This window comes from Protopterus annectens, chromosome 16.part0, assembly GCF_019279795.1.
Source record: "Protopterus annectens isolate FY-2018-M chromosome 16.part0, PAN1.0, whole genome shotgun sequence".
Taxonomy (NCBI): Eukaryota; Metazoa; Chordata; order Ceratodontiformes; family Protopteridae; genus Protopterus; species Protopterus annectens.
In genome coordinates, this window is record NC_056750.1 from 411,916,321 (window position 1) to 412,060,499 (window position 144,179).

A 144,179-nucleotide genomic window follows, 5' to 3' on the forward strand; every position below is an offset into this window, starting at 1 on the left:
TTGTTTGCCCAGAACAGTAGTGTGTTCATATTTTTTTACATATGTTTTGAATGTGTAGTTGAAAGTTAAGGGATTGGTCTAGCCAAATGCCAAGGTATTTGAAGAATGTGGTAGTTTCTATAGTGGTATTGTTAACAACTTTAATATTAAGATTTTAAATAATAGTATTATTAATAGATAGGATGCAGGAGATCAAAATAGGGGAAGCTACCTCCACAAAGATCCCAATCACCAGTGGAGCCCACCAGGTTTCACTGCTGGAAACTTTTCTGTTTGGCATCTACTTCTCTGTAGTAAAAGCCAATAGCAAAGGACTCTGATTGGCAAAGTTTGCATATGATTGCAAGCTAGGAGCACTCATTGAATCCCCAAATTACTTGGCCATTATGCAGAAAGATTTGTCCCAAACAAATAACTTGTTCCAGATTCGTGGACTGAAACCAAATGCCAAAAATACATTATTGTATCCTTTGGGAAGTTGTCCATCCCAGGGAATAACCATACTGAAAATACACCCCTAAGAGTTGACCAACTTGTTTGGGATTTGGGATCTTATGTGGACAGTGACTTAACTTTTGACCACAATGAATCAACTGTCATAAGAAAGTCCTTCTATATAGCACAGCTTATAAACAGAAGGATTGCATCTAGATTTAGAGGTATCTTTATCCCTCTTTACTCAGACCTCATGTGGCCAGTCATTCAGTATAATACACCCTTTGACAAGTTACTGTCCAGACACATGCAACAACTGGAATGCCCATACTGATACCTTACTAAAAGGATATATGGCCTAGACAGTATGTCCTACATGGCCCACCTGAAAGCCATGTCACTATGCTTGGTATCCTACAGATTGCTAAGAGGTGATGTGTGCCTAGCATACAAGGCAACCTCTGACCCAATACTGATGGACATACTGTATATCAGCAAGTCAAATGGCATCAGTAATACTCAATCCAGGGATATAAACCTCTTCTGCCATATCAATAGAATGGTTTGGATGGACATGTATATCTTGCATAGGATGCTACTGCTCTGGAACAAACTCCCCATCCACATAAAACAAAGCTCATCTCTGTCCATATTGAAGGTCAACTTGGATCCATGGATGGGTAATAGAAAATTTACCCCAGGATTGCCCCCTGTACTACTAATGGGCATAGGCCACTCCTAAATGTTTTATCCCAGGCATGGCTGCCCTCAAATTATCTATGCTATGATCTCAGTTATTCTCGTTAAGGGGAAATATATAATTATCTACCATGGGCTGGATAAGGTGAATATAACACCAAATGGGATAGGTTACTTCAAGCACCAATATGGAATTTGGATAAGCTTAAAATGACTTGCAAGGGCAGCTAGCCTGGTACTTGCCTATTTTTAAGTTTAGTACTGTTAAGGATTCCCCAGGCACACACCAGCACCTGTGTGCTTACCAAAAATAAAGGTGTATGTCAGCTTCTAGTTATCAGGCAACTGCACCTCTCCCTCCTTAATGTGCATTGTCTCCAACTGTAAGGGCAGTCTGTAAGCAAGTTTAAAAGACAAAGGGTACCTGGACTAAAGCTAAGCAACAATCTAATGTTGTTAATCTTCTTCCCATTCATCACTGATGGGTTTGGTTCCGAGCCCTCGGAACCGAGTTGGTCTAATACCAAGTTTGCATACATCAAAAACCCTCGAGCTAAACTGCTACCCACAATGCCCTTCTCCCAGTTACCTCAGATCTCGTTTGCTGTGCAGCCATATAGCAATGTTTCACTGAGCTCTCCAGCTAAGTATCATATTTTTACAAATGTTACTGTATTTTGAAACTTTTTTCTATCTAACTCATTTTTCTACCCTATTTCTCTATCTAGCGCTACCCATCGGGTATTCCTTATACCATCATTGGTAACGCCCTCTCCTACCCTTGTGGTATCATTTGATACCATCATTGGTATCTTCCTTTTCTGCTTCTTTCTAGCAGTAATTTGTTTGTTTTCTTTTTGTGTGTTGAAAATGCCTAAGAATAAAAGGACTTCAGGGTTCAATCATTGCACTTCCTGCAATGGCAAACTCCCCAATAGCAACTTACATGATGATTGTGTCTATTGTCTGGGGGTTTCTCACCTCTCTGTGAAACCTCATTGCCAGATTTGCCTGAGTTTTAGTCAGTGGATGCTGAATGAGAGAAAAAACAAACTTATCTTGAAAGGCCTGTTAACCTCACCTTTCTAAGAGGCCCTTTTTGTGTCGGAGGTCTCAACCCCTCCATTGAAGGACAAAAAACATCCACATTCTGATCCCTCTTCACCGGCTGGTGATAAGAGCAAGTCCCACAAACACAAGGCCCACAAATCTTCTACTGAACACAAGATTGCTTCCTCGGCTCTGAATATTCCTGTTGCTTTTGTTCCAATCTCAGCTCCAGTTACCTCTTTGGACATTACGATAACTTTGATGTTGGCACCACCTATGGCACCAGTCATAACTACAGTAATGACTATGGCTGTGACCTTATTGTCTTCGATAGTCTCAGCACTGGCTTTACTTTTCACCGCACCGAAGACAGTTCCAATGATCCCCTTGGAGCCGATAATAACCTCAACTCTGAGTGCCTCCTCATCACCGAGCCCTTTCTCGACACCATTAGTTCCTCTATAGCCTGTTTCCAAGTTAGAGTCTTTTGTGCCGACAATTCAAACACCATGGACCCAGTACTCCCACTCATTGGACCTGTTCTTAGGCCAGGCTTATAGCCCTTTTCTGGACCGACCTGACTCCCCTTCAGGAGTTTCTGTAAGATCCACCAGGAGTCTGTCTGAATTCGATGTGGTGTGCCTGCTGGACCAGCTGTTGACAGCCAGGGGGATAAACAACATTCCTAAGACTCATCCCACTTCAGGGTTTGGGTTTACTGCTCCCAGGACTCCCACTTATACTCCTCCCTCAGATCCATGGGTCCCGAGGCCCATAGCTCTGATGTTCTTGGTGGGAACCCTTTCCTCGGGGCCGACCATGACCCTCACTGAGGCTCCGAGGCCCCCCTTTGGGTTTGGTTCCATCAGAGCCATCTCTTCCTCAGTTTCTGAGCACAGTTCCAAGTTTTTTTATCGGTTCCATCCTCGGATCTGGGGGCAATACCTGCCTCGATCTTACTTGAGGCTCCATCCCCAGGAGCGGGTCTGACGGAGTGGGGTGTGACCCTGGCTCCGAGATTGTCTTACTTGGTTTCGGGCTCCCATTCCTCTTCAGCCGGGCCTGCTTTCCGGGTGATGGAGAGGGTGCTTGCTTCTGGAAGTGCTCCTCCTACATTGGATCTTCCCCCTGCTCCCTCTGAGCTACAGCTACCATGGGCCACCTCCCCAGGACACAGAGAACACAAGCCTCAGAAAACCCCAGTTCAAGGTAATTTTCCTTCCGAGTCTTCTTCAGACATTCCCACTGAAGAACCCCCTCAGAAGAAGGTGTGTGAGAGGGAACACCTTGATTCTCCGGAGGAGTCTCTCACAGAGGATACAGACTACGATGATGGGGAAGGGTCCCCACGGTCACCCCCTGATGATGTCTCCTTTGGAGACATCCTGGAAATATTGAAACAGAGGGGTGGCTGGAAGCCCTCCAACCCTTCCTTGGAGGAGTCCGTCTTCCTGCAGGCTTTCACTCAGCCTTCTACTTCATGGGTGACCCCACCTGCCGACAAGTTAGTCCAGCTCATCATGCAGTGTGCATGGAAGAACCTTGATTCTACTGAGGCCATTTCCCGGAGACCAGACAAGATTCTTTCCCCACCAGAGGAGCATCCCCACTGGTCTAGAGGCTTGCCTGTAGATGCTATGGTGGTGGCAGCAGCCACTAAAAAAGACCTTGCAGAGGAAATTCCTACTGTCCACCCACCCAACAGAGAGTCCCGGGCTGTGGACAGACTAGGGAAGTGAGTTTTTGCTTCAGCGACCTTTGCAGTCAGGTCTCTGAATTATTGGCACATTTCATGAGGCTCCAAAGGGATCTGATCTCCGAACTTTCTGGAGCCCTCGCAGGTCAAGTTTCTGATGGGGCTCGAGACAAGGTTGCCTCTCAACTTGCCACCCTTGAGTCTATCTCCAACTTGTCCATGAGGTTGCTCTCCCATGCAACCAAAGGGGCAGCTAGAGCTGCAGGTGCAGGTGTAGTCATGAAACGTCATGCCTGGATGCACATCTGTGACCTCGCAGACTCCTTAAGTCCTCCTTTTTGAATGCCTCTATTGAACCATCATCCTTGTTTGGTTCTAAAGTAAAGGACACACTGGCCAGTTGCAAACAGGATGGAAAGACCTTATCTGCCATTGGCCTATGTTTTTCCAAGCCTCAACGTTCTTTTTTCAGGAACCAAAGGAGTGAGAAAATATGGCACAAAAAACCATAAGGTCCTTTCTGCAACGTACATGATGAGGATTCCCCCAGAGGCAAAGGGGGTTCCAATGGTGAAAGACACCCCTTTAGGGGCAGAGGGGGTCCCTGAAATCAAGACTCCAGAGATTCTTTCTCCAGACAATCTTATCAATGCTCCTGAAGCATTGCCCAATTGCTTTCCTCTGGAAGCAGTTGGGGCTCGTTTTTCTCTGCACCAAACTGCCTGTCACTCTGTTAGAAATGATCAGTGGGTGCAGAGAATAATCTCCAGAGGCTATTACATCCCTCTAATAGCATGCCAGTAACCTACAAAAAACCTTCCCGATGTTCCACCCAGCCAAAGGGAAGAAGTGGCTTCAGAGATAAGAAAACTGTGTCAAAAAAGAGTCATCCAACCAGCCCCCCCAGATCAATGCGGATCCAGTTTTTACTCAAGATTCTTTTTGGTGCCAAAAAAGACCGGGGACTGGAGACCCATTTTGGATCTCAGCCATCTAAACAAGTCAGTGGTTCAAACCAAACTCTGCATGGTCACTATACAATCCATTTTCCCTTTTTTACAGGAGGATGTTTGGATGTGCTCAATAGACCTCCGGGATGCATATTACCACATCAAAATGGACAAATGTTCCAGGAGTCTCCTTCGCTTCTGGCTAGGAGCCAATCATTACCAGTTCAGAGCCCTGCTATTTGGTCTCTCGACAGCCCCCAGTGTGTTCATGAAATGCCTAGCAGTGGTGACAGCTCATCTGAGACTTCAGGGATTCCAGGTGTTTCCATATTTAGACAATTGGCTCCTCTCCACCCCCACCAAGCTTCTCCTGACCATAGCCCTCCTCTACACTCTTTCACTGGCAGAGTCTCTAGGCATCACAGTCCATTGGGAAAAATCCAATCTACAACTTACCCAACAAATGGAATTTATAGGAGCCGTTTTCAATACTCGAACAAGCCTGGTATCTCTTCCAGCTCACAGGCTTCAGAGGTTAAGATTACAAGTACAAGTGATACTCTGTCAAAGAAAGGTGTCAGCAAGAGAAGTTCTCCAGGCTCTGGGGTCTATGGCTGCAGCCATTCTGATTGTTTCTCTGGCAAGATTACATATGTGACTGTTACAATGGCTCCTTTTGTCCCAATGGTTGGCAAATCTTCACCCCCTAAACTTACAGATCCTCATCACCAATTCCTGCAAGCAAGATCTTCTTTGATGGATGAGGCCAGATGAAAATCTTTGTTATCACCCCTTCCAGGTCCCTCATCCCAATGCCATGGTGACCACAGACACTTCCCTGATAGGGTGTGGGGGCATTTTCAGGGAAAGACAGTCCAAGACACGTGGTCCAGCTTAGAGGCCAACTTGCGTATCAGTTTTTTGGAGTTGAGAGCAGTGCTGTTGGCAATGCAGGCACTACATCCACTCCTTCCATCGAGAACAATTGTGATTCAATCAGACAATATGTCAGTAGTCTGGTACATAAACAAACAAGGAGGGACCAAATCCTACCCCCTACTTAACCTGTTGGATTATTCTGTGTTTCGTTTAATAAAATTACAGATTGGCTGAGGATACCGTTGGTTTTTGAAGACATTTGTTTCATTTGTTTCATCTGTTCCACTGGCTTTCTAAATGTTTATCTAACTGCTGAGAGTTTGGCTGTGGATATCGCTGGTTTTTGAAGGCATTTGTTTCATTTGTTCCACTGGCTTTCGTACACACTTTTCAGCTGCTGAATTGCCATTTTTTTGGTGAGTTTCTCTCAAGACACTGGGACTGTCAACGTTCTATGTGCTATTCTGTTCAATAGTTGTTTGGAATGCTATTTTTAAAGAAAGCAATTCAGTTGAGATGCAAGGTGATCCTCATTGCCCCATTCTGGCCTTGACAAGTGTGGTTTCCCTTCCTCCGGCCTCACCTATTACAACCTCCATGGATCCTGGACACGTGTCAGGACCTAATATCTCACCCCCAAGGGTTGACTACCCCAAATCTGTCCACTCTCAAGCTGACAGCTTGGTTTCTCCACTTCCCTTAGTTGCCAGGCAGGAAATCCTCTCCTCTCCTCTCCTGTTTGTGATATTATTCTGGACTCCCATAAGCCATCCACCAGAAAACTCTACAGAGATAAGTGGAAAAGGTTCACTGTCTGGTCTAAAGAACAGATATTAGATCCCTTCTCAGCTCCTGTATCTGTTATACTTCAATACCTTTTTGAGTTTTTTGAGAATGGAGCATCAGCTTCTACTATTCAAGTCCACTTGGCAGCTATCTCCAATTTTCGTAATGGTCTAGAAGGCATTCCACTTATCTCCACCTGCATTTGCAAGACTTTTCTCAAAGGAGTTTTCCATAGCAGACCCCCAATCAGGCGGCCTGTAGAGACATGGAATCTCTCTCTAGTATTACAGTATCTCTCTTTACCCCCTTTTGAGTCTGCTGCAAAATGTGACCTTAAATTTCTATCATGGAAATCTCTATTTTTGGTGGCGGTCACATCAGCTAGATGGATATTGGAATTATAAGCCTTATGCATCAAGAGTACGTATTTAATCTTTCATAAAGACAGAGTATCTGTTCGTACTAATCCATCTTTTCTCCCCAAAGTGATTTCTGATTTCTCTGTTAACCAGTCCATTGAGCTCCCAGTGTTTTTCCCTCATTATTCCAATAAAGGAGAATACTGCCTATACTCATTGGATGTATATAGACAATTACATTTTTACTTGGACAGGACTAAATCTTTCCGCAAGTCGGACCAACTTTTCATTTCCTTCTCTGGACCAAAACTGGGATATGCCATATCAAAAGTTACTTTATCAAAATGGCTCAGAGATTGTATTACCTTTGCATACTAACAAGCAAATGAACCTAAACCTGTTAATATCAAAGCTCATTCAATGAAAGCCATAGCAACTTCTGTTGCTTTTCACTCCAGAACTTCTATGGATGACATTTGCACAGCAGCCATTTGGGCTAAACCCCATACTTTCATCAAACATTACAAATTGGACATGGTCTCCAGGGGAAGAGTGGCCTTTGGCTCAGTGGTTTTCAGGAATGTTCTTCCATAAGGACCACCCAGGTTTTCAAATAGCTTGGGATTCTGTCCCATCAGTGATGAATGGGAAGAAGATTAACAACATCAGATAAAGAAGTTATGTCTTACCATAATGTTCCATCTGTGTTGTTGATCTTCTTCCATTCATCACATCCCACCCTCCGCCCCCCACCAAAGGCTCCTCGTGGATTTTATGGGTCTTTGTGGTGTTGTAGGGTTCCTGCACAGAAATGGCCTCTGCTTTTACTTCTATAAGTTGCACGCAAACTCGATCTGAGGTAACTGGGAGAAGGGCATTGTGGGTAGCAGCTTAGCTTGAGAGTTTTTGGTGTAAGCGATCTTGGTATTAGGCCGACTTGGTTCCGAGGGCTCGGAACCGAACCCATCAGTGATGAATGGAAGAAGATCAACAACACAGATGGAGCGTTATGGTAAGACATAACTTCTTTTTTTTTCATTTGGCATTAACAGGCCTGTATGTCTTGTTTTTAAATTACTGCTACAAATAATCTTATTTTTATTGGTTTTTGACCTAATGTTGTACTGACCACTATAGGTGTGCTAACAAGACTTGGGACGTAGTCAGTACTAACCTCTTAACTATTGTTGCAGTTAAATAGTGCCATTTTCATATATAATCTGCCAGCCAATTACCCTCTTATTAATAGTGCATCAGGTCCCCCCCACACACAAATAAACACACTATATCTCTAGGTTGCCTAGTTCTGCAGCTGATACAGTACATAAATATTTCATTACGTCTTAGAAAGAAATTTCTTCTAACAATAATGAAGCTAACCTATAATTATTTAGAGTTATACAAACACCACTAATAAAAGTTAAACTGAAAAAAAAAAGATTTTCTATAGTTAGGATTATTTTTTTCCCAAACTACAATACTGCTAGGTGCAACCCACACCGTTTGTCCTCTGTGCACTTGGGCTCACTCTGTTTCCCCTAACCTAGCATACTACCAATCCACAGCAACTTCCTCCCACCAAAACCCAAATAACAACCTCTTATATCACCAAATTACTAGACTTGATAAATACTGTAACCCGCCCACAAAACAATACAACCAATCTGCAAAAACTTCCTCCTGCCAAATCTACTTAACCAATAACAAACTTAAATTTTCCTTTTATTATAACTGACGATATCTGTACTCTACTCTTCATCATCTAAATATGATCTCCTTTAAAACATACCATACCCTAAATTCAGCAGTCCCCACCATGATAGTGTCTCACTTTAACCTCCCTCATACTCACATTATTAACCTGCTCTACATCTTACCAAACACAACTCCCTGACTACTTTATCTATTACCAAAAGACATATGATTACAATGTATAAACTTCATCCATCCTGTTCAATATCAGTCCCCATGTATATAAAAATCATGACATAAACCTCATTAAACCTTAAATACTCCATACCTCCAAAAAAGGTTCAAATGTATTTTCACCAGCTGTTCCATATAAACTAATACAGCACAGTCCTATAGGTATACTACTGAATTTACTGCAAGCCTGTGACATTGACCCCAACCTGGACCCTTTCAGGCACCAAATTACTCCAAAAATAATAAACCAACTGTGTCAGAAAACCTAAACTCCTTTCCTGACAAAATAAGAAATAGCAACAAAAAACTCAATCTATTCCATATGAAATTCAGAAGCATTCTAAACTAAATTCCACATCTACAAGCACAGATAAATATAACTCCCCTGATACATTTGCAATAACAACATCATGGCTAAAAGCTGATATCAGAAATACTATCCTTGGCTTTAACATTCTTAGTGCTAGTAGATTAACAAAAAAAAAAAAAAAAAACAGAAGGAGTAGCAATAATGTATCACTGTTGCATAAGCCTGTTACCTTTCCCATCTCCCATGTCTTCCTACTGTAATTACTTATAAGTAAACTAAAACTAAACACACATAAAACAGTATGTACGGCAGCCCTTTATATCCCACCTGGAGACAATATCAGCACATTGGAGGACAGCCTATCTTGGCTATCCCACAATGTACACACAGAGACAATTATAACTGGATCATCCAAAATCCTTGCCCCTAGATGATGCTGTATTTATTTTAATAAGATATGTATGGAACTACTAAACAGCATGCCCTCCCATGTTTAAAAGAGTGCAAAACAACCCTGCCCCTTGGATCACTCCTATAACCAGGAAATTAATGAGGATTAGAGATAAAGCCTGGAAGGCATGCCTCAGTAATAAAACAGAAACAGTCTTCAACAATATAAATGCATACAAAATAAAGCCAAATGTTAGATCAAACTTGACAAAAATGTTATTATTTCAGTTTGCACAATTGATGCTACAAGAATTCTGGATAAGTCTGGTCTACCATATGTAAAATACTGTACCCTGGCTCAAATGTACAAGCAAGCAAGCTTCAACCCCCCCCCCCCCATTGCATACCAGAAGAAACAGCCAACACTTTCAATGATTACTTTATCTCTAGTATCACTAAACTACTTCACAACCAAACTCAAAACAACTCAACCTCCTCAAATAACCTGACCTCATCCCACTCTGCCTCACTTCCCAAGTCCACTAATACTCATTATTTTCCCTTCAACCAGTATCTATCACAACAATCAAGAAATACTTCAAACAAATTAAACCAAGTATACTAGCTCCAGATGGAAATTTCTGGTGACTTCCTAAAGATAGCAGCTGGCTCAATATCCTTTCCAATATCCATTATCATAAGTAGGCCTAATTAGAAATCACATGTTCTGGCCTTATGGAAAAAAAATTACATCATCTCACTCCACAAAGGAGGTAACTCCAATGATATATCCAAATTTAGATTCATTGCCATTTTCTCCCCACTTTCAAAAAATGCCTGAACATGCATTCATAATTAATTAATGACTCATTTAAAAACAAACAACCTCCTTTTCCCCAAACAATATGGTTTCAGACGAGGGCATAGTAGCACCACAGCTCTCCTAAACTTCACTGACACTGTTAACCTAGCCAAAGACAAAGGCCCACTGGTTTCTGCCATTTTTCTGGATCTATCCAAAAGCTTTTAGTACCATTTCCAATAGCTTACTCCAAAAAAACTCTCTTCACTTGGCCTGTCAAACACCCCCACCAACTGGTTCTCCAGCTACCTTTCCAATAGACTCTAGTCTGTTAAATGAATTAATTCTTACTCATCCTTTCTACCCATAAAAACAGGTATTCCCCAAGGCTCTACACTGGGGCCACTGATTTTCAACATATTTACCAACAACCTATACTCTGCCAAATGGCAAGCATCCCTCATACAATCTGCTGATGATTCTGCATTACTCTGTTCTGACAGTAACTCAATTACTTTACAACATATCACTCAAGTGTAAAATTTTCATCAGTTGAAAGCTGGCTCAACAACTCCCAGCTTCTACTCAATCCAAAAAAAGACAAACCTGCTATTATTCCTCCAAAAAGCTTTTACACACTTAAAATTTCTCAATTACAGCCTCTGATAGCACACCTATAGAAGTCATACCCCACACAAAGCTACTAGGCATGACAACTTTTATATCCTGAAATTTGACTTGCATGCACACCAGGTTATTAAAAAAACTCACCAAAAATTAGGGCACACTGCAGAACAAAAAACTACTTAACCGACTCAACCTGGAAAACCCTGGCCTTTACATTCCTATTCCCACGTTACTATATGGCTGTCCAGTATTGTTTTACTTTCAAGCTTCAATCTTAAGTAAACTAAACCAGTGCTACAACAAAATAGCAAATGTTGCCACTAACTCATCAAATACAACCCATCACTGCTTAGCTCTAAAACAGCTAGATTGGCTTGAATTACCCAAGTAACTCACTTACACCCAATAAGTCCACAAATTAATATACAAACCAGAACAAAGCAAAGCCCTACTATACTTACTACATATGTACACCCCTTCTAGGCCACATTGATCTGAAAACAAAATGCTTCTCACTAACTACAAATCACATCTGTCAGTAGGAAGCTCTCTCTCTTCCAGCTATGTAACCCACTCCTCGGACTCTGTCTCCTTATCCCTTAATATTTTAGCAAGCTTTTTCAGTTTTAAGACCAATCTAAAAAAATATCTATCTGACACATGCACCTGTACCTGCACAACCCTTAAACAGATGCATGACCACCAACTCACTATAACTATCCTTTTTCACTCTTAATTCACTAATACTGCTGTATCTTACCAGGTAGTAATGGCCTAACATCAGAAGAAGCTTTCACTTTAATGATGTTATACTACTAAGGCATGCTCTTCAGCTAACAATTCCTACTGTTTATTTTCCTCTCTAGTGTCCTTCACTAGCATTCTCATTTCTCTAATAATAAACTCTGCCTCCATGCCCCTAATTTTCTCTACTGCTCATTACTCTTCCTCATCACTTTCTATTATTTATTTATCGATTGATTGATATTTGATTATCGGGAAAGTCTGACTGGTAGACGCCCATTTTCAGTGGAGGCCAGAGGAGAAAACCTCCAAATTATTACAAAACATTTTAAGAATAATCATTTTACAATCATCAAAAATAAAACAAAAACATCTGCAGTTTAAATAATTATAATAAATTAGCCATAATATAAAAACATTGGTTAAGAATCAATACAAATCATATGAGTATCATTTAATATTTAGAGACATTTTTACACAGTTTATACAGAAATTAAAGGTAAGTTAGTCTAATGCAAATAGGAACTGCAATATGAAGTGAGGGGTATGTGGTACATTTAAAGAGAAAGTCAGGAAGAGGACTAGATAGCAGTAGGGAAGTAAGTCAAGAAGGAAGTATAAGGAATGAAAAGGTACTTGTTCACATTAGTACTCTAGTATTTGTCACCTCCATATATTATTAGAAATATAGTTAATATTTTGAATAACTATGTATTAGTTTACTTGACATAGGCTATCATCTTCTGCAAAGTGTCTTGCTATTTGCAGTTCATACTGTATTCTTGATAATAGTTTGTCCTAGTAATATTCTATAAATGTATCTCAATCTGTTTGTGTTTCATCTGATGTGGGGATTTTCTCCCCTTGTATATAATTTACTTATCAGCTATTGTAAAATGTGTTTATGTGTGTTTTGTGGAGTCATTTCACCACAGCTCATTGTAAAATATTTAACCTGTCGCAGGGCTTTTATCCCCTTGTAAATAATTACTAATCAACTACAGTTTAAATGTTTTTAAATCTGTTGTGGAGCTTTTCTCCCCAAGCTTCTGCTGAAAATGGGCCACTGGCTCAATCAGTCTTTCCTGGTTACCAGAGGGCAAATAAATAAAATAAAATAAATAATGAACCTATGTATAATTTAACACTGCCATTCAAATACTATGTAGATTTAATGTAGCATAGAACATGCTTAGCGTTCTAGTGTTAGTCTCAGCCATTAACCAAAACTATTGAATGATGTGCCTAATCAACAACTAGATTTTAAAATCCATTTTCCCTTTTACAGCCACTTAGTACTACTTGTATAATTTTATTACCTTAAATGTGGCTACTGAGAAAGATCAACATCTGAAGATTGCTACATTAACACTGAGTAATTTCACAGAATGCCAAGCAAGTGTTTTGTGCATACAGATTCATCTGTACTATATTTACCTTTGTGCTGCTTACTAGTTACAGCTGGAGTCATGCAGGTAGTTATTTACACCAACTGTAATCGTATATTTTAATTATTTAAGCTGGACATTTATAATTTAATCAATAAATGCAGCTAATATACTTGAAATGTTAAATAAAAATTTAACCAGTTAGCAAACACATGTACACACACACACACACACACACACACACACACACACACACACACACACACACACACACACACACACACACACACACACACACACACACACACACACACACAGACACACAGACACAGACACACACTTACTTTTGTCTTCTCCTTTACACAGGGTAGGAGTCATCATAAATATTCAAAAGCTAGCATGCACAGCTTGCAGTAGATAGGTTAGATCCACCAATGGCAGGCTATATAGCATACTGAGGGAATAAGTCTTTGTCCCTAGTGATATAGCAAACAACTCTGCTGTGTGCTGTGGCTGGATTCATCAATAAGAATAGTTACGATAAGGTAGAATTCCTGGATATCGCCATCTATAAGGACAAGGTGTAGCTCAAGAATGACCTTTACAGAAAAAGTAAAGTTGTGTACACTTACCATAAATGTAGATGTTCGAGTGTATTCACTGTTGCAGTCATCACATTTGGATTATCTGATTGCAGTAGCCCTCAGTCAGCCTGGATTATCAAAGTTTTGGGTCCTGTGTCGGTTGGTGTCTCATCTTGCATGACGTCAGGTAGTCAGGGGTATGAAGCATGCAGCCAATGCCATTACATCAGTTTTTCTTGCCCCAGATGTCAGGTGCCCCCATAATGGGAAGCAATTATAGACAAGGTTACACGTCCAACAAAAAGCAAATACACCAAAAAGCTTTACGCATAGTGAACAAGAACAGAGGTATAGTAAATAGAAGTTGGGGGCTGGAGGGAGGGTAACCAGGACTGCAACAGTGAATACACTTGAACATCTGCATTTATGGTAAGTGTACACAACTGTACTATGTTCTTTGTGTTTCACTGTTGCAGTCATCACATTTGGGTAGATTCCTAAAGCTAAGGATGGGAGGAGGTAATTAGATAGCATTAGGACCAGCTATAAGGCCCTGCAAGATTGCAGTGGCAAAGCCAGCTCTGGATTTAAAAAAAATTGGCAAGTGGTAATGCTTGGTGAAGGTATGTACAGAACTCCAGGTAGCAGCTTCTAGGATGTCCCTGGTAGGGACACCTCTGAGAAAGGCTGTAGAGGTAGATGCAGCCCTGGTTGAATGTGGTCTTATCCCCTGTGGGGTAGGTTTTCCATGGTGCTTATAGCAGAAATGAATGCAATGGCCTATCCACTTAGAAATGGTTTGCTTTGAAATGGTGTTCTCCTCTGCACCTGCAGCAAATGCAACCAGCAGCTGTTCGGATTTCCTGAGAGGCTTAGTCCTGTCCAGGTAAAATCTAAGTTGTCTGTGCACATCCAAGGAGCACAGTATTCGTTCCCCTTTGTTATGTGGATTAGAGAAGAAGATAGGCAAATGAATGGACTGATTAAGGGCCACACTGGATACCACCTTGGGCATAAAGGAGGGATTGGTCCTGAGGGACACCCTGTCAGCATGAAAGATGATGAAATGTTCAACTGCCATGAGGGCCTGTAATTCAGACACCCTTCTTGCTGAAGTGATGGCTAGAAGGAAGGCTGTTTTCCAAGAAAGAAAATTCAGCTCTGCATTTGCAGCTGGCTGAAAGGGAGGTAGTGTGAGCTTTTCCAATACAAAGTTAAGGTCCCAGGCTGGAGTAGGGGCTCTCCTGGGTGGTCTTAAGTTTTTAGCCCCTCTGAGGAATTACTTCAGCAGTGGATGAAAGAAGAGGGGTGGTTATGTATTGTAATGAGCTGAAATGGCTGAGGCATGAATTTTGATGGAGGAAAGGAAAGGCCCTTGTGAAGCATCTCAGTTAAGTATTGAAGAATATGAGGTAAATTGGGCACTGCTGTGCCCATCCCCTGAGTTTGGCTCCAGGAACAGAATCTTTTCCATTTTTCAGCATACGATTTTCTAATGCTAGGCATCCTTGCCTCCAGAATGACATCCATCACTTGCTTACTGAGGGATGGTAACAGAGAGATCAGGTAATTAGCCAGGCTGCCAGGTTCAGGGTTTGAAGCTGTGGGTGCAGAATCTGGCCCTCCTGCTGGGACAGCAGGGCAGGGGTCTGAGGCAGGTGCCATGGTGGCAGCAGTGACACACTGTGCAAGAGGGGGGTACCAGTGTTGGCGTGGCCAGTCTGGTGCAATCAGTATTGTCCTTGGTTTGTCCTATTTGATCTTTAGTAGTACCTTGGAGAGGAGAGGCAGAGGGGGAAAGGCATAAACTGATAAGTTTTTCCAGGTGAAGGACAGGGCATCCACTTTCCAAGCTTGTTTGTGGGGAGTCCTTGTGCAGAATTTGTCCAACTGGTAGTTCTGGAGGGAGGCAAACAGGTCTAGCTCTGGGATCCCCCATTTGTTTCTCAACATGTTGAATATCTTTGGTTCCAGTTTCCACTCGTGTGGGTCCATGAGATTTCTGCTTAGGTCGCCTGCCAGTGTATTTAGCTTTCCTGGCAGGAATTGAGCCTGTAGGTGCACTTGGTAGCTCAAGGCTGTGTTCTACAGAGCCATGGCTAGTCTGCAGAGAGGGTATGAGTGGTTTCCCCCTGCTTGTTTATGTACCACATAACAGTGGTGTTGTCCTGGAAGAATGTGGTCCTGGAAGGCTGTCAGAGCATTCTGTACAGCTAACATTTCTTTTTGATTGATATGTAGGTACATTTGATTTGGGTTCCATTTGCCCTGAATGCACTGCCCTGCCAAGTGAGCCTCCCATGCATAATCTGATGGGTCTGTTGTTAGGGTTTGGGCGGCAGGGGGTAGAATGAATGGCAGTCCTTTGTTTTGGTGGCAGGCCTCTGCCCACCAAATGAACTCTATCTGTAGACAAGGTATGATAGGAATCATTGATTCTAGATCCTGAGAATGTTGACACCATAGGCTTTTTAGATAGCATTGTAGTTTCCTCATATGCAGTCTTGCATATGGAATTAGTAGAATGCAAAAGGCCATGAACCCCAGGCCTTGCAGTATTTTCCTTGCAGATAGCTGGGTCTTTATGGCCAGTAGTTTGAAGTAGACTGTCAAATGAACTTGTTTCTCTGGTGTGAGGTAAGCCATCTGGGAAGTTGTATTCAAGCTTTTTCCCAGGAATACAATTTGTTGGCAGGGTACAAGATGTGATTTATTTTCGTTTATGGTGTACCCCAGAGACATTAGCAATTTCTTTACAAATGCCAGATGATTTAATAGTATGTCCTGGCTTTCTGCCTGAATTAGACAATTGTCCAGGTATGGGTATATTTGAATATTTCTTTGCCTGCAAAAGGCAATGACTGGAGCTAGGCACTTTATCAATACCCTGGGCGCAGTAGATAAGCCAAATGGCAGTACAGAGAACTGATAGTGCCTGTAGCCTGCTCTGAAGCATATGTATCTTCTGCAAGATTCCCTTATTGGGGTGTGCAGGTAGGCTTCCTTTAAATCCAGTGCTGTCAATCAGGCATCTTTGCTTAGCATGGGAAGCAGCTGATGAAGAGTTAGCATCTTAAATTTTGGGATTACCAAAAATATGTTTAGGGTAGACAGGTCCAGGATAGGACACCAGGAATTGTCTTTTCTGGGTACCAGGAAAAGTCTTGAGTAGAAACCTTGCCCCCATTCTTCTTCTGGGACAGGTTGAATAGCCCTGATGCTTAAAAGAGAGAGAATTTGCTTTTGAGCCTCTGCCCACTGATTTGGGGGTAGGTCTGGCCATCTGCTTGGGGTTGGTAAGGAGTGGAAGTGAAATCTGTATCCTTGTAAAACTATGTTTAAAACCCATTTGTTCTGTGCAATGAGTTCCCATTTTTTTGCATGCAGGGCAATCTTTCCCCCTAAAGGAACAGTCAGTTGAGCAGGGCTTGGAAGATTTAAAGTTAAGTCATTGAGACAGTTTACCACAGGGGGGAGTCTTACTACTCCCTGCTTTGGAAGTGGGAGCCCCCCACTGCTTAGGCCTGTGAGTACCTTGGGACTGAAGCCTGGGTGTTCTGCTGGTTCTGGGTTTGGACTGAGAAGGCCTGGAAGAGGCAGGAAAGGACCAATTCTTAGAGGGCCAATACCTACTAAATCTGGAAGGTTGCACTTACAGGAAATCTTTAACAGTTTGCATAGATTTAGCTTTTTCCTCCATCTTTTTAAGTACTTCTTCTGCTTTGTTGCCAAACAGGTGGTCTTGGTTTAAGGGATCATCCAGTAATTTAGCTTTAACATGATCTGGCAAAGATTGCTCCTTAAGCCAAGCATGCCTTCTAAGTACAGACCCAGTGACAGCAGCCCTGCAATATGACTCTAATGAATCAAAACCACATTGCAAAGTATGTTTTCCAACTTGTTCAGCAGAATGCATCAAATCCTGTAAATCTTTATTTTCAGCACAGTCAGGAATCAACATAATTTTCTGTTTAAGCACTCCAATAATATGCCGCTGATACTTTAACATATGAAACTGGCAGTTTAAGGCCCTAATGACCAAGGTTGCAGAATTGTATACCTTCTTACGCAATCTATCCAGCACCCTGGAATCTCTATCAGAGGGGGTAAGATTTTTGGCAGTAGTAGCCTTAATGCCCTTGGGTCCCTGTGAAATGGTCTCAGAATCCGCAGTAGGATTTTTAAAAAGAAACTTGTGAGAGTCAGGTACCCTGTAATACCTATCAAGTTTTCTGGGAGCAGGAGGTAAAGAGTCAGGGTCTTGGATAGATTCCGAGAAGGCATCATCTACAATGTCCAGTACAGGAGGGGTAGCTAAAGGCCTGTGTTGAGGTAGGAGTAAGAATTCCCTAAGCCTCTTTTTGGAGTCAGAGTAATCCTGGCTTTCCCAGTGGAAATGCTCCCTAAGAGTATGCAAGGTTTCACCAAAAGAGAAATCCTCTGGAGGGGAAGCAGAGAGAATGGAGTCCTCTGCATCAGAATCCTCATAAGTAGATAAGGGTAAATCCTGGTTATCAGAGAAAACAGAAATTTCAGAATCCTGATCAGAAGAATCAGAAGGAAAAACAGTCCTAGGTCTCTTAGATAGGGAAGGGTGGCTTCCCCTGATTAGAGTAATAAGGTCTTCAACCATTCTTATTATTTGTTTTTTAGGCATAGGGGCCTGACCATGTGGTCTGGGCATTGGTTTTCTAGGCATGGATCGAGTTTTAAGCCTTGAAGAAGAAGATGGCATCAGTTTAATATGCAAGTCAGTAGGCCTGAATACGCCTTCAGAAGCTGGTGCTTGCACAGCGGCTCTGGACCCATCCAAGGTAGAGACATCCGCAGGTTCCGAATGGGTCTCAGTAGAGGCATGCGAATCTGAAGTAGTGGGTGTCAGGGGCTGCGAAAGCACCTCACTGAGTACCGGCAAACTGGCGACTAGCTTAGGAGAAGTGTCATCGGCAGCTTTGGACTTATGTGGTCTGTCTCTGTCTTTATCTTTGCATTTTTTTGGAATGTCATTAGTTGGGTGGCTTACTGAAGCCAGTTCTGGATAATTGAACTGAGTACCAAAATATTTAGATGCATAAATGAACCAACAATGAATAGTATGAGGTTTGAATAAAACACAAAACCGACAGCGAGGTACATCGTGGTCTGGGCCTAAGCAAGGAATGCAGTACAAATGAAAATCTTTATGAGGTATTTCTTTCCACAAGAAATACAATTGTTAACTTTTACTGACATTGGTTTAGAGCAAGAAAAAGGATCCCCAATGGGGTACTTAGCTTAGTTGAAGACTTCGGATCTGAAACACGAAAACGAAATTTTCAGGAGCCGGCTGACCGGCACTTGCAAACTGCTTCTGCTTCAGGCACCGCATGGCAAGAAAGACTGAAGTAATGGCATCAGCTGCATTTTTTATACCCCTGACTACCTGACGTCATTGAAGATGACTGCAATACACCAACAAATTCAGAGGAAGACACAAGAGTAGTAGTAGTAGATATCCATTTTATTCCTTCTGTCCTGGTACCTCTCCTCAGCTTTTCAATGGGACATATATTTATTTTTTCCAGTCTTCTCCTTTTATATATATAATTAATTAATTAAAAATCAATCAATCAAAATTCAATATCATTATCAAATAATTTAACTCATTCACCACTGAAATATATATTTCATTTAGGACATAATTAACTTAAAACTTTACAAACATTTTTTTTTCTTTTTTTTCTTTTTTTTTACAATATTAATTATAAAATTACAAATATAACAAACAAAATACCAAATATTAACAAAGATTTTAAAATATAATAAATTCTTCTTTTCAACAATACATAAGGAGGGGAAACTTGTTTAGTGTGTTTCAAGCAGCTCTGTGGCTGCACATTTTTTACAATTATGTTTTAGTGAAAAGAGTAAAGGTCCATCATAGTGTAAAGGTTCAAATTTTCAAAGAGTAGAAATTAGAAAGTAGTTTTGTATTAATGATTGAGTATCATACCCTAATGATTTGAAATGTAATAACTATTTCCTATTAATGTGATTTATTTTTTTCATTTAATGTTTCATGATATATATCATTGAAAAATTATTCTTGTGCACATTATGAAATTTTTTAATTGTAACATTGATATTTTATAGTGAATTTGAATATTTTGTAATTTATATTATCTGAAAAATAATTTATTGTATTATGAAATTTATTTAAGTAAATTTTTTGTATTTAATATTTAGTTCATATTTTCTATTAATATAAAAAAAATTAAAAAAAAAAGTAAAGAAAAAAAAAAATGTATGTTTTAAAATCTATAGAATATATTTCAGTGGTGAATGATATAAATTATAATTGATGTTAAATGTTTTGATTGAGATATTGCAGTTTCCAAGTGTTGAAGTTTGTCTTTACTAGTGTTCGAAGATGTCATTGAAGATGAGACAGCAACCAATGCAAGACCCAAGACTTTGATAATCAGGTCGACTGAGGGTTTCTGCAAGCAGATAACCCAAATGTGATGACTGCAACAGTGAAACACGAAGAACATCCAGCAGGAGTGAATCTATATCTACATGCTAACCTCATGCACCGCAAAATCACTAAGAAAAATGTTATAAAATCACTGGAAATGAGAATAGCTTATGTCTCTGGAGAGTTGGACCATTTTCTCACCAACCTAGATCAACTGCAGCAAGATTTTCTGGAAACAGGATACAATGAGAATTTGGTGGCGAACATACTGGGACCATAAAACACTTCAGACAAAATAATGATCCATCTCTGCTGAACCACCCTGGAAATAAATTGTTATATGCCATGCAGCCAAATATCAATGAAGGAAATGACAAACATAAAAGAAATGTGATCCTAACATATTTCAGGGATTCACATGTAATAAAAGGAAACATGGACAAAAACTGTAGCATCATAAGGGAAAAACAATCTGTTAGTCCGATTCTGGATTGTCAGCCATACTTTATTTATTGAAAATGTAAAAATATTAGAAGTTGGGTAGAAAATAAAAGAATAAGTTAATGCATCCACAAAGCTATGGGTAGGAACCTTTCCTTGTAACCTCCCAGGCTGCAGATGCTGTGCATTTATGAGCCAAAATAATTATTTTATATGCCCAGACTCTGCACTGACAGATATAATTGCAACATAAACTTTGTGGTATACAGGGCAAGCTGCACAAAATGCAAAGCATTCTACAGATGAAAACAATTAGCCTTTTCAAAATAAGAGCGACTAAACACCTCTCAGGCATCAAACTTAAGAAGATCAACAACCCACTATCTACACCTGCTCAGGTCTGCACGAACTATGAAAAGTTTGTTTTTCTTGTCATTGAGAATGTGACACCCATGCACTGGCCCAGCAATCAAGGAGCCTCAATCCTCACCACTAACACCAGTGAGGGGTGTCCATATAGGGAAAGGATAATAAATGCACACACAGTAAAGTACAATTTCCCTTAAGAGCACACAGAGATCACAGTCAGTCTGGGGCTGGTCTCTCCCTTTCTCTCCAGGTCCCTAATAAGACTCCCCACTGGCACAGCTATAGGGTACAGATCTCAGCCTAGTGGGCAAGCTAAAACCTCCAGCACCCTCTCTGTCCAACCAGTGCTTCATGTCCCTGCCCAAGTAGCTGACACACACATACTTTGAGATAAGAGTTATATACAACCACACAGACACTCCTGGGAAAGGCTGGCACAGGTTCTTCAGCTGTGCCCCTTTTATCCAAACTGTATGGTAGTACCACTTGCCACCACCCACTAATATTTATCAACTACTAAAAAGGCCCTTAACAAAGCATGTCCAATTATTACTATGCAATATTATTATCCAAATGGTAAGTGCAACTGAACAGTAAAGGCTTATTGGAGGGGCTTGGACAGTATCACTATATACATGCAATGTACTCTTAGAGCTTAAATTATCTCTACACAAAACAGCCACAGTTGACAGGTTTAAACATATTTAATAATAAATAATAAAAACACAAGACACTACTACTTACTACACAGTGGTAGTCAAGAGTTCAGAGGTCATAGAGAAATACTTAAAATAATAATAATACAGTGGAAAAGTTCTGACATCAATGCAGAAAAAATAATCTAATCTTCCTAGCTCCTAGCTATATCTAAGAGAAAATACAGTTCTAAAATAAAATTAAATATAGAGCAAGTCAGTACTGGTGATGCTGGATGTTCTCAAGACAAATGCTAAATGCCCTCATTCTTTCTGTCCTTAAATCGATAACACAGTACCACTGATTCATTTCAGATTACATCATTTCTTTCTGGTTCCAAGGCTAACAGAAACTCAGAGGTTAATAGCCCTTTTGATCTTGCAGCTGGTCAGAAAGCCAGAGCAATAAAAGAAAATATACATGCAAATTCTAGCAATTAACTCTGGTCTCAAAACAATAGCCAGAATTCCTTCATCCAGATATCTTGGCTCTGGGTTATAAATCAAAGAATTATACCATGCTTGACTTATCAGCTTTCCTCCAGCAGAGTGTGATGTGGTTACATTTTTGAAGTTCATCATTTAGCAAAGAGAACAAGCATGTGGCTTAAATTAATATTTACAAATAACAGAATTATCTACAAAATTGTATCTGGCTAGGCTGGCAGCCTTCACCTATCTTCAGAGAGAGACTCATATTGGGCCCATTACAAAGCAATCTGAATGAAAAGGTAATGAGAAAAAAATAATTTGAATGGCAGATTCGACTTAAAGCTTATTGAAAGCTTGGACTCAGTTGGACATGTTCTATTAAGATCATACTCAAGTTAAAGGACATGGAATATAGCAATTTTTACTAAAACACATGCTTAGACACATGCACTTAACACAACCACATATGTATTCACCATTTTTATGTAGACGTATGTATGTACATATCTATTTATATATATATATATAGATATGGGTCCATGTCATATGGTCGGCTGTTCATTTGACTGAAAGTTCATTTGATCGACAAGCATTTGCCCCCTTCCCCAATGTTGTGCGACCCTGGAGTTGATATATATAGTTAGGGGGGTGTGGGAGGCGAAGCCCCCCACCTAAAATGCTTGTCGATCAAATGAACTTTCAGTCAAATGAACTTTCAGTCAAATGAACAGTCGACCATATGACATGGACCCATAGATATATATATATGTGTGTGTGTGTGTGTGTGTGTGTGTGTGTGTGTGTGTGTGTGTGTGTGTGTGTGTGTGTGTGTGTCTCTGTCTCTCTCTCTCTATATATATATATATGTGTGTGTGTGTGTGTAGATAAATAGACAAACATATTGCATATTTTTTGGTTTGGCATGACTCTGTCCTTATATGTGGCCCATCTCTGACCCTTCCCCTTCCCTATATTTTCTAGCCTGGGAACCTTCATACACACACAACACACATACACATATTCACAACTGCTTTTTTTCTTTTAGCTTGTCTTAATAATAATAATAATAATAATAATAGTAATAATAATAATAATAATAATAAGAATAGCTTAATAATAGCTGTGGGGGCATTTTGCTCTCCTAGATCTTTGAGACTTTTTAGACTCACACACAGTTGCTAAATCCTAATTGCAACTCTGCCCTTAGCAGCAAATGTCTGTTTTTGTATTCTGTTAACCATCATTCTCCCATTACAGCATTTTACATAACATATAATCTTACTGTCATATGTTTTATTACATACTGTATTAATGCACTAAAAATGCAGGACCTACATTTTTATTTGACACTGATCAGCAGTCAGATATGCAGTGACTTTGTACTTACTTGCACCAGTCACAATAAAGATGCAAACTGTCAATGTACCACAGTTCCTGTCACTGACATTGAATGTGATTTGTTTAAGTACTCCTAAAGAAAAGCTTTGTTATAATTTACATGGCTGTTTATATGGAAAATAGAAAAAATATATATTATTTAATTATTGCTTTTCTTTATTGGGAAAGTCCAATTGGGCGCAAGTCCCATTTTCAGCAGAGGCCCAGGGAGAAATGCTTCATTTTACAGATTGAGTAGAAGGCAGTTTTACAAGATTCATGTAATAAATGTACATACATACATGGACTAGTAATGACTAGTATTTGTCACTGCTATGTGTAATATAGATCTGACAAAGTCCTGGCAAGGGCAAAATTGCTCATCTTTTGTTTTAACTTAATAAGCCATGGTTTAAACAAGCAATTGCAGCTTGAGTTGTTTTTTTCTTAGCTTTAATAAGAATGCAAAGTGATCTTTGAAGGTGGCATGTCAATCAGTCAAAGTTGATTTAATGGAAAGCAAAGAAACTGAAGCCAGTTCTCCAAAACTGCCTTTGGCAGGAGTGGAAATCAATCGACTTTTTGTCTCCTGTTGTGTGGCTTTGGAGTTGATATATATAATTCTGGGCAGTGCGAGGAGCACCCCCATATGGTGGGTGCAGGGACGCTTGACTCCTGCAAAAAAACTTGTTTCAATGTTTATTAATGATGCTTTCGGCAACCTGTTTTTGGTTTATTTGTATTCAGTGAAACCATCTTCGATAGATCGACACAAATCCATTTTGGACATGGGTTGTACTAAAGAAGTTGTGACAGTGGCACATTTTAATAATTCATATGCCAATATATAGGCCAGTCATTCCAATACAACTAGCTTTCCCTTTTTATTGATTTGTTCTGCCTTAAGGAAAGTATGAAGCACCTCTAAGGCTTTAAAACTACATTTCCTCAGTACTAGACTACATTGTCTAATATATAGCATAACTGTTTTGGTGTGACATCACATAAAAATATAGATGTATGCCCAGCCCTGTTTTCTGGCATTCTCTTCCAAGTTATCAGTACAGTATAATAATCACAACTTGGTGTAGACTACCTGACACCTCCAGGTTTTATATAATATATGCAGCCTCCTCCTCCCACCTCCTTTTCTAACACTGAGCTTATGCTAGTGACTGAATCTGAGATAAATTCCCTCCCGTCTCTCTCTCCTTATAATATTATGATTATACTTAGATGTATTATTGTCCACCCCTCCGTTGTTCTGGGTCCAAAAGGAATCCCCACTTCCACATAATCCTCTGCCATCATATTCACAGAAGCTATTTTATGAATTTAGCCTGTCCTTGTTGTCATGGTAGTAACATATGAAGGTAACCACCTCCATTGTATTTTGCCACCAAATGTACATTGCATCCTCCCCTTTTCCCTGAAGTGTAGTTTTGAATAGTCCTTGTATCTAAAATAGTCTTCATCCTATTTCCTGAATCCACATTTGAAATATGGAAAGTGATCATGGTTTGAGCTGACCTCACTTTCACTTGTGTAAACAATGGCTGAAATTTAGAAAGTTCAAATATTTAGGGTAATTAACCTTCCAAACGAAAACTTAAAAGTTCTTTTGTCTAGAAAAGATGCTACTTTCACCTTATTACCTCCTGACAGAAACTTGGAAGTGCTCATCTAGGCTTCAGCTGCAGTTATGCTCGTATCTGGAGTAGATTCCACCTTCTTGTAAGAGTGTAACACCTGTTTCAAACCCATCTTGTAAAATTCAAAAATGGTTGTCTGAAGGGAAGCCCTCTGCTCCTCTTCCCAGACCTAGAAGTTCAAAAATGTGTACGAAATTACCAAAAGGATCGGATCTTTGTTAAATCTTTGTTAAATCACTTTCTTTGCATATCAGGAACTAAGAAACAAAACCAAAGGCAATCAAATGTAACATTTCAAGAATCAGAATGTGATAGCAGTAAACATCAGAGCAGCTATGCACATTAAAAAGCTGTAAAATAACATTAAACTTAATAGAAGCAGCAGGTATGCCTAACTTTTGAGATTATTGATTAATTGAGGCAATATACGTGTCACAGAATGAGTTTCTGTGTGTGGCCGGCTGCCAGACACAATAATAAGTATTTGCTAGATATAATCATGAACTGGCAGTAGTTTGGCTACATCCATATCCTACAGAGCACATAAACTTACACACAAATCCCTGATATGTCTTTGAGTAATAGTTAAAACATCTGTGGGCAGCAAGTTGGCATATCTCAATAAAGACTTAGAAAAAATTTTGTGGGAGACCTAAAATGTTTTTTTTTTTTCTCCATTCTATAAACAGCATAAAGATGTGCCAAGTACACTTTTATATGGGAAATTTCTGAACATCTGGATAATATAACAGAATCCTGAATTCAGGATCCCTTGGTAGGGTTATTCCTAGCAGATCTTTAACATCCTTCCCCACTGAGTCTCAAGCTACATGCAACTTAGGGGCATTCCCAGAATATATGAAATAAGTTAACTGCTTGAACTCCAAAGCCTGTGCAATCTGATCCAAAACTATAGACATGTGCTTTCCAGTATAAAGTGGTCTAATACTCATTGTAGCAGAATTTAAACTGATAATATATTAATTAAGTTAATCCCTCAGCATCTGAAACTGAGGCAGCTACTGTTCCAGTGAGACTGAGTAGGTTTCCTTGTTAAAGATATACACCTGTTCTAATAGTATAACTTTGGCATTGCTGGTATGTGTCTTAAAGCAGTAAATAATAAACCCACAGCACTTTCTGTGGAGGTTCCCTGTCTCTGGATCTTCTGTTATGTTTAAGTAAGTTTCAGTGCTATTCTTAGTTGCCATGGCATAACTTGACTTACTCATGAAAGGGTTGTTTAAATAGCACATCATAACTCTAATAATAATAATAATAATAATAATAATAATAATAATATTAGCACTCTGTCAAATGATACATCATACCTACACAGAACAAATGTAGCATATACATGCAGGATCCCAGTAGAGAAAGGAGAGGTGTAGTGTTAAGGTTAGGAAACACATGTATCCAAAGGTGCACTTGACTCCTCTCCTTGGAGGCATTGTAAAGACCAATATATTAAACAATATATTACTGAGATCTATGTATATGAACTATAAGAAGCATATGACAAGGTCCCAAGAAATCTGATTTGGGCAGTCTTGCGATGGTTCACACTTCAAAAAAACACTGGTTGAATTAATGCAGGCTATGTACAAGGGCCTAAAGACAAGTATGAGTAGATATGGCCAGGATGTTCAGTGAGTTAGGGGAGAGATGACTCCTATGGGTATTCATAGTGGTATGGAGAGAAATGGGTATCTAGTGCCAGTGGGGAAAATGGGATGTTTACAACTGTGGGCAGTACAGAGACATCAAACCTTTGAAATACTGCCTGAAAGTACTGGAAAGGGTGACTGATAAATGAATATGCAGAGTAGTAGAAAACAAGATGGGAGATGAGCTGTTCAGATTCAAATCAGCATACAACACAACTAACTCAATGTTTGCAGTGAGACAGACAGTGAAGAAGAAGCTGCAGATGAGGAAAGAGTCCAAATGGGCATTCATAGAATTGGATAAAGCATATGACAAGTTCTCAAGAAAGCTGATTTTGGCAGTTGTATGATGGTTTAAATTCCAGGAACTATTAGCTGAATTAGTGCAGAATATCTACAAAGAACCAGTGCCAGAAGTGCAAACAGGATTCAAACTCATGTGGGGGGGGGGGGTTGCAGTGGGAGTGGGTGTGCATCAGGGTTCAACTCTCAGCCCACTGCTGTTTATACTGGTGATGGACTACATTAGCAAATAGAGCAGGTGGACAGATCAACAAAGCTGCTGTATGCAGATGACGTGGCATTAAAAGCAAACTCTGAAGAGGAACTTCAGCAAATGATAGAGAATGGAATACAAATCTGAAGGCACATGGGATGAAACTGAGACAGACAAGACTTTTGTCATGGCAGCAAATGGGGGAAATCAGAAGAAGCTAATATCTGAGATATAAGGGAAAATAATAAAATAGGTTAACTGTTTTAACTCTCTGGGGGGGAGGGTTGGTTGAGGAGAAGGGAAGTTTGAATGAGGAGGCCAAAGCTAAAATCAAAGTGCATGCAGTCAACTGGCATATAAAATCTGGGAGGCTGAGGGCAAAGGAAGTCTGAGTGAGGAGGTCAAAGCTAGAATCAGGGAGGATGCAGCCAAGTGGCACAGAACATCTAGGGTAGTGTGGACACAAAAATAGCAAAAAAGTTGAAAAGTAAGATGCAAAAAACAGTGATGTGACCACTGGCACAGAAACTTGGATTGTGAATGTAGAACATTTGAGGAATGTAGAGATGGTGGAGATGAAGTACTTTAGTTGGGTTTTAGAATGCAGACTGTGAGATATGAAAAACTCATGACATCAGGGCAGAAGCCAAAGTAGCTCCAGTTACAGAGAAGGTAAAAGAGAGCAGATTACCAAGGTATGGGCAGACAACAGGAAAACAGAAGATCTGATGAAGAAGATTTTTGCGAATGAAAGTAAGAGAAAACATGTACACCCAGCAAAGAAATGGATGAATGGTATGAGAGAAGACCCATGTGACAGTCAGGCATGACTGTCAAAGAAGTTAGACACTGAATCAAGACAGGTAGCAAAAGTTGATGTCACACCCTGCCCCAATGCAAACAATGTGGAAAAGGAGTTGTTGATGTTGTAGATACTCATAATGTTGTATATGAAATATAACTTTGAAATACAAGAAAGACATTTGTATGGATTATAGAATTGAAAGAAATAAAAGAGTTTCCAAGATGCTTAAGTGGACTTAATTGGATTAAATTGTGGCTTTATCACATGTTATGATGAGATGTCCATTTTATATCTAGTATAGAAGCCAATTAAAGATAAAGGTGTTGTGTTTGACAGTCAGAGACTAAGGCTGGGATTAAAAAAAAACAGTAACATCACCATGTAGCACAAACAGTAGAGACAAATTATGGCCAAATGAGGCCCTAGGCAGGGTAATGAATCAGCCCCTCCCCCCAAGACATTCCATTGTCACATTACTTAGCTGTCTTTCACTAATTACCATAAACAATGTTCAAACCTGTCAGTGTGCATACCACTTTCTTCTTTACTTTTACAGAGATTACTGAGATTTGGAGTTAATTTAAAACTTTTATTTGAAATTTTATAGCACAAACACTACTGGCTGTTTGCTAAACAAAACAGTCTCAGACTGAAAACAGACACAGTGAACAACAGCAAACTTCTCTTCCCTTGAAATTCACAATCATTGAAAATGCATTAAAACTCACATTCATTGAAACTGCATCTGGCCAGTGGTAGATAAAGTGTACCCTGGACCCCAAGCTCTTTTCAAGCCATGCCGCAAATGCACAGTTTTAGGACCATGTATAAATGCATGTGTTCTTTGATTCAACTTCCTGATTTTTAAAATATAGGTTGTATTTAATACATTTCTTAAAGTGTGTTTTAATTTTTTAGCTCTGAATATTTTTTCCATTAAGCAGTGAAACAATGTATAAACAAATGACCAAAGTACCCATTTCAGAACATTTCAACCATAAAAGCCCACTCAAACTGCTGTCATTATAATTCACCAGCATCCTTGCTCAATAATTTTGGCCACTTTGTCAACACTTTACTCATCAGATGTTTAATTTTGATAAAATGGCCACAGTAAAGTATTTCAATTTGCTTTACACAAATGAACTTTAGTCCTGCAAATACATGACTTTTTTAACTTTATCAGCTCAGTAGTCAGTAATTTTTACCCATAGACATTCCCACAGCCAGCAATTATGGCTACATTATTGACTTCTCAGATGTCTGTGTCAAAAAATTAACAATTATAATGGCCTAACTCACGATAAAAAGTTTCATGACTGCACACAGTAGCCAAAGTATTACAACTTAATTCACACACACACACACACACACACACACACACACACACACACACACACACACACACACACACACACACACACACACACACTGTGTAAAGCCAAATTAACGATTGTTTAAAATGACCTGATAAGAGCATAAGGTATTTTCATCCACAGAGAGGACCCCTCCCCCACCAGCACCTGTGCACACACCTTATAGTTAGGAAGAAATAAATTACATGTTCATTACTGGTAGCTTTGGAAGAACTACATAAAACTGTATAAATATCACTCAAATCATAACCATAAGGTCCAGCCACGTGTAGCACAGTTCAAATAGAAAAGTATTTATGAGAGCATAAAAAAACAACTAATAACATATGCTAACTCAATATGCACAATTTCTGCAGATGTAAAAGTCATGTGAATAATCCCACAGCAAACAGAACTCTTGCTAATGCAGAGGTTGCTCCTGGCAAACAACTTTGCATTTCAATGCTTCATTTACAAATGCAGTACCTGGGAGAATAAATTATCTATGTTGTATTAAAAAATTTGGAGTGCTGGTGATATTGCCTTAACATTTCTTGAACTAGATCAGCTATGTAATAAGGAAAGACTGGCAAAACAATGACAATATATTCATAGTTATTAGGCATGCAGTACTGTAGACCATTAAGGAGCCTAGCCCAAATTCCCAATTACTCCAAAACACTATCTGATTACATGACTTGTTCAGTGTCAACCGTAGGTAAATAAATGTAGCCACAAGAAGCAGCTCGTTAACAAGGCTGAGCCTTAATCCTCTGCACCATGTGCCAGAGTAACCGTTTTTTACTAAGTGCAGAAATCCTTTAGAATCCCCTCCCACTCACCTAAAAGAAGTCTTCTTTTTTCCATTTTCAAAGCACAACTCAAGACATCTCCATCAAAAATCTGACTGCACGTGCCTTTCCACTGGAAACATCACCTAACTCCCTCCATACATGCATTATTTCTACTTTGTCCCTTTGTTCTCACTTGCTGCTTTCCCTCATATTTACTACTAAAATTATTTAAACATTTGTTTTTCTACTCTGTTACTAATATTTGTCCCAATCCCCTTTCTCACAATAAAACACACTTCACCAACATGGCATAAGATGACCTTTATTGAACAACATTCTTTAATCATAGAATTAATTGATCAGTTATACATTTTATTAATCATAATATGAACATAACTTCCACATAATTTAACTGTGGTGGCATCACCCACTCACCTCTGTCCCACCACAAAATAAACAGTGTTACCCCAACTGCTCACTTACTCTGACTTTACCAGAAGCAGCATGACACCCCTCAATTCCATAACCAGCCAACCACTTTGTAAAATCTAACACATAACACCAGAGGGGGAAAAGAAGAGGGGTGTGCCAGCCCCTCTTCTCTGCCCAATAGCCTGACACATGCCATTCCCCCTTGACTACTACAACAAATTCACCAAACCTTCCAAAAACATCGCCAGGTGTACATTGAATAAATCCAAGCCCAGCTCACTCAGGTGTACTCCGTCCTTCCTAAACCACACTGGGTCCTTTTCATCAAAGTTCCTATGATCAATAGTGCAAATACCCAAGTTCCTCAAATGCCTTGACAGCCTAAAATTAACAAAGTGCTGGGCATGCTCAATACCTATAAAATTGCCTGCATTCCTCCAAACCAAATGTGGTACCCCTTTGGACCACGCAATACTCTTGTCGGGAAACCTACCTAAACTAGTCAAGTCCTTCAGCAGCCTAAACACTATCTGGTGTTTTGGAATGACCCACAAATCATTACCTGCTAAATGAACAACTAAAACATGTGGAATCTCAGTCCAAAAATACATGTCTGCAAACTCATCTTCAATTTGGTGCCACCTCAGGCCTCTGACAACATGCCAAAAAAACTCAACACCCATAATGCTGCAACCCCAGCTTGCATCCATCTGTCCTAACGGCAGCCAGTTTCACCATTCAGTAAATATAGGAATGACCCAAAATGACCACATTTTAATCTTAAAAAAATATTTAGTGACAACTACCAATTAACAACTTATCTAATATTACATAAAAAGGCACCTGTTGATCAATGCCACACCTCCTTAATATCTTTCACTGACCTACCTTCTCTCACCAAAACTGATGCCCTTCAAACATGAAATGAGTAGAAAACCTCTCTCCCCAAAAGCCTAGACAATGAAAAGCCTTCCTTATCACACACAAAAAACTGACTGTCTGTTTTCAGCCTTCCACCTTGTGACTGAAAATCCAAATCTTGTTGACTCCTTCCAGTTGACAGCTGTAATCTTCTGGCCCAAAACACTGGACACACCAACTCATCTCTGTTCATCTGCAACACAATCTGCATGCCCCTACCCATCTGGTCTGCTTTTGATCTCCACAACTATACCCCCACTGTCACAGGAAGTATAACCACATCCTGCCACACCAACAACCCCAGCTACTTGTTCACCTTGAATGATCCACTATACATCCATATTGACAATGTCACCCACAACTTATAATCTGCTGAGTCCCCTTTCAATAACCACAAGCCACTCAACAAAACCTTAAGAGCCTGTATAATCATTGGCCAATGCCTGTCAGCTCTCCTACCAGCAGCCCTACTGCACTCTCCCATCCCACTTCCCCCTGCTGCATCTGTAAAAAAACTACAAATCCTCCTGACCAACCCAATCCACTTGCCAAAATGAAATGATATTAAAACAATCCAAGAAAGACAGCCACAATTCTATATCTGCTCAAACAAGCTTGCCAACCCTTACCCAATGATGTTTGCTTTACTCCCCTGTTAACAAAAATGCCACTGACCTACAAAATGTATGTCCAGGATTAATTGCCCAGCATGCAAAGTTCAGTAGCTTGAAAAGCTCTATGATGTCTCTAATCTACACCTTGTCCCTGTCCACCATACAAGCAACCTTGTCTTTCAAATGGTCTTCTCAACTAGAAGGCAAAAAAAAACCCTGCATCCACTGACAATCCCGAAAAACACAATGTCTTGGCCTTCCAACTTCTGTGTAGCCAATGGAACACCCAGCTCTTCGCACATGGCCAGGAACACACGCATATCCTCCAAATGCCCTTGTAAACCCTTCGTTGTCCAACAAAAAATCATCCAAATAATGTACAGCCTTCTGAGTGCCCACTATTTTGCTTTCAGATCCAATGAAGTGCGGTACTAATCTTCTGAAATGTGGCACAAGCCACTGAGTACCCCATTGGCATGGCCTTACCAAAATAAAATTTATTGTGGAAAACCATGCCCAACAAAGGCCATTACTCTTCCCATATATGGCAGCAATCAGAAAGCAGCTTCAATATCAATCTTTACCAATCATGGATTATTAAACTCATCCAATGAAGCATAAGTAACCTTTGAATCCTCTTTGGAAGTGAAATCATTGACCGAATTCCTTTTCGGATAGGACAAATGGTGAATCAACTGAAATTTGCCAGGAGTCTTCTTAGGGAAAAATCCCAACAATGACACTTTAAAATTGGGAAAAGGGGGGGTAATCAAAAGGACCCAATAACCTGCCCATGCAAAGCTCCTTCTCCACCAAACCTTTCAGTACCTCCTCCTTCTCCTGGACTGAATGTAAATTCTTACAAACTCAGCCATCCCCACAAACCTCTAACTTAACAGAAAACCCCAAGGAGAACCCCGCCCCTGTAAATTCCACCACAACCTTCGAACCTGGAAAATGACTCAACATGTCACCCAATACCTGAATGTTAACAGGTGAATGGGAAATCCATTTTGCCCCAATGGCCCTAAAAAGACAAGCTTCCTGTCTGCCCTGGAAAATTGCTCCACCCACAAAACCCATGTAAGCCTTGAGGCAGAAGGGATAAGGATCCTGTATCAGTCATAGAAGAACATCCATTGACCAAATTATCTTCCTGACGGCCACACTGAGATGATGGATGCACTCCCACACAATGTGATCAAGTGTGTGAGAATCTGCATGCCAGCCATGAGCAATATCCTACATTGAATGCCCAGCACACTCCAGCCACCTCACCCACTAACTTACCCCACCTAGTGAAGCCCCAAAAAAGTATCCATCATTGTGGCCAGCCAAATGTCAGGGTGCCACCTTCCCATCTCAATGACTAATCTACAGCTTTCCATTTTTGGAATCACTGATCAAACCATATCCTAGCATTCCCTGCACATAACCTTTGTGCCTCGTGAATTATGAGAAAATAAGCCAAAAGTGGTAAGGCCAGCGGATTATCCTTCTCCAGTCAAACCACAATGTAGTACACAAAATCCAGTATCCAATTATCCTACATCCTAGCTTGAAGCCTTCTGACTCTCCTCCATCCCAGTGCTACTAAAGATGCTAAGATACTTATTTGCCACGTCAGATTCCAACAAATGTTGTACCCTTCCACATCAATTAATTTAAATATGTTGATATATCCACCTTTCCAGATCTTCTCTTTCACAGATGCAGGAATATGCAGGGTCAAAAAGACCCCCCCTTCTGCACTGGCCAAAGCCTGAGTAGCTAACCAATCCCCAAGCACATTCCAAAATCGGAATCCACCTCTTGCTGTGATGAATTTGCCCTATCCAAACTCAAACCCAAACTCCCTAATGAAGACCCTAAGCTAACTCCCCCAACCAGCCTCTCCCTCTGCATATGCCCAACTTCCCTAAGGAGATCCCGATCCACCATGCTACCTACAACCTCACCATTATTATGTACTGACTCCCCTCCTTCACTCCCCAACCTCCTATCTCCAGGCCCCATGAATTCTGCATTACCTCTATCTAATCCTGACAAAATATCACTACCTGAACTGGTATCAGAACCTGTTTGACCATCTGGAATGTCCACTCTGGCACTAACAGTTGACTTTTGAGCTCACTTCACCCCATGCCACTGAATTGCTCTTTAATGCCTGTCCTTGCCTTTTCTTTTTTAACCTACTGGATGCATCTGCTGTAGGAGACTCTCTCATTGGCAGGTCTTGGAACAACTCCTCTGCAGTACAATCATCACCCATCTCTGCTTCAAACTGCAAGATCCAGCAATCTGTCAAAAGAAAGAAAAGCATCACCAACCATGAAAAAAAATCTCTCTTGATGACCTACAACTTCCCTTTTGTAACTATATCTCTCCTCATATCCCTCTCTCAGCATCTTGGTGGGAGAAAATGGACAAAGGTAACATACTGGAGAAACAACAATCCAGAAATATAAACGGATTCACAACTTGGTTTAGTTTAGAATTGTGTCAAAATAACATTTTGTATGTTTTACCCTGCAACTTTGGAAGCCATTTAGAACATACTACCAAAATATGAAGCAAAACTGTATATTCTGTGGTAATTAAGCTGGAATTCTCCACCATGGATACAAAAAAATGTAATGCTTTTGACTGTAACAGACTGCAGTAAAACAACAACTTTCACATAGCCTTGTGTACAAACCATTGGAAATTACGTGAGTAAACCCCCACATTTAAAACATAACTAGCTTCTTATTTAGTGAATAAAATATTAATTGAAAACTTTACAACTGACCATACATAGATGTCATTACAGTCAATAATATTCCGTCTCTATTGTATTAGTCAACCCCTGGAAATGCATATGTATTTAAGCATAGTTTTCTAACTGATATAAAAAGTCCCTAATGTCAACAATATACACAAAATAAATTGCTCAAGGTCACACAGGAAGCAAATGAGGGTGGAGAGAAAAACTCTGTACCACAGAAACTGCAGCTGATAGCCATAACCCTATGTGCCATCTACCAGACAAGAAATCAGGTGAACTCGCCCAATTGCTTAATACATTTTTGTCTTCTCTTCTACCTCTTCATGTTTTTTTTTATCAAGTAAAATAGAACACATAGCAGCAGGTTTGACTCCAAATACGATAATTATGTCAGGATGGCCAAGTGGAAAGTCTGCCACTCTCCCCCTCCTCTAACAGTTTATGCTGCAACTGCGCATGTGCAGAGAGCAACCGTTACTTATGGGTGCTTCACAGCCTGTGAACAAGACTCACGACCGCTGTCTCTACAAACCACAGTCTCTCCTCAATAAAACAACACAACAGTGAGGGACCATGGCTGACTAAATCATTTAAAGACCAAAATCACCAACACAAATGAAAATTAAACAAAGGGACGTTATAATCAACCATGAACGTGCATCAGAAATGTACCCAATAACAAAACAAATGCATACAAAGCTTGTGACACCCTAACAACTAAAACATGGCAGAGAACACCACCAATGACTGTGAAACAGTTAACAAATTACATAAATGCATGAAATGCCATAACCAGAAGCCAGAAGGCCTCCAAGTAACAAAATGGCGGACAAGGTTAATGATAAAGGAAAAAAACACCCCAAGGCCTTACCTACTTTGTCTAAAAATTATTACAAAACCCTGCTAACCAAAATAATCTTGCTGAGGCAAGAGAGAAGGAAAAAAACATATAATTCACAAGGCCAATATACACCTGTGCACACACTGCCCATTGCCAACTATTATTCATAGGTTCATAGGTTGGTACTAGGCTATCGGCCCTAGGGTCTATACAAGCCTAGCCAAACAATTCCCTGGATATTACTTCCCACAATATTTCCTTCCCTGGACCCCTGTCTAACAGGGTGACTGACATGATCCCTGGGGTGAATTTCCTATCTCCCATCCAATTGTCAAGGCTCTTTTTGAAGAGGGCCAAGGAGGCACTCTGCTTGACATGTATGGGCAGTCTATTCCAGAGTATGGGGAGTCTCTGAGTCAGGAACCTATCCCTCCAGCATGTTTTGTTCATTGTGATGACAAGGTTTAGATCCCTGGAGTGTGTGGCTCTGAGGGACTAGGATTTCATTAAGTGGAGCATGTCCAACAGCTCAAGGTTTGACATGGCCTTGTATGTTAAGCAGAGATCACCTCTGAGTAGACGATATGCCACAGAGTATAGCTGGAGTTTTTTTAGATGGTCAGTATATGGCATCTGCTTTAGGCCTGTGATTCTTTTATTGAGGTATTTCTGCGGCCTTTCCAGCTGTTGCAGATGTCTTGTGAGGAGACATACCAAATGGGGCATTGTACTCTATAATGGGTCTAATGAGGGATGAGTACAGTGGGACAATGACCTCCTTTTTTCTGGATGAAAAGCCCTTAGTGATGAGGTGTGCCACATAGAAGGATTTCCTGACTGTTGTGGCGATGTGGTTATCGAAGGTGAGACCACTGTCCACCTTTCGGTGTTTAGTGTATTGCCACCTATGTGGTAATTCATGGGTACATGGTTTTTCCCAAAGGGGATAACTATACATTTCTTGGCATTAAGCTTGAGCCCATGGCTCTGGCACCAAGCATCTGTTTCTGTAAGGACCTCTTGTAGAATATCCACATAATTTGGGGATTCAGTAATGGCTCCCAGTTTGCAGTCATCTGCAAACTTTGTTAGCCAGAGTCCCTTAGTGTTGGCCTGTACTTCAGAGAAGTAGATGCCAAACAAGAGCTGTCCCAGGACTGAACTTTGAGGTACTCCACTTGTCACTTGTCTGGAGCTGGATTTGGAGTAGGCTACTTTTACAGTCTGTGTTCTGTCAGTAAGCCAGTTGGCAACCCATCGAGTGACATAGGGATTTATGCCCAGCTTAGTAAGTTTATCTATGATTCCAGAGTGGGGGATGGTGTTAAAGGCCTTGGCGAGGTCCAGATAGGCTGTGTGAACCACCTTACCCTCATCCACAGCTTTGGAGACTGATTCAAAGAAGTCACTCAGGTTCAAGAGACAAGATCGGCCCTTCACCAACCCAAACTGGGTGGGATCCAGTGTTTGAAGGTTGCCAATGTCTTTGTTTATAAGTTCCATGATAATGCGTTCCATGCCCTTCCAGATTAGGCTCGTCAAACTGATGGGACGGTAGTTCACGGGATCCAAGGTGGATCCCCCTTGTGGAATGGGATAACTGTAGCTGTGAGCCACTCAGTGGGCATGAAGCCTGAGGTGAGGCCATGATTAAACCTGACACTTAGTTGAGGTGCCAGTTCATTTTGTAGTTCATGTAGTACACAGCCCGGGTTGTCATCTGGTCCCATGGATGCTGTATTCTTAGCTTTGGAGAGTGCAGTTTCTACCTGTGTGGCCGTGATTACCGGAATTTGGCAATCTTTTGGTATTGAGATGGGCCCTTTAGGGGCTGAGAGGGGGGTGAAGTTGGCACTAAATCATTGTCTGCCAGGATATTGGCAATATCCTTGGGATCAGTATATTTAATGCCATTCTGTTGTAGCTCAGAGTAGATCTGAGCATTGTCATTTAGATTCTTGACATAACTATAGAATGCCTTGTGGTTGTCTTTGAAATCTTTGGCAATTTTATTTTTGGAACTAGCTTTGGAGGATTTTATGAGGGATCTCAGCTTCTTACTGAGGCTGGTAAGGGAGTTTTTTGAGGGATTTTCCTCTTTTCTGCAACAGTTTCTTCCTTCTGTTGTATAGTTTGTTTATGGCAGGGGACCACCAGATTGGCTTCCTTTTTTTGGAGGAGAGCATCTTGTTCTATTTGGGATGGCACGATTCATGCACGAGTGGATGAGCTCATACAGTACCTTAGTGTAGGATTCAGCAGTCGAACTTTCAGCTCCCATCTACATGGGTGCCAAGAAGTTTGTCACTTCTGACTTAAGTAGCATGATGTTGACTTTGGAAAAGTTTTTTTACAGAGGTTTTCTTAGTGGGGGATTGGGGTGGGATGTGGATGTCAAGGTGTGATTTGCTTATGGTCAGACCTGACCAATGAGGGAGTGACCACTGGTGTGGAGCATCTATCTCCCATGTTGGTAATGACCAGGTCTAGTATATTGGAGCCCCTAGCGGGACAATGGATTAGATGATCCAGAGGGTTGGAATTTATGAATTCCAAGAACCGTTGGGAAAAGGTGTTAGTACCCGAGTAGTTTTCCCAGTTAATGGCAGGGTAGTTGAAATCACCCAGTATTAGGGTGTTTGGTTGTATCTTAATATTTTCCAGTATGTTTAGAAAGGTGTAGTGAGAATCTTGGGGCATGGTGGGGGATCTGCAGCAAGCTACAATTTGAATTGCAGTCTTACCTAGTGTTAGTTGCACCTGGAGAATTTCAGATGCATTGTGTTGGGCAGCTAGCTTGGAGGTGTGAATATCCTTGGTGAATATGGACACTCCTCCACCTTTAGTGTTTCGGTCTTGGCTTGGTGGCCAAAAAGTGTGGTAAGTGTTGTAGCCTGGTATTGCCGAGGTACTTTCTGAAGTCTTGAACCAGGTCTCAGTTACTGCACAGATATCAATGTTCTCCATTTTTAGGAGTGCCTCGAGAGAGTGCATTTTGAGGTTTAGACTTAGCATTGAGTAGCATTACCTTCAGATTTTGCATGCTTGTATCTATTATGGTGGTGGTTTTGTCCTTTGAACCTTGCCTAAAAAAGGCACTATAGGGGTGGCAAGAGCTTTAGCCAGTAACCTGAAACCCAGGGGTGACAGGTGCAGACCATCTCTGGCAAAGCATCATGTCGTACCAGGCAGACAGATACTGGATCCCCTTTGAGTGACACCAGCAGCTTAGCCAATTGTTGAAGTCAATCATTTTGTCCTTATACTGTAGTATAATTCTGAGTGAAAGCAGGATGCTACTCAGGGCTAGGGTCATACCTGCCTGGGCCACATGATCCGAAAGCTCTTCCATGTCTCTTTTCATGTAGTCCAGAAAGGTACATCTCAAGTCATTCACTCCCACATGGACAATAATGGAGTCATATTTGTACTTGTTGTGGAGTGACTTGAGTGCATGCATTATGTGGCGGATCCTGGCACCCGACAGGCAGCTGATTGTAATTTTCTTCTTGCTCAGTCGGGTGAGTGGGACATCAGTGTGCCTGACTATAGAGTCACCTATGACTAAAGTATTGGGTACATTGTCTTGCCTTAGGGGCTGTTGTTGGGTGGCACACTGGTGTTGTGAGCTATGTGTCACTGTGGTTGTGACTGGTGTTTGTTTGCGTTTCAGCTTCGGCGGTCCTTGTTGCTTGGGCAGGTTAATGTTAAGGGCCTCTGCATATGTGGGTTTAGTGTTGCTATGTGTGGGTGTTGATGGTGTGGGTTTTGCAGGGCTATGTGTTGCTTGAGGTGTAGTGCAGGTGTTAACCTTCTCCTCTTGTCTGTCTAGCACAGTCTTGACTGGGGAGAGCTTTGCTTCCAGTTTGGCTATGTAAGTGCATCTCTCGCAGGTTGTAGTTGTGGGTGGTAGGAGGAGAGGGTTGTCTGTGTACATGAGGCAGTTGCTGCATTGCTCCAGTATGCCCAGATTCACCAGGTGGACAGGAGAAATCATCGAAAGCTGACCCTTGGACATGCCTGTTTAGGTACTTTTTTGTAAAGTACAAGAGCTGTTTTCCCTTACCTTTGCCAGGTACTTTGCAATTATAGGCTGTTTAGTGCCTACGATTATTTTCTCCTTATTAACAAGGAGAGTTGAGTGCTTGTATCAGTTTAAGGCTTCCTAGTGCTTTCCAGCAGGTTCTAGAGCAACTGCTAGTTACAGGGGTTCAGATTTTAGTGCTACTACTGAGAAACCAGCTAGTTCTAAGGGAAAATCTGAAGAGCAAACTTTCTGGCATCCAAGCCCTACCAGTTGGCTCCAGTACCTACTGGAAGTCTTGGATATAATACTTGCAGCAGCAAGTTCACACCTAAATCTGATCTCCCGACCCCACAACCCTTACATAAAACTGCATTAGCTCCTCCTTACACTTATCTCACTTCCTCTCTAACACCCTTCCCACTGACCTTAACCTTTCCTTGCCTGAATCACAAACCTTGCACAATTCAACATTCAGTATAAAACTCCTCTTCATCCCTCCATCATAAATCTCTAAAGCATCTGTGGAAAAATTACTTTGTTTCAAACTACATTTATATATTTTTTCAATTTGCTATGGGATTCGCTATCTTTTCTGATTACTTCATGTTTGTGAATTTGTTCTGTTTTATTTTTTTGTGAATTTCTTCCCCCTGATTGTGTCTGAAAATATTCTGTTATGATTATTTAAACAAACTGAATAAAATGTGATGCTGTAGAAAAGACTCTGTCATAGTAATATGCAACAATGACTTACATAAATGATGTTGAAGATCAGGCCGTTCTGATCATCACTCCAAATAATGCAGATTGCAAAACCTGACAAATATCAACCCCTTTGTAGTTGCTGGAGACTGTAAAGAAGGTACTGAAAAATATATTATTAAAATGCAACAAGTTTAGACTACTAAAATACAACATGTTCAGATTATATTACACAATCCTGGCATATTAATGAATGAATTAATTATTTTGTGCAATGAATAAAGCAAAACAATTAATGGCAGTAAAATACTGGGCAATGAATAAAGCAAACATTTAATGACAATAAAAATGCCATGGCAGCTTCTGTTCAACAGCCCACAAGCCATATAAAAATCAGAAATATTACTGCATACAAGGTGCTGTTTTTTTTTGGGGGGGGGTGCAATATGCTTACAGGACACTTCATCTCATTTTTGACTTCATTATGTCTTCTCTGTCATCAAGAGTAGCTAGCCCCTCTGACAAAACTCAGTACATGTCTGACCTACTTGAATGGTTAATAATGGTGCCTCATTGCAGCATACTCTGTACCTCTGTCTACTATGTATATAAATGGGGCACTATTCAAGGCAATGAATCAGGCTCATATAAGCTACACCACTATCCCATTACTTGGCTGTTTCTCCCCAATAACCCAAGACATTGTTCAAACCTGTCACTGTACATATATTATTTTCTTCTTTCTTCTTTTAGAATTATCACAGAGATTTGGATTTCATTTAAAACTTTTATTTCACATTTTACAGAAAAACACTGGCAGACATTTTCTAATCAAAGCAAAATGCTCTCACATTTAAAACAGACTTAGCATGAGAAACAGTAAAGTTTTTTTTGCTTGAACCTCAAATTTAGTGAAAATGCATCTGGCAACCCATTAAACTAAAATAGATGTGCTGGGATTCATAATTAAATAGCATATAATGAAGTACTAATTAGCACCTAAAGATTTCTGGAATTCAAAAGATAGATGTGTAATACATTTGCTAACAACCTAGGACGGCCAAGTAGACAGACATCTCTTTTTAGGAGCAGCCCAGGAGTACTGTTTGGTGATGTAACTTGGCACTGAGTGTCACACATAAGATAAATGAAAACCGAGAGAATCAAACCATGTTCTACAAGAACAGCTCTTTAACAACTGATAGCCTTATTCATTTGCACTAAATGCTATGCAAGTTGTTGTAGCCCAAACACAGTGCATTTCACACCTGTGTGCATGAAAAAAACAAATAAACAAGCAAACAAACTAAATAATAAACACACTGTCAGCATTTAACAGGACAAGGAAACCAAGGATCCGATCCAAAGCAAGTGACTCGTAAGATGATGCTCTTGTTTACTACAATTAATTTCCTTCCATTACACAACAAGTAGTCTAGTTCAAAGGTAGTTACTTGGCTTGCAGTCAAAGGGACTAATGAGAAGATTAGTCCAAATGTCCAGTTGCCCCAAAGCATTGCCTGGTTAAGTTATGTGCTCAAGGACAGGGCATGAATATGAAGCAAAATCAGAGATGTTCTGCAAAACTGGAGACAGATAAGAACATATTATTCTAAACCACTTAAAAAGTTAACAGAACAACAGGTGTTGCATTAACGTGTATTTTGTGAACCACAAAAACTATGAAACTCTAATGACTGACTGACCGTAGTTCTTAGTGAGGGGGGACAGAGAAGTTAAAGGAGGTAAGACATTTGGTGTGGAGGATGGACTCTTGTCTCTGGTACCAAAGGTACAGAGTTGAGTCTGTGTAACTCTGAGCAAGTCAGTTAACTTGATGCCCCCCTAACTGGGGCACTTTGCATACACATCCAAACACACACACCTCTCCTTGAGTATGTACCTGCTGTGTGTATTTGCTTCCTCCTCTCTTTCGAAGTTGTGCTGCTGCAAATAACTCTCCTCTATTTTTTGCCCTAACCTGTTTTAAGAGGATGAATATCTCTCCCAGCCATGCTGGGAGTGATAACTGAGTTAAAATCTCACACTTGGGAGTCTGTGTGTGCTGGCAATGAAATCTTCTACTTGATTCTCCCGCCCAAGTGGGAATGCAGTGCTGGTGTGTATGTTGGAAGGAAGTGCATGCATGTTGGCGTGACCTACTGAAAGCCCTGAAAACTAATAATTTTTTTAATGACCAGGCTAGGAATGAAGATAATGGAGTGTTCTTTCTTTCCATGGCCAGGCTGGGTGCCACAGCCAGCACTGCGCCCTAGGCCACTGTCTAAGTTGCCTTGTGCTGGATCCAGCTCTGAAAAATAGTGTAATCAAAATTGCATAAAGCACCTCAACAGTAATTAAGAATACAGTAGGAGTGATGTTGCTTAGCTAAGATGAGATAAGTAGGCAATATGCTGATGAAAAGAGAATGAATTGCACATTGATGTGAACAGTACTACGGTAGATTTAATGACTACCTGGGCTCAGTAGCACACATGTAGCATACAAATGATGATGAGTGTCCACACTTACAATGATGTATCTCTATGAGTACTGCTTAGAACCCAAACTACAACACAGTTACTATATTTATATTGTAACTGTGAAGGAAGTGGGTGGCTAAAATGGATAAAAAATGTTGAAAAGCAAGCAGAGAAGCACACAGGGCACACAGAAGGAGAAAAGGAAGGGAAGAGGGATATTTTTGAGGTACAGGCACCCATTTTACTTTTTAAAGAAGGGTAGCAGGGAAACATAGTATGGGAAAGTTGTAAGTAGAAAGGAGAGTATAGACATGGTAACAGGCTAGCAGACACAAAAGGTAGGGAAAGGCCACCAAAGCTGATGTTAACACAAATGGGAGTGCCACAGAGGATAGGTACAGACAGGCAGACAGAGGACAGTCAGTGATATGGAGGATTGGATAACAAACTGAGAAGGGAAGTATGTTGGGGATAGGGTGGAGTGAGGACTGAGTGCCAAGCGTAACAGTGCTTCACTCAGCCAGAAGTCAGTTATCTCTGTTGGCATCCTATAGCTGGGCCCAGTGGTCAGGGCTATGTAGATCTGTGACTCTGGATGTTGTATGAGGATGCACTCCAGGTTGCAAATCTGAGTGCTCAGCTGGCATCAACAGGCCTTCCATTTCTGTCTGAGTGACCCAGTGGGACCCCTTGAACACTTACCAATGGGGAGTCTACACCTCCACCCAAAAAAAAAGTAGCAGAGGGCACAAGCAGGCCACTCATGTCATCTCCTATGCAGGATGATCATCATTACTCTTCTGAAAGGTGGGTATGATGTCTTCTGGGGGCCCAGCAGTGATGTAAAAAAAGATGCATATTGAGGTGAATGTTTCTTTGCTACATTTAAATTCATGGTCAACAAAGAATAAAGTAGTAATGTAAATGGAGACAAATAAAGCAACAAATGATAGATAATAAAATAAAGAAGATGACAGTGATAAAGAGTGAAAAAAGCAAATGCAGTTGTCAGTAGGTTGTGCTTTAATAGTTTGCTGTGCAGGCCCTGGAAGAGTAAATGCACGTGACATACACACATTTGACACACATTGACTGCAGAGCTGTGTGTGTTACAGGGCATGAATAGATCATAGTTTACTAGACATCTGTCTAGAGTACAGTGACACAGTGCATGAATGGCAACCAATGTGAGTACATAAGAGATAAAAGATAGGCAAAAAGATCCCCTCTGAAGAAATGAAGGATATAGGTAATATACACTACGGAGAAAATTTTGAGATGTGTGGATTATTGTTGTGTCACTTTTACTTTGGTTTAAGAAGAAAAAATTGCAAAAGTCAGTTTTTAGATACAGAACCTTGTTCATTATAATGTGTTATTTGATCCATGGAAGATCATGTTAATAGGAGCAGAAGCATTTGTTATTATAAAATTTTAGGATTATTGACTTTCTGTTAGAATTTTTTATCATTCTGTTACGAACTGCTGAAGTGCTTTTTCCCCAAATAAATTACTAATGTTTTGCTGTAAGAGAGCTCTTCATCATGTAAACAGTCCATACAGAACTCCCTACTCACTTGGACACCCTAGTCAATCACTCTGTTCATGTTTTTTTAATTATTTTTGGTAGACCACTGTGCCCTGTACTTTACCACTTGGTCACTGTGCCTCACATGCAGATTGTGACTTCAGTTGCATCCATTCTGTTGGTCAAGAGGAATGAAGCTTCCCTCTGCACACATTTGCTCAACACTTGTACCTCCAAGCCTGCCTTAGAAATGTACAATTCAAAAACAGGTTTCTCACTGGGCAATTGACAAGTGCCCAATAGGCACACAGTATCCTCCATCTTTCATAGGAATGTTGAAACTTGAACTAAGATGGATATTGAGACCAGGATTAATAATTCTATAGTATGTAAGTAAAAAAATAAATAAATAGTATGAAAGAAGAAAAAAAACTTTAGTTTGACTAAATTATAATGTATAAGGAGTTACGTAGGAGTTGTCTTTTGTGTTTTGGAAGAAAACAACAGATGTGAAGTTGTTCAATTTCACCTTCAATCTTACTGATGGGTTCCAAGCTGATCCTCGGCTCTGAGTCAGCCAAAGGCCAAAGCCCTATCCCACACTGCACCACTACATTCCCAGGACTAGTTTGCCGCTGCAACTGATCGTGCATTTCTCTACAGCTCAGGTCATTGGAGAGGTAAGTCTAACATTTTGTGCAAAAATTTTCAGAATAATTATATTTTTTCTTGTTAGTGTTTATATAGGCATGTAGTGAGGACTGTTTATCAGTTTCTGGATTTATATCCTTTTTGACCTAATCTTGCTCTAGTTGTTGGGCGTTGGCCTCTGTTTTTCTTTCTGTGTTTAGCTGTTTGGCTTATTTGCCAGTTTTCTGCAATTTTTGGTTAGCCGGTTAGGTTCTTAGCTGTTTTTTGGCTGTTTTTCTGTTATTACCTTAGTCTGTTAGGCTTATTCTGTGTTTGCAACAGACTTTAGGAAGCTACAGTAAGCTGCTTTTTAGTACTTGCAGCCAGTTAGGCTTAGTTTCATTTACTGACAGGGTTTTGTTGCTTTCCTTGCTGACTTCTGTTTTCTTGTTACTATGTCTGAGAAGGCAAAATCAGGGTTTAAAAGATGCCCTAAATGTAATCAGAAGATGTCGATAACTGATGGCCACTCTACATGTGTGTATTGCTTGGGTGAGGTCCATTTACAGGACATTTACTCCATTTGTCATGGGTTCAGCTCTAGAGTTTTGGCTGAAAGGAAATGTAAGCTAGTGGAGCGTGGTTTGATTAAGTCTGCTTTCCAATCAGACTTGGATTCTGCCCCGGGACAACCAAAAACTTCTTCTCCAGCCTCTTCCACTAGTTTGGGTCCGAAGGGCTCTTCTGTTCTGAAATCTTCTAAGAAAGTTCCTGTCTCAACTCCATTGTCATTGGAACTGACCGTACAGATAGCTGGTATGAGCCAGTCCCTAGTCTTGGAACCGGTATCTCCTACCTTGAGATCCCCGATTCTGGGTTCACCGGCTCCATCAGTGGTTTCCTCTCAGGCTTCCAGACTCTCTGATTTGGACGTGGATAGAGTGGTATGGAGACTTTTACAGGATCCAGTGCTAGCTAAAATTCTGTCGGCTTTAACTCAAGCAGCTTCGGAACCGACAAAGTCCTCTCCTGTTGTTTCTCCTCCTCCTCCTTCGACTTGAATCGAGACATCAGAGCCGGAGGAGGCTATTCAGTCGGTTGTGGAACCGTCAGTACCAACACTCACTTCTAGCCTGTCGGTACCGACAACCCTGAAGTTCTCTGCTCTGCTGGTGGAATCTGGGAGCCGAAACTCTCCTGTCGGTTTTGGGGGGGGGGGTCGAACTGATATGTCAGTTCTGACTCTTCCCCTTGGGGCTTCGGCATGGATGAGTTTGGCTCCTACCTTGGGTTCGGAGTCGGCGGTTCTGGTCCGGGAGGAGTCTTCGATATCTTTGGACTTGGGTGCTTCCTCGCATTGGAACCATGGTGCCTTCGATGCCATGAGGAGGGCTTTGTCTCCCCGGACTGCCACAACCTCTGATATGGCCACCTCCTCCTGAAAGGCACCTGAATCTTCTCTGCTACCACAGATTCACCATAAGCGTCAGGACCCAGAGCCTCAGGATGCCCCTTTGGGGGAACCCTGTTCTTCTGAGACCTCCCCAGAAGTTTCCACTGAGGAGGTCCCTCGGAAGAGGTTATGTAAGAGGAGACATTTAAATTCCCCTCAGGAATCCATCACATTGGACATCGATTTGGAGGAATCGGAAGGGTCCCCCTCTGAGGATATCTCCTTTGGGGATTTCCTTGAAATCCTTAAGCAGAGGGGTGACTGGCAGCCACTAAACCCTACTGAGGATGAATCGGTGCTCCTGAAGGCTTTCAGGTCCCAACCCTCTACCTCTTGGGTGTCTCTGTCCTTCGATGAGTTGATGGATCTTTTGTCTCGAAGGGCGTGGGAGTCACCAGATTCTATGAAGCCTGTTCCTAGGAGACCCAACAAATACATTTCAGTGCCTCAAGATAAGTCCTTCTTATCCAAACCCATACCTGCTGATGCCATGGTGGTGGCGGCAGCCACTAAGAAAGAGATGTTGAAGACTTTTATGTCTGTCCATCCTCCTAATAGAGAGTCTAGGATCATGGACAGATAAGAGAAGTGTATGTTCAGTTCTACAACCTTTGCCCTTCGGTCATTGAACTATCTAACCCACTTCACAAGACTTCAGAGAGATCTCCCGTAGGAGCTTGGAGATACTCTCCAGGGTGCAGTAGCCGATTTAGCAGTGGACAAAGTGAAATCTCAGCTTGCTACCCTCAATTCCATCATAAATGCTTCCATGCGCCTCGTGTCTTACTCAGCTGATGGAATGAGTAGGGCAGCGGGTACAGGAATTGCTCTGCAAAGACATTCCTGGATGCCTTTATATTCTTTTGTGGAACCTTTTAAGTCGTCATTTGTGAATGCCCCCTTTGATGGTTCTTCCTTGTTTGGACCAAGAGGCCCTCACCAGATGTGAGCAAGACAGTAAGACTCTATCTGCCGCAGGAGTCCATTTTTCTACCCCTACTAGACCTTATCTCAAAGGTCAATGGGGAGGGAAAATGTGGTTCTGTAAGACCCAAGGAGCCTTTCCGAACTGACAAGGTGAAGCCTCCTCCAGGGGCAGAGGGGGAGGCACTGGTGGAAGATGATGCCCATGCAACAGAGGGGGTCTGCAGAATCAGGGTGACAGGGATCAGTTCCTTGGGAAGCCCTATCAGCACTCTTGAAAGGAGGCCTGACTGTCCTGCTCTGGAGGCAGTCGGGGGACATTTGTCTTTGTACTTAGGCACCTGGCTAAAAATCTCAGTAGACCGATGGGTACAAAACATTATATCCAGAGGATATTCCATCTCCTTTCTCTCACAACCCAGACCAACAAAAGGAAACAAAGATGTTCCACCCAGTCTATGGGATGTGGCATCCGTAGAGGTCCAAAAACTAGTGCAAAAAAAGAGTCATCCAACCAGTCCCAGCAGACCAGCAAGGATACGGAACTTACTCAAGATTCTTTTTGGTACCAGAGTAGATAGGGGACTGGAGACCTATTTTGGACCTCAGCAGACTCAACAAATATGTGGTAAAGACAAAGTTCCAGATGGTCAAGCTTCAGTCCATTCTCCCATTCTTAGCAAGGGACAATTGGATGTGCTCTATAGATCTCCAGGAAGCGTACTACCATATCAAAATTTTCAGGCCATCCAGGGATCATCTACGCATCAGGCTGGGAGCCAGTCACTTCCAGTTTCAGGCCCTGCCCTTTGGTCTCAGTACAGCCCCCAGAGTGTTCACCAAATGTATGGCAGTGGTCATGGCTCATGTGAGACATTTAGGAATCCGGGTGTTTCCTTACTTGGACGACTGGCTCCTTACCGCTCCCACCAGGCATCAACTTATTCGGGCAAGGGACACTGCCTTAGATCTATGCTTCCAACTGGGTATTATGATAAATTCAGAAAAGTCTGCTTTATTGCCATCGCAGCATACAGTCTTTATAGGAGCAGACTTAGACACGGTCAGCATGTCCCTGAAGCTCCCTCCAGAAAGAGTGATTACCCTTCGACAACAAATTGTGGATCTCCTATCAAGGCAAAAAGCACCAGCATTGCAGTCTCTCAAGTTGCTCGGCACTATGGTAGCAGTGATTATTGCAAGATCCCTTGTGAGATCTCACATGCTCATTCTTCAGTGGCTGCTATTCACACAGTGGACATTTCAGGACTTACTGATGAATCACCCAGTTCTGATTACCAAGTCTTGCAAGGACAATCTTCGGTGGCGGCTAACGTTCAAGACAGTGACTATGGGACATCCATTTGTCCTGCCAACTCCAGTTGCAACAGTAACCACGGATGCCTCCCTGATTGGGTGGGGGCGGCATTATCAGGGACAGGCAGCCCAAGGTACATGGCAGGCTCATGAGGCTCATTTGCACATAAACTTCCTGGAGATGAGAGTGGTTCTTTTAGCATTGCAGTCCTTTCAAGACTCTCTTCCCCTAGGCACAATTGCGATCCAGTCAGACAATATGTCCATAGTCTGGTACATAAACAAACAAATCTTACCCCCTATGTCGAGAGGCTCTAAGACTATGGAAATGGGCAGAGTCCACCCAGCACCTTATGATAGCAATGCACATCCTGGGGAAATTCAACGTGATAGCGGACAGACTCAGCAGAGCTATTCTGTTGCCTCATGAGTGGTCTCTCAAGAATGAAACAGCAGAAATGATTTTCCACAGATGGGGCCAGCCTTGCTGTGACCTTTTTGCCACCTCCACAAACACCAAGTGCAGCAACTACTTTGCCCTGATCCCTCAACACACTCATTCACGATTGGCCCCCGGGACTCCTTTATGCTTTCCCTCCATTTCCCCTGATTCCCAAAGTCTTACAGAAAGCCTGTTGTCTGGGCAAGACACTTATCTTAATAGCCCTATATCGGCCTTGTCAAATTTGGTTCCCTTTCCTGAAACCTCATCTACTGGAGGATCCTGGACCCAGTGCCGGATCTGTTGACCCACTCGTCAGGAGTTCTTCACCCTTCTCTCCAGTCCATCAAACTGACAGCTTGGCTACTCCAATTCCCAGAATAGCCAGGTTCCAGAATTTATCAGAAGAGGCTCAACATATTCTCTTGTCGTCACACAAATATTCAACCAGGAAACTTTATCTCAGTAAGTGGAAAAGGTTTTACATCTGGGCACAGCAAAAAAACATTGACCCTTTCCTGGCGTCCATTTTGGATATTTTGGAATTTCTAACAAAACCGTTCAATGAAGGAGCTGCAGCAGCAACCATTTGAGTCCAACTGGCTGCTATTTCTAATTTTCATATAGGTGCATCTGAAAATGGTATTATGTCTAATAAGTTGGCTAAGGCTTTTTTGAAAGGTACAATGCACTTAAAACCACCAATCAGATCTCCTACTACTCCATGTAACTTAATCCTATTCCTGTCCAAGATTATTCTCCCATCCTTTGAACCTGCGTCCTCTTGTGAGCTGAAATATCTTTCTTGGAAGACCTTTTTCTTGGTGGCCATTACATCAGCATGCAGAATTTTGAAGTTGCAAGCCCTTTCTGTTAAGCAGCCGTACTTAATATTTTACAAAGATAGGCTTTCCCTTAGAACAAATCCGTCATTCTTACCCAAAGTGTGTTCAGAATTCACACTTAATCAGATGATTGAATTACCTGTTTTCTTTCCCAATCACTCAAATCAGTTGGAATATATGCTTCAAAAACTTGATGTCCATAGACAACTTCGCTTTTATTTGGACAGCACAAAAGACCATAGAAGTCTGATCAGCTGTTTGTCTCCTTCTCGGATTCAAAGAAAGGTGTACCTGTCTCCAAATCTACCTTGTCTAAATGGCTCTCTGATTGTATATCCTTTATTTACCGTGAGGTGAGTATTGCATTACATGACAAAGTCAAGGCTCATTCTACAAGAGCGGTTTCTACTTCTGTAGCCTTCTTGACCAGGTTACCTATTGATTCAATTTATGCAGCTGCCACCTGGTCAAATCCACATACCTTTATATGTCACTACAAAGTGGACAAGGCCTCTAGGGGGCAGAGCTTCATTTGGGTCTGCTGTCCTTAAGCAGGTACTCCCGTGAGCCACCCAAGATTGTGGTGCTGGCGATGCTATCCATTAGTAAGAATGAAGGCGAGATTGAACAACTTCACATAAAGAAGTTATGTACTTACCATAACATTCCATGTGAGTTGTTCTTCTCGCCTTCATTACTACAACCCCCCCCCCACCTACCCCCATCCAATGTCTGGATGTTCGAGAGGTTCTATCTTGGTTTTGGTTCTCATGAGGAGTTTCCTCTCACAGTGGTCTGTATGATTTCCTTGAATTCTGGGGTAGGTTTTACGCTAGTTGGCAGCAAACAAGATCTGGGGAATGTAGTGGTGCATTGTGGGATAGAGCTTTGGCCTCGAGCTTTTAGAGACCTCAAGCTTTGCAAATTGGCTGACTTGGAGCCGAGGATCGGCTCCGAACCCATCAGTAAGAATGAAGGCAAGAAGAACAACTCACATCCAACGTTATGGTAAGTACATAACTTCTTTATTATAATATACAGTTTGTAATACAGATATTGAGTGCGAGATTAATAATATCTCAGTATGAAAGCAAAACACTTGGGATAAAATAATTATAATGCATACAGAAGTAAACTACAGTCGTCTAGTACCCATTTTTGGAGCAGTTTTAAATTGAGTATAGGGAGCTGAGAAGGCAAATGGATAAGTTAATTGGAGGGAGGAGAACATAAATAAGATGCAAGGGGGGAGGCACAGATCAGGCGATAGAGGAATGGGGGAAACAAGTGCAGAAGGGTCTTTGTTTAAAAACCTGCTCATTTACTTAAAATTTTGAGATGGAATCAGTTCTTTGAATGTCAGTGGGCAGACCAACCCAGATTTTTGGATCAAATACAGGTAATGTATATTTTAAGGAAGAGAAAGACTGACATTCATGAGTTAACTTTGGTGTTCAAAAGCTCCAAAACTAGACCAAACCAAAAGACAGCCACCAGGCAGAAGAGACAAATAGAAAAGTTTAATCCACAGAAATACAAAGTAAGTGCTACTGTCCTCTAGAAAGACTTTTTCAGACATTAAATAATCACATGACAACTTAAATACTCTCTGCAAATCACGACATGAAAAACAATTAGAATAACAGAAAATATAAGAAGATATCACTAAATTAAATCAATACAATTAAATGACTAAAACTTAAAATACAAAACAATGTAATATTGTGTTTAAAACCACAAGTTACTTGTTATAAGCCTTCATTTTTAACAAACTATTGATACTAATTACCTCATTTAAACCTGGTAAAACCAAAGCATTGAGGAAAATCTGCCACCATAACTCCATTTGTTCCAGAATAATTGACGAAGGGCCACCCCTAGGATGTTGTTCAACTTATTCCAATATAAGAATACCAAAACTATGATTCCCATTAACACATGCTTGAAAAGTGCATTAGTGAATTTTTTTTTTTTTATATCATAGCAATGCTCATAAATGCGCTGTCTTAATTTGAGCTCCATTTTGCCCACATAATATCCCAGGCACAATTTACATAAAGTGAAATAAACAACACCCTTGGTTTGACAATTATAATTTCCCATAGGCTTAATAATTCTATTATTAACTAAAATCTCTTCAGCTTCCCAAATCATATGGCATTGAGTACATGCCCCCCATTTCTTCATTCTACCAAAGCTACTACTCATACTGTTTGACATACTATCAAAATAGTTCTTAAATGATCTACCCCGTTTATATACAATCTTGGGGTATGGACCAAGTTTGTCATATACTTGTGTATAACTAGATAACATTTGCCATTCTTGATAATAATGGCAGCTATCTGGTCACTATCAACATTGTATGTCGTGGCAAAATAAGAACAATGAAAATCTGTCATATTGTCACCTTGTTTAAAACGTAAAATGGAAGAGGGCTGTCCATTCATGCTACATCTCGGTACTACAAATGCCGGGGTATTCAAATCCATGACTTGCTGGTTAAACCCAACAATGGTACATAAACCCCAGTATCCCTTTTCCTAACTACTTTGTCGATAATGTTGGTAACCAGATGTTCCAGATACCCTCTTCTAAGAAACATATATTTCAAATTATTACATTCGTCAAGAAACTCATTCTACATAGACACCATTCTAGCCACCCTCACCATCTGGCCCTTAATCACGGCTCATTTTTGAAAGTAAGGGTGACCACTGCTAAAATGTAATAAGCTATTAGAGTAGGATGGCTTCCTGTAGATCCTAGATGAGAGAGTATGCATAGTAAAATGTACTGTGAGGAGAACGTCAAGATAGTTTATAGACCCATGCCCTATTGTATGTGTAAACTGTAAAAAAGTAGTAGCATCATTAATATAGTGTATACATTTATCTGTCAACTCCATTGGACCCACCCATGCAACAAACAAGTCATCAAGATATCTAGTATATAAATGTGCATGCTGAAAAAAGGACTATCAAATAAAAATTTGTTCTCCCATGCTGCCATAACAATATTGGCGAATAGTGGGCCCCAGGCAGCGCCCATAGCCACTCCAGAAACCTGTTTGAAAAATTGGCCCAAGACTAAGGGTGTTGTTTATATTGCTTTATGTAAATTGTGCCCGGGATATTATGTGGGCAAAATGCAGCACAAATTAAGACAGCGCATTTATGAGCATTGCTATGATATAAAAAAACAAAAGTTCACTAATGCATTTTTTAAGAATGTGGCTGCTAATGGGGATCATAGTTTTTTTTTTTTTTTTTTATATTGGAACAAGATGAGCAGTATCCTAGGGGTGGCCCTTCAGCAATTATTCTGGGACAAAGGGAGTTATGGTGGCAGATTTTCCTCAATGCTTTGGTTTTATTATTTTATAAGGGAGTTAGTATCGATAGTTTGTTAAAATTGAAGGCTTATGACAAGTAACTTGTGGTTTTAAACACACTATTACATTGTTTTTTATTTTAAATTTTAGTCATTTAATTGTATTGATTTAATTTAGTGATATCTTCTTATATTTTCTATTATTCTAATTGTTTTTGATGTCAAGTGATTTGTAGAAAGTAAGTTGTCGTGAGATGATTTAATGTCTGATGAAGTCTTTATAGAGGACAAAAGAGCTTAGTTTATATTTCTGTGGATTAAACTTTGGTGTTCTATCTTGCAGTGCCTTGGGGATATCTAATCTGGTAACCTTCAGAATTTCATTCTCTATTAGTGTATTGTATTATCTGAGGCCCATATAGGTTCATAGGTAGGTACTAGACTATCGGCCCAAGGACCCAAGCAAGCCCAGACAACAAAGTTCCCTGGCTTATGCCACTCAAGAAAGCTAATTTCCTGTGCCCCTGTCAAGTAGAGCCACAGAAGTGATCCCCAGGGTGTATTTCCTATTTCCCATCCACTCATCAAGATTTTTCTTGAAAAAGGCTAATGAGGAACTTTGCTTGACATAGATGTGTAGCTTGTTCCAGAGTATAGGAAGTCTCTGTGACAGGAATCTATCCCTCCAGCATGTCCTGTTTATTGTGATGACAATGTTTAGGTCCCTAGAGCATGTAGCTTGTAGGTATTGGGATTTCTTTAGGTGTAGCATGTCCAACAGCTCTGGGTTTAACATAGCTTTATATGTTAGGCAGAGATCTCATCAGAGTAGGTGATATGCTGCAGAGTAAAGCTGGAGTTTTTGAGACAGTCACTGTAGGGCATCTGTTTGAGGCCAGTAATCCTCTATGTGAGGTACTTCTGTGGCCTTTCCAGCTGCTGCAGATGTCTTGTGAGGTACATTCCAAAAGGGGCGTTGTACTCTATAATGGGTCTAATGAGTTTCGAGTAGTGGGGAACAATGACCTCTTTTTTCCTGGATGAGAGCCCTTTTTTGATGATATGTGCCACATAGAAGGATTTCCTGACTACTGTGGTGATGTGATTATCAAAGGAGAGACTACTGTCCACCTGGGTTCCAAGGTCTCTTATCACACATTCAGCATTAAGTAGACTGCCATTTATGTGGTAGTTCATGGGTACAGAGTTTTTACCGAAGGGGATGACAGTGCATTTTTTGGCATTGAGCTTGAGGCCATGCCTCTGACACCAGGCATCTGTCTCAGTGAGGCCCTTCTGTAGGATGTCCACATCATTTGGGGACTCGACTATGGCTCCTAGTTTGCAGTCATCTGTGAAATTCATTAGCCAGAGGGCTTCTGTGTTTGCCTGTACTTCAGAAATGTAGATACCAAACAGGAGAGGTCCCAGGACTGAACCCACTCCACTTGTCACTGGTTTGAAGTCAGATTTGGAGTCTGCAACATTTACAGTGTGGGTTCTGTCAGTGAGCCAGTTCGCAACCCATCTTGTTACATAAGGATTTATACCTAGTTTAGTGAGTTAGCTATAATTCCAGAATAGGGGATGGTGTTGAAAGCCTTGGTGAGGTCAAGATAGGCTATGTGAACCACATTACCCTCATCTATGGCTTTGGTGAAAGAAGTCGATCAGGTTCAGAAGGCAGGATCTGCCTTTCACAAACTCGAACTGGGTGGGGTCCAGAGTTTGAAGGTTACCAATGTCTTTGTTTATGAGTTCCATGATGATATGTTCCATGGCCTTGCAGAACAGGCTCGTCAGGTTAATAGGGCGATAGTTCCCAGGATCAGTGGTGGCTCCCCCTTTGTGGAGTGGGATAATTGTTGCTGTGCACCATTCAGTGGGCACAAAGCCTGACATGAGACTATGATTGAACATGGTGCTTAGGTGGGGAGCCAGTTCATTCTGAAGTTCGTGTAAAATGCAGCCTGGGATGTTGTCCGGTCCCATGGATGCTGTGTTTTTGGTTTTAGAGAGTGCAGCTTTTACCTGCATAGATGTGATTGGAGGGACTCTGCATTCTTCCTGTATAGATATGGGCCCTTTAGGGGGTGAGAAGGGGGGTAAAGTTAGCACTGAACCTATCTGCCAGGATGTTGGCAATATCAGTTGGTTCTGTAATTTTCATGCCGTTGTGCTGTAACTCAGAGCATATCTGGGTGTTGCCATTGAGATTATTGACATAGCTATAGAATGCTTTGTGGTTGCCCTTAGAATCATTGGTGATTTTGTTTTCATAGCTAGTTTTAGAGGATAATATAAGGGATCTCAGCTTCTTACTGAGGCTGACCAGGGAGCTCCTCCACTCATCAGATTTTACTCTCATTTGCAACAGTTTCTTCCTTCTGTTGTAGAGTTTATTTATGACAGAGGACCACCAGATTGGCTTCCTTTTTTTGGAGGATAGCATCTTGATTCTGTTTGGGATAGCATGATCCATGCACTCATGTAAGTGCTTATAGAGTGCATTTGTGTAGGATTCAGCAGTCGTAACTGTATTGTCCATCTGCATGGGTGTCATGAAGTTCACCACTTCTGTCTTAAGAAGCATGAAGTTGGCTTTGGAGAAATTATTTTATCATGATTTCCTTAATGGTGGGTGAGGGTGGGATGCGAATATCTAGGGTGATTAGCTTATGGTCGGATCTGACCAACGTGGAGTTGACTTCAGGTGTGGAACACCGGTCACTCATGTTGGTAATGACTAGGTCTAGGATATTGTTGCCCCTAGTGGGGATGTGGATATGTTGATCAAGGGCATTGGAATTTATGAATTCCAGAAGGCGTTGAGCGAAGGAGTTGGTACATGAGTAGCTTTCCCAGTTAATGGTAGGATAGTTGAAATCACTCATTATTAGGGTGTTTGGTTGAACCCTAATATTTTCCAGTATATCAAGAAAAGAGGAGTGGGAATCCTGGGACATGGTGGGGGATCTGTAGCAAGTTACAATTTGTATTGCAGTTTTGCCCAGAGTTAGTTGCACCTGGATAACCTCGGATGCATTATGCTGCGCAACTAGCCTGGAGGTGTGGATATCCTTAATGAATATGGACACATCTCCACCTTTGGTGTTCTGGTCCAGGTTAGATAGCCGAAAAGTGTGGTATGAGTTATAGCCTGGTAATGCAGGGGTGCTCTCTAGAGCCTTGAACCAGGTCTCAGTCACTGCACAGATGTCGATGTTCTCCATTTTAAGGAGTGCCTCGAGTGAGTGCATTTTGAGATTTAGACTTCTAGCATTGAGTAGCATTACACTCAGTTTTTGCTTGCCTGTTCCTGTTATGGTGATGAATTTATCATTTGAACCTTGCCTAAAAAAGGCACTCTAGGGGCAGCAAGACCCTTAGCCAATATCCAGAATCCCAGGGGCGACAGGTGCAGGCCATCTCTGGCAAAGCATCGTGGTCTGTCGACCATGTTGTCCCAGGCAGACAGATACTGGATCCCCTTAGAATGACACCAGAAGCTTAGCCAATTGTTGAAGTCAATCATTTTGTCCTTGTACTGCGGTATCATTCTTGGCAATGGCAGGATGCTACTCAGGGCTAGGGTCATACCTGCCTGTGCTACAAGATCGGAGAGCTCTTCCATGTCTCTTTTCATGTAGTCCAGGGAGGTACATCTCATGTCGTTCACACCAACATGGACAATGACAGAGTCATATTTGTACTTGTTGTGGAGTGACCTGAGTGCATGAGTTATGTGACGGATCCTAGATGACAGTAACCTTCTCCTTGTTTAGCCTGGTGAGTGGGACATCAGTGTGCCTGATTATAGAGTCACCTATGAATAGTGTGTTGGGTACGTTGTTTTGCCTTATGGGCTGTGGTTTATTGGCACACTGATTCTTTGGGCTATGTGTCATTTGAGTTGTGTTGGGGGGTGGAGGTTGCTTGCTTAGTGTACAAAAGTAGTGATGCTCCTTCTGCAAGGGTCTAACTTATTGATGGTATGCTGACCTATGATTTAGCTTACTAACAATTTTTGTACTATTGAGGTTATGTATGATATTGTCAATTGCTGGGGTCAAATGCCAGGAATATTAAAAGAGGGTGTATTTAAATAAATATATATATATATATATATATATATATATATATATATATATATATATATATATATATATATATATATATATATATATATATATATATGTGTGTGTGTGTGTGTGTGTGTATATATATATATATATATATATATATATATATATATATATATATATATATATATATATATATATATATATATATACAGTGCATTAGGCACATATTTTAATGTATTTAAAGGCAATGTAATTAACATTGTATTTAAGTTTATGCAATTTTGTATTATGACTGGTTTCATCTATAAGAGGTGTATGAACTGTGACAAACTTCTTTATTTTAATGTTAAGTAAGATGATATGGCACAAACAATATTATTAGTTTATTTATTTATATGCATAGCAATTGTAAATAGGTTGCCACAACATAAGTGTGATATGACTTACATATTTACTGTAATTATTTTTAATGTATGGTATTAGTGCATTATATTTTAAATATTTTAAAATATGTTATAAATATTTTGAATTAATATGGTGTATGCCTTTAAGGCACTCCATGATGTCAATACCAAGAAGTTTTAAATGGAGGGTGAGACCTGTTTTTTATTAGTTCTGAAGACGTCCATGTTATTGGCACTCAACTTATTTTATAATAAAGTCTTTTATTTTATCCTGTGGTCAAGAAGCATTGACAGTTTGTGTTTCATGACTTGTGTATCGTTCCCAGTTTCTCAGATGTACAAGTTTCAAGGGATATTATTTGGCCTTTTATCATTTGTACTTCTTCACAGATCTGTAGTCGTATATAGTATTCTTTTTGTATTACAATTTCTCAACAGAGGTCTTGGTTTGAAGAAATGGTTTGTTTTAGTATTCACTGGGTCATGCCCAAATCAGTTAGATTTCTTGTGATGTTTTGAATTATTTTACTTCTGGATGGCTTTTAAATATTACATTTATAATTGTAAACAGGCCATAATTAATGTCTCTTTTATTTGTCAATCCAGAGTCTATTCATTATATACATTTTGTTTTTGATTAAACTCATTAAGCTTTTTGAAATGATAACTTCTACAAGTATTCTTGTTAACTTCATACAGCTCCAAACAAACCTGTTTTTGGCAATAAATGCTGTTGATTGCATTTCATGGGGCAGGTATCTGTGAAGTAAAGGTCCACCACAGTTATAAACCTAATACTTTACCTAATTAAATTGTTATTCATTAAAATTCTGTTTTATTTCTGCTCAGTAGATTTTCTGTGTAAAATATTCATGTTTTGACTTTTATTTTGTTGATTTCTATTAAATATTTGAACAGTGTCTTTTTGCTTAGTGTTCTAAGATTTTCAGTATACTTCAACATACTTAAGAATCTTTATTTCAATTTTAATATCCCTTTATATGTTCCTCTAATCACACATCTAGGGTCTCTGGGTGTGCTATTTATTCTTTCTGAATGTTTGAATTTCAGACTGAATATTTTTGATGAAGTACAAAACAAGAATTTAGTTTTGTTTTAACACATCAATTTTAATGTTTCTAGCTAGATTAGTTTCATAAATATCATACATATTTTCTACTGCTACATCCAGGAAGAGTTCATTTAACCTTAGCCTATTCACAAGCTCTGTCCCTGAAAAATGATGTGCTGCCATTGCTGTGCGTCTAAAAAAGAATGACCCCATGACCAGTACCAATAACTATAGACATGTTACTCTTACTAGTTTAGTTTGCAAGGCTATGGAGTGCATAATTTCCAAACTAATAAACAATGACTTTGGCAACTTCCAAGACCGGGACCCAAATCAATTTGGTTTTGTAAAGCAGAGGTTCTATCTAAGCCTCATTTACTACTTGAACATGATCAATCAATCTCTGGATGATGGACTTACTACCAATACTGTCCTCCTAGACCTAACCAAAGCCTTTTTACACCATCTTTCATGCTGACATTATAGGCAGATTAAACAAATCAATCTCAGTTTATTTGTAGTATGATGGATAAAAATGGATTACTACTAGGACTCTATAAAAGAGACAGGTTCCTTCTTTTACAAACATTAACAATGATGTCCTCTACATTCTGTCCTGTGTCCCCTCCTCTGCAGCATCTACTACTTTATGGTTAAACCAGATATCAAGGGTTTGTGGCTAACCAAGTTTGCTGACAACTGTAAACTGAGTGAAACTGTCAAATCACCCAATTGATACCCACATTTTGCAATATGGACTACATTATGCCAACACCTGATATGCTAGCTATGGGCTCACCCCAGACACAAAAAATGTGAGTATATTTGCCTCATAATTTTCATACTTCATTTCTGCATGACTTTTAAACAAACAGTGTCATCAATGACTTTGGCATCTGTGTTACACTGAGCTACCTTCACTCATCATATCTCAGTCAGAGTGAAGAAATTCTTCTACCTCACTCAGATTATCTGCAGGGGTATATCTTCTAAGCACAAAGAGATCTGGGTCTTCTTGTACTCCTTCCTTATTTGACCAGTCCTGGAAAACAATGCCCCCTTATGAATATATATCTGTAGGCACCTAGAGCAGCTTGAAAAGCCTCAGTAATTTCTGACCAAGAACATGTCATGTTTAAACTGCAGCGTAAACTGTTCTGATAGACCAAAGGACTGCTCTGTATATTCTGTTTTAAACAGACTTTCTGTTTGGTTTATTGGGCTATGAAAAACACGGGCTTTTTCATTTCCTCCACATTTACAGAACTAGTAGTCTGTCCTTTACCCTCTGTAAAGACATCCACCTCTACCACAGAATCCAAAATAGCTGCTGATATAACAGTTTTCTAATTCAACATTTCCATAGTCTATGGAATTTTGAATTGCTTTATTCATTCAACAAAGCAAATCCATATCAATCTTTAAAAGCAGTCTAGGTGACTTGGTGGAAAATAAATCTGTAAATGTGATATATGGTATTGATTCTCTAACCTGGGGGAATTAATGCACAATTGTTTTTATTTTGGCATTGTAGCTAAGCTTCTTAATGGCCTTTAGGTTGTATGCTTAGCTACACTTAGCCTATGATTCTAATATTTGAAGTAATATGCAATGGCATAACTATCAAATACAGAAGCCCCTATGTACTGTAGTGAACTTAATAAAGGTTTATCTGGGTGTTTTTCAGATATAGGCAAAATACGCACCTGCAGGCACATCCTTCTTTAACAGTCTTGCTATAAAATGCTTTGATGAAGCATATTTATGTTGTTAGCAGCTATACATATGATGCTTGCCTGACACACTTCTTGCTGTCCCTTCAATTTGTCTTGTAAACACTAACCCTTTTTAAATATTTTAGAATGACTGAAAAATTACTTATGGGGTGAAATTTTCCAAAGCCTGTATTTTTTTTTTTTTTTTGTATTTGTCATCACTTCTTTTTATTAGGGTGAAATCAATAATATTTTTAGAAATATAGTTAGCAGAAATAAGAGGCTTTACTTCCAATTTATAAATGTTATAATTAGGCCCATTATAGAGTACTGTTGCTCTATATTTTTGTTTGATAGAGTTCAATTAGAGAGACTGGAAAGTATTCAAAGTTATTTTACTAGAAGGATACAAGGAATGTTGGGTGTAATTTTCAAAACAGGCTTCATTTCATAGGTTCATAGGTTCACACTAGGCTATCTGCCCTAGGGCATTTATAAGCCTAGCCCAGAGTTTTGTGGCTTTCGCCACCCCTTTAGCCCAGAGTTTTGTGGCCTTCGCCACCCTTTTAGTTTGAAGGATACTATGCCCATTATTTTGCTGTGCCTCTGTCAAGCAGTGACACTGAGGTTATCCCTGGGGTATACCTGTGATCTCCCATCCATTGGTCAAGATTTCTCTTGAACAAGGCCAGCGAGGTGCTCTGCCTCACATGTACCAGGATTTTGTTCCACAGCATAGGGAGTCTCTGGGCGATGAATCTGTCCCTCCAGCACGTCCTATTAATAGCCGTGTTGAGGTTTAAGTCTCTTGCCCTTGTAGCTCTGATGGATTTAGATTTTTTGAGGTGAAGCATGTTCATTAATTCCGGGTTGGACATGGCCTTGTATGTCAGGCACAGGTCACCTCTGAGTAGACGGTAAGCGACTGAATAGAGCTGGAGTTCCTTCAGTCAAGCAGCATAAGACATATTTTTGAGACCCTTTATCCTTTTGGTGAGGAACTTTTGGGGCCTTTCCACTTGCTGCAGGTGTCGGGTCAGATACATTCCGAATGGGGCATTGTACTCAATCATTGGTCTGATGAGTGATGAGTATAGGGGAACGATGACCTCCCTTGATCTAGATGTGAATCCCTTCATGATCAGGTGGGCAATGTAGAAGGTCTTCCTAACTATTTTGGCAACGTGAGTGTCAAACGAAAGGTTACTGTCAACCTGGGTCCCCAGATCCCTGATTACCTCTTCTGTGCTTAGTGGATTGCCACCTATATGGTAACTAGGGGTAACCTTGTTTTTCCTGAAGGGTATGACTATGCATTTCTTGGCGTTTAACTTTAGGCCATGGCTCTGGCACCAGTTATCCGTTTCTATGAGACCCTTCTGAAGGATGTCTGTGTCAGATGGGTTTTCAGGCTTCATTTGTTATCTTAGTTTATGATTAAATACGGATTAGTCAGGGGAGATTACATTGTTATTTATAAATGTGTTAAAGACAGTGGTTTTAAGGATGTTGTTGGTATTTATAGTAAGACACGTACTGAATACCAGAAATAACTTTGATTTTGTTGATGGATTTGTTGGTATATCTTCTGGGTGGTATGTTTTTCATGGGAGGGTTACTTTGTGGTGGAATAATATTCTTTTGTGGGTTAGAAAATCAATCTGTTAATTCCTTTAAAAAATCTGAACCTATGGATATGTATGAGGGCATTTAACCTGGGTCTTTATGGTGGCAAGCTCTTTGGTGGCCTTTATAGGTTTTGAGCTTGTTGCTCTACAATATTGAACTTTATCTGAGGATGAAATGCATCTGTCTAAACATGAAGTAAAACAGATATACACTTAATGTCAGTTCAAGTAGCACAATCTTTCCCAAGGAATAAGTTATTTTTCTTCTCTGACACAAAATGTATGATGTCACACATGTCTTTGAAATACCTATGACTCAAACATCATGAGTGCTGGCTGAAAGGACATACAACAATATATGTGAAGACATTATTAGGATACAAACACACTCCTGGGTCAGAGACAAAGCGATGACCATGCTACAGATGACCTAGGATCAGTTTGTGACCAGGGTGCTGGAAAAGCCAATGAGGGTGGGTGGAAGTAAAGGGCTAACACCAACTTGCTTATCCTAGGGTAGGAAGGTAACTCAGCTCACTACAACATAAGTAACACCTTGACGCTTTGTAGTGTAAGAACTGGTCCATGTGTGCTGATCATGTAACATGCACAATGTACAGAGGAATATTTGAGAAATGTTGGAGCATGCATGCTTCACTGGGCTTTATGGAGCGAGCAATCATGTATGTCATAGCTGCTGTGGAAATGGGTTTAGATATCACAAAAACCCTCAGTGTGCACAGAGGATGATGCCACAATGGATTTTTTATGTATTTGTCAGCTAAAAGATATTTAAGATACTTTTTTTCCTAAGCTGATCTCCTCATTCATGGCAGACATTGCTTTAGGAGGTAATCTGGAATCCAGGTACAATGGTTAAGGGTCAGAGGAACACTAATGACAGAAAAATATGTAAAAAGAAACGAAATAGTTAGGTCACAGTTTTACCATAGTCATTACTGTACGAATTTCCTTCAAAATTACGAAAATTCATTTTGTTTGTGCATAAAGGATACTGGACCCCACCTGAAGGGATAGTGATGGGATATGCTACTAAAATTATTTACTCAGGGCGTAAATCTGTAAAAATGTCTATGTATCGTATGTTCTGATCCTACCCTTCAGCCATCTGACTCTGGGAGCATGTTGCAACCTGGGTGACATCAATCCAAGGGACCTTGTTCAAGTGTTTGTAAGGTATGTGTTTTTTGCAGCATCATTTTAGATGGTTAGTCACCTTGGAAGAATGGGACTAGATTATATATTTTACAATTGTTTGTGATGTTGAGGTCACCTATTGGATCAAAACAGAAAAAATCTTGAAGATCCATTAATAAGGGAACTACCCAGCTAGCTGCTCTACAGAGGAAGAGAGATTATTCTTTCCCTGAATCCACATGGTCACAAAGCAGGCCTGAAGTCTGGCAGTAGTCTTATATGTCAATCATGCTACAGTGCTTTTAGAGAAGGACTTGAAGAAACTTCATGTTATCCTTAACAATATGTTGGCTCCTTGCCTGTGTCAAAAGTGTAATTGAGTTAACTTTCTTGTTCTTATTTCTCACTTTCTTATATAGTTGACAAGCTAGTGTTGGCCCCTACCTGTATAAGCCAGAATACAAAGAAGGAACTGAATATGTGCAAAGCCAGTGCTCTATCTCAAAATGGGAATGGGGAGATCAAAAGCTGATGTGTAAAACAGATTGTTTCTCAGATCCTTTACATTCAGACATTCCAGTCCAAGCTGTTGCTATTATAGCAGTTGCAAGCAGAATATTAAGTGATTAAAAAGATTAAAATTTCTGTTATGTATATATCAGTTCTAAAAGGAAATTACATTATAAAGGAAATTGCAGAACTGTAGTTACCAAGGGCTACAGATAATGTAACTGTGCAAAACAAACCTTTCTGAAATATCAGTGGGTCTGAGATTTGCTTCACAGCTCTGACAGATACTCTTCACTGAACCTTCATTCCTAGATTGTTAAATCTGCACAGTGTGCACGTGTATGTGTGTGTGTGTGTGTGTGTGTGTGTGTGTGTGTGTGTGTGTGTGTGTGTGTATGCGTGCGCGGATATGTGTAGCTTTGGATGTGTGGAGTGGGACAGAAGTGAATGAAGCATTTTCTTAAGATACTCCCAAAATGAAATAGCAGATTGGAAATCTTAACAGAAAAAGTGGCTTTAGTTCAACATTTTATTGTTATTTTTTTTTTGGAATGCAGCTTTATTAATAAACACTCTGATATAATCACACTTCTGATTAACAGAGAAAGAAAAAAGAATGTTTATACAAACTATATAAGTGTTCAGATAATGCCATGGTTACAGATTCAGTTCTAGCTTTTAAATTCTGAATGGTTTTAGTAGTTTGCTTTCCCAGTCCCTCTACCTCACCCATAATCTGTGTATAAACAGCTTTGGATAATTCTAAAAGGGTGGTTCCAAGCCATGTATATCAGCCCTGTATAGAGCTCTAAAATTTTGCTAAATGCTGCAGGACTCTGGTATAATTCGTTTTGCTCTGATGGTTAAATAGATTTATACCAAGAGACAGCAATATGTGATGTCCTTTGTAAATATTCACATTTAGATATGTTCATGTGCTAAGGAGAAAAGGCTATAAAATATAGTTAATGGTAAAGACATTCACTTTTATACTTAAATTTGGAAGTTGTCACACACCCTTTTCTGTACTTCAAAGAATATTTGAGTGCAGATTATTTTCATTTTCCCACCCGCAAAAACTCTATACAATATATATATATATATATATATATATATATATATATATATATATATATATATGAAGATTTTGTAATTTGAAGGACTATGATTTAAGAGGAAGGGGTGGTTAAGTGCTTTAGACCAAATTAGACCATTTGATAAAGCTTACTTTTAAAAGCAATCCATTTTCCTACCGTAGAAGAATGTAGAGGTCATCAACTATATAATTTTATCACAAGGTCATCTCACAATGACTTATAATTAACATCCAACATTTTTGGCAAGGAAGGATAAAGTAATAAACCTGTGCATTTTGGATTGCAAATTCCACTGGCATATCAGCTTTGTACAATCATCCCAATCAATCACTTGAGAATTAAGTAGTAATGACTATTTTTTAAGTTGTAGACAATTTTAAACCCAACAGAGAAGTAAATTAATCCAGAAAAGTCTGTACAACTTTGCATTCCCAATCTGGGTTCTAGGAGATTAAGATAAAATCCCCCGTCTGTCTGTCTCCCCCACCTCTCTCTATATCTATATATGTATATCATAATTATAGGCTTGTAAGTATCCACACCTTGTACATTCTTCTTTTCTAATCTACTAAGAAACAGGTATGTAACAACAAGACCTAGATAAGGGGTAGATGGCAACCCAATATTGTGCTTTTTTATTTAACAGAGAAAGGGCAGTGTAATATTATTAAATAGTTATTATTTCTAGTAGATGTTGAGTGTTATAAAAATGTGCAGGGGCATTACACAGATGAACTGTACACTGTACTGATCAGAAAGTTCTTTTTGAAAACTCCTTTATTAAGCAAAATACACAATTTACAGTAACAATATAACATTAATAGAAAAACAGTATAATGCTAAAACAATACTCCATATGAATAATTATACTATAAGAAGATATTATGCTACCAATCCATCATTATGTAGGGTTTACAGCTATACTGGAATAGAGGTTGCAGAGTTCAATCTTATTTACAAGGTGATAGAGGCACTTCTAGTACCTTAGGAATACAATAATATTCTTGCACCAGTTTTATTCTTTCAATGTATACATCAGTAAGTCACCCACCAATATTTTAAAAGAGGAATAGATTCAGGCAGGAATCATTAATCTACCTGTACCTCATACCTCTCTCTCCAGATGTCCACTGTGACTCTACATCACTCTTTGTCTCTCGCTCTCTCCCGTAGATGAATCCTTGATTGAGATATAGGTTCATAGGTTCATAGGTTCATACTAGGCTATCTGCCCAAGGGCATTTATAAGCCTAGCCCATAGTTATGTGGCTTTCGCCACCCCTTTAGTTTGAATAAAAACTATGCCTATCATTTTGCTGTGCCTCTGTCAAGCAGTGGCGCTGAAGTAATCCCTGGGGTATATCTGCAATCTCCCATCCATTGGTCAAGATTCCTCTTGAACAAGACCAGAGAGGTGCTCTGCCTCACATGTACCGGGATTTTGTTCCACAGCATAGGGAGTCTCTGGGTGATGAATCTGTCCCTCCAGCACGTTCTATTTATAACCGTGTCAAGGTTTAAGTCTCCGCCCTTGTGGTTCTGAGGATCTAGATTTTTGAGGTGAAGCATATTCATCAAATCTGGGTGTGACATGGCCTTATATGTCAGGCACAGGTCACCTCTGAGCAAGCGGTATGAGACTGAATAGAGCTGGAGTTCTTTCAGTCGGGCAGCATAAGACATATTTTGAGACCCTTTATCCTTTTGGTGAGGAACTTTTGGGGCCTTTCAAGCTGCAGCAGGTGTCTGGTCAGATACATTCGAGCAGGGCATTGTACTCAATCATAGGTCTAATAAGTGATGAGTACAGGGGACGATGACCTCCCTTGATCTAGATGTGAATCCCTTCATGATCAGGTGGGTGATATAGAAGGTTTTCCTAACTACTTTAGCAACATGAGTGTCAAGCGAAGGCTACTGTCAACCTGGGTCCCCAGATCTCTGATGACTTTTCTGTACTCAGTGGATTGCCACCTATATGGTAGCTAGGGGTAGCCTTGTTTTTCCCAAAGGGTATGACTATGCATTTTTGGCGTTTAACTTCAGGCCATGGCTCTGGCACCAGTTATCCATTTCTGTGAGGCCCTTCTGGAGGATATCTGTGTCAGATGTGTTTTGACTATGGCGCCCAGTTTGCAGTCATCTGCAAACTTTGTCAGCCATAACCCTCCTGTGTTTGCTTGTACTTCAGAAAAGTAGATGCCGAACAAGAGTGGACCCAGGACTGAGCCCTGTGGGACACCACTTGTGACAGGCTTTGAGTCTGACATGGCTCCAGCAACTCTGACCCTGTGGGTTCTGTCACTTAGCCAGTTTGCAACCCATCTTGTGATGTATGGGTTTACATTCAGGCTGATGAGTTTTTCGATGATACCTGAGTGGGGTATTGTGTGAAGGCCTTTGCCAGGTCGAGGTAGGCTGTATGGACTGCCTTTCCCTCATCAATGGCCTTGGTGACTGTCTCGAAAAAGTCAACCAAGTTTAAGAGGCAGGATCTGCCTTTGACAAAGCCAAACTGAGTTGGATCCAAAGTCTGCAAGTTCCCTATGTCTTTATTTATGAGTTCCATTATGATCCTCTCCATGGCTTTGCAGATAAGGCTTGTCAAGCTAATGGGCGGTAATTTCCAGGGTCTGTGGAGGCACCGCCCTTATGAAGTGGGACCACAGTCGCGTGCGCCACTCCTTGGAGTGTATCCTGAGGTGAGGCTAAGATTAAACAGCTGTACTAACTGTGGGTTTAATTCCTCATTGAGTTCATGAAGCACACAGCCGGGGACACCATCCGGTCCCATGGATGCTGTGTTTTTGCCTTAGTGAGGGCAGTTCTCACCTGGGCGTTGGAGATGTTTGGGGGCTACAATCCTCTGGAATAGATATCTCTCCTTTTGGGGAGGGGAGAAGTTTGCACTGAACCTGTCAGCCAGTATGTTGGCAATGTGTGTAGGTTCAGTAATTTTCACATCATTTTGAACTAATTCTGAGCATATCTGGGAGTTTCCTCCTAGGTTTCTAACATAGCTAAAGAAGGCCTTATGATTCTCTTTAGAGTCCTTGGCGATTTTTCTCTCAAAATTTGCCTTGGATGATTTTATGAGAGCTCTTAGTTTTTACTTATAATGATCAAAGGTGTCTTACCTTTCAAGGATTTTGCTCTATCTTGTAGTAGCTTCCTCCTTTTGTTGTAGAGCTTGTTTATGGCTGGGGTCCACCAGACTGGACGCTTGCCTTTGGTACAGAGAGTCTTAGTTTTGTTTGGGATTGCCTGATCCATGCAGTCCTGTAGGTGCTGGTAGAAGGCATTTGTAAGTGATTCAGCGGTTTGAGTAATGTTTACCACTGGCTCAGGGGCCTTAAAGGAGACCACACTAGTTTTTAGAAGTGTGAAATCGGCTTTTGAGAAGTTTTTCACTGTGGTCTTTTTGTTTCAGGTGGGCGGGATGAGGACCTCCAGCGAGATTAGTTTATGATCTGATCTCACCAGTGAGGGGTATACTTCGGTGTTGAACATTTTGATCCCATGTTCGTGATGATGAGATCAAGTATGTTTTCTCCTCTTGTGGGGATGGTGACTAGTTGTTCCATGGCATTTGAGTTTATGAACTCCAGGAATCTTTGGGTTAGAGTGTTAGGGCTTGAGTAGTGTTCCCAGTCTATATTAGGGTAGTTAAAGTCACCTAGTATGATGGTGTTTGGAGATACATTTATCCCCTCCAATGTTTTCAGGAAGGCCATGTGAGGTTCCTGAGTTTGAGAGGGTGGCCTGTAACATGCTACAAATTGCAGAGCAGTCTTGCCTATGGTTAATTGCACCTGGATGGTCTCCGATGCATCATGCGTTGCCACCAACCTTGAGGTGTGGGTGTCCTTTATGAATATGGACACCCCTCCTTTCTTAGTGTTGTCCGGATTTTGGGGCCGGGCATGATATGAGGTGAAACCTGTTAGTGCTGGGGTGCTCTCAGGAGCCTTGAACCAGGTTTCTGTCACAGCACAGACATCGATGTTCTCCATATTGAGAAGGGCCTCGAGTGCGTGCATCTTGAGATTGAGACTTCTGGCATTGAGCAGCATTACCCTTAGTTTTTTCCTTTTGGTGTTCTAGGGTGGTAGGTTTAGAATTTGAGCCTTGCCTAAAAAGGCACTATGGGGTGGCAAGAGCCTTTGCCAATATCCGGAAGCCCAGGGTGACAGGTGCAAGCCGTCCCTTGCGAGAAGCAGCGTGGCTTGTCCAGCATGTCATCCCAGGCAGACAGACATTGGATCCCCTTTGAATGACACCAGAATTTAAGCCAATTATTAAAGCTGATCATCTTATCACTGTATTGTGGCATCATTCTAGGTGAAGGTAGGATACTGCTCAAGGTCAGGGTCATACCTGCCTGGGCTACATAATCAGAGAGCTCCTCGATGTCCCTTTTCATGTAGTCCAAGGAGGTGCGTCTCAGGTCGTTGACACCAGCGTGGACAATGACTGAGTCGTACTTGTACCTGCTGTTGAGAGACCTGAGTGCTTGCGTTATGTGGCGGATTCTAGCGCCTGACAGGCAGCTTACTGTGACCTTCTCTTTACTCAGTCTGGTGGCGGGCGTCAGTGTGTCTGACTATGGAATCACCAATGACAAGTGTGTCTGGCATTTTGTTTGGCCTTAAGGGCTGTGACTGTTTGACACTCTGACTGTGTGGTCTATGTGTTGCATGTGTTGGGTCGTGAGGTGGTAGTTGTTTGGGTGTCTGCTTTGGTGGCCTCTGCTGTTTTGGTAAATTTTTGATCAGAGCCTCAGTATGTCTTTGTGTGAGTATGTGTATGATTTGAAGTTGTGATGGTACCATGTGTGACTGGGTATGTATTGTGTGTGGTTACCTTCTCCTCCTGTCTGGTCTTGCCAGTCCTATGTTGAGAGAGCTCAGCCTCCAGTTTGGCCGTATAGTTGCATCTCTCGCATGTATTTGTGTTTTGTGGGAGAAGGAGAGGATTGTCTGTGTACATGAGGCAGTTGTAACATTGCCTCAATATTCCCAGGTTCACCAGTTGAGCTGGAGAGGACACTAGCAACTGATCCTCGACATACTAGAAGTAGTAGATAAAGAGACTTTCAAAGGACTCCGGGGAAGTGGGTTTTAGGCTGGTGGGGTACTATCTATAATAAGAGTGCTTTATCAAGGTGCAAGTACTGTAGGAGTAAGTGCTAGGCTTTACAGATAGAGAATAGTCTACTTGGGAATCAAGTAGAGATGAACTTTTCAGTTATAGGATATGCTGGTTAGATCAGCAGTACAGCTCGAGGAAGGTAGTTTTAAGGGAAAATTGGAAGAGTGGAATTTAGATGGCCCAAATAGTTTAACCTTGTTTAACCGCTGCTCTTGTGTGCAACAGTGGTAACTCAGCTTAAATCAGCTTACGCGTTTAGCGTGTTTTATAACAGGGGCTGAAGGGAGCTAGGAATTGGCCCAAAGCGACCAATGGACTAGTAGTTTCTGGCTGAAACTTCACCAAATCAGACAAAAGGCGCTCAGTGCTTCCCACTCCCACTGGTAAGCAAAGAAACTTCCCTCCTTCCTAATAAGGCAATGGATCAGTAACAGGAACTAAAAACAAAGCCCAGGGATCAGCAACTCTGAAACTGGACTACTCTAGTTCAGTAAGGCGGGAAAACAAGAGATTTTTTTGTTTTATTACAGAGACAAGGAAAAAAACAGACAGTAATTGCTGTAAATCGGCTAGCGCACTTTAGTGTGTAGCCTACAGAAACAATTTGCAACAATTAGTAACTTAAAGTGCAATAAACAGTGTAAAATGCAGAAATCACTTAAAGTAGCAATAAAACAGGTGAAATGCAGTTGCTAGCTTAAATAACAGTGGGAAAGCCACAAAAATACTTATATCTGGTAGAAAGTCACTCTTTTAGCTCTCTGCTGCTTGGATCACTCTGCAGGCCACCACGAGGATCTGTGCTGAGTTGGTACAAGCTGGAAAACGCGTGTTTAGCGTGTTTTATAGCAGGCGGCTGAAAGGAACTAGGAATTGGCCCAAAACAACCAATGGACTACTAGTTTCTGGCTGAAACTTCACCAAATCGGACAGAAAGGCTGCTCAGTGCTTCCCACTCCCACTGGTAAGCAAAGAAACTTCCCTCCTCCCTAATAAGGCAATGAATCAGTAACAGGAACTAAAAACAAAGCCCAGGGATCAGCAACTCTGAAACTGGACTACTCTAGTTCAGTAAGGCAGGAAAACAAGAGATTTTTTTGTTTTATTACAGAGACAAGGAAAAAAACAGACAGTAAATGCTATAAATGCTGTAAATCGGCTAGCGCACTTTAGTGTGTAGCCTACAGAAACAATTTGCAACAATTAGTAACTTAAAGTGCAATAAACAGTGTAAAATGCAGAAATCACTTAAAGTAGCAGTAAAACAGGCGAAATGCAGTCGCTAGCTTAAATAACAGTGGGAAAGCCACAAAAATACTTATATCTGGTAGAAAGTCACTCTTTTAGCTCTCTGCTGCTTGGATCACTCTGCAGGCCACCACGAGGATCTGTGCTGAGTTGGTACAAGCTGGAAAAACGCGTGTTTAGCGTGTTTTATAGCAGGCGGCTGAAAGGAGCTAGGAATTGGCCCAAAACGACCAATGGACTACTAGTTTCTGGCTGAAACTTCACCAAATCGGACAGAAAGGCTGCTCAGTGCTTCCCACTCCCACTGGTAAGCAAAGAAACTTCCCTCCTCCCTAATAAGGCAATGGATCAGTAACAGGAACTAAAAACAAAGCCCAGGGATCAGCAACTCTGAAACTGGACTACTCTAGTTCAGTAAGGCGGAAAACAAGAGATTTTTTGTTTTATTACAGAGACAAGGAAAAAAAACAGACAGTAAATGCTATAAATGCTGTAAATGCTAAGCACTTTAGTGTGTAGCCTACAGAAACAATTTGCAACAATTAGTAACTTAAAGTGCAATAAAAAGTGTAAAATGCAGAAATCACTTAAAGTAGCAGTAAAACAGGCGAAATGCAGTCGCTAGCTTAATAACAGTGGGAAAGCCACAAAATACTTATATCTGGTAGAAAGTCACTCTTTTAGCTCTCTGCTGCTTGGATCACTCTGCAGGCCACCACGAGGATCTGTGCTGAGTTGGTACAAGCTGGAAAACGCGTGTTTAGCGTGTTTTATAGCAGGGGCTGAAAGGAGCTAGAATTGGCCCAAAACGACCAATGGACTACTAGTTTCCAGCTGAAACTTCACCAAATCGGACAGAAAGGCTGCTCAGTGCTTCCCACTCCCACTGGTAAGCAAAGAAACTTCCCTCCTTCCTAATAAGGCAATGGATCAGTAACAGGAACTAAAAACAAAGCCCAGGGATCAGCAACTCTGAAACTGGACTACTCTAGTTCAGTAAGGCAGGAAAACAAGAGAATTTTTTTTTGTTTTTTTTTACAGCGACAAGGAAAAAAAACAGACAGTAAATGCTATAAAAACAATTCACATGCAGTGCAAGCTGGCACACTTGAGTATGTAGCAATATTAGTCCACACACCGTATGAAAAAATGTAATTAAATTAAAAGGACTAAAAGCAAGTGCAGAAAGGGTTTATTAGAGAGAATGCGGTAAAGAGAAGGGACTGGGGGAGTGTCCTAGATCAAATCTACAGTGGGGCGGGCACTGCAAAAGCCACCAAATTTAAACTACATCCAAGAACAGGGAGGGGTGGGAAGACAGTTTCAACAGAGCTAGATCTGAGAAATCAGTCCCCAAGTTATAACAACCACAATAAAATGAAGGAAATATACTTAAATCAGCTTATGTCCAGTTGATGTATGCAGACAAATCTCAGTAGCAGCAACTCTACTTAAAATGATTACCAGAGATGTAACCAACACAGGTTTTAAAGTTATCAGAAAACCCCCAAGCTAATTAACACTTAAAGGAATTTCAGAGCAGTTTAACAACTAGTGCAGAGCTTCAGACACACACACAAGACAGTTTCAACAGAGCTAGATCTGAGAAATCAGTCCCCAAGTTATAACAACCACAATAAAATGAAGGAAATATACTTAAATCAGCTTATGTCCAGTTGATGTATGCAGACAAATCTCAGTAGCAGCAACTCTACTTAAAATGATTACCAGAGATGTAACCAACACAGGTTTTAAAGTTATCAGAAAACCCCCAAGCTAATTAACACTTAAAGGAATTTCAGAGCAGTTTAACAACTAGTGCAGAGCTTCAGACACACACACAAGACAGTTTCAACAGAGCTAGATCTGAGAAATCAGTCCCCAAGTTATAACAACCACAATAAAATGAAGGAAATATACTTAAATCAGCTTATGTCCAGTTGATGTATGCAGACAAATCTCAGTAGCAGCAACTCTACTTAAAATGATTACCAGAGATGTAACCAACACAGGTTTTAAAGTTATCAGAAAACCCCCAAGCTAATTAACACTTAAAGGAATTTCAGAGCAGTTTAACAACTAGTGCAGAGCTTCAGACACACACACAAGACAGTTTCAACAGAGCTAGATCTGAGAAATCAGTCCCCAAGTTATAACAACCACAATAAAATGAAGGAAATATACTTAAATCAGCTTATGTCCAGTTGATGTATGCAGACAAATCTCAGTAGCAGCAACTCTACTTAAAATGATTACCAGAGATGTAACCAACACAGGTTTTAAAGTTATCAGAAAACCCCCAAGCTAATTAACACTTAAAGGAATTTCAGAGCAGTTTAACAACTAGTGCAGAGCTTCAGACACACACACAAGACAGTTTCAACAGAGCTAGATCTGAGAAATCAGTCCCCAAGTTATAACAACCACAATAAAATGAAGGAAATATACTTAAATCAGCTTATGTCCAGTTGATGTATGCAGACAAATCTCAGTAGCAGCAACTCTACTTAAAATGATTACCAGAGATGTAACCAACACAGGTTTTAAAGTTATCAGAAAACCCCCAAGCTAATTAACACTTAAAGGAATTTCAGAGCAGTTTAACAACTAGTGCAGAGCTTCAGACACACACACAAGACAGTTTCAACAGAGCTAGATCTGAGAAATCAGTCCCCAAGTTATAACAACCACAATAAAATGAAGGAAATATACTTAAATCAGCTTATGTCCAGTTGATGTATGCAGACAAATCTCAGTAGCAGCAACTCTACTTAAAATGATTACCAGAGATGTAACCAACACAGGTTTTAAAGTTATCAGAAAACCCCCAAGCTAATTAACACTTAAAGGAATTTCAGAGCAGTTTAACAACTAGTGCAGAGCTTCAGACACACACACAAGACAGTTTCAACAGAGCTAGATCTGAGAAATCAGTCCCCAAGTTATAACAACCACAATAAAATGAAGGAAATATACTTAAATCAGCTTATGTCCAGTTGATGTATGCAGACAAATCTCAGTAGCAGCAACTCTACTTAAAATGATTACCAGAGATGTAACCAACACAGGTTTTAAAGTTATCAGAAAACCCCCAAGCTAATTAACACTTAAAGGAATTTCAGAGCAGTTTAACAACTAGTGCAGAGCTTCAGACACACACACAAGACAGTTTCAACAGAGCTAGATCTGAGAAATCAGTCCCCAAGTTATAACAACCACAATAAAATGAAGGAAATATACTTAAATCAGCTTATGTCCAGTTGATGTATGCAGACAAATCTCAGTAGCAGCAACTCTACTTAAAATGATTACCAGAGATGTAACCAACACAGGTTTTAAAGTTATCAGAAAACCCCCAAGCTAATTAACACTTAAAGGAATTTCAGAGCAGTTTAACAACTAGTGCAGAGCTTCAGACACACACACAAGACAGTTTCAACAGAGCTAGATCTGAGAAATCAGTCCCCAAGTTATAACAACCACAATAAAATGAAGGAAATATACTTAAATCAGCTTATGTCCAGTTGATGTATGCAGACAAATCTCAGTAGCAGCAACTCTACTTAAAATGATTACCAGAGATGTAACCAACACAGGTTTTAAAGTTATCAGAAAACCCCCAAGCTAATTAACACTTAAAGGAATTTCAGAGCAGTTTAACAACTAGTGCAGAGCTTCAGACACACACACAAGACAGTTTCAACAGAGCTAGATCTGAGAAATCAGTCCCCAAGTTATAACAACCACAATAAAATGAAGGAAATATACTTAAATCAGCTTATGTCCAGTTGATGTATGCAGACAAATCTCAGTAGCAGCAACTCTACTTAAAATGATTACCAGAGATGTAACCAACACAGGTTTTAAAGTTATCAGAAAACCCCCAAGCTAATTAACACTTAAAGGAATTTCAGAGCAGTTTAACAACTAGTGCAGAGCTTCAGACACACACACAAGACAGTTTCAACAGAGCTAGATCTGAGAAATCAGTCCCCAAGTTATAACAACCACAATAAAATGAAGGAAATATACTTAAATCAGCTTATGTCCAGTTGATGTATGCAGACAAATCTCAGTAGCAGCAACTCTACTTAAAATGATTACCAGAGATGTAACCAACACAGGTTTTAAAGTTATCAGAAAACCCCCAAGCTAATTAACACTTAAAGGAATTTCAGAGCAGTTTAACAACTAGTGCAGAGCTTCAGACACACACACAAGACAGTTTCAACAGAGCTAGATCTGAGAAATCAGTCCCCAAGTTATAACAACCACAATAAAATGAAGGAAATATACTTAAATCAGCTTATGTCCAGTTGATGTATGCAGACAAATCTCAGTAGCAGCAACTCTACTTAAAATGATTACCAGAGATGTAACCAACACAGGTTTTAAAGTTATCAGAAAACCCCCAAGCTAATTAACACTTAAAGGAATTTCAGAGCAGTTTAACAACTAGTGCAGAGCTTCAGACACACACACAAGACAGTTTCAACAGAGCTAGATCTGAGAAATCAGTCCCCAAGTTATAACAACCACAATAAAATGAAGGAAATATACTTAAATCAGCTTATGTCCAGTTGATGTATGCAGACAAATCTCAGTAGCAGCAACTCTACTTAAAATGATTACCAGAGATGTAACCAACACAGGTTTTAAAGTTATCAGAAAACCCCCAAGCTAATTAACACTTAAAGGAATTTCAGAGCAGTTTAACAACTAGTGCAGAGCTTCAGACACACACACAAGACAGTTTCAACAGAGCTAGATCTGAGAAATCAGTCCCCAAGTTATAACAACCACAATAAAATGAAGGAAATATACTTAAATCAGCTTATGTCCAGTTGATGTATGCAGACAAATCTCAGTAGCAGCAACTCTACTTAAAATGATTACCAGAGATGTAACCAACACAGGTTTTAAAGTTATCAGAAAACCCCCAAGCTAATTAACACTTAAAGGAATTTCAGAGCAGTTTAACAACTAGTGCAGAGCTTCAGACACACACACAAGACAGTTTCAACAGAGCTAGATCTGAGAAATCAGTCCCCAAGTTATAACAACCACAATAAAATGAAGGAAATATACTTAAATCAGCTTATGTCCAGTTGATGTATGCAGACAAATCTCAGTAGCAGCAACTCTACTTAAAATGATTACCAGAGATGTAACCAACACAGGTTTTAAAGTTATCAGAAAACCCCCCAAGCTAATTAACACTTAAAGGAATTTCAGAGCAGTTTAACAACTAGTGCAGAGCTTCAGACACACACACAAGACAGTTTCAACAGAGCTAGATCTGAGAAATCAGTCCCCAAGTTATAACAACCACAATAAAATGAAGGAAATATACTTAAATCAGCTTATGTCCAGTTGATGTATGCAGACAAATCTCAGTAGCAGCAACTCTACAAGCAAGCAGCAGTATGGGGTCTGAAGTTCACCACTACCACTAAATATATTTGATGGTAAACCCACACCACTGGTTCCAAATATATATGACATCAGCAAGAGTAAGGTCTCTTGAGCAATACTGGAGCAAGTAATATAATATGTGAGTGTTGATTTGCCATAATGGTGTGCAGCAAATGTACACTGCTGCCTTGGGCAATTACAAATAATTGCTAAACCCATATAAGCTTCACAGATTTGTGTTATAATCTCTGGCCCCTCTGGATTTCATACACATTAGACTGAGCTCAGTGACTTCCAGTGAAATTTACCTCCAGTAAATTAAACTAATCCAAAGTTCTTTAATAAGACATACATACAGACACAGACACACACAATACTTTCCAGAAGGGAGAGTGAATATTAATTTTCCAAAATTAAAACCCTCTTCCCAATTTTACAGTAATGCTCCACCACTCAGATTTCTCTTATGAAGCAAGAGTACAAATTAGAGTTTATCCTGACGTAAGCCATCCTTTTAAGATTTGAACAGTAATACTTTAAAGGGTACATGCCCACAATTAGCTGTGCACCTAATATAGCAATATTATCTACTTGATTTACCATCAAAATGTTGATTACACATTGTCGACACCAATGATGTGGAGTCCGAACTCTAACTGCTGAAAAAGTTGAACACTGATATTCTGGACAGCAAAATCTCACCCCCTTTTTGACCCATGTTAGCACTTATTTTTAGGTATGGAGTGGATGGAAATAAATTAGTGTCTTGGGATGCTGGAAGAGGCATGGGAGGGGTGGAAGAAACCCTTGTGACTTACTTTAGTGTGCTTGCCTGGGAAGGATTATTGTGGAGTTTTTGTCACCCTTTGGTGATCCTATACTCCAGGGGAGAGGTTTACGCTGCTGTTCTGAGAACAGAGTCTCGACAAAGGAATGTGGGTGGGTCTGCCAAAGCAGGAATGGTGGCACTTGCAGAGGTACATCAGTGGGCAGGCATGCTGCACTATCAGGGGTATAGGCAGTTCACATCACCACTGTGGGTGGATTTGACTGAATTAATATAGTGCTTTAATGACTGCCAAGATGATGGTTGCATGATTGACCTTCACCTCAGGGGGTCAAATTGGCTAGGAGCAGCTTTATTCATCTTAGGAATGATTAGATCAATGAAGATGAATTAGATCACAAGGAGCTAGTTGGCAGGTATTTGGGCACCAAAAAACAAATTAATGACTAGATACTTCACTCTTCCTAGTTGCTCTAAAGCTTTGCGTAGCTTGTTTTTGTGGCTGTTTGATTTTATATAGTTTGTACAGAACCTTGTGCTCCCATCATTTTTGGCACCAGCAGCACTGGTGAGGCCCAAGGGCTATCAGATTCCAGGATTAACTCCACATGTAACATTTCCTACAGTTCTTATTGTGTGGTTTATTAGGTTCCCTTTGAGGAGTTGGTTTGATTGGCCATGGAGTGCCTATACCTACATGGTTCTCTGCAAGCCAGGCACACCAACGCATGTAATACTGTTTTGATTTCTTGAACTTGGGTAGGGCATAGCCATTGTATTCATACTACCTCATGCAATTAGGTGTTAAATAGAGTCACACTTAGGAGGTGTACCTCCCACTCAGACTGCTCTTATAACCAGTAATAGCTGGTGACTTCAAAGCCGGGGGGGTTGCAGTATGTAAATGAACATTTTTTTCTAACTGGAATGGGGTGGGGTGGGGTGGGGCTGTATTAACAGATGAGCTTAGTCACCTTCCTCCATAGACTGCCTCTGTAACTATTCATTCTAGCCATTCTACTGACTATATACACCTCTGGTGTTTGACTGAGGTCAAACAAACAGTATAATAATAATAATAATATTAATAATAATAATAATAATAATAATAATAATAATAATAATAATAATAATAATAATAATAATAGTAGTCACATTAGTCTAGTTCAGCTTGTTTTACTCAAATGCAAATTAGTCTTGATAAGCCAGATCAACAACTGTTAGTTAGTTTCATCCACAGACTGCCTCCATGCCCAGCAGTTACTTCCATGTAATTGATTGTCTACTTGTTAGCTCACTGATTGTGATCAATGGCCACAGTAATGTATTTCAGCTCATTGCTATCAGACACAAAGTGCAACCAAATGCAATTCCTCTACACACAGATACATGCAGTCAAATAGACATGCATATATAATTGCATATACAGCCTCAGACAAGCACACATACAGACACCTCCCAACTTTCACATTTGCACATGCTGAAGTGCCCACGTACCTACCAATTATAACTACTTTATTGACTGTGTACACCTGAGATTTTTCACTGTGATCAAATTAACAGATACATAAATAATGACCACAGTAATGTAGTCCATCTTGTTGCTCTCAGATACATACAGTGAAACTCATTGCAACCCTCTGCTCCCTACACACACAAACACACATACCCACACAGATATGCCCAGAAATTACAAGTACTTTATTTACACCACAAATGTCTAAATGCAATCAAATGAATAGATTTTACCATACATAATGACTACAGTAATGTATTTCAGCTCATTGCTGTCAGCCACATACAGTGCAACCCACTGCTACCCCTACACAGACATGCCTCCAATTGCAGCCATTTATTGACTGTGTATACATCAGATTTCTGATTGTGATCAAATGAATGAATAACTGTAGAAATAATGACCACAGTAAATCTTCCTTCCTTGTAATTTAAAATTAAAATACAGAAAAACATAATTTAATAATTGTTTAATTTTTGTGATGCCTGAACTTATTTATGTTTGCATTTCTTTTCTTTGTTTACCTCTTTGTCTGTTGCATCATGAAAGCTAGGTGGGACAGATTAATTAGGATAGTCCACTGATTTCAAATACAAAGCCATTAAGAAATCAATGGCTCTTAAAAAATGTCTCATAAACATGTATTTTCAGTCTCAGATTCCCAGCATCACACCTCAGATAAATAGTGTGCCCAGAGCTAAATCTAGTAGTCTAAAAAAGTAAATCTTTCCAGCTTAGTTTTCAGATGCAAATGAACAGGAAGACTCTACTCATACATTTATTGTTTTTGTCTTTTCTTATTACAAATGAACTGTAGTCATCAATTATGCATGAATTGTGCCATCCCAAACAGAACCAAGATGCTCTTCTCCAAAAAAGGAAGCCAATCTGGTGGTCCCCTGTCATAAACAAACTATACAACAGAAGGAAGAAACTGTTGCAGAAAAGAGGAAAATCCCAGGATGCAAAAAACTCCCTTACCAGCCTCAGTAAGAAGCTGAGATTCCTCATAATATCCTCCAAAGCTAGTTACGAAAATAAAATTGCCAAAGATTCCAAAGACAACCACAAGGCATTCTATAGCTATGTCAAGAATCTAAATGGCAATGCTTAGATCTGCCCTGAGCTACAACAGAATGGCATTAAATATACTGATCCCAAGGACATTGCCAATATCCTGGAAGATTGATTCAGTGCCAACTTCATCCACCTCTCACCCCCTAAAGGGCCCATCTCAATACCAAAAGATTTCCAAATTCTGGTAATAATGGCCACACAGGTAAAAAAAGCACTCTCCAAAGCTAAGAATACAGCATCCATGGGACCAGATGACATCCCAGGCTGTGTACTACATGAACTACAAAATGAACTGGCACCTCACCTAAGTGTCATGTTTAATCATAGCCTTACCTCAGGCTTCATGCTCACTGAGTGGCACACAACTACAGTTATCCTACTCCACAAGGGGGGGATCCACCTTGGATCCTGGGAACTACCACCCCATCAGTCTGATGAGCCTGATCTGCAAGGCCATGGAACGTATTATAATGGAACTTATAAACAAAGACATTGGCAACCTTCAAACACTGGACCCCACCCAGTTTGGGTTTGTGAAGGGCCGATTGTGTCTCCTGAACCTGATTGACTTCTTTCAATCAGTCTCCAGAGCCATGGACAAGGGTAACATGGTCCACACAGCCTATCAAGACCTCACCAAGGCCTTCAACACCATCCCCTACTCTGGAATCATAGATAAACTTACTAAGCTGGGCATAAATCCCTACATCACTCAACGGGTTGCCAACTGGCTTACTGACAGAACCCACACTGTAAAAGTAGCCAACTCCAAATCCAGCTCCAGACAAGTGACAAGTGGAGTACCTCAGGGTTCAGTCCTGGGACTGCTCTTGTTTGGCATCTACTTCTCTGAAGTACAGGCCAACACTAAGGGACTCTGGCTAACAAAGTTCACAGATGACTGCAAACTGGGAGCCATTATTGAATCCCCAAATTATGTGGATATTCTATAAAAGGGCTTTACAGAAACAGATTCTTGGTGCCAGAGCCATGGGCTCAAGTTCAATGCCAAGAAGTGTATAGTTATCCCCTTTGGGAAAAACCATGTACCTATAAATTACCACATAGGTGGCAGTACACTAAACACTGAAAGTGTGATAAGAGACTTAGGAATACAGGTGGACAGTGGTCACACCTTCGATAACCACATCGCCACAACAGTCAGAAAATACTTCTATGTGGCACACCTCATCACTAAGGACTTTTCATCCAGAAAAAAGGAGGTCATTGACCCACTGTACTCATCCCTCATTAGACCCATCATAGAGTACAATGCCCCATTTGGTATGTACCTCACAAGACATCTGCAACAACTGGAAAGACCACAGAAACACTAAAAGAATCACAGGCCTAAAGCAGATGCCCTATGCTGACCGACTAAAAAACTCCAGCTATACTCTGTCACATATCATCTACTCAGAGGTGATCTCTGCTTAACATACAAGACCATGTCAAACCCAGAGCTGTTGGACATGCTACAGTTAAAGAAATCCCAATCCATCAGAGCCATACGCTCCAGGGACTTAAACCTTGTCATCACAATGAACAAAACATGCTGGAGGGATAGGTTCCTGACCCAGAGACTCCCCATACTCTGGAATAGACTGCCCATACATGTCGAGCAGAGTGCCTCCTTGACCCTCTTCAAAAGGAACCTTGATGACTGGATGGGAGATAGGAAATTTACCCCAGTGATGATGTCAGTTGCCCTGCTAGACAAGGATCCAGGGAAGTAAATTTTGTGGGAAGAAATAGCCAGAGAATTATTATGGCTAGGCTTGTACAGGCTTTAGGGCCGATAGCCTAGTACCAACCAACCTATGAACCAAGCTATGATCACATATCCTTTCCCCATTAATCAAACTCTAAGAGACAACATTTTCATCTCTCTTGATTTTCCATCTGTAATTGATTTTGAATTTTCTGTAATAATCCATGTTTTCTTCTGGTGTTTTGTTGTAACATTTTGCATTATATACACTGTTTAGTTGAGACAAGTCAATGAATTGGGGAGGGAAGATTAACATCAAAGACGTCAGTTGTAGCTACAGTGTTAAAAACTGTGAATGCAACACAAACCAACTCAGCCGAAGTAAGATCAGATGTCTCACACTTGAACACTGAACTACACTTATTACTTTGAAATGAGCAACTAACTCAGCTACATTTTCAATCCTGTCATTCAAACATTCTTTAAAATTCTATACCAGAGATGGCTACTAATAAAAATCAAAGGAATGAAGTGATGAAAAATATGGATTGATGCTGACAGTCAAAAGTAAATAGTCACAGAGAGAGAAAGGCAACCAGAGTAAATGATCCTCTCATCATAGGGTTTTCTCTTTTTCCCTCTAAAAAGACATCAGAGAGGCAAAGGCATTAACTGTAAAATAAAATCTTCAGCATGTCAGCCCCCTTTCAGGCTATTTTAGGGTATAACAAATTAGAAAATAATAACCAATTTCTTTGATACACATTTTAGGTGCAGTTTTCCTTTAAAAACTTACTGAATTTGAAATTGTTTCTCTAGTCTAATCAACAAGTAGTGTTCTTTTACTGTTGATTTAGACTGTTTCATAACACCAGTTACTTAATGTTGCCTGAACCAGTGAGAAAGGTTGCTTGCTGCTTCATCTGATAGTACAAGCAATTCTCATTCAGCTGTCATTTCTGCCTCCCTGAAATAGCAGGAGGACCTGTTATGAGGTGTAACTTTATTCTGTATGGATGGAGGGTAGCTACATAAATGCTGGACTGTTTTAAGAATAGCTCATTTGAATCTGTTGACTTTTTTAAATATAAAAATCAGAACTCACTTCCAAGTCGTGAAATGGGAAAGTCAATTAATTTTAAGAAATAAAATAAATATAAAACACAAATAAAGAATAATTTTCTTTTGGAAGGGCTGCATGCCAGCATTTTAGTACCATGAACCATGTCATCTTGTAACCCACTGCATATACTTAGTACTACAGTCTCTCACTATTATAGAACTTCTTCACATAGTAAACTTTTGTTTCTTCCTTCTAATTGGCAACTCAACCACATGTTTAACATTACTAACCTTCTTCACAGTAGTGAAAGGTCCCTTCCATAATACATTTCGCTTAATCTAATGAACAGGGATAAGCACCATTACCTTTGGTCCTTCTGTATATTCTTATGCTCTTGGCATTTTCTGATCCATTCTTACTGCTGCCAACCACTTCTTCCCATGAAGTAACTCCTTTAACAGAAACTTGACTACCTTCTGACACCTGTTGCTCAGGTTTAGACATCCAGCTGTTATACAGATCTTTCCTGAAGTAGCCAAGACATCAACATTAACATTAGAAGACCGTCGTTATTTTTTAACACTTTATAAATAACTTTTATGCATCATGTGATTTTTTTCAAGTGTTTCAAAAGCTGCATTTTGGAATTCTTATTCTTTTTTCGGCTTTTCCCAGTTAGGGGTCGCCACAGCAGATCACCTGTCCGCTCATGATTGGCAGTGGAGTTTTACAGAGTCGAGTTGCCAGCCCGGCTCCCAACTTTCCACAGAAGGCACACGCACATGCACGTGCTCATGCCTAGGGCCAATTTAGAGTGTCCAGTCCACCTACAGCATGTCTTTGGGATGTAGGAGGAAACTGGAGCACCTGGAGGAAAACCACTCGACCACAGGGAGGACAGGCAGACTCCACACAGAAGGCACCCCAGCCAAGGATCGAACCGGAGAACCTCTTGCTGTGAGGTGGCAACGATAACTGCTGCACCACCACGGCCGTCCAAGTGCTGCATTTTTGGAATAATAAACCAAAATCCAAAGAAGTATTTAATGTAAATAAACAAAATACTGATTTACTTATTAACATTATTTGTTTACTAATTTGAAGCCTGGTTCTTTTTATTTCTATGGCAAAAAGTTGAACACTGTGTATTATTGTTATTAAATAAGCCAATATTTGAATGATAGTATTAGGATGAGCATTAAAACTTAAAAGGAAGCTAATAAACAAATCACCACCTGCAAACATTTACAATTCAGCAATAACATTTTTACCAAGGGTAAAGAAAATGAAGCATTGCAATTGAAAGCTAAATATGCAAACACAAATACTCTTCCACAAGAAAGGTAATGTATGGGTACAGCAGACAATACGTATCCATTAAACTAACATTTAATTACTATAACTGAAGATATACTGTGACTTCTTTGCATCTAGCTTTCAATATCAGAAGTAGAATTTGTCAGAGTCCTTATAGGCAGTATAACAGTTAAGCTCTGTCCACCTATCAGTGCCCCAACAGGAAAATTCAGTAACTGATACTCCAGGATGGAAATACCAGTCTCCTCTTTCTTTTTTTTATGATTCTCTTTGAACTTTAGAAGATGCTTTCTTGTCTGTTCAACTATATACATTTGTCTGTGTGTGTGTGTGTGTGTGTGTGTGTGTGTGTGTGTGTGTGTGTGTGTGTATGTGGTGCTGTGGGGGGGGGTAAGTTCCAAGAAGTTACTGTCCAAATAAGTTGTCATTATGTAACCTATTGTAATAGCTCCCCATGCACATTATGTTTTAAACACTATAGAGGTCTGCATACTGAAGAGTCAGAGGCAGTTTCATTTTAAAATTGCAATTGATTTATCACTAGCAAATGCACAATAACTTTCTATATACATTTTCATATACATCTCTTTTAAATAGCACTGATTTACTAAATAGCAATTACAGTGCAACTTCTAAAAGTGTTACAGACATATTCAGTATAGCTTTAGCACAGCTTAGTTTACCTTTCTTGATTTCCTTTCTGAAAAAAGTTAGTTCCATATTCTAAGTCTGTTACTGCTTTTTAACAGAAAATATAGTTGCAACCTGACATCATCCTTGACATCATCCTTCACCAAAGTTCTACATATACTTAACCATGTCTTACTCTTGCTGCTATACTTAACCATGTCTTACTCTTGCTGCTATCCTAGTTAAACACCCCAGTATCGCAAGCCTATCCACTGTCAGTGAAACTATCACCATGATCATGGGACCCTCTATAGTTGAATAATAGCCTCTTCATCTTAATAGGGGCTTCCATTTTTCACACTTTTAATTTCTCAGTCAGCACTAGGAAGCATTTAACTAGATGCACTATGACAGTTTATCACTGAAAAGCTCTCACTTTGTCCTCTCAATTTGTTCCAAAATTTACAGATTTTACCACATAAAATCACCTCTCAAAGTCATCTCTATTAGCTCATGGTTGGCTAACCTGTCATTTATACCAGTAATTCCATACATTTTTCGAAGCTATACAAACCTTGCCACCTTACATTCCTACTACTTTAAATAAAGACTATTAATACTCACATCGGCATCTATAGTAGCTGATTACTCACCAAAGCAGCACCATCCAATTAAAATAAAATGCTGGAAAAGGAGAGAAGATTTGTCCTATCATGCTTACCATTAGCCAACATATCACTGACAAATGATTCCTTACCACCCTTGGCAACTGAGAGCCTTTAGCAAATCATATTCCCCCAAGAAGCAATCCAGCCTGACCATCAGTAGAGTAATTTGTGGCAATATAGAGTTGATAAAGTAGCTACCTGTTGGAAGCCCTTAAGGAAAGAAAAAAACAGCTACTCATCATCAAAGCTACAAACATATAGGTCTACAGAGCCATTATTCAAATAGGGTCTATATTAGAACACCAAACATTTAAAATGTCGAGTGTTTTAATATCGACCCATTGTCAGCGAATGCTGAAAATATCGAAGAAACAGAAAAACAAATTTTTTCCTAGGGAAAGAATTTGGATGTCCGTTTCTGTTGCTTCGATATTTTCAGTGCTCTGGTGGAAAGTTACATGTCGGGTTCAGGTAAGTGTGCGATTGTGTGGACGTGAGGGTTAGGGTGGGTTAGATGAGTTAGGGTTAGGGCGTGGGTCAGGTAAGTGTGCGATTGTGTGGATGTGAGGGTTAGGGCGGGGTAGGTGAATTAGGGTTAGGGCATGGGTGAGGCGACTGTGCGATAGTGACGGACCTTAGGGTTATGGTTTGGGTTAAGGTAAGTGGATAGTTAGTGGTGTATGTATAGTTTAGTGTAGGGTTAGGTGTAAGACTTTAGGTGTATGTGTGTGGATTGCTGTTTGTTTTGTGTGCTTGTGTTGTGTGTATATGTTTTGGAACAGCAAATTTTTTCCCTAGGAAAAAATTTGTTGTTCTGAATGTTCGATGTTTAGTGTTTTCGATTGGTAGGGTTTGATATTAGAACACTCGACATTTTGAATGTTCGGTGTTCTAATATAGACCTTTCAAATAGAAATGCAAGCATTAATTGACACTGGTGCACATTTTCTGTTTTCCAAACAACAAAAAATACACAAATGCCATTTCTTTCCAACATTCGTTAACATACATATGTAAATATACTTACAAGACACCCCTAATAAAATGCTACAGCTTACTTTTAACCTTGAAGTAATTCAGTATTCAAGGCTCTTGGCTTTCTACAACACAAAAGCTTAAACTTCTTTTCTTTGTCTCTGTTTATGCCCCTGATGTAACTTCCAGCTTTAATACTGTCATTTAACTTTTGTTTCACATTTAAAAAAAAAGAACACTTAAAATTAATTAAACCATGCTAACCCATACAATTTCCCCATACATCTATATGACCTAAATTTAAGTACACCTTGAATAAAACTTTCTCGTCTAAGCTTTCATCATAGTACCCTTATAACTGCTATATTTACACTACCAAGGTTTATTCAACTGAATTCATTTTATAGTGGCATTCTCTTTCTTTTCAAATCCTAGTAACATACTCAAAAACATCAATAATGTTATCACTGGGCTTACTAACAGTGACACAGTGGTTCAGTTTTCCCTGAGATAGTATAAAACCATCTTAACAAATTCTGTTTACATAGTCCTAAATGACTCTACACATTGTACTAGACCAGAAACTACTGGCCAATCATCCCTTGAACAGTATGAATGACTGAACAAAAATCTTTAATCTTAAATATCACTTCATAATGGACTAATTAAAAAATCTGGATCTCAAGCACCATCAGTATTTGGTAGCACAAACAGTGAGTTACCATCATTGGTTTCCATTAGGAGGCATAGCATAAGACAATAGAAAATTAACAGGTCTCCATGTTAACAGTGGTATCTAGGTATAGTCTTCAATTTATAATGCAATCAGCTGAGCTCAACCTGCTCCCAAATTTAATAATATAATCCTAGAAATATTAATTTAACAATAAAAACTTAATCACAAGAACATAGACAAATATTGGGTCTGATTCCAAAAGAGTTGCTCTCCAGGTGAGTGACTTACTCGGGTGTATTACATGGAAAATATCGTTCAGTGTTGTGGGTGTTGAAAAATGAAAGCAGATCCATATACATATATATATATGTACATGTGCACAAAAACACATGTGTGCACATGCGTGTGTGCGTGTGTGTGTGTGTGTGTGTGTGTGTGTAAAATGGAGAACTACATCATATGCCTGTATGTGTACTTCATGTCCTTTAAAGAAAAACAAATCAAAATGGAAATTTTGTGTTACTGTATATGTGTGTCTATGGGTCTACCTCTGTTTGTCAAAAGCTTGTTCTTTGGAAAGACAGAAGTATGACCCCATTTACACAAAAGTGCACTTAAACTAAAGTGCACTTTCTTGAATACCGGTTCACCGAACAGGAAATAAAAACAAAAAAAGAAACCTGCATCCTTGAAGCACACTACAGTGGGGATAAGGAAATATACCTGTTTCCCCACTGTAGTGTGATCTCAGAGTTAGTATATATAAAATAGTGGGGGTGTGGGGTGCAGGGGGGCTTGCCCCCTGCAAAACTGCTTTTGTAGTGGTTCTTTTTTGTGTTTATTACCAGTTAGGTGAACCGGTATTTGTTTTGTAAACTTTGGTTAAGTGCACTTTCGCGTAAATGGGGTCATACTTCCTGTCTTTCGAAAGAATGAGCTTTTGACAAACAGAAGTAGACCAGTGTCTACACATATACACACAGAGAGACATCATGTGTCTGAGTGTATAAAAAGTATGTAGCATGTAGAATACTATATATGGGATGCTGTACTGTGTTTAAATGCGAGGGGCCATAAGAGATCTGGGCGACAGCCACCTCACCTTCGACCACCACATTGCCACTGTGGTCAGAAAGTCCTTCTACGTGGCACATCTTATAACCTAAGGTTTCACATTAAGGAAGAAAGAGGTCATCATCCCTTTCTACTCATCCCCCATTAGACCAATCATCGAATATAACACCCCCGTTTGGCATGTACTTGACCAGACACCTACAACAGCTGGAGAGGAAACTAAAGTACCTCACAAAAAAGATCCTAGGCCTTAAACACATGTCCTACATGGACAGACTCAAGCAACTTCAGCTGTTCTCAGTCTCTTATCGTCTACTTAGAGGTGATCTCTGCTTGACTTATAAAGCCATGTCCAAACCAGCCCTACTTGAAATGCTACACCAAAAGAAATCCCAATCCCCCACGCCACACGCTCCAGAGATGACAACCTCATTACCACAATTAACAGAATATGCTGTAGGGACAGGTTCACCTCCCAAAGACTGCCCATACTCTGGAATAAGCTTCCCATTCATGTCAAGCAAAGCACCTCACTGGCCCTCTTCAAGAGAAATCTTGACGAGTGGATGGGTAACAGAAAGTTCACTCCAGGGATCATTCCAGTTGCCCTACTGGATATGAGAACTGTGAACTAACATCGGGTGGCACGGTGCCTGGGCAATTATTTTGGGCTAGGCTTGTAAAGGCTCCAGGGCCATTAGCCTAGTACACACCTATTAATCTATGAACTTATGTCTGACTCTGTGTGTGTGTGTGTGTGTGTGTGTGTGTGTGTGTGTGTGTGTGTGTGTGTGTGTGTTTGCTTGCATTTAAGTACTTCCGATTTCCTTTTCTTAATGTTTTTAATGCAAGAGCACATAATAAACGTACTTTAAAGTAAATTCAGCTGTATATTGTGGTTGCCATCAATGGTCACATTTCCTTTGTGAACTACAAAATGCTCATGCACTCTAACAATATAAGGGCTGACTCAAAGTCAAGGGTGTCACAAAAAAGCATAAAAGACCTTTTTATGAACATTATCATTGCACCTAGTTGATGGGGTTGCCACTTGTCTCTCTCTCTGCAGTTCTGTCCTCTGTGTGTGTGTGTGTGTGTGTGTGTGTGTGTGTGTGTGTGTGTGTGTAGGGGGGCTTGAAAATGGTAAATTTGTTGATACTTTACAAGAAAAAATATTTTCTGATTTTTCTCTTAATATCACAGAAATCTTTGATACTGCATTTAAGTTATCTTAACATATAAACTATTATAAATAACCAACATCTAAAGTTTAGTATTTACTGTGTTGCTTCTTATGTCAGAAGAGGTGGCAGCTGCCTCTAAACCCCTGACTGATCTAATTGCTTTGTTTTGCTATGAAAGGGGAGTGTTACGTTCTCCTCCTCTCTGCAATAAAAATAGTGGAAAACAGTTCCACAGCTTTCTGTCTTTTTTATATCAGCTGCTGTGTTTTGACATTAGCAGGATTGCCCATCTAAGATTGACAGCAGTACCCAACAGGGTAAACTACAGATTTAACTGTGTCTATGATATGTCATGGAGGTGGAGATGAATTCCTTTGCAAAGTATATGAGAAGTTAAGATTAAAAAAAGTAGGTGGGCTTTCTCTTCCTTTGATTTCAATGCAAGGAAATAAAAGTTTTAAAAAGCACAAGCGAGTTTCTGGTACCTACACAATTCTGGAACTATAGTGTAGGGAGAAAAGAAACTTAAGGATTGAGTTAAACTGTAGAGAGGGCAGAGTTTTTCTTTAATATATTAGTAAATAAACTCCTTTAATCATTTTTCAAGAAAAGTATCAACATAATCTGGAAAGTACTTGCCCATACTCAATCAGTGTTTTACAGATAAGGTAATAAGACCAAACCCTTGAATACTTACAATCATGGAGACATATGAACTCATTCCTGCCAATAAAAGCCAGTTGCAGGACTCATAATCAGTCTACATAGCAGATTTATCAGGTCCTTGCTGTTTCTGCTTTCATTTCTCCTTAAGCACTGCCTCAGATGAATAATCCATACTCTTCACCCCAGCATGCTGCTCAGTCCTTCCAACATCCATCTCAGTCTGAAGCTTTGACGTTTCCAACATTACCACTGCTGGTTTTACATTCATAAATACCTTAATGCAACTCAAAAATACCTTCAGAACAGCCAGAAAAGTTAACTTATATATAATAAGTCTTTGCCTCTTATACTCTTTTATCACACCTAGGAATTGTTGCCTGTTTAGGAGAATGGTAGCTGAAAAATTATGATCAAAAAGTACAGGATACCCCTTAGCAGTACACTTCTGATGCAGGTTGTTGCTGTTGTCTTTCAGCTTTTCCCAGTTAGGGGTCGCCACAGCAGAACTCTGGTCCGCTAATGATTGGCAGTAGATTTTCACGAATGCCGAAGGTGCCAGCTCAAAGTTCAACCTTCAACGAAGGCACACCCATTTATGTATGTCTTTCGAATGCCCACCCAACCATGGGGAGGACATGCAGACTCCACACAGAAGGCACTCCCCGCAGTCCAGCCGAGAATCGAAGGGGAGAACCTCTTGCTGTGAGGCAACAACGCTACCGCTGCACCACAGCGGAAGTCGCACTTCTGATGGAGGTACTGCAGTTAATATAAAATCTGCTCTTTCTACATCATGCAACAATCTTAAGCAGTATAATCCATGATTTGCCATATCTCCTTGTAGTTAAGCTTAAAGACAGTTTATAGGTCTGTTCAATATCCATAGTTTACATTGCACAACTCCATCTTAGATTTGATAAATCCTAAGCATTCCAAACCTTCTTCCTCTTCCACAAATTTCTCCATCTGTATTTATCATCCAAAGTCACCAGCTGATGCATCGTATAAAACATATATCCAAACATCTCCAAATCTTTATCTTGAACTTCCCGGACAGACAACTTTATTGGTTCTAAACTATCATGTAGCTCCAACACCATTAACCTTGCATGTCTCCAACTCTTAGAATAAGTGCCAAATGACCAACCAAAAGTCTCATATCATGTAAAGCTCTTTCAGGGGACAGACTGACATCTGTCACTTGTGGCCTCATAATTGCAGCAGCCATAATGTTGTTGTATATTCCTCTTCACTGACCATTTTTTCAACAAGACCACTTCACCCTCATGTTTCTCCTTCTTCACCACCACCCAGATAGAAGCAACACCCTTCAAACAGCTTTATTCTCAATTTCACATCAAATTAATCACTTATGACCATTTATTAAGCTCCTTATATGCACTCACTAAACTGAAAGCCTTTCCAAAGCTCTTCATCATGGCAACTACCAGATTAAGATTGCACTGTAGAGTTTGTGGCTCAGTGTTTAATGTAAAATATCTCAACTAGACTGGATATTCCAAAACCAGCATATGAGGGGTGAGTCAGGTGTTTCAACAGGAGTGGAAGTGTCTTGATAGACTCCTGGCATAAACTTTCCCCTTTGCAGATATAAAGGAGATCAGGAGATATGCCTATTGGTGGGTGCTTCCCTGGTTTAAATAGAATGGTTATAACTAGTGCTTTCATATAGACCAGTATATTCCCAGTATACCCCATTTGCTGGAATAGATTTGTTGGAGGGTTACCTAGGAAACTTTAACTTTATCAAGGCCTCTGGAAAAGATGCCATTGATTTCTTTCTTTTTTTTTTTTTTGGGGGGGGGGGGGTCACTTGAAATGAAATGTATGAACTCCTGAGAGGAGACTCGGAATAAGGATATCTGTGCTACAGATTTTGAAATGACGTGAAGGACTAATTAATAAAATAGAGATGCAGCTACTTATTAAAGTTGATGGAGGACTGCATTCAATCATTATACAGCCAATAAAAATGCTGCATAAAACATGATTTTATTCCATCTTGTTCAACTTTTGTTTTACCCAAACCAGGTGGCTGAAAAGTTATTAGCTGAACTAAAAAAATATAGGATAACTGGAAAAGGTGGTCACCAGGTATTCAAATTACATAAAAAAATTGTAGAGAAATGTTGTTTTTAAGCACTTTTGTGTTGTGCAAGGACTTCATTAAAATAAAACTACCCAGTCATTTCAATTCCTTTTAAATACAATGCTAGCTTGCTAAGAACAATTAAAGTAATAGGTCACATGAATCAATCAAAAAAAATCTTAAATAACTGTGCCTGAAATACTGAAAGGATGGGGTGGTTTTATTCTGATGAAGTCCTTGCACAGGACAAAAGTGCTTAATAAACAATATTTTTCTACAATTTTTTTGTGTGAGTTGAATACCTGGTGACCACCTTTTCCACTGTTATCCTATATTGTGTTTTTAGTTCAGCTTTTGCTTTACCTGGGCTTATGAGGCCCATATCATCTTGTAGATATATATCCTGCTATTCTTCATTAGTAACACTGGCTGTTTATAAAATGGGTACAGCAGCCTTACTGATACTTACATTGGGGAACATCAACTATATTCAGAGTGTAATTCTTCCTACTTCACAGTTATTCTTTGTGGGACCATTGATGAGCTATTGTGCTGTATGTTTGGGAGGTAGAGATATTCACTTTGGCTGGTGAATTATCAGAAGCAATTAGGGTAGACAGGTAAAAGACAAAGTCATGCCAAACCAATGAGGTGAACCTACCTGGATGGATAGTATGCTTGGCAATGAATGTTAGTGGTTTTTTTTGCCATTGGATTTTTATAGTTGAGGTGGAAAACTTTGGTTAGGCACTGAATCTGACAACTTAGACTGAGCGAATGTAAGTGGTGACACTGAGTGATTGCTGCCCCATACATTTAAAACAAATGTGAATGAATAACTATATCCAGGAAAGGTTTTCTTCATATGGAAATTTCTGTGGAACAACTTTGGTAAAATTTGGCATTATATTTTAAAATCTCAGAAAATTTACACTCTCTTACTGTATCAGACTCTCTCCCTTGTCTACATATCTGAGGAGTTTAAAATGTAGAAGAGAATATTGGAGAGATGTTAATCCTCAGTGCTTGTGGCAATGCTTTCTATAGAAATGTCAAAGCACTTCTACCTTCCTATCCTTCAAACAGTTCCTTTGACATATGCTATTCTGATGGCCCAACATGTTAGATATAACATTGCCAGTTCACTGATCTGATAACAGGAATGGATGTCATTCAGCCTTAGGAACCCCAGATGTCTGTTAGTCCATTGCTTTCTTCTTCATAGGTTCATAGGTTCATACTAGGCTATCTGCCCAAGGGCATTTATAAGCCTAGCCCATAGTTATGTGGCTTTCGCCACCCCTTTAGTTTGAATAAAAACTATGCTATCATTTTTGCTGTGCCTCTCTGCAGCAGTGACCCTGGGTATATCTGCAATCTCCCATCCATTGGTCAAGATTCCTCTCTTGAACAAGGCCAGAGAGGTGTGCCACATCACATGTGATTTTGTTTTGGCATACAGCATAGGGAGTCTCTGGGTGATGAATCTGTCCCTCCAGCACGCTTATAATATAAGGTTCCGCCAGTCGTCTCCTCTCTGTGGTTCTGAGGGGATGGATTTTTGATTTGAAGCATATTCATCAAATCTGGGTTGGACATGGCCTGGCCTGTCAGGCACAGGTCACCTCCAGGTCTGAGCAAGCGGTATGAGACTGAATAGAGGAGTTCTTTTCATATTTTTCAGTTTATCCTTTTGGTGAGGAACTTTTGGGGCCTTCAAGCTGCAGCAGGTGTCTCAGATCAGATACATGGGGGGGGGCATTGTATCATATCATAGGTGAGATGAGTGATGAGTACAGGGGGGACCTCCTTGATCTGAATCTCTATGTGATCCCTCAGGTGATCAGTGTGGTAGATATAGAATTTTTCTTAACTACTTTAGCAACATAGTGTCAAACGAAAAGCTAACTGTCACCTGGGTCCCCAGATGACTGATTTTTCTTTGCTGTGTGGGATGCCCACTATAATGGTAGCTAGGGTAAACCTTTTTTTTCCCGCGGGTATGACTATGCATTTTTTTTTAACTTTTTGGGCCTTAATCTGCTCTGGGCCGAGTTTCTGCAGCCCTTGAGGCCCTTTCTGGAGATATCTGTGTAGTCAGTTGTGTCCATCTTGCAGTTTCAGTTTGCAGTCATCTGCAATGCTTGTCCCTCATAACATAACCCTCCTGTTCAGTAAGCTTGTAAGTAGAGAAAGTACAAGAGGAAGTGGACCTGGACCCAGGACTGATGGGACACCACTTGTGCGAGGCTTTCTGAGCCTTTGGACTCTGCCAACTCCACTTGGACTGTGTCAGTTTGTTTTGTTCATTTAGCTTTTTTTATGGGTTTACATTCAAGCTGATGGTTGAGTCTGATGATACTGGAGTGGGGTTGGATTTGCCTTGTCGAATGGGCTGCCTTTGTATGGACTGCCTTGGCCTCATCAATGGCTGGATGTGATCAATGGAAAAGGTGACAAATGCCTTTAAAGGGCAGGATCTGCAAGAGGCAAGATCTGCCTTTGGTGATCCAAAAAACCAAAGTTCCTCCAAAGTCTGTTATTTATTCCATTATTTTCCTCTCCTATTCTTGGATTGCAGAAGGCTGTGCAGAGAAGGCTCGTAATTTCATGGTCTGCAGTAATTTGGGCCAGCTGTGAGGGCACAGCCGCTAAGAGTGGGACCAGATCGCCAGTGCGGCATCCTGAGGGTAGGCTAAGATTAAACAGCTGTCCTAACTGTGGGTTTTAACTAATGTTTTGTTTTAATTCTGGCCACACAGCCGGGGACAGCATTCCCCATGGATGCTGTCCGGGTTTGCAAGTAGGGGGCCAGTTCTCACTCAGGGCGCCTGTGTTTGGGGCTACAATCCTCTGGAATAGATATCTTGGCTCTCTCTCCAGAGGGGGTTTGAAATGAGCTGTTTTGAACTAATTTGCCAGTATATTAACAATTCAGTAATTTTCAGTAATTTTCTAATTTCATTATTACTCAATGGGGATTCCCAGCATTAGTTCTCCTCCTAAAGAAGGTTGTGCTGTTTCTGCTTATTGTGGTCCATTTCCGATAGTTTCAGGTCTATATATTTATTTGCTTTAGAACAGGTTTATGGGCAGAACTAGAAAGACCCGTTTTGAGTCACAACCTTGTTACACCATGAAAAAGATGAAAGTTATACTTAAAGAATGATTTATATGATGATAAGTAGTTATATTAGCATAAAATCAATGTATAACATAATGAAGAATGTCAGAGCAAATAATACTGCAAATGATTATAGGTCAGTATTACAGTTAGGACCTGAGTTCCGCTGTGGCGACCCCTAACCAGGAAAAGCTGAAAGACAACAACAACATTACAGTTAGACTTACAAAACAAATGAAAATTGGCAAAACTTTAAGCCTCTTACTTTAAAATCTGGCTCACTGACTGAGAATGAATATCTACAGATTAAGAAGGACTGAAAATAATATGAAAATAAACATGGATCCAAAAAATAATAAAAAGAAGGGACTAACTTATGATTTTTTGCTAAAATTGCACCAGTTGCTCAGGGACAGGGTTGCCAGACGTCCCTATTTGAGTGGGACTGTCCCGAGATCAGCAGCCTGATCCTGAGTCCCACCCTGCCGTTTAAAAACCTGCCCAGCTTGTTTGTTTTTTTTTTTTTTTTTTTTGATTGTCTACCCAGCATACGGCCAAAAAAAATCAAAAAAACTGTTAGTTTGTGTTCCGAAAGTTGAAACTCGAGAAGCCTTCTTTAATTGGGTATTTATGCTCTAAGCCGGCAATCAAAAAATCAAATAAAATGCTACTATACAGAAAGCTACTTGTGTTGAATGTGCAACTGATGAGAACTGATGAAGCAGAGCAAGAGCTACTGAGCAGCTGAGTTTCAGTTTAATTTCTAACTAATGTGGACTGTGTTCCGCATTTTTGTTTTTTTTTGTTTTTGAGAGACATTTTTTTTTTTTTTTTTTTTTTTTTTTCCCTTTGGGGGTCTGGCAACCCTGCTCAGGGATAACGCAGTACTTATGCAAAGGAGCGAGGGATTTATGCACTTATACCACAGTGCATCTACAATCTGTTTCAAAATTTTAGGTTTAGTTTGCGTTGCATGACTATTAAAGAAAGACAGAAAGTACGTATTTGAGGATGTCTGTGGTGACTTTAGCTTATTTTGTTAGCTGTTAATCATTACAATCAGTTTCTGATTTTTTTATGTGATCATAACATGCTTGTATTTTTTTTTTTTAGATATTGTCATTTTACATTTCAGTAGAGTGGTTAAAGTAACTTTGAAGGAAGAAAATCTTGCCATCTGAAATGATCAGCAGTTTTTCAGGAAAATCCTAGAAAGAGAGGTCAGATACCACTTAACAAGCCCTCAGACTAGAAAGAGAGTTTGAGACAGTGATTCATTTGAATTTCTTTGAGGAAGCTGTTAAGAGATGTTTGGTGTGGCACTGTGCCAAAGCACACTTGCTCTCCCCTGGTACTTGAGAAGGCTTATATAACATCATTGTGCATGCAAGACAGATTTTGCTCAAGACTGTGAATAAGCTGTAAAAAATAATTAAATAAATGAATAATGCTCTGGTCCACAAAGAATAAACAGACATATGTTGCACCAAGATCTGTATTAATAAATTGCGATAGATTGCCTTATTTACAAGACTGGTGCAATTACAAAATGAATAAGCCATACCATGGAAAAAAGCCCTACTCAGCTTTCAGAAAGTAATTCAGTCAAAAAATGTCTAGATGAATTAAAATCCAACTATTATTTGTCTTAGCAGATCTTCCAGATATTATTAATTCAAATACTGAAATCAGTAATAAAGTATATTAGAAAACTGGAAGGGAAAATTTGTGACTCTAACGTTTTTGTAATAAATACTGAAGCAAACATCCAGATGCAAGCTTGTGCTGTGCTGATGAGGTCATAACAAGGCCGAAATATGCATATCCACAGTTAGTGGGGTTTGGCTTTACTGGCCTGAAATTGTCTATTAAAACAACAAAACAAGTCATAGGCATTCAAAATCACCAGTTAGCTGAAATACTCGATGTTCATAAGGATCATTTGCATATAGGTTCATAGGTTGGTACTAGGGATATGCCCTAGGGCCTATACAAACCTAGCCATAACAATTCCCTGGATATTTCTTCCCACAGTATTTACTTCCCTGGACCCCTTTCTAGCAGGGCAACTGACATGATCCACGGAATGAATTTCCTATCTCCCATCCAATCATCAAGGTTCCTTTTGAAGAGGGCCAAGGAGGTGCTCTGCTTGACATGTATGGGCAGTCTATTCCAGAGTATGGAGAGTCTCTGGGTCAGGAACCTATCCCTCCAGCATGTTTTGTTCATTGTGATGACAAGGTTTAGATCCCTAGAGTGTATGGCTCTGAGGAATTGGGATTTCTTTAAGTGGAGCATGTCCAACAGCTCAGGGTTTGACATGGCCTTGTATGTTAAGCAGAGATCGCCTCTGAGTAGACGGTATGCCACAGAGTATAGCTGGAGTTGTTTTAGATGGTCAGCATATGGCATCTGCTTTAGGCCTGTGATTCTTTTAGTGAGGTATTTCTGTGACCTTTCCCACTGTTGCAGGTGTCTTGTGAGGTACATACCAAATGGGGCATTATACTCTATAATGGGTCTAATGAGGGATGAGTACAGTGGGACAATTACCTCCCTTTTTCTGGATGAAAAGCCCTTAGTGATGAGGTGTGCCACATAGAAGAATTTCCTGACTGTTGTGGCGATGTAGTTATCGAAGGTGAGACCACTGTCCACCTGTGTCCCTAAGTGTCTCATCCACTTTCGATGTTTAGTGTACTGCCACCTATGTGTTAATTCATGGGTACATGTTTTTTTTCAAAGGGGTTAACTATACATTTCTTGGCATTAAGCTTGAGCCCATGGCTCTGGCACCAGGCATCTGTTTCTGTAAGGCCATTTTGTAGAATATCCACATCATTTGGGGATTCAGTAATGGCTCCCAGTTTGCAGTCATCTGCAAACTTTGTTAGGCAGAGTCCCTTAGTGTTGGCCTGTACTTCAGAGAAGTAGATGCCAAACAAGAGTGGTCCCAGGACTGAACCCTGAGGTACTCCACTTGTCACTTGTCTGGAGCTGGATTTGGAGTCGGCTACTTTTACAGTCTGGGTTCTGTCAGTAAGCCAGTTGGCAACCCATCAAGTGAAGTAGGGATTTATGCCCACTTAGTAAGTTTATCTATGATTCCAGAGTGGGGGATGGTGTTGAAGGCCTTGGCGAGGTCCAGATAGGCTGTGTGGAGTGCCTTGCCCCCGTCCACAGCTCTTAAGACTGATTTGAAGAAGTTAATCAGGTTCAGGAGACAAGATCGGCCCTTCACGAACCCAAACTGGGTGGAGTCCAGTGTTTGAAGATTGCCAATGTCTTTGTTTATAAGTTCCATGATAATGTGTTCCATACCCTTGCAGATCAGGCTCGTCAGACTGATGGGACGGTAGTTCCTGGGATCCAAGGTGGATCCCCCCTTGTGGAGTGGGATAACTGTAGCTGTGCGCCTCTCAGTGGGCACGAAGCATGAGGTGAGGTTATGATTAAACATGACACTTAGGTGAGGAGCCAGTTCATGTAATACACAGTCTGGGATGTCATCTGGTCCCATGGATGCTGCATTCTTTGCTTTGGAGAGTGCAGTTTCTACCTGTGTGGCAGTGATTACCAGAATTTGGCAGTCTTTTGGTATTGAGATGGGCCCTTTAGGAGGTGAGAGGGGGTGAATTTGGCACTAAATCGATCTGCCAGGATATTGGCAATATCCTTGGGATCAGTATATTTAATGCCATTCTGTTGTAGCTCAGAGCAGATTTGAGCATTGCCATTTAGATTCTTGACATGACCATAGAATACCTTGTGGTTGTCTTTGGAATCTTTGGCAATTTTATTTTTGTAACTAACTTTTGAGGATTTTGTGAGGGATCTCAGCTTCTTACTGAGGCTGGTGAGGGAGTTTTTTGCATCCTGGGATTTTCCTCTTTTCTGCAACAGTTTCTTCCTTCTGTTGTATAGTTTGTTTATAGCAGGGGACCACCAGATTGGCTTCCTTTTTTTGGAGAAGAGCATCTTGGTTCTATTTGGGATGGTATGATTCATGCACATGTGGATGTGCTCATACAGTGCCTTAGTGTAGCATTCAGCAGTCAAACTTTCAGATCCCGTCTGCATGGGTGTCATGAAGTTTGTCACTTCTGACTTCAGTAGCATGAAATTAACTTTGGAGAAGTTTTTTACAGAGGTTTCCTAACTGGGGGGTGGAGGTGGGATGTGGATGTCAAGGGTGATTTGCTTATGGTCTGATCTGACCAATGAGGGGGTGACCACTGGTGTGGAGCATCTATCTCCCATGTTGGTAATGACAGGTCTAGGATATTGGAGCCCCTGGTGGGGCAATGGATTAGTTGATCCAGGGCGTTGGAATTTATGAATTATAGGCTGTTTAGTGCCTATGATTAATTTCTAGCATTGAGTAACATTATTTTATCCCATGTGCCTCTGATACAAGAGGTTTGGTAGGTCACTCAGTGGATGTTCTAGCTTTGCTGGAGTTTTCATTTTGTTTTTACTGATTGTTTTTTCGGTGACCTTCTCACTTATTGTTTTAGTTATCATTCTATTTGGTAAAAGAACATAATTTATTATTACAAAATAAATGGTCATATTATAGTAAAGACAGTGTTGTTAAAGATCTAGGGACAATGGTAGATCACAGTTTAAACTTTGACCAGAGTGTATCTATCAAATTTGAGAAAGTCATATTCTGCATCCTTGCATTCTAACGGCATGTTGAATAAGTCCAAGGAGATCAGAGTTGCCACCTGAAAAAATGTGTCCTGAAAAAGTCAAGAATTCTGTGTTTTTGTTGGGAGCTCCAGCTTTGCTGAATGCTTGTCTGATATTCTGGGTCATTCTCAGTTTCCATATTTTTCTGAAATATATTTTCTTATATGTACTGTTAAAACATAACTTTTTAGGTTTCATTTAAATTTTGTTGACAGAATGTTTTGATCTGTTTTAGGAGGCAACCTAGGAAATGTGAAATACAGCAGTTAACAAATATGAGTATAATCAACCAAATCCTAGTCATGTCAACATCTTAAATTAAGTCTGCAAAGCAATACATATCTGGGCCTTCTTTTAATAATAGATAATTAATAGGTTATTTAATAATGTCTATGATTTTGGTTTCCTGCAGGACAAATATTTTCATTTGTTTGCTCTATTATTTGATTGTACTGTATTGCATGGACAAAAAACAAATGAAAGCAAATATAAGATATACAATATAGGAAGTGGTGCACAAATATTTTCAGCTCCCTATCATAATCATTTCACTGTGAATGTCTTGATTATGTGTTTATCTGGTCCAGTACCTGTAACAAATATACCAATTATAACCTTTAGTACATGCAGTATTTTTATACATTTAATTAATTCTTGCATTAAGTGGAACATTTATTTTTTTTTAAAGCTCCAATTAGCATGGGATGTAACCAAGAAAGACAGGCAGTACAAATTATCAAAATGGGTGAAACAAACAGAGTAGCCTTCTGTCAGGTTTCTGCTTCTTCTTAGAGTATCAGTTTTAAGGGACCTCATTCTCCCATTTCATATCTCACTAATCTGCATATCACTGAATGTACTGCTGTATGTTATAGCTTTCAGACAAGCAATCTGATAATAATTACCAAGGTAAAGTCATTCCTTACTACTACAAAAAAAAAAAAAAAACATGGTCAGAAAACTTGAATTTCTAAGAAAGGCTTCAATAATTGCCATTATTATATGTTCCTTATATGTTATTTAGAGATGACTTCTGCCTAGTCTGTCAATCGGTGTCTGATCTGATTCTACTTAAAGGCGTATGCTTAGTGTGTACCACTGGGAAAGCTAACATTATGTCAAGGACTCTAATAGTAAAGGTAATTAATGCAACAATGTATACATTATCCAACAGCTTTCAGGATTATGGAATATGTTTCTCATTATAATAAAAATAAGTTATTAATTTCCTTCAAAAATAATATTGATACATAGAGCATAAATAAAAAATACTAATATAAAATTACAGCAATCAAACTTCCTGAAGATTATTTATTTATTTATTTATTTTATTTTACTTATTTTATATTTATTAATTGGGAAAGTCCACCTGGACACATATCCATTTTCAGTGGAGGCCCGGGGAGAAAAGCTCCAGTAGCATGTCATAAAGAAATTACACAAGAATATCATACAGAGATATAGGTTCCAAAGAACCATTAAATTATGTATAGATTAACAATTCCTTTAGTAAAGTCAGCATACAGCATTCTTATAGTAGGGTTTATATAGAATATAAAATATAAACACAAGAAAAAAAATGTTTTTCTTTCTAAATTATGAGTACTCTCAATATTTTGTTACAGAAATAACCACAAATTATTAAGCTTTACAGTGATAGGAATTAGGGGACCTTTAGTAGAATCCTTGAACATGGTATTGGTGCAAATTAACCTGGGGAGTAGCATGAATAAAGCCAATTGTTTGAGAAGTGGGTTCTCAGGAGTTTCTTATATTGAATAGTGGAGGTTATTTGGCTAGGTAGTGAGTTCCAGATTTTGGCAATAGTGCAGGCAAAGAGAGATCTGCCAGCATCATTTTTGTGTCTGATAACTCTTATTAGGTTCTGAGAACTAGATCGTAAGGCTCTGGTAGGGATGTTAATTATATTTTGAAGTGCGGGGGGGGGGAGGTTCTGGAAGGTAGAAGAGATTATGCGCTATTGTGAGTTGATTAAACAGAAGTAGTTGAGGTAGCTTGAGCCAACTGAGTTGGTTAAGGGTATGACAGTGGTGGGATTTGTATGAGGTTTCAGTGGCAAACTTGGCTATTTTGTTATAACAAGATTCCATTTTGTTCAGATCACTCTGGCGGAGATTAGTAAGGATGGGAGAGGCATAGAGAAGGATGGATAAGAGATGAGTTCTTGCAATAGTAGCTTTGGTTTGTTTAGCTATAAAGTGTTTGTTCCTATAGAGAAGTCCTAGTTTTTTTATTAGCTTTCTTGGTGGTTTGTACTATATGGATGCCAAATTTGAGGTTATTGTCTATTTCTACACCTAAGAGTTTAGTGTGTGCAGTTGGAGTGATTTGAATGTTATCTTTGGAGTGAATGGTAAAAGTGTTGTGGTGGTGGGGGGGGGCATGACCAGGGCTGAAAAGAATTAATTTAGTTTTTTTGGGGTTAAGAATAAGTTTGATGTTTGTGAACCATGTTTCGGCTAGAGTAAAAGTGCTTTGGGTGAGGATTTGCAGTTCCTTTAAGGTGGGGGTGGCACTTATAAGGGTGGTGTCATCTGCGTATTGTACTACTGATGCTGTGAGTGAGGTGGAATTGATTTGGTTGGTGAATAGTGAGAACAATAGTGGGCCAAGGATGGATCCTTGAGGGACACCTATGGATACTGGTAGCAGGGGAGACAGCTAGTCTTGCCATAGGACTGCTTGCTGTCGACCAGGTAAGTAGCTAGTAAACCATGATATACTGGAGGGGCTGAGGCTTAGGGTAGATAATGTTTGGAGAAGAATGTTAATGGTCTACCATGTCAAAGGCTTTAGATAAGTCTAAGAAAATGGAAGATACAAATAGTCCCTTGTTTCTATTGTGGTTAATTATATCTGTAAATGATAGTAATGCTGTGGTGGTGCTGTGGGATGGTCTAAAGCCCTGCTGAGTTTTAGAGATTAAGTTGTTTTGTAAGAGGTACCAAAGTAGTTGGGAATGTACAACTCTCTCTAATATCTTAGATAGAGGTGAGAGTATTGCGATTGGGCTGTAGTTGGTGAGTTCCAAGGGGTTTCCCCCTTTGTGCAGTGGAATAATGTGTGATGTTTTCCACAGGGTGGGGACTTTGAATTCTGCAAGTGACCTGTTTATGAGGATGGACACTGGATAGGCTATGGCGTTTGCTGCTATCTGAAGGAATTCGGCTGGTAGGGTGTCAGCAGCTAGTGTGGTTGGTTTGAGTTTCTTAAGGAGCTTTGAAATAATTTTAGTGGGTACAGGGTGTAGGGAAAAGTTGGTGGCATTGTTTTGAGTAGTAGAGTGGGTTTTGCTAGCACCTGGTATAGGGCTGCTAGTGGTATTGAGGGCATTGGTAAGGGTTTGGACTGTTTCGGTAAATTATTTGTTAAATTGTGTGAGAATGTTGTCATGGTTGTTTGGTAGTACTGGGGTTGGGGTGGTGGCTTTACCTGGGTGGATTATGCCATTTATTGTAGCCCAAAATTTCTAAGGGTTGTTGGCATATTTTTCCTGCATGTTTTGTAGTAGTTACTTTTGTCCAGTTTGATTTGTTTTTTGGCTTTGTTTCGAAGTTCTTGGTAGGTTTGCCTTAGATTACTGGTTTTGTTATTTTGATATTGACTCCAAGCCAGATCCCTCTCTTTTATTGTAGTCTTTGTATCTTTAGTTAGCCATGGAGCATAGTTAGCTTTTAGTCTTATAGTTCTGGAGGGGGCATGACAGTTTAGGATTTGCAGGAAAGTGGAGTTAAAGTACTGTATGGCATCACCTATAGATAGTAGTTTTACGGGTGTGCAATTACAGCTTTGTAGTGAATTGATGAAGTCAGTTGTTTTAAAAGTCTTTTTGTTATGTATTACTCTGAGGTTGGGTTGGCTTATGTAATGGGGTGTGTTCTGAATTAGGTAGGTTGGTTGATGATCACTTAGACTGTCAGGTAGACAGCCAGAGTGCCATGCTAGAGTGGGGTCAGATAACAGAATCCAGTCTAAGATGGATTCGCGTTTTGAGGTATTGTCTGTTCTGGTTGCGGTGGATATAATTTGGGTAAATCTATGGAGGTTAATGTGGGTAGTTGGAGTCTGGCTAGAGCAGCCAGTCAATATTAAAGTCACCTAATAGTACAGTTTCTTGCGGCATGGAGTTTGAGATCCAGTTTAGCAGGTTTTCCATTATAGTAGTGTTATTGCCTGGTGGAATGTAGCCACACGCAATAATGATATGCTTGTTTGAGTTTAGTTTTAATTTGGCAAGGATTAGTTAAACATCTTTGATTTCTTGGGTGTTATAATCAATTTGTTCAATAGTGAGATGATTTTGGAACAATATTGCTATGCCACCTCCCTTTTTCTCTACTCTATTTCTGAGAATTATGTTATAGCCAGGGGCTATAATCTCATTATTACGGTGTTCTGGTTTAAGCCATGTTTCAGTTGGCACTGCTATTTCTGGTTTATATACAGCTAGAAGGGCATGAATGTCCGGGATTTTGTTAGGTATACTTCTTGCATTTATGTTAATGAAGAGGATAGAGGAGGTAGGTCTATAGTATAGGGGGTTTGGCTGATTAGAGTCTGTGTAGGGTGTTGTGGTGGCCCTAGATTAGGGTGAATGTCACCACAGCGAATGAGTTTGTGGAGTAGGTGAAGATACAGTTAGTTAGTTTGTGTAGTAATTTATTGTCTTAATGAGGAGTGAGGGTTAGTTCTGACTGATAGTTTGTAGTGAGAGTAAGAGACTGATCTAGAAGAGATGAGGTCTAGTGGTGTGATAGGGAAGTTACAAAGCTTTAGGGGAGTGGACAGAGGTTTGGTTAGTCATTGTGGGGGGGGTACTGATATGTAGTTGAGTGTGGTAAGGGGAGAGGTTTATAGTTCATCATGTCTGGTGAAGAGTGTTTAAGGGTAGTAACTTAAAGTAAGTGGGTTTGATATACTAATAATAGGTTCATAGGCTCATAGGTAGGTACTAGGCTATCTGCCCAAGGGCATTTATAAGCCTAGCCAGAGTGTGTCAGCTTTCACCACCCCATTGATTAATTAAATGAGCCTCCGTCAAGAAAAGCCAATGAAGTGATCCCAGGGGTGTATTTTATGTTACCCATCCACTTGTCAAGGTTTCTCTTGAAGAGTGTTAGTGAGGGGCTCTGCCTAATGTAGTTAGGAATTTTGTTCCAAAGCATGGGGAGTCACTGTGACAGGAATCTATCCCTCCAGCATGTTCTATTTATTGTTGTGGTGAGGTTTAGCTCACTAGAGCGAGTGGCACGCAGTGACTTGGATTTCTTTAGGTGGAGCATGTCCATCAATTCTGAGTTGGACATGGCTTTGTAAGTTAGACAGAGAGCACCTCTGAGTAAGCGATATGCGACTGAGTACATCTTCAGTTTTTCCAGACAGGCTACATAGGGCATATGTTTGAGGCCAGTAATCCTCTTGGTGAGGTACTTTTGTGGTCTTTCCAGCTGTTGGAAGTGTCTTGTGAGGTACATCCCAAATGGGGCATTGTACTCTATGATGGGTCTGATGAGTGACGAGTAGAGGGGCACTATAATCTCTTTATTTCTAGATGCGAACCCTTTAGTAATTAGATGGGCTACATAGGACTTCCTAACTACTTTGGCAATATGATTGTCAAAGGAGAGATTACTATCTACCTGGGTCCCCAGATCTCTTATTACCTCTTCTGTATTAAGTGGGCTGCCACCTATGTAGTAATTCATGGGTGTTTTGTTTTTCCCAAATGGGATGACAATGCATTTTTTGGCATTTAGCTTGAGACCATGACTTTGACACCAGGTGTCCGTCTCAGTAAGGCCCTTTTGGAGAATGTCCTTGTCAGCCAGGAGTCAATTATGGCTCCCAGTTTGCAGTCATCGGTGAACTTGGCTAGCCATAGTCCTCCTGTGTTTGCCTGTACTTCTGAGAAGTATATGCCGAACAGTAGAGTTCCCAGGACCGAGCCTTGTGGGACACCACTTGTGACTGGTTTAGAGTTGGACCTGGAGCCCGCTATTCTTACCGTGTGAGTTCTGCCTGTAAGCCATTTGGCAACCCATCTCATGACATAGGGGTTTATGTTCAGGCTGGTGAGTTTTTCTATAATTCCAGAGTGGGGAATGGTGTCAAAAGCCTTGGCGAGGTCAAGGTAGGCTGTGTGAACTACCTTCCCCTCATCTATGACCTTGGTGACTGTCTAGAAGAAGTCAACCAGTTTAGTAGGCATGATCTGCCCTTAACAAAGCTGAACTGGGTCAGGTCAAGTGTTTGGATGCTCCCAATGTCTTTGTTATTTAGTTCCATGATGATGCTCTCCATAGCCTTGCAGACCAGGCTAGTCAGGCTTATGGGGCGATAGTTATCAGGGTCAGTTGTGGCCCCTCCTTTGTGGAGCATTATAACCATTGCTTTGCGCCATTCTATGGACACATAGCCTGTGGAGAGGCTGAGGTTGAACAGTGTGCTTAGGTGGGTGGTTAGTTCGTTCTGTAGTTCATGCAAGATGAAGCCTGGGACACCATCTGGCCCTACTGACGCTGTGCTTTTGGCTTTTAAAAGGGCTGTTTTCACCTGTGTGTCTGTGATTTCTGGGACACTACACTTTTCCAGTATTGTTGTGGGCCCTTTTGGGGGTGGGGGGGTGAAGATTGCACTGAATCTATCTGCCAGGATGTTGGTAATATCAGTGGGTTCAGTATATTTTGTGCTATTATGCACTAGCTCAGAGCATATCTGCGAGTTGCCACTTAGATTCTTGACATAGCTAAAGAAGGCTTTGTTGTTATCTTTCGAATCCTTAGCTATTTTCCTTTCAAAGTTAGCCTTGGAGGATTTTATGAGGGACCTTAGTTTCTTACTGATACTGATCAGGGATGTATTTCCTTCTTGGGATTTGTTTTTTTCTGAACTATTTCCTCTTTCTGTTGTATAGCCTGTTTATGGCAGGGGTCCATCAGACTGGTTTCCTTCTCTTAGGGGAGTGAGTCTTGGTTTTGCTAGGGATGGCATGACCCATGCATCCTTGTAGGTGCTCATAGAGTGCATTTGTAAAGGTTCCTGCATCTTGGACACTGTTATCATTTAGTGTGGGGGCTGTGAAACTTACCACCTCTGTCTTAAGTAAGGTGCAGCTTGCTATAAAAAAGTGTTTTACTGTGGTTTCCTTGGTTGGAGGTGGTAGTGTGGTGTAGACATCCAGAGTGATTAGTTTATGGTCTGATCTAACCAGTGACAGGTTGACCTCCGGTGTGAAACACCTGTTGCCCATTTTGGTGATGACCAGGTCCAATATGTTTTCACCTCTGGTAGGGGAGTTTACCAGCTGATCCAGGGCATTTGAGTTGATAGATTCCAGGAAGCGCTGGACCTGGGAGTTTGTACTTGAGTAGTTTTCCCAGTTAATGGTAGGGTAATTGAAATCTCCCAATATCAGGGTTTTCGGTAGGACCTTCATGTTTTCCAGTGTCTCCAGAAAGGCGGAGTGGTAGTCCTGGGTCATGGAGGGTGATCTGTAGCAAGCCACAATTTGCATTGCAGATTTGCCTGATGTTAGTTGCACATGGATGATCTCGGAGGTATCATGCTGCGCCACTAACCTGGAGGTGTAGGTATCCTTGATGAATATGGATACACCCTCTCCTTTTGTGTTTCGATCCATGTTCTGTGGCCGAAATGTGTGGTACGAGTTGTAGCCCGGTAGTGCTGGGGTGCTCTGTGGAGCCTTGAACTAGGTTTCAGTTACTGCACAGATGTTGATGGTCTCCATACTGAGGAGTGCTTTGAGCGCATGCATTTTGAGATTTAATCTCCTGGCGTTGAGTAGCATAACCCTCATTTTTTTTATTTGTGCTGTTTACAGAGGTGGGTTTGACTTTTGAGCCTTGTCTAAAAAAGGCACTATGGGGGCAGAAAGAGCCTTGGCCAGTATTCGAAAGCCTAGGGGTGACAGGTGCAAGCTGTCTCTTGTGAATCAATGAGGCTTGTTGAGAATGTCGTCCCAGGCTGACAGACACTGAATCCCCTTTTGAATGACACCAGAAGCTTAGCCATTTGCTGAAATTTATCATCTTTTCTTTATACGGCGGTATCATTCTTGGTGAGGGCAGGATGCTACTCAGGGTCAGGGTCATACCTGCCTGGGGTATATGATCGGAGAGCACTTCCATGTCTCTTTTCATGTAGTCCAGGGAGGTACATCTCAGGTCATTCACACCAACATGAACAATGACACAGTCATATTTGTAGTTGTTCTGGAGTGACCTGAGTGCTTGTGTTATGTGGCGGATTCAGGCTCCCGACTGGCAGCTAACAGTAACCTTCTCCTTGTCCAGCCTAGTGAGTGGGACATCAGTGTGCCTGACTATAGAGTCACCTATTACTAGTGTGTTAGGTATGTTATTTCACCTTAAGGGCTGTGATTGTACGGCACACTGATCTTGTGTTTTATGTGTTGTCTGGTTTGTGATGGGAGGTGCAGGTTTTTTGGGTGTCTGCTTTGAAGGTCTGTGATGCTTTTGCAGGTTTTTATTTAGAGCCTCTGAGTATGATTTTGTGTATTTATGTGTATTTTTTGCCAGTGCTGGTTTAGTATGTCTATGTGAGGCTGGAGGTGTGGTGCAAGTGTTAACCTTCTCCTCATGACTGCCTGTTCCAGTCTTGGGTGGAGAGAGCTTAGCCTTCAATTTAACTATATAATTGCATCTCTCGCATATGTTTATGTTTTGTGATAGGAGGAGAGGGTTGTCTGTGTACATGAGGCAGTTGTAACATTGCCTCAGGATACCCAGGTTCACCAGCTGGACTGGACAGTATACCTGAAATTGTCCTTTGGTCATGCCTGAATAGTAGGGTGAGCTGCTTAGTCACTTGGTTGGTGAGGGGTGAATAATGAGTCTTGCCCTGCTGGGCAATCAAGTGTCGGGGTACATTAGTGCTTGCTATTAGGTCTGAGCAAGTGCTGGACTGTAGGATGCTTTTTAAGTGCTTAGGTTGAGAGTTAGACTACTTTCAAGGGAAAAACAGAAGAGGAGACTTGGTGGAGCCAAGGTAAATTTAGCCCTAGCTAACTGGCGCTGCCCTGATGTACAAAACCATGCAAATGCAGTTTTTACAGCAGGGAAATGAAAGAGATAGAAATTAACCCAAAATGGCCTATAAACTACTAACTTCTGGGCTGGAACTACTCCTCCAGGGACAGATGGCTGCTTAAAGCTCCCTCTCTCACAGGTAAACAGAGAAACCTCCCTCTATCCAAGTAAGGTATGGGCAACTCAGAAAATTGTAACACAGTCCTGAATTCAGCACTAGCCTGAAAACTGGACTATACTAGCTTAGAAAGGTGGGAAACAACGACAATTTTTTTTTTTGAAAAGATAAGGCAAAAACAGTAAAAAATACACTTAAACAGCATTAAATGACTACAAACAGTAAAAAATACACTTAAAACAGCTTTAGATGACTACAAGCAATCAGAAAAGGCATTTAAACAAATTACCCAATTAACCAGTAAAAAAATCTCAAACCTGAGCCCTGTTCCTGTAGTCTTCAATCAGTCAAGTTCTAACTGCACACTCATGCCACTGGGGTGCAGAGGAACCCTCTACAAAAAAGAAGGCCTGGATTGGTGCTCAGGTTATACAAGCAAAGCTAGATTCAGCAGGCCTGGATCTAGTCTATGCTACAGCAAACAAGGTGCACCAATTTCAGTAAGAAACAGTTCAAATATGCAGGCACTATAAGCCTTTAACCAGAAATTCCCAGCTAAGAAGGGCAGAGTCCAGCCTCTCCTCCCACAAGAGTGCAGACCACGAACCTTCTTAATGTAAAACAACTGGCGTGAAGCCCAAGTGCTTAAACCAGAACTAATACACTTTTAGAATAACAGGCAATGAGCCTTCAATCAGCAGTTCCCAACTTAGAAGGATGTAAGCTACCTGTCCTGCCACAACAGTGCAGACCACAAACCTTCTTAATGTAAAACAACTGGTCTGAAGCCCAAGTGCTTAAGCCAAAAGGCTTAGTAATAAATACAATTGAGTACTTGTAAGATGATGCAAAAGCAAATTAAAGTAATAAAGTAGGAAGAAACACAAATACAGTAAAAGCAGATGAAAAAAGTGCATTTTTTGAGTGAGCAAATGAGATGGGCCCAGGAACAGTATCCAAATGCAAATTTAGGGGTGGGCAGTTTCAAAGCCACCAAGATTAACACCAAAACAAAAGCAGGGAAGGTGGGTAGGGAACTAGAGCCACAACTTCCAGCTAGATAGTATTCAATGCAACACAAATAAATCAATTTAACTGCTGTATTATTTGAAAAAAGTGCAGATAAAGATTTACTTAAATTCACTTATATGTCCAGTTGATTGCATGTAGGTCTTAGCTAGCCAAAGCTCAGAGTTTAAGCAGAATATAATTCAAAATGTACCACTTATATAAGGCAGAAACCGAATAACAATGAAGTGAACTACCCCCACTTATCACTGGCTATGCAGGAATTCTAACAAGCATTAACTGAAAAAACAGTGCCACAACTTCCAGCTAGATAGTATTCAATGCAACACAAATAAATCAATTTAAATGCTGTATTATTTGAAAAAAGTACAGATAAAGATTAACTTAAATTCACTTATACGTCCAGTTGATTGCATGTAGGTCTTAGCTGGCCAAAGCTCAGAGTTTAAGCAGAAAATAGTCCAAAATGTACCACTTATATACGTCAGGAACCGAATAACAATGACGTGAACTACCCCCACGATTCACTGCTATTCAGGAATTCTAACAAGCATTAACTGAAAAAACAGATCCACAACTTCCAGATAGATAGTATTCAATGCAACACAAATAAATTAATTTAAATGCTGTATCAGTTGAAAAAAGTGCAGATAAAGATTTACTTAACTTCACTTATATGTCCAGTTGATTGCATTTAGGTCTTAGCTGGCCAAAGCTCAGAGTGTAAGCAGAAAATAATCCAAAATGTACCACTTATATAAGGAAGAGTGAGTGATAGTAAGGGTGTGGTGAAGGCTGTTTGTTTGTAAGTGATATGTGTTGTGTGAAACTCTAATTAGGTGGGAGGGAACTGATAGAGGGTGTGGTGTATAACTATAAATGTAATTGATATGGGCTGGGTGGGAATGGGGGTAGGGTAGTGGAGTGGAGTGAGCGTAGCGAACGGAGCGAGGCAGAGCCAGTAGTCCAAGACACTGGAGAGTTTGGGAGACTATCAGTGTTATGTGAAAGACAGCCTATTACTGCAATATGTATCCTATATGGGTGGAATGTAGGTATGTGGCAGTTAAGTAACCTTAGACTAAATTCAAACAAAATAGTCAGCATATCAGAGATGTGTTGTGTAATTTAGGGAGCTGGAGTGTGGGCAGGATAGGTAGGAAGAGATAAAGGTGCACTCTAGATTATAGAGGAAAAATAGCGCAGTATAACTAAGGAGGTAACAGATATATGGATGTGGATGATGCCTGCCACTAATCTGTGATGCAACGTTTGACCTCACTAAAGTCAGTCAGCTGTCCTTAAGGGAGTACACTATGTAAAGTACACTAAACCAAGAAAGTTAACATAAATTCACTACTTTCAGGCTATGGATCTCTCATACTTTTTTGCTGGGTCCACAGTATTTTCTGGGCAATTCTTCTTAACTGATGTAGGTATTTGATGGGAGGGGGAAACCCTTAAATAATGGCTATGAATGGTATGGAGGAGGGAAAAAGATAGTTAGTACTCAGGGTGTTTGCATACAGGCTAGGACAGGCTTTTTGTTCATAATTTGCTTTCTTTTTCTTTTTGTTTTTGCACTACTACCATAGGTATAAAATGTTCTAGCACAACAAGTTGCTCATTCAGGTGTTATATTTAAACAGCTTTACCTTATAATTAGCAAAAAAAAGTATCTTACTTAAACAGTGCAGTCATCAAACAGCAAGACCAATTTAGAAACTGCAAGGACCCAAATATTGAGAAATATCCATGAAACAGTAAGCCAAGTGGAGCGATGGTATTTGGGAGTACATTTAAATGTCTCAGTACAATGAGAGGAGGCTGGATATGTCTCCAACTTCGTTTTCCCCTGCAGGTCAAGCAGAATCTTAATTTGCGGTTATTTAGACCGGTAACCCATGCCAAATTTTGTCTGCACAAAAAATGGGTTACAAGGACTTAACTATTAAGTTTTATCTAAAAAGTACAGGATGTATTCATCAACATTCTAACTAATTGTAACATTAATAAGCTATTTCCAATGCAAGCAGGAGTCGCTATGCTATATTATAGACAGCCTTTGCTGTAGTCATTAAGCGTTTTAAGCAGACAGTGAATTATCACTTTAATGGCTGGCAATGCTGACAAATAGATATACTTGTGCAGCTATTATGTATACACTTGGATGTTAAGTAAGCCAGTATCCAGAAATAATCAGGCTAATTCAATTATATATCAGAAAGTATACAGCAAGCGATGCTGTTTAACTAAAGAAGCTGTTGTGCGCTTGCCTTTATAGTTCCTAAATTATAAGGCAATGTACTTGGATGGTATGTAGGCCAATAATCAGTCCAATTCTAGTATGTAACAGCCAGCCTACAGCACGTAATGCTGTCTAACTAATTAAAGGAGCTAGTATACGCTTGCCTGTACTGTTTCTAAAAGGTAAGGCAATAATCAGGCTTGTTCAAGTATTTAACATACAGCACACAATGCTGTTAAACCAAATAAACTGTTTCTAAAAGATAAGGCAATAATCAGGCTAATTCAAGTATTTAACATACAGCATATAGCTCACAATGCTGATAAACTAAATATAGGAGATAGTGTACACTTGCATTTACTGTTTCTAAAAGATAAGGTAATGCAGACACAATTTACAGCCGTAACATAGTTATTTAACACCTCTACAATGTACAGTTACACTTGTGGTTTCCTCTTGCCTGTGGGTTAATTCACAAAGCAGAGTTTACTCTATAAACATTCTACAGTTCCTTAAACATGAATTTACTTCAGCAGATACTATTATATCTACAGAAATAAAAAACAACAGTACAATTCCTTACCACTAACACGCTAGCAAGCGCAGCAGCGTCTATGGGGAGGCTAGGACAGTTTGAAAATGGCGCCTCACCAACAGGGTTCCCAAAGTAAACTTCCTTGGAAGGAAGGATGTAAGAGGGAGGAGACAGGAGAGATGGACTTCCTTGGAAGGAAGGATATATGGGGGAGGGGAGAGGAGAGATGAACAGGAGGTACAAAAGTGTTGCAGATGGAAGGGTCAAACATTTGACTCCAAACTTATAAATGTATGGATACCACTACAATTTTATAGAAGCTACATACATGAAAAGCTCCAACATTAAAGATAATGTCAATGCATGGAGAGAAAATACAAAAAAGTGACAAGTACAGCTACAGATATTACAACATACCTGCACATAGGCTAACATACACAATACCCCCATCCTAACCCAAACCTAAACCTAACACTAATTTACATTTTATTTATTCATGCACTTTTGTATGTATATATTTATTAGTCTGTTTGATATCTGATCAGATTGTTGGGAATAAGACTCTTTTTAGCCATATTCCATTCCAGTGGCACAAATCATCATTAAAGGGACATAATTTCATACAACACTATATACAGGGCTGTGCACAAGTAAGCGTACATCATATGCAATGCATAGCTGAGTTATCAAATGTTTGGTTCAAATAACACAAATATGTGGGGAGTGGAGGAAAAAATCAGCAGTCCTTTCAGAAATAAATCAAGGTACAATGTTTCAAACCAGTTAAGAAAGTCAGATCTGATAAGTACATACCAAATGATTCATAATTACTTACTGAAGGAAATTTCAGAAAGTGAAATTACTGCAAAATCAAATCACTGAAAGATATTTTCAGCAATCTTCAAAGTATGTTTTTTTTTTTTTTTTTTGCAGAGTAAAAGTCCCATTCATCCTCCATATAGGGAAAATCCTCACACTTCCAAAACTTGTATATACCAGCTCTGTCTTTGCACAGCAATGAGGGAGATGAAAATTGAATCAGTTGTAAAACTATCCTTTTTGTGAAAAGGAGGCTAGGTAACCTTTTTTTGATGTTGTAAATTTCTCCTAATTTTGCTACTTTTTTTAGAAACCATTTTTGTGCACTGTTTATCAGTACATACAAAAGTCCCCTCATAAAGCTGCTGATGATGGAAACAGGAAGTCAGAAAGTATATTGTTATTGAAATTGTTGACCTCCTCCTTTAGAGAATCCAAAACAAGTTCATTATTCTTTATAATTTATTTATTTTAGATTTGTTGACCGGGCTAGTATAACTGGATATATATGTCCACTTTCAGTGGAGGCCCAGGGAGAAATGCTCCACATAAAACAAACAGCACATTAAAAAATTCAGTTTCAAGACATTAAACTTCAATTAAAGATACTAAAACATATGCTACAAGGAAAATAAGCATATGTGATATAAGAAAATAGGACAAAATAAGACACCCCTTTATTATTTATTTTTTCAATCACTGTGGGAAGGAAGTATTCAGAGGGATGAGGAGATTCCAGAACAAAGTTTTAAGTAAGGAGCAGCAGGAGAGATTAGTTTAAAGAGAACAGAGTTGGGAGAAAATTAGTTGAGGGGTAGTAACTCAGAGCGACAGGGGAGAAGTTCATTATGTCTATCTTGGGTAGAATAAGTCCAACATAGAGGTAGTGGACTTTAAAGTGAAAACTGAGTAGAGGTGGAAAAACAAAGGAAGAAATAGATGATAATGATAACAGGATGAGAAAATGTTAGTCTGGGTTAGTACAGGGACAGAGCCAGTGGCTAGCAAGATATAATTTAAGTTTCTTTTTGAAAAGTGTAGTAGAGGAGAGAGAGGTAAGTTCAGAAGGAAGTAGGTTCCAGCTTTTACCCACTGCATTAGAGAAGAGGGAATCACCTGCTTTATTGTAGGGTTTATGTATAGATACCAGTAGTTTGTTGGCTGAGCATATATTTGTAAGATTGTTATATGGGCTGATAAGATTTGTGAGAATTGGTGTTTTACCTGGATAATAAAGGGTGTTATGGGTAATAATTAGTTGTTGAAATAAAATCTGATTGTGCAGTTCAAGCCAACCCAGTTGATTCAGATTTTGGCAGTGGTGGGATCTAAAGGGGGAGCCGGTAGCAAATCTGGCTATACTATTGTAGGAGATTGCAAGCTTGTTGAGGTTAGTTTTAGATAGATTAGTGTATACAGGAGAGGCATAAAAGAGATTAGAGATAAGGTGGGTGTGGGCAATAGTAGCTCTGGCTGTGGGAGTAAGGAAGGGTTTAATTTTGTAGAGGGAGCCTAGTTTACGGTTAACTGAGTTTATTGTGGAGTTGATTTGAGTATCATAGTTAAGGCTGTGGTCAATAGCAACTCCTAAGAGTTTGGTAGAAGTGTTAGGAGATATGACTGTGCCATTTTTGGATTTGAAAGAGAAGTGAAATGGGGTAGATTTTTGTGTAGGAGTAAATATTAGTAGTTTAGTCTTTTTTTGGGTTGAGGAGGAGACCGCGTTGTAAAAAACATTTTTCTACAAGACATTTTGGGTAAGGGACTACAGTTCAGAAGGCCCTGTAGCTGAGGATATTAATATGGAGTTATCAGCGTATTGTATAGTTACAGCTTGAAGGATACTAATAGATAGATCGTTTATAAAGATGGAGAATAGACAAGGGCCTAAAATAGATCCTTGGGGTATGCCAAGGGTGACAGGAAGAGGGAAAGTTAGAGTGTTTTCCCAAAGCACTGATTGTTGCCTGTTATCTAAGTAGGACATGAACCACTGTAGTGCTTGATTATCTAGTGAGAGGGGCTTGAGAAGATTCAAGAGTAGTTGATGGTTAACCATGTCGAATGCTTTTGAAAGATCAATAAATATAGCAGAGAACAGGGTGTAGTTGTTACGGTTTTTGTTAATGTGGTCAGAAAATGACAAGAGGGCAGTAGCGGTGCTATGGAAGGGTCCAAAGCCATGCTGAGAGCTGGCTAATAGGCCATTTAGGAGAAGGTGGTCTAGTAGTTGACGGTGGATGCATTTTTCCATGATTTTAGCTATGGGTGAGAGTAGGGCAATAGGACGATAGTTAGAAAGTTCTGTTGAGTTGCCACCCTTATAAAGGGGGATAATGTGTGAGACTTTCCAGATAGATGGGATGTTACCTTCTTTAATGGTTCTGTTTATTAGGATAGAGATAGGATAAGCAATAACGTTGGCTGCTGTTTGAAGATACTTAGCAGGTAAGAGGTCAGCTTAAGGGATAGAGGGTTTGAGTTTCTGAAGAAGGGTGCAGATGAGTGATGTAGGGATGGGTTAAGTTGGAAAGTGGGTGGAGAGGTATAGGAGTATGGGGTGAAGTAGAGGATACAGGAGGTAGTACGTTAGCAAGTGACTGGATAGCTTCAGTAAAGAAGTTATTAAAGGAGTCAGCAATATGTTTGGGAGTATCTTGGGTAATTCCGGATGGGGTAGGTGTCTTAGAGCAGCCTGGATGAAGGAATATATTGATTCCTGATCAAAATTTCTGAGTATTTTGTTGGTTGGCTTGTTGAAGTTGAAAGAAGAAGTTTTTTTTTTGTCCAATAGTATAGAAGTTTTAGTAGAGTTTCTGAGCTGTTGAAATTTTAAGAGCTCAGATGGGTCTTTGGAAGAGCGCCATTTGGCCCAAAGTTTGTTTCTTAGCAAAAGGTTTTGTTTAGTTTCCTTTGTAAGCCATGGTGCAGTTTTGGTGCTATTCTTAGGGGTACAGGAAGGGGCATGGTAGTCTAGGATTTCAAGGAACTTAGAAGTGAAGTATACCACTGTTTCCTCTAGTTGGAGGTGTTTTAAGGGTGACCAGTTGCAAACTCTCTGTTCAGGGTTAAAATGTTTATTGGAGCGAGTAGTTCTGAAGGTTATAGGGCTTGGTGTGTTGGTCTTTTGTCGAATTAAATAGGTTAGTGAGTGATCACTAATGCCATCAGGGAGGATGTCTGCCATGTAGGTTGTGGACTGAGTATTTATAAGGATCCAATCTAGGGTGGATTCTTTGTTGGTGAGCTTATGGATTCTAGTAGGTAAGGTGATAGTTTGAGAGAAGCCATGTATGTTAATGTGGTTAGTAGGGTTATCAGAATTGCAGGTATTCCAGTCAATATTAAAGTCGCCTAGCACAATGGTTTCTTGAGGAAAGTTAGTGGACAGCCAGCTTAGGATATTTTCAAGGGAGTTGATGTTATTACCTGGAGGAAGATATGAACATAAAATGTAGATGGACTTACAAGTGTTTAGTTGTAGCTTAGCAAAAAGAGTTTGAGAATTCATACCAGATAGAGGGTTTGTATCAAGTAGTGTAAGTTGAAGTCCTGCTTTGTATATTAAGGCTACACCCCCTCCCTTCTTGTGAAGGCGATCCTCTCATAAAATACTATATCCTGGAGGGGTGATTTCATAGTCTGGGGTAGATGGTTTTAACCATGTCTCAGTTAAACATAGAATGTCAAAGTTATGTACATCCAGTAGGGCATAAAGCTGAGTTACTTTATTTATTGTACTTTATTATTAATACTATGTATGTTTAAGTGGGCTAAGAAGAGGGAGTTCGGAGGCCTTGTAGGGGTATGACAGGGAGAGGGTTTGGTTGGGAAGGTGGGGCTGTTATTGATAGGTCCGGGGTTGGGGTGAATGTCACCATCTAGTAGGAGGTGAAGGTGTAGTCTATATTAGTGAATGAGAGAAAGATTTAGTATGTTATGTGCTTTCTTAACATAGTAGTGTTGATAGGTAATATGGGTGACTCTATGATACCGTAGGAGTAAATAGTTGGTAGTAGATGTTATGTTTATGTGTTTCAGGGTGGATGGTAGAGCAGGAAGGGATGTTTGTTTAGTGGGCTGGTGGAAGTTAGAGTAATGAAGATGTCCATAGGCAGTTAAGATGTAGGGAAGGAGAAGGAAAGGAAGAATTGAGAACAGAAGTAGGGATATGAGGTAAGGTGATATGGGTGAAGTAGGCATAATGCTAAAGAAGTTGGGAATGGAGTGTAGGAAGGTGAGGTTATGTAATGTAGTAGGAGGAATTATGTATAAGATGGAAAAACCTTAATGTGTCATGGGATGGGATTTGATGATGGTGGAAGTGGGAGTGGTTAGAGAGATATAAGGATAGATGCACTGGGGATGGGTGAGATTTGGGGGTAGGGTAGGGTAGGGGAGCGGAGTGAGCCCGCAGGGCGAATGGAGCGGGAAGAGTCAAGTGAAGGAGGAAAGCCTGTAAAAACAATCAGTGGAATGCTGACTATTAGAGGTAAGTTTAGGTAGAGGTAGTTAAAGGAGGTGATAGGTTTAATAATAGTCAGAGTAGGTAGGGTAGTTAAGTGAATTATAGTGAATATAGAAGGTTAAAGTGGGTCTACATAATGAACATAAGGATCTCAAAACCATGCCTATTCAGCACATCTGTATATTCTTGATATAAGGATGATTTGTTCATAATGCCATTTAAGAGTTTAAATGTCCACAGCCCTTGCAGAACTATGTCAAGTTTCAAATACTCCCTAAAGCAGCTATTTTCAATATGCAAAGTATGATGCTTTAAACATTTTTCAAATAACGTAATGTTCTCAGATAAAGACAAAAAATGTACTTGCCCAGTATTTTCATTGATGTCCACTGGTACCATATAATCCTTCACCATCCACATAGCAAAACAATCCCCTTCAAGAGTACTGTCCAAAACAGGCGTAGGAGGTAATGAAGTGAAATGACCCTTATTACAATGAGTTGTATCCAAATCAAAATGTTCTTGCACACTGGGAGGAACATGATCACTCCTTCCCAAACTGCAGAAGCAAAAGAAGGTGGAACATCTAGTGGTTGGTTGTTCCTTTGTGAATTATCAAACATGGGAAGACAAAATCCTGATGCAACGATTCCTTGTGAAACAGCACAGCCTCTAAGTTCTGCAACTGTAGAGGATTTTTCACTACATGTTTGTGACAGTAATTCAATTAAATGAGTCCAATCTCCACAGAGACTAAAAATAACTGAATCAAAGCAGTCTCCACAGTTACTAGTAGAAGCATGGATACCTGCCATGAGAAAGTTAAAGAGGGAAGCACCCCCCCCCAAAAAAAAACAAAAAACAAAATAACAAGGGAACCACACTACTTCCAAAAATCAACTAGTAAAACCACACAGTAGGCACCTGAAAATGCAAACACACAGGTGTACATCACAAAAGCCTTTATTATAAAAAAAAATCAGTTCATAGGTTCATAGGTGTGTACTAGGCTAATGGCCCTGGAGCCTTTACAAGCCTAGCCCATAGAAGTGCCCAGGCATCATGCCACCTGATGTTAGTTCCCAGTGCCTCTATCAAGTAGAGCCACTGGAGAGATTTTGAAGAAGGACAGCAAGGTGCTCTGCTTGACATGTATGGGAAGTCTATTCCAGAGCATGGGCAGTCTCTGGGTGAGGAACCTGTCCCTCCAGCATGTCCTGTTGATTGTGGTAATGAGGTTGAAGTATCTGGAGCATGTGGTGTGGAGGGACTGGGATTTCTTTAGATTTAGCATTTCTAACAGAGTTGGGTCAGACATGTTTAGGATCCTCTTCATGACGTACTTCTGTGGCCTCTCCAGCTGTTGAAGGTATCTAGTGAGGTACATGCCAAATGGGGCATTATACTCAATGATTGGTCTAATGAGGGAAGAGTAGAGAGAGATGATGACCTCTTTCTTCGTGGATGCAAAACCCTTGGTAATGAGATGTGCCACATAGAAGGTCTTTCTGACCACACTGGCAATGTGGTGGTCTAAGGAGAGGTTGCTGTCAACCTGCCTCCCCAGATCTCTTATAACCCATTCAGTGTTCAGTGGGCTCCCATCAATGTGGTAATTAGTGTTTTTAAAAATGGTTAAGTGCTTTCATCCATAGCTAAGTGCTTTCATCCATAAAACTCGACTTAATCAGAACTTCCATAATTCCACAAGGCACAGTTTAAATAAAATCAATATCCAATCAGAAACAAAAATTGCAAAATCACAAACATGATTGAGTACTTAAAGACATAGGTACTAAAAGTAAGAAAACTATATAGAAGGAAACAAAATACATTACAATTTTGCTTCTTTCATTTTAGTAGTGGGACAATAGAATACATTTGTTAATACCAACATGGTTGTAGGCATTTAAACAGAACTGCCAGAGCAGTTCCTTGTATTCTAAAGAGTTTTCCCATGCTTTACCTATAGGATCCTGATCTACAATTTCCAAAATTCTAAAAACAAATTTATTAAATTTGTGACAGACTAAAGAATGACAATATAAAGCATTACTATAGTTTTTTTTAATATTATATAAATGCTCCTTTATATGTTTTTAAGTGGATGCGTGTTTTTCCCACATAGAACACAGAACAGGATGTACACTTAGCCAAATACACTAACCCTTTAGATAAGCAGTTACCACTTTGAAAGTAAACCTTAGAACTAGCATAATTATCAAGTATACATGTTTCTAAGGTATAAATATAGGAACACTGGGCACAGCAACCACGTTGACGAGTAATCCAAGTAGAAGAATAACCAGTCAATACAGCTGAATCCAGTGAAGTAGCAGTTCCAGCATTTAATAAAATAGCATAAAAAATGTTAAAAACATTCAAGAAAAAAACAAGCACTTTCACACCTATCCAGGTGCTTCTTCAGATCTAATAAAACAGGTATGGAGTGCTGCTAAATATATACAGTTTCAGGTCTATCTCTTAAGGTCACATGACCTAAGCAGTGGTCTTAAAGGAACATGGTCATTTAAACCCTTCCTTCTGTCACTTTGTAATTGTAAAATCCATTTAGTTTCACTGCATTCATCCACATCGATGAATACCTTATTTATTTGAAACAAAACCTACCTTATCATGCTCAAATAATTTTTTTAAATTCCTAGAAATCTTATAAACAAAATATGGTTTATCACCCAATTTGCTAAAAATAGAATATACATACAAACATAGTCTGAAAGACTTATAACCAGATTCATACTAGGATTTTGGGGAACAGTTTGCACATGGTTGCTGTTAACATGTCACAAAAACTTGTAAAATCAACTTAGCAATTAAAATGCCAAAGCCCTAGGAATATGCATATTACCAAAATTTCTCTTTAGAAGTTCTTTGCATATATGATTCTATATTCAGAGCTTTAAATGACTAGTTAACAACATGCAAACATTCTGCAGCAGGTACAAAGGTAATGTGCCCATACATTTTGTACATTGCATAAGAAAGGAATTTATATTGCTGCAATACTAGGCCATGAACTCTGGCATTGTATTGTACTATATGGGGTTAAAACCATATTATATAATGAGTCCTGAATACAAAGGAGCATCATAAACCACTTAGCAGTTTATAATCCTCTCTGTGGTCATAGATCATATACCTAAACTACACAAACACATCATGGTACAATATGCAACCTATATTTACACAAAGACACATGGCAATAACACTTTTTGTAAAGATATAAATAATGCTGTCGATCAGATAATTTCAGAATGTAGTACAGTTGCTGCACAGATGCATTACCATGTTAAGTGGTACATATTGAATGGCTAGGGGAAGGGGATTCAGGCATATTCAGTTCTGTAATTCCTGAAGGTGGTCACCTCATCATTGTAGAAGTTCTTTTCAACAGTGATGATGTTGCTTATTGAACAAAGTATTGCAGCACATTCTGTGACTGTGACACCAATCTTATATCACAAGTTGTACTGTGGAAAAGCTAAGGGCAGTATATTTGTCTCTACCACTTGAATCAAGAATAAGGGGTATATTCAGAAAGATACACAATGTGAGTATACTGTGATAAATATGACATAGCCTGATGCTGCTGTCATATGTATGAATACCAAAAGAGTGCCAGTTTACAACTGAAAGGGCTACACTGAAAATGATAGCTAATGGTAGGCAGTGTGAAACTGCAATGGCTGCATTATGTACAGTCATGTGACCAAGACTGGGAGCACAGTGAGGTGGCATGCCTGACACTATATGCATTCATACATGCTATGAAGCTCCATAGAATTGCAACTTGACACTGTGAGCATGCCACATAGAGCCAGCACAGCAATAGAACAACTCATTTCATTATGGGAATGGGGAGCAAGAGGGGGATATAGGACAGTCAGCAGTATGTACAAGCAAAGGAAAACACACAAGATTAACATGGGCAGATGATAGGAGGGGGAAGACAAGCATTTTTTAATTGAGGGGCAGGTGTCATTTTTTATATTTTTGAAAGAAGTGTAGAGGGGTAGGATAGAAGGGGAGCAACATGCTGGGAGAAAAGATAGGGTATATTGTGCCTGCAAGACTGACTCAGAGGAAAACCCTCTCAGTAGTCAGTCACCTCCATGGCTGACATCCTGTGCAGGTTATGGATGGGGCGGGCTACGTGACTGTATTAGCCACATGAGGAGATGCTTCAGGGTACCAGTGCACACACTGAGATGCTGGCCAATCTCTGCCATCACCAACCTCTGCACCTGCTGCCATGTAACCCAGAAAATCCATCTGTGACATTTTCAGGGGAGGATTCTCAACTCCCCAAATGAGAGATGTGTACAGAGGATACTAGTGAACTTTCCAGGTCACTTTCCACAAGGAGACCTTCATCTTCCTGCAGAGAGACATGACTGGAAACCTTTGCTGATCCAGTGACATGCACATGGGCTGGTGTAGGTCCAGATGGCCACTACCTCACCTATTTTTGTACTACAGCTGACCATATCTATATATATAGAGAAAAAACAGCACATTAGTACATATTTATACCTAATTTAAACAATACATTGCCACCTACAACACTTAGACCACCACTTGGAGAGCCTGACCCACCTCCTCAGGCAGGCTTCATGATTTAATGCCACTTCTTCCTGTACTGTATTGCACAAAAATAAGCAGTACTCAGTACAGTACCTCACTGTTAACAGAGGAGAGGCAGAAAAGTATGCAATGCAAACCAGTTACAAACTGCTTGTAAAAACATGCTGACTCTCTTTCCTCAACCTGTGCAATTCACTAGTGGCACAGGTCATCACACTGTATCTAGGCCTGTGATGCTTATCAGAGTAGGTGCTGCCAGTGATATCACTCACTACACTGATGACCTGCTACCAGGCATCTATCTTATACATGGGGCTATCATATGCCTCTAGCAGTTGCTCTCTATAGTCATTGTGCCACAGTTCCAGAAAGATTTTAATTTTCCACCTGTACCAGAAAAGAGTTCTGCTATAACCAGTGTTTGAAGAGGTCATTTGTATGCTACAGGTCAGAAGAAGGTGGAAATGGTAGCCTGAAGCACATGGTCATGCACTAGGACACTACAAGACAGGAAATACTGGATAACATGAATGCATAATCCAATGCACCAGTACCACATACAGGTGATGCTACAAGCTACATAATGTTTGTGCATAAATGGAGTCTACAGATGACCTCCTAGCTTGAAAATAGGCATAGGCAAGCCTAGGGGTGCTGACTGTGGCTGATAATGTACTGTGGTATGGCAGGGATTCACAAAACATAAAAAACAAAAATAATGCAATGAATGATGTGTAAAACCAACAAACTAATGAAAAAACACTTATTTGATGGAAAGATGTACTAAGCAAAAGGTAGTGGTGGTTTAGCACTTTTGTTCTGTTTAATCTAAGCCAAGATCTTCATCAAAACAAATAAGTTAAATACAAGCTCTCCTTACATGCATTTACAAACAAGTTGCATTATAAACCAGCTAACAAAAGAATACATATAAAAATAGATGAATGAAATTATATAATTAATACATAATGTTAAGGAAATTTATAAACAACTTGGCATATGGGTGTTTTGAACAGTAAGATGTTTACCTGTGCATATCTGTGCACTATGTATATCAGGGCTGTAACCATGACAACCTGCACCACAAGATATGTATGTGTACATGAGCTATCTGCACTATTGGCATTTAACTGTATGTTTGCTATATGTTGATGGAAGTATTGCCAAAGTTCTAGCATTGCCACAGAAATGTTATCTTTAGCCTTTCACAAGTTCTACTATTGGAGGTATCAGCACAATGAATAGTTACATTCTGGATATTAACAGATCACTTGTGGTTGAAATGAAATGAAACGGCACATTCCAACTGCATGGTGGCACTGGCAACAGTGCTAAAATTGGAAAGCAAGTTGAGCCTCCTGCATCCGGTATGTTTAGCACTGAATAGCCTGTGCATGTTATTCCAACAAAGGCAATACAAGAGACACTACCATAGACAGCACTGATGAATCACACTGCCACTGTGGTGTGTCCAGTCATCATGGGGGAGAAGGATACAGGTGACCATCATTGCAATGACTTAAGACACTCCATGACCTCAATCCACAGGTGTGCAGGTTAGTTATCTAGGTATAGACAATCACTATACACACCACATCAGAGATGCTGAGTGTGCAGCATGGCCTTATGAGGGTCTGTACCTACTTTAGGAACTGCATGACATCTGCACTACATGCAGAAGCACATAGCATACAGATACTTAGAATGGGCAAACCTGCTGAGGTCACCAATGGCAATATTCGCATTCACTGTTACCTCCATGGGGATATTAATAAACCCTCATCATCATAATGCAAGGGACTGGATGCATAGTGTGCATTCACAGAATAGTTGTATGCAGATGGCACACACTGTCCCAGAGACTGCATCACCATTACCTCTGACTATAGGTATCTCCAACTCTGGGTTTGGACACTCCCTTGGTCATAGTCAGTGCTGTTCTAGCACCACTACAGGAACACTGCCTTATGTCAGCTGCTCTGGTGTCCTACAGTTTATCAGCATTCCCATCCATTGTGTAGCTACTGAGGGTAACATCTAGTCATCGCCATCCATATGGTCATGGATGCTGACCACCTACTACCTTCCCATATGGGAGTCCAGAGCAGAACTCCCATACAATAAGCCACAATGCTACACCATTCATTGGACAGGATGCCTGTAGTCCTACTATCACAGGGCCACATAGTACACTCAGACATCATGGAAGCATTACACAGATATGATCCCTAACCACCCAACTCTGTGGCCATGTGCAAGGCTACCATGTCACTCATGTCCGACTTCTATAACCTTCCACCCTACATTAGCATTGCAGTCCACTACCATGGTGCCCCTCGCCACCTGTGCAGATGATGTTGACTTTGCCCTGCATACTCCTCTAGCCTTAGTGAGTATGGTAATGTCTGATCCACAGCATGGCCATGCAGTGCACTGCACTGCATAGTTTAGGTGTGTAAATGCATGCATCACTTTTATTCTGCATTCACCTTACCATGGCCAATATTTGCGGTTAACACATCACCTCTTTACCAGTGCCACTGCATATTGTAGTCACTTCTGCCTCACAAGGAATACCTTCTCAGGCAGTGCCTTTTATGATTCTTCCCCCAACTCCATCTCTGCCACTGCCAAAGGTCTTTCTGGTAGATTATTATTGTCCATCTCTATTACTATTTTCATATTACCATGTTGTGTAGAATGTCACAGATCACACACATCTAACTGCAGGTTTTTGCAGGTAATACAGCATATCAACAGATATTTCAAAGCACACAAATCTCATGATATTAATGTGTGTGGCAATGCATTGCTGTATGTCATCACCGCCATGAACTGGGGGCTGCTGATGAGGGTCATCAGGTACACTTCCAAGTCATATCCAGCATCACATGCAATATGCAACAGTGGACGACATTACAGATGAACTGCTACAACTACTATAGGAATAGCATTTCCAGATTACTGTGGATGGCTCTGTGGAAAGTCACCCCACATGAAACGCTGGTATAGGTCGCATGTGTGCCAAATGTGAAAGTGTTGGGAACTGCCTGGATGGCATACAGACATACACCTGGCAAATAATGAAGTGGGAACCCTTCTGATTGATATAATGGATATCATGAGGAGTACTTGGGGCCTAAATGGATATATGGATGTGGTCATGGGTCTCTAGGACCTCAGGAAAATTGGCTATTTCATGGAATGCATGCATAGTGATGATTTTCATCTCTGTTGTCTGTAGAGACCAAATGTGGTCTATGCACATGCTGCAGCATCATGTTAAGGAAGAACTCACATACAATGTGCAAGGTTGATGCCTGTGAAACTTGTAACCTGTTCCCCTGTCAGACTCTGGAAATTCTCCATGGCAAGTATGACTAATAACCACTGGGGGAAGGCATCTACTAACTACTGTGTGGTGTCTTTGTCCATATAGTAGAGATAAAAAATATACTTATTAGAGAGGTGTTGGGACATTAGCCACTGGTGGACCCATCTGCAGTGCAGACAGAGATGGCAAACAACATTATGGACACTGGCTCTGAAGACAGCCACTAACATGCTGTCCTGCTAACAATGATGCTACTCCCAGCATCATAACGTGAGTGGGGATTTTGCACCCCACCAAATCTTGGTGATTAGAATATCAGACTGCCACAGTTCTACGTATTAAATTTGTATGTTTCTGAATCACTCTGCCAAGTTTGCTTTTGTCTTTCACATATGAAATGTCTCTCAATTATATGCCATTATGTGGTCATTAACATACCATGTGTACCATGCTACTTCTGCAGTAGTACAGTTATTCTAAGTTTGTATCTGAATCATTCTCTTCCTGTTCATTGCTGCTAACTATGCTAGTTCATGTAACACTGTGCACTATCTGTTTCTGAATACCCCAAGGTCTCCCTATCCTTCCAGTGGAAAGTGCAATTAAACTGTCAATCATGTTCAGTATTTAAAGAGAAGATTAATATTTTGCCAAAAGTCAGTTAGTTCATCCACTAAACTGTAAAAATGTAGAAGGCCTATACTATCTACACTCCAAATGTAAATCCTTCATCACAAAACAGCAGGCTTTTCCTCAAGGCAATTATTAAAATTAGTCAAAGAGGGAACCCAAAGCAGGCTTTTGTTATAAAAGAAGCAAAAAAAAAGCTATCAGAAGCTGTATAATAGCTCACAAAACCATAGTACAGTAGCAAAAAGGAATATAGTGCTGAAATATGTTCATTCATGCTTTATATTTATCCCAAATATAACACCGTTTCAGTTTAAAATACTCATGCTGCTGCTATATACAATGTTAGTCATATGCTGAATGTAGGAGTGAACAGTAATGTTATGCAGATTGACGAAGAAGCCACTGAAAGTGTTGTATCACTAGTTTAAGTGACATGTCAGTGCTGACACTGATAACAGTGTCACGTGTAACATATGACTTCTCAAAAGACATGCAGTTTATACATGTTTTGTACTAATGAGGCAATGTTATTGCATATTGAATTCTACTGTACAAATAAACCATATGAACTCAAGCAATACGTGCTTGTAGGTTTATAGGTTCATAGGTTGGTATTAGGCTATCGGCCCTAGGGCCTATACAAGCCAAGCCATAACAATTCCCTGGCTATTTCTTCCCACACTATTTACTTCCCTGGACCCCTGTCTATCACTGACGTGATCCCCAGGGTGAATTTCCTTTCTCCCATCCAATCATCAAGGTTCCTTTTGAAGAGGGCCAAAGAGGCACTGACATGTATGGGCAGTCTATTCCAGAGTCTGGGGAGTCTCTGGGTCAGGAACCTATCCCTCCAGCATGTTTTGTTTATTGTGATGACAAGATTTAGACCCCTGGAGCGTGTGACTCTGAGGGATTGGGATTTCTTTAAGTGTAGCATGTCCAGCAGCTCTGGGTTTGACATGGCCTTGTATGTTAAGCAGAGATCACCATGGAGTAGGCGATATGCGATAGAATATAGCTGGACATTTTTAAGGCGGTCAGCATAGGGTATCTGCTTTAGACCTGTGATTCTTTTAGTGAGGTATTTCTGCGGCCTTTCCAATTGTTGCAAAGGTCTTGAGAGATGCATACCAAATGGGTGGTTGTATTCTATAATGGGTCTAATGAGGGATGAGTACAGTGGGACAATGACCTCCTTTTTTCTGGATGAAAAGCCCTTAGTGATGATGTGTGCCACATAGAAGGATTTCCTGACTGTTGTGGCTATGTGGTTATTGAAGGTGAGACCAATGTCCACCTGTGTCCCTAAGTCTCTTATCACAGTTTCGGTGTTTAGTGTACTGCAACTCTAAGTAGGCGGATTTGAATAGATACTATAAAATGCATTTACTGTTACCGAAACCACAAACCTGCCTCTATTATTCATTGTAGTAGTGTATCATTTGGATCCTATTCACATGAAGCGACCAAAATTACAGTACAGAAAGCATGTAAGAGCAAGCTGACAAAACACTAAAATAAATTTTAGACCACGACTTAAAATTTTGAACTGGTATGATAAAATGCTGAAGTGCAGTGCTATTGAAAGAGCAAGTAGTAAAAACTGTGTTCTATATTCTGTAAATGTTTTCAGGACTAGCTAGTGTACATATAATAAATATTTTCAGCATGATATTTAAAGTGTTACAGTTTGCTACTTTCGTATGCATATGTCAAGAAAAAGTACAAGATTTAATGACTGCTTACTTAGCTGAATAAAAAAAAGAAATAGATGGAATAATGGTATATTAGTCAAATGGAAGAGACAAGCTGAGCAAGCCCCTTCTCCTATCACTTTTATGCTCTCATGTTAAAGTCACACAAACGTTGTGTACTGAAGCTATGTATTTTTTGTTTCTTTGTGTTTTTTTCATATAAAATGTGTGTCTCCTTATTTCAAAAGCTGTATGATCTTGGAGTTTGAATAAAAGAGTAGCAAGATTGTGAGGGTGGGGGTTGGTATACCCCTAGATACTGGACCCTAAAGGAGATAGCTTCTTTGCATTATGAGGTGTGTTTGAATAGTTTTAAAGCTTTATCTATATTTCCACTATTTTGATTAATTTTTTCTTGCTTTACAGTTCCAGCATTTTCAGTTATTTCAAGACTGGCCTTTTTTGTTTGTAGTCTCTATGAGTTAGTCTTGTAAATGTCATCCACCTTACTCATCTTTATACAAGCATGTGTAACATAATTGATAATTTCGCAGACATTCTACATGCTACACAGTATAGTAGCAGTTGGTTCACTATAAAGGATACTGCATAAATTATAGTTTTAGTAGTCCTTAAAGCATAGTAAGACATTATATCATGTTCTACATATGGTCTAAGTTGTGCTATTAATAGTTAAGCTCCTGTGCTATGTACCTGAATAGAGCAAGGATTCTTAATATATGATGCTCTGCACATTTTAGACATGTGATGTGTATTCTGAGTTCTACATGCTGTTATCTGCATAACTTTTCTCAATATCCCTGCTATGCGAAATATTATGTGCCACACAAGAACAGTAACATTCTGAAGTCATCCCACATCTGTAATGCTTGCTTTGCCATACCCATTCTTCTGATGGTTTTCACAGGCCTCCAAAGTTAAAGCCCTCAAAGCTCACTCCAAACAAGCTCAAACTTTCTTTAGATGTAATTAGCACGTTTGTTTAACAGACAGCATTTCAATGTGCTGCACTGATTAGGTATCTTTTCAGACTACTTTTGGATGCCCCTGGATTGAGTAGTAATTTTCAGAAATAGGGATGCATTGATAATGTGGTTCATTAACGTAGAGTAATATGAAATCACACGAGTTTGGCAGTTATACCTCTGAACCTCTTAGAGCAAAAAATCTGCACAAAGCCTAAATGATGGGGGGACAAATAGGGACAGATTTTAACTATTGCTCTTACAAGCTTAGAACATTGATAGAATAATAGGTTTTGCATTAGCATGAATTTTCTGAAGGATGTGGAGTCTTAAACTCAAATATTTGTCATTATTTAATGACTTCAATCCTCAGCTATTTACCAGAAAGGTGCAGATTTTAGGAGGAACACACCAAAAATATGAGACAAAAATCTGGACATTCTGCGAAAATCTGGACAGTTGAGAGGTATTCTGGCATTCATGTTAGTGAATGCAGACTGAATTCTCCAAGGCTTTTTGTGCATCCACCTCCTTCTGCTATGAATATTAGCAGGTGTGCAGACTTCTGTGCTCCAAGACAATGATGAATATTAGTGGCAGGGCTCTACTGTACTTGTAAGACATTTTGGAATCTAGCCCGCATTCTGATGTGTGTTACTTGTTCCTTTTATGTTGCTAAATTATTGTTTCTTCAGTAATAAAGTGATACAATTCAGAAATTTTTACCCGTTCATTTTGCAACCTTTCTTTGTTTACATGAGTGTAATTCACAACAGAAAAAAACAAGTGTAGCTGTACAACAGATTCATTTCCAAACTTATGCGCCTGTTATTTATTTTACAAAGTTTTAATCAACCATATTTGAACCTCCAACTGTTTTTTCTGAATGAAAATGTGTAGTTTTAGTCTGTGCTGATTTAGACTCCTTTATCATGTCACATAGGTGCAGAAAGCTGGCAAGCTGCCATATGCAAGCTTTAGCAAGAAAACCAGTTGAACAGGGGACAGCACAATTTTAAGTATCCATTAGAATGCACAGAATGCATAATCATGCAGCTAATTAGCACATATGTGTCAGCAGTGGTGGCTGGTGAGTTCAAATTAAAGGGGGGCTGCAGGAGACAGCTGGATGGGTGGGGCCAATGGGAAGGGGTGTGGTCAACTAGAAATGGGTGGAGCTATGCTCAAAACGACAGCAACTGGAACTTTAATTAAATCTGCTGCCCTGGGTGCCAAACAGTCATTACGAGAGTCCAATCAAGACAAAATGAAGTGTAGAAGAAAAAATATTTCAATGCATTGGCTATATGACAACTTACTTAATATCTAGATGGAAACACAGGTTGTGAGGCATGAAAAAATAAATTACTTTTTAAATACATTACTGGAATGCCAGTCAAAATCAAGTATAAAAAAACAAGCAGCATTCAACTCAAACCACTTTTCCTTGCACTGCAATTCTAATTATGATTTATATTCAGATTTATAAATTATCCATGGTGGTGCAGCGGTAGCGTTGTTGCCTCACAGCAAGAGGTTCTCCCGTTCGATTCTTGGCTGGAGTGTGGGGAGTGCCTTCTGTGTGGAGTCTGCATGTCCTCCCCGTGGTTGGGTGGGGTGTTCAAAATACATGCATAAATCGGCGTGCCTTCGTTGAAGGTTGAACATCGAGCTGGCACCTCGGTGTTCATGTAAATCTACTGCCAATCATTAGCGGACCAGAGTTCCGCTGTGGCGACCCCTAACCGGGAAAAGCCGAAAGACATACAAACAACAATTCAGCTTTATAAAATTACCAAGTAACATGCTGAAAGTAGCAATCCCTGTGATAGCCCCACTTGTAAAAATGTTTCTTATCCAAAAAAGACCTGCTGCCTGACAACAACTATCTACTTGCTTCATGGGCAAGACATGATCAAAGTAAAAAATGAACAGCAAACAAGAAACAAGCTCAAGATAAATTGCTTAAAGGATTCCTGCGCAAGTTATGGACCACACATGATAGATTGGCATTCTGTTTAGTTTACGGGTAAAGCCTGCAAAGATGACTGCAAGTCTCCAACAAATGTAATGAGCTTCTGAAAATACTGTAATCCTGTCCTTTATTACAAATGCTGTCATATGCATTTCAATACCTAAGGCTTATACATTATCTAGTTATATAAATATTCTCTGCATGGCAACAATGAAAAGGCTTTCAATGTTGGTAATTATTTAACAGTATGCTTATTAAAGCTTACTTGCATCTTACAATCTCCGACAAGCTTACCTGATGGTCATTAAAGCATTGCTACTTAAACACAGAGCAACAGGGTAGTGCGATAGCATGCATTTTCTGAATAATAAGAAGCATAAATCAACAGTATAAAAATATGACAGAAAACCAAAACATTCTGCAAAATCAAGGACAGATGAAAAGCCAAGGTTGTACTTGTGGTCTACCTTGGATGGGGGAATACTCTGCACACTTACACTGCATAACTGCTCCTTGCCTTCCTTGGACACATCCAGAGCTACTACAGTGGGGAGTGGGCTGCAACAAGTATGTCACAATTTGAAATGTCTCTGGCTGACGGTGATGACTCTAACACTCATACCTCTCAACCTCAGAGCAAGAAATCTGGACAAAGGCATACATAGAAGTGGGACACAGGCTCAAAAATAAGGACAATTTTTAAATATTGCTCTTATAAACTTAGAAAGATAATAGAACAGTAGTAGGTCTTGCATTAGTATGAATTTTCTGAATGGTATGAAATCTGAAACTCAAATGTTTGCCATTATTTTCTAACTTCAATCTTTAATGATTTGCCACTAATTTGCCAGAAAACCACAATTATATGAAAAAAAAAAAAAAAATGTGATGCAGAAATATAAAATTGCCACACACTACAGCTGGGAACCTGTCAAAGAAGGGACACCTTTTTAATATTAACATTGTTACCTTGAGCAGCTAACAAAATAAGAGTATCTACATGCATTTCTGAAATAAAAGTAATCTATAACTCTGATCATTACAGTTATGTATAATTGTAAACCCTCCATGTTTTCTTCCAAAATTGCCATTTTGAGGAGGGATTATTAGGGGGGAGAGCAACATTTTGAGCCATAATTGGGGACAGTTGAGTGGTTTGGATATTCCTAATTCTATTAAGCAATTTGCATGTACCTCTCAACCTCTTAATGCAGGAAATCTGGACAAGGCCAAATATATTGGGGGAACTTACAAACAGTACTAAAATTGCTAATGTATAAACTTAAGACAGTTAATAGAATAACAGGTCTTGCTTTAGCATACATTTTTCTGAAGGTTATGACATCTGAAACTCAATGTCTGTCATTTAGTGACTTCATTCCTAAATGATTTGCCAGAAAACCACAAATTTTATGAGGAAAAAACCAAAAATACGAAGCAAATATCTATTCATTCTGCAAAAATCTGGACAGTTGAGAGGTATAGTTTAACCGGGGTGGTCTGAGTTTGCTGCCCTTCCCCCCTCACAAAATCATGGTTGAATGGAGCCTCCCCCTGCAGCCATTCCAATGCCCCATTTCTTTTTTATTTCACCCCATTTACCATAAACACTATAATGTACATACTGCTTTACTTCTGCAATGATTTGGATTTCATTTGAAAGTTTTATTTTGCATTTTACAGCACAAACTCTAATAGATATCTGCTAAACAACGCAATGCAGTCTCACAATGAAAATAGACTTAGCATTAAAATGTCTCTGCCCTTGAAACTCACATGCATTGAAACAGCATTGAAACCCACATTTAAGGAAAATACATTTTGCCAGTGGCAGATAAAGATTAACTTTGGGCTGTTTTCAAATCATAGGCCCCTTGAACATGAAACATACACATGCTCTTTGATACACCTTCCTGATTGTATTAAATTATATTCCTTGTACAATGCAGTACAGTTGTTAGAGGGCATTTTAAATTTATTGTTTTGAACATTTTTCCAGTAAACAATGAAACAAAATGCATGCACCAATGACAAAACTGCCCAGTTCAGAACATTTCCATCATAAAAGTCTACTCAAACTTCTACAGTCCACCAGTATCATTAAATATGCACAAATTCTGAAGAAGTAAAATTCATCTAAATAATTCCACATTAAAGAAATCTGTAGCTAATGAAGAGGTTGCTGCTAGTAAACAACTTTATATGTCATTGTTTCATCTGCAAATAAAGTGCCTGTTGCCCTTGAGGAATAAATTGCCTATGTTGCATTAAAAAATGATAAGCTAGTAATATCGCAATAGGGAATGGATGGCAAACTGATAACAGGTTCATAGTTACTAGGTATCTTCAACAAAAAGGACTGCAGCATCCACCCCCTTTACAACACAGTACAGTATCAGCATTGCATCTATCTACTGTGGGAACCCACAGTCCTCTGCATCAAAAGCAAGTACACTACCTGTTGTGCTATTAACACTGCAAGCAGATGCAGCATAAGCAGCACTAAACTTCCCCTGCAGCTCTCAGCTCCTTGTAAAATCTACTCGACACTCAGCTGTATCTCTAAACTTTGCAGCACAAGAAATCTGGAAAAAGCCAAAATTTATTGGGGGGGGGGGGCAAAAGGCCAAAAAACAGGGACACATTTTAAACATTGCTTGTATAATGTTGGAAAGTTGCTAGTATAAAATTCTGTATTACCACTATACATTTCACTGCCAAGTCTTGAACCCAGGGGACCCTATGAAAAACAGTCAGAGCAACATACCACTATGCCAAATCAGCTGTTTTGTGAAAGAGAGGAAGACTGAAACTTAAATGACTACCATTTAGTGAATTCAGTTCTCACCATAGCTCTCAACCTCTTAGCAAAAAACACGTGGACAAAGCCAGTAATGGGGGAATACAGCCCCCAAACATATTCAGTGCATTCAGTTCTCACCATAGCTCTCAACCTTAGCATGAAATACCTGGATGAAGCCAATAATGGGGGAATACAGTCCCAAAAATAGGGACAAATTTCAAATATCCATGTTGTAAACTTAGACAATTGCTAGAATAAAAGGTTTTGTGTTACCATGTACTTTCTGAAGAACATGAAGTCTGAAATTCAAACGCCTGTTACTTTTAAACATTTGTTAACCAGGAAACTAGTCTGACTTGGAACAAAAGCCAGTTTTCAGCAGAACAGGGAGAAACACTCCAGACATATGTCTTTGTAAGATGGGAGGACATGCAGATTCCACACAGAAGGCACCCAAGCCAAGAATCAAACCAGAGAACCTGTAGCTGTCAGGCAACAATGCTACCAGTACACCACTGCACTACTGACTTTGCAAGGAAACATGAAAATACAGAAACCATAGAATTTATGAGGAACAGAACATATATGAGGCAAAAATCTGCAAATTTTTTATAAATGGTGGTGGGTAGGGAATTCAGGCCCTTGCCACCTGCACCCAAGGTACAGGGTTGAAGCCTGAGTATTCTCTACCCACCACCACATGTTCTCTCTAGCCACCAGTATATAGCAACTGGGCATTGTATATATATATATATATATATATATATATATATATATATATATATATACACACACACACACACACACACACACACACACACACACACACACACTCCATACCTCAGCAGTTAAATCCTGAAGCTGAAGCACACACACTCCACCACTCAGCAGCTAAATCCTGAAGCTGAAGCACACACACACACACACACACACACACACACACACACACACACACACACACACACACACACACACACACTCCATACCTTAGCAGCTAAATCTTGAAGCTGAAGCACATACACTCCGTACCTCAGCAGCTAAATCCTGAAGCTAAAGCACACACACTCCATACCTCAACAGCTAAATCCTGAAGCTGAAGCACACACACTCCATACCTCAGCAGCTAAATACTGAAGCTGAAGCACACATTCTCCATACCTCAGCAGCTAAATCCTGAAGCTGAAGCACACACACTCCGTACCTCAGCAGCTAAATCCTGAAGCTGAAGCATGCACACTCCGTACCTCAGCAGCTAAATCCTGAAGCTGAAGCACACACACTTCGTACCTCAGCAGTTAAATACTGAAGCTGAAGCCGTGCAAGGCTAACTGCTGGTTTCTCGGCAGCAGCTAAATCTTGAAGCTAAAGGAGTGTAAGGCTAATGGCTGGTTCCTTGGCAGCAGCTAAATCCTGAAGCTGAAGCCGAAGCCATGCAAGGCTAATGGCTGGTTCCTTGGCAGCAACTAAATCCTGAAGCTGAAGCCATGCAAGGCTAAAGGCTGGTTCCTCGGCAGCAGCTAAATCCTGAAGCTGAAGCCATGCAAGGCTAATGGCTGGTTCCTTGGCAGCAGCTAAATCCTCTGTACCTCAGCAGCTAAATCCTGAAGCTGAATGCAAGGCTAATGGCTGGTTTCTCGGCAGCAGCTAAATTGTGAAGCCGTGCAAGGCTAACGGCTGGTTTCCTCCTCGGCAGCAGCTGGTTTCTGTTCTCCTGGCATGTGAGAGTAGGCTGGAGGTGAAGCAGTCCAGTGTTCTTCCATTCTGTGCTGTTGTTACAACACAGACATCTGGGCTGCAGGGCAGAGATGCCTTTTTCCTTTATCTGGACTGCCTAAATGAGCAGTCTGGAGTTCTGTGAGTACCAGGAACTCCAAGCATGCATACGTGGAGTTCCAGGACTCACATTTTTTTTTTTATCTTCTTTTCTTCCTTCTTTCTACAGGTGGGGGGCAGCAGTCCTATAACACGAGCCACTCCTGTGTGTCAGTGATGGCATAGCAATGGAAGGACAGACATGCATATGTATCATGGTAGTGGAATAGTTATACAGACTGATGATGATGATGATGATGTGTGTGTGTGCGTGCGTGTGTATGTGTGTGTGTGTGTGTGTGTGTGTGTGTGTGTGTGTGTGTGTGTGTGTGATGGCAGATGATGGTAGATAGGGTAATTCAATCATCCATTTGAGGAGTGTAGAGCTGACTACTCTGAGCACAACCAAAGGAGTTGTCACATTGAGAGGGGGGTATTTTTGACTGACTGAGCATGAACAAACAACGAACTGCAGGACCCAAATTGCTACACCACAAAACGAAACAACGAAGCCAGTAAAAAATTTTTATTCTCTAGCACCTCGGCCACAGTAAGCCTTCAAGGAGTAACACATCACATATTCAGGCAGTTTATATAACACCAGCTACAACCATTAATCATCAATCAAACAATTAAGCAGTCAAACAATTAAAAATTAAGTGCAATACATTTCAAAAACATTTCAAACAACACTTCTTCAACAACAGTCTGTATTCAGACCTTTAGGAATCAAAGTGTCGTATTTTAAAATAAAAATAGTTTCTTTCTTTAGAAGCACATTCTTAATCTTATTTACATTAGATTCACTTATAAAAACTTGTTCCAAGATAGTTGCATTTAAGCTATCACACTTACCACCATGATATTTGTGAAAATGTTGAGCTACAGGGCTCTCTAATTTATTTACCCTGATATCCCTCAGAGGAATCAGGTAGGAGTGTACCCTTTATTTGTGTTAAATTTAGAACCACTAGCAAAGAATAAGAGACTCAGACATTCAAGGATAGAATTATCATGATAATCAAAAAAAAGTTGTCTTTATTTGCATACAGTACTAATTTGTACCTTAATAAACCAGAAAAGGACATCTCAGTATTGTGCAGTATTTTCAAGCTATAAAATTAACGAAGATAAAACAAATGCTATAGCTGTAAAGTATGTACCAACACATGAACTGGTGCAGCAATACCCATATTTATGGGGGCACAATAAAATGAAGTGTTTAGGAGTATGGGTTAAAAAGTAGTCTGTTATGGTAGCTAAGGATATGTGGGAATAGACTAAACAAACAATAATAAAAAACTGAGAAACAGGAAGCTCTTGTTTATAGATATGGATAGCAAGATACAAGCAGTGAAAATGTTTTTAGTTCCTTTAGTTTTATACACAGGTCAGACATATTTTTTATCAATCAGAGAAAAAGCTGTGAATAATAATTAATAAAAAGTGAAATGATTTTCTCTGGGAGGGGAAGAGGGCAAGGGTCAAGTGGGATAAGTTGATCCATCCATTAGAACAAGGTGGTTTAGTTTTTCCTAATTTGAAGGGATATTTTAGAGCTACACAGTTAAGGCTCATACCCATAACAAGTGGAAAGGGATGATAATGAAGGGGAAATTCAAAAAAAAAATAAGGACAGCATGAGTTTGGATGTAAATCCTTAAGGAGAATAGCAACAGCCATACAAAATATTATATTCATAAGTAGCAGAAAGTATTCGAAGAATTAAGTCAACATGAGAATGGAGAAAGAAGATTCTGCCACTAGTGATGACAGCAATTAAGGGGACAGAGAACATGAAAATGGGGGCTGGAATTTACTGGAGAAAACTGGCAAAGGAACCAAGATATTGGGTGCCGATAACTAGTGAGGGAAAGGTAATAGAATGGGAAGTGGCTAAGAAGACATTTGGACTGCAGACTGGAGATTGCCTTCCTTAACAGGTATTGATATCAGAGTATAGGCAAAGGGAAAGGGATAGGGGAATCCTAAGTGAAAGACCTTTTCTGGTACAGTTTTTGGTTAAATATAGAACAGATGCTGTTAAAAATGGATAATTAGTAGTACATACAAAATATTTCAGAATAACTGTAGAAATCAATCAGAGAAGGTTAGAAAAGATTGGGCAGAGAGTTTGGATAATAAATTCACTAGGAAGCAATAGCAGGACATATGTATGACTCCCAAATATGCAACAAAGACTAGAAGATTTAGAATTTTTGCTTGGAAGTGCTTGGAAGTGTTTGCATATCTATTTTTATAACCCAAGTAGACTCCAAATAATTTTTCCTTAGGTAGATGGCAAATGTTGGAGGTGTGATGGGGGAGAAAGAGGTAACTGGGAACATATGTTTTGGTAGTATAATGAGTTGGCAGATTGTAAAAATGTCCTACAGAGTACTCTGTCAAAAATATTGAGTGAGCAAAGGGATGTAACTAAGGAAATGATTTTTGTGAACTGGGATTCAGTATTTGAATTAACTAGACATACTAAAGCCTTGTTAAGTTTAATTTTGGTGGCTGCCAAAAAGCAATGACTAGACAATAGAAATCGATGTCTAAGCCACCCATATTTAAAACTGTGAATATTGTAACATAGATGAAAGAACTGGAAGTGGGATCTTTAGAAAAGGGTAAGAGCAAATTATATAGTAAAAAATGGAAATTGTGAGAACAATGCATGCAGAATATTGTTTTGGAGGAGGAGGAGCATTGAGGGTTAATGGAAGGCAGGAAGTGAACAATGTATGTAATGTTGAATTGATAATTCTACAGAAGAATATATGCAATGCGTAATGTTTGTAACTGTTAACTTGGTTTGTTTTCTTTTATATAAATGTATGTTTGCCTATGTCATAATTGATGATCCAATAAGGTTGTTATTTTATCAGGATATGCAGACAGAAATTAGATCAATGTAGAAAATAGATATCCAGATAGTTCCGGTAGCAATAGGAGCAACAGATCTAATAAAAAAGAACTTAAAGTCATAGGTTCATAGGTAGGTACTAGGCTATCTGCCCGAAGGCATTTATAAGCCTAGCCAGAATGTGTTAGATTAGTTCCCTGTGCCTCTACCCAGCAGAGCCACTGAAGTGATCCCCAGGGTAAATTTTCTGTTTCTCATCCACTCGTCAAGATTTCTCTTGATTAGTGTTAGCGAGGAGCTCTGCCTAATGTAGATTGGAATCTTGTTCCAAAGCATGGGAAGTCTCTGGGACAGGACTCTATCCCTCCAGCATGTCCTATTTATTGTTGTGGTGAGGTTTAGATCCCTAGAGCATGTGGCTCTAGGGGATATGGTTTTCTTTAGGTGGAGCATGTCCATCAATTCTGGGTTGGACATGGCCTTGTATGTCAGGCAGAGATCACCTCTGAGTAGGCGGTATGCAACTGAGTACAGCTGGAGTTTCTTCAGTCGAGCTGCATAGGGCATCTGTTTGAGGCCAGTGATCCTCTTGGTGAGGTACTTCTGTGGTCTTTCCAGCTGTTGCAGGTGTCTTGTAAGGTACATCCCAAATGGGGCATTGTACTCTATGATGGGTCTGATGAGTGATGAGTAGAGGGGCATTATGACCTCTTTTGATCTGGATGCAAAACCTTTTGTGATTAGGTGGGCCACACAGAAGGAATTTCTAACCACTTTGGCAATGTGATTATCAAAGGAGAGATTACTATCTACTTGGGTCCCCAGATCCATTATTACGTCTTCCGTATTTAGGGACTACCACCTGTGTGGTAGTTTATGGGTACTTTGTTTTTTCCAAAGGGGATGACTATGCACTTCTTGGCATTTAGCTTGAGGCCATGATTTTGACACCAGGTATCCATCTCAGTAAGACCCTTTTGGAGAATGTGTGTGTCAGCCGGAGAGTCAATTATAGCACCTAGTTTACAGTTATCTGCGAACTTGGTCAGCCATAGTCCTCCTGTGTTTGCCTGTACCTCTGAGAAGTATATGCCAAACAAGAGGGGTCCTTGGACTGCGCCCTGGGAAACACCACTTGTAATCGATATAGTCGGTTCTAGCACCCGCAGCTCTCACCATGTAGGTTCTGTCCATGAGCCAGTTGGCAACCCATCTTATGACGTAGGGGTTTATGGTCAGGCTGGTGACCTTATCTATAATACCAGAATGGGAAATGGTGTTGAAGGCCTTTACGAGGTCTAGGTAGGCTGTGTGTACCACCTTTCCCTCATCTATAGCCTTGGTAACTGTCTCAAAGATGTCCACCAGGTTTAGGAGGCATGATCTGCCCTTAACAAAGCTGAACTGGGTAGAGTCCAGTGTTTGGAGGTTCCCAATGTCTCTGTTAATGAGTTCCATGATGATGCACTCCATAGCCTTGCAGACAAAGCTAGTGAGGCATATAGGGTGATAGTTCCCGGAGTTTATTGTGGCTCCACCTTTGTGGAGCGAAATAACCATTGCTGTGTGCCACTATATGGGTACATAGCCTGTGGAGAGGCTAAGTTTGAACAGTGTGTTTAGGTGAGGGGTTAGTTCATCTTTGAACTTGGATAGAACACAGCCTGGGACACCGTCCAGTCCCATTGATGCTGTGTTTTTGGCTTAGGAGAGGGCTGTTTTAACCTGAGTGTCTGTGATTTCAGGGGCTCTACATTCTTCTGGTGTGGGTATGGGCCCTTTTGGGGATGAGAGGGGGGTGAAGTTTGCACTGAACCTGTCTGCCAGGATGTTGGCAATTTCAGTCAGTTTAGTGTATTTTGTGCCATTCTGCACTAACTCCGAGCAGATCTGAGCATTGCCACTTAGATTCTTGATATAGATAAAGAATGCCTTGTGGTTACCTTTGGAGTCCTTGGCAATTTTCTTTCAAAGCTTGCCTTGGATGATTTTGTGAGGGATCGTAGTTTCTTGCTGATACTGATCAGGGATGTCTTCCCTTCTTGGGATTTGACTCTTTTCTCTACTAGTTTCCTCCTTCTATTGTATAGTTTGTTTATGGCAGGGGTCCACCAGACTGGTTTTCTTTTCTTGGAGGAGTGAGTTTTGGTTTTGCTTGGGATAGCACGATCCATGCATTCTTGTAGGTACTCATAGAATGCATTAGTAAATAATTTTGCAGCTTGGACAGCGTTATCCTTTAGCATGGGGGCTTTGAAACTTTCCACCTCAGTCTTAAGTAATGCGAAGTTTGCTTTTGAAAAGTTTTTCATTGTGATTTCCTTGTCCAGGGGTGGGGGTGGAATGTGGATATCCAAAAGGATTTGTTTATGGTCAGATATAACCAGTGAGGGGTTGATCTCCAGTGTGGAACATCGGTTGCCCATGTTGGAGATGACCAGGTCCAATACGTTGTTACCTCTGGTGGGAGTGTTGACCAGTTGATCCAGGACGTTTGAGTTTATAAATTCTAGGAAATGTTGGGCAAGGGAGTTAGTACTTGAGTAGTTCTCCCAGTTAATGTTTGGGTAATTGAAATCACCCAATATTAAGGTGTTTGGTTGGACCTTTATGTTTCCCAGTGTTTTAAGAAAGGTGGAATGGGGGTCCTGGGATATGTGGGTGATCTGTAGCAAGCTACAATTTGAATTTCAGTTTTGCCCATTGTTAGTTGCACGTGGATGAGCTCTGAAGCATCATGCTGTGCCACTAACTTGGAGGTGTGGATATCCTTGATGAATATGGATACGCCCCCACCTTTTGTATTTCAGTCCGGGTTCTGTGGCCGAAATGTATGGTATGAGTTGTAGCCTGGTACTGCTGGGGTGCTCTTTGGAACCTTAAACCAAGTTTCTATTACTGCACATATATCAATTTTCTCCATACTGAGGAGTGTCTCGAGTGCATGAATTTTGAGGTTTAGACTTCTGGCATTGAGTAGCATTAGCCTCAGTTTTTTGTGCTATTTACAGCGGTGGATTTGTGTTTTGAGCCTTGCCTAAAAAAGGCACCATGGGGGTGGCAAGAGCTTTGGCCAGTATTCGAAAGCCTAAGGGTGACAGGTGCAAGTCATCTCTAGCGAAGCAGCGTGGCTTGTTGAGCATGTCATCCCAGGTGGACAGACACTGGATCCCCTTTGAATGACACCAGAAACTTAGCCAGTTGTTGAAATTGATAATTTTTTCTTTATACCGTGGTATCATTCTTGGTGAGGGCAAGATGCTACTCAGGGTCAGAGTCATACCGGCCTGGGCTATGTGATCAGAGATCTTTTCCATGTCTCTTTTCATGTAGTCCAGGGAGTTATGGCTCAGGTCATTCACACCAACATGTACAATGACAGAGTCATATTTGTACTTGTTCTGGAGTGACCAAAGTGCTTGTGTTATGTGGCGGATCCTGGCACCCGACAGGCAGCTAACAGTAACCTTCTCCTTATTCAACCTAGTGAGTGGGACATCAATGTGCCTGACAATAGAGTCACCTATTACTTGTTGGGTATGCTGTTTTAACCTTAAAGGCTATGATTGTGTGGCACACTGGTTTTGTGAAGTATGTGTTTCGTGGTTTGTGTTTGGGGTGGAGGTTGCTTGGATGTCTGCTTTGGAGGTCTCTGTTGCTTTTTGCAGATTTTTATTTAGAGCCTCCGAGTACGTTTTTGTGTATTTATGTGTGTTTTTTGCCAGTGCTGGTTTGATGGGTCTCTGTGAGACTGGTGGTGTGATGCAAGTATTTCCCTTTTCCTCTTGACTGTCTGATCTATCTTGGGTTGAGAGAGCTTAGCCTCCAGTTTGGCTGTATAATTGTATCTTTCGCATGTGTTAGACTTTGGTGGTAGGAGGAGAGAGTTGTCTTTGTACATGAGGCAGTTGTAACATTGCCTCAAAATGCCCAGATTCACCAGATGGACTGGAGAGTCCACCTGAAACTGCCCTTTGGACATGCCTGGATAGGTACAGTGAATTGTTTTACTGAATGGCTGGTAAGGTCAAATAGAGAGCCTCATCCTTCTGTACAGTATAGGGGGGGTCTAGTGCTAGGGTTTATAAGTGCTTGCTATGAACTTTGAGCAAGTGCCGTGCTGAGAAATGAATGGCTTGAGTGCATAAGTTGAAAGTTTGTCTAGTTCCAAGGGAAAAATTGAAGAGGAGAATTTGTGGAGCCGGGAATAGTTATACCATAGTTAACTGGTGCTGCCCGGTGTGCAAAATGGGGCAAATACGGTTTTTATAGCAGGGAAATGAAAGAGAGAGAAATTAGACAAAAATGGCCAATAAACTACTCATTTCTGGGCTGAAACCACTCCTACAGGGACAGATAGGCTTTTCAAAGCTCCCTTCTCTCACAGGTGAACAGAGAAACTTCCTTCTATCCAAGTAAGGTATGGGCAAACACAGAGATTTGTAACACAGCCCTGAATTCAGCACTAAACTGAAAACTGGACTATACTAGCTTAGAAAGGCAGGGAACAAGTATATATATATATATATATATATATATATATATATATATATATATATATATATATAAATTTATTTTTTTCAGAAAATAAAGCAGATACAATCAAAAAAACACTTTAAATGCACAGAAAATGATACTTATTGTTATATATCCCAGATCAGAGTTGTAGTTAATGCCCCTATTAATAAAGTGGGAAGAAACACAAATACAGTAAAAGCAGATGAATAAAGTGCAATTTTTTATATATATAAAACAATAGAAAATGAACAAACTGATTTAAACAAGCAGGCCTGGAATCTGGTCTATGATACAGCAACAAGGCGCACCAATTTCAGAAAGAAACAGTTCAAATAAGCAGGCACAATAAGCCTGTGATCAGAAATTCCACAGCTCTAAAATAAACTTACATATACAGCAAGACAGTGCTGGTGAGGTTGGATGTTCTCAAGACAAATGCTAAATGCTCTGAGTCTCTCTGT